This window comes from Bos indicus x Bos taurus, chromosome 4 (assembly GCF_003369695.1).
Source record: "Bos indicus x Bos taurus breed Angus x Brahman F1 hybrid chromosome 4, Bos_hybrid_MaternalHap_v2.0, whole genome shotgun sequence".
NCBI lineage: Eukaryota > Metazoa > Chordata > Mammalia > Artiodactyla > Bovidae > Bos > Bos indicus x Bos taurus.
In genome coordinates, this window is record NC_040079.1 from 95,582,278 (window position 1) to 95,704,173 (window position 121,896).

General features: G+C 36.8%; 1 protein-coding gene, 1 long non-coding RNA gene and 1 other non-coding gene across 3 annotated transcripts; 1 reads left to right on the forward strand and 2 right to left on the reverse strand.

Annotated features, from left to right (window-relative positions):
• Positions 1-34,255: 34,255 nt before the first annotated feature.
• Positions 34,256-43,861, reverse strand: LOC113891667. Its single transcript, XR_003510843.1, has 4 exons — positions 43,790-43,861; positions 36,680-37,030; positions 36,372-36,450; positions 34,256-36,024 (listed from the first exon to the last, which is right to left on the reverse strand). It is a non-coding gene; the product is annotated as an uncharacterized LOC113891667 (long non-coding RNA).
• A 1,656-nt stretch (positions 43,862-45,517) lies between these two features.
• Positions 45,518-121,531, forward strand: MEOX2 (mesenchyme homeobox 2). The gene is made up of 3 exons (XM_027540020.1): positions 45,518-46,384; positions 100,762-100,934; positions 120,119-121,531. Exons 1-3 carry the CDS (start codon positions 45,871-45,873, stop codon positions 120,341-120,343), a joined length of 912 nt encoding a protein of 303 aa, XP_027395821.1. The 5' UTR covers positions 45,518-45,870; the 3' UTR covers positions 120,344-121,531.
• TRNAN-GUU lies at positions 64,520-64,593 on the reverse strand. Its single transcript has one exon. It is a non-coding gene; the product is annotated as a tRNA-Asn (tRNA).
• Positions 121,532-121,896: the final 365 nt, after the last annotated feature.

Sequence of the window (121,896 nt, forward strand, 5' to 3'; positions counted from 1 at the left end):
AATATATGTGTCTCTGTGTATATATATATATATATATATATATATCCTTTTCAAGATGCTTTTCCCTTATAGGTTATTATAAAATATTGAGTATAGATCCCTGTGCTATGCAGGAGGTCCTTGCTGGTTACCTATTTTATATAGATAAGGAATATTCTTCAAGATGACAACTCTTTTCTCTGTGAGGATCACATAGTATTTAATAATAGGCCATGTATAAATGGGGCACTCAAGAATCCTTCTAAATTTGGGACATTAAAATCTATAATTTTAATATAACATTTTAACATTTTTTATTTTAAAAGTAGTTTAATATCTTAATTTTAAAAATTCAATTCCAGGAGATCTCTAAGTATTTATTTCTTTCCAAAAATATGAAAATACAAAAAGTGACAATGTAAAAGTATTTTTATCATCTAAAGTAAATAATGTTATTAAAATATTTTCATTCCTTCTGTAGATTACCTTTATTTCCAACTTTAAACCAAATGCTCAAAATGTATTTCCGTGTATGGGTGCAGCTGAGTTAAATATGTCATCCTTAATATCTGCTACATTGAAAGAAATGTTTTGCAGTGTGAAATGGTTTATATTCACTGCTAAGAATCATATGAAAGTTAAAATTATGGAAAATACTTAATGGAAACTGCTGCTGCTGCTAAGTTGCTTCAGTCGTGTCCGACTCTGTGTGACCCCAGAGATGGCAGCCTACCAGGCTCTTCTGTCCCTGGGATTCTCCAGGCAAGAACACTGGAGTGGGTTGCCATTTCCTTCTCCAATGCATGAAAGTGAAAAGTGAAAGTGAAGTCACTCAGTCGTGTCCGACTCTTTGCAATCCCATGGACTGCAGCCCACCAGGCTCCTCCATCCATGGGATTTTCCAAGCAAGAGTATTGGAGTGGGGTGCCATTGCCTTCTCTGACTTAATGGAAAAGATAACTGGAAATATGTCACTGAATAAATGAAATTAAAAGGGGGAATATGCAGTCATTTAGAAACTGCAAGTAACTATCATTGTCAAGAAAAGAGCTTGTTATTACTATCTGCATGTAGTTACAGTTAGGTTATAGCTAGATTGTTACTTTGCAAATCATAGGCTTGTCTATGTTAAATACCTTGAATTTAGAAGATAATCTTGTACATATGGTTTATTAAAATAAAAGGCTTTTATTTTCACCTTGATTCAAAGAAATCTTTTTTGTGATTCAATGTATGAAACAGAATATTAAAATATAAAAAATTTAAACTGTTATGAGAAATGTCAAAATGTCTTTGAAACAAACTTATGTACTAAGATATTATATATTCAGATATTCAAAATTGAAAATCCAAACTGTTGATTAGAATTGAACAAGAAGTAGAAATTCTCCTTAGTACTTCAATTTGTTAATGTGGTGTATTACATTGATTGACTTGCGGATATTGAAGAATCCTTGCATCCCTGGGATAAAGCCCACTTGGTCATGAGGTATGATCTTTTTAATGTGTTGTTGGATTCTGATTGCTAGAATTGTGTTAAGGATTTTTGCATCTATGTTCGTCAGTGATATTGGCCTGTAGTTTTCTTTTTTTGTGGGATCTTTGTCAGGTTTTGGTATTAGGGTCATGGTGGCCTCATAGAATGAGTTTGGAAGTTTACCTTCCTCTGCAATTTTCTGGAAGAGTTTAAATAGGATAGGTGCTAGCTCTTCTCTAAATTTTGGTAGAATTCAGCTGTGAAGCCGTCTGGACCCGGGCTTTTGTTTGCTGGAAGATTTCTGATTACAGTTTCAATTTCCGTGCTTCTCCTTAGTACTTCTAAGTGCCTGACTATATACTTCAACTATATCAATATTGGTAGTACTGGTGGTTTAGTTGCTAAGTCGTGTCTGACTCTTGTGACCCCATGGACTGCAGTCTGCCAGGCTCCTCTGTCCATGGGATTTCCCAGGCAAGACTGCTGGAGTGGAATGTCCTTTTCTTCTCTAGGGGATCTTTCCAACCCAGGGATCAAACCCAGGTCTCCTGCATCGCAAATGGATCCTTTACCACTGAGCCACCAGGGAAGCCTCTTTTTCCTCATCCATTCATTCCTTCTTAAAATCAACTCAGTCTTTATGAGTGTCTTAATTTAAAATACACACTGATAAAAAATTATTAAAGTAATAGTAAATTAAATAATTTAATCTATTTTTGTGATACTATCCATGCATGCATGCTAAGTCTCCAGTCGTGTCTGACTCTTTGCAGCACCATGGACTGTAGCCCGCTAGGCTCCTCTGTCCACAGGATTCCCAGGCAAGAATATTGGAGTGGGTTGCCATGCCCTCCTCCAGGGGATATTCCCAACCCAGGGGTCGAACCTCGTCTCTTATGGCTCCTGCATTGGTAAGCAGGTTCTTTACCACTAGCGCCACCTGGGAAGCCCCAGCTGATATTATCTGTGATAATATAGAGATTTTTAAATATCATGTAGTAGTTATCATAGATGTGAAATTGACTTTGTATGATTAGCAATAAAATGCCTCTTATTTCTCTGTACCTGAGACTGGACTCAAAAATATCCTAATTATTAATAAATGAAAGGTTCTCTATAGATATTTCTACACAGAAGTTATGACATGTATTAAGTATTAGATAAATACTAGATATAAGTATAGATATCTATAACTATATACATTTGTATATAGAGAAAATATATATCTAAGTGTGTTTATATATATACATATATATATATATATATATAAAGATCTCTGTATATACATATACATGAAATTAAAAGATGCTTGCTCCTTTGAAGAAAAGTAATGACCAACCTAGACAGCATATTAAAAAGTAGAGACATTGCTTTGCCAACAAAGGTCCATCTAGTCAAAGCTATGGTTTTTCCAGTAGTCATGTATGGATGTGAGAGTTGGATTATAAAGAAAGCTGAGCACTAAAGAATTGATGCTTTTGAACTGTGGTGTTGGAGAAGACTCTTGAGAGTCCCTTGGACCGCAAGGAGATCCAACCAGTCCATCCTAAAAGAAATCAGTCCTGAATAATCATCAGGACCGATGCTGAAGCTGAAACTCCAATACTTTGGCCACCTGATGCAAAGAACTGACTCATTGGAAAAGATCCTGATGTTGGGAAAGATTGAAGGTGGGAGGAGAAGGGGATGACAGAGGATGAGATGGTTGGATGGCATCACCGACTCAATGGACATGAGTTTGAGTAAACTCTGGGAGTTGGTGATGGACAGGGAGGCCTGGTGTGCTGCTGTCCATGGGGTTGCGAGTCGGACATGAGTGAGCGACTGAACTGAACTGATATGCATATCTATTTGTCTATATAGATAGGTAGAAAGGCAGAGAGGGGCAGACAATCTTTCATTTCTTTTAAAAATTAGGGTATAAGTTACCCGTGTTTTGAAAGTAAAAAACCTTCCCCTACCTTACCCTAAGACGTCTAACTGGAGAAATCATATTAAATCTCTAGTGGTGATTAAGTAATAAAACTTATTCTGTAACATCTTCAAGAAGAGGACAAAAGGAATAACTTCAGCATACAGAGTTTAATTCCAGATAATTGCCAATTTAAGAAATTTATGATCCTTATATTCTCATTAGCTTGCAAATTTGAATACATCCTTATAGTGCTTAATGGATATTTGTTGAGCAAATGAATAAAAACCAGTGTTGTCAGTGCTGGTTGCATTTCTAACCTGACCCACAGTATTTGTTTAGCCTATATATTGTACATAAAGAATAACTTTGTACCAAATCACAAAAAAATATTAAACATAAGGAGAATTCAGTCACAATCCTGTCCTGAGATGCCACAGTCACACCCCAGCCATGCAACTGAAATGTGTGTGTGTGTTAGTCATCTCCAACTCTTTGCGACCCCATGGACTGTATAGCCCACCAGGCTCTTCTGTCCATGCAATCCTCCAGGCAAGAATACTGGAGTGGGTTGCCATAGTTGCAATATTTTGCATTTCATGAACCGTTTGTGGTTCCATGTCTGGGACAAGGGCTCTGAAAGGACCAAGGAAGTGGAAATATGGCTTGGAAGGAAAGCTGTCTTAGGAGACTGTGTAAAAGGCTCTCCATTTATATCTCCTTGTGACTCTTTTCCCTTTTTCCCTGTTTGTCTTCCCCATTAACAATGTAGAGATATACAAACACACGGGAATAACAGTTGTAAAATGTGCAGAAAATTTGAGATTCCTGTGGAAGATCCTGTGTACTCAGAGCCACTCAAATGGGCAGTGAATCTGATCACTTCCTTACAGCCCTTGAAGCATCACCTCTGAAGGAAGAACCTCAAAGGAAGCATGACCTCTGAAGGAGAATGACATCTGTATTCTCAGGAGGGGTGGAAAGCAAGGGTATGCTTTCCTCGCCATCGTGCTCTTTTCATGATCAATCCTGACATGTAAAATCCTGCCCTTACTCAGAACTGAGGTGAAGAAATGTAACCAGCCCAGAAGTCAGATGAAGTGAGAAATGTGCCTTGCCCAGGATTTACATGAAGTAGGAAATACGAGGGCGAAAGAGAAAACCATACAGTTATTGTAGTTAGCATGTGTATGTTTGTGTAAGTGTATGGATATTCTTTGGGGCTTCCCTGGTGGCTCAGCTGGTAAAGAATCCGCCTGCAATGTGGGAGACCTGGGTTCGATGCCTGGGTTGGGAAGATCCCCTGGAGAAGGAAAAGGCTACCTACTCCAGTACTCTGGACTAGAGAATTCCATGGACTGTATAGTCTATGGGGTCGCAAAGAGTTGGACACGACTGAGCGACTTTCACTATAGATATTCTAGGCAACATCAGATTTTGAGGTGATGAAATAGAAAGCAATCAAGTATAATAGGGTAGAAAGATCTGGAAATCCCCTGGAATATCATTTCGGAAGGGGAAAAGATTTTCCAACTCCCTAGGCTGGAAGGAATACTCTTAATTTTTATGACATTTAGATTTAAGGGACATATTTAAATTGGATTGATGCAAATTGAGAGTGTGTCTCTCCTTTTAATTGTACATTTATTTCCTTAAAAATTGCATTCCTTTGTTTTCAGGCACATTAGATCTTTTCCCAGTATGATCACAGAGTTTCGAAATGAGCTTCCAAAAATAACACAAAAATTGTAACACAACATGTCATCATAGCACGATGAATCTACGCATTGGCAGATCCATGATATAACAATGGTCAAAGATTGTGACTTGAAAAATTAATGATTTTCCCCACATGGCACATTTTAGTTTTACTTCTATAAGTTTCTATTTCCATATTTACTTTTCCACACTTGCAACCCTAGCTTTGCCACCAAATTCCAAAGTGATTTTAGTGAAAAATGTGTCAAATTAGTTCTTACAGTTAATCTCAGAAATATAGAATCCCTGTATGCACTGAAAGTGTGAGATTTTTTTTCCCCTGAAATAAGTTCTGGAATTTAGTTTAAGCAACACATATCCCATATTACCAACTTTCAATCCATGCCGATTTATATCTAAGAAGTTTTATATCTTCTTAGATATTTATCTAACACCAGCCCATTCTTATTTTGAAATTATTGCAGTCCAGATCTTCGTCAGTGTTGCAACAGTAATAAGTGAAAATTATTTTAAAAGTTATCACCATGTTACAGTGTAAATGAAAGAAATATAAGATAGCATTATGTGGCTTCAAGTGGAAATTTTTTACAGATCTACAGTCCTTTTGTTACCATAGTTAATACCATACACAGTGTGTGTGTGTATGTGTGTGTGTGTGTAGTAAAGGCTGATTCACTGCTTCAAATTTCTCTCATAGTACAATGGCTCCCCTAAGAGGGTTATAATATTCCATTGACCGGTTTGTGGATTCATTTACTGTGAGTTATTTCTGGCCAGTGGAAAGCACGCAGTTAACTTTTGGGTATTTTTTAAGCAGACACTCTATGATTTTACCAGAGATGGTTTCTGTAGGAATAAATCTGTGTACTATTTGTCTAGTCAAAAACAGACCATGCTGACATGGAATCAGTGGGGGATTGCAAAATGGATCAGAAATTGAGAGGAAAGAGAAAGGGGAAATCTGCTTATTTTAATAACATACCTAAGAGAAAAAAACAAAATATGTTCTTTTATACCCCCCAAAAGAACAAGTTATTGAAATAGTGTGTGCATGGAGCTATATCCAAGAAAAACTTGATTGATTTAACTTCTTTACACACATATTTAACTCGCTTCTCTATATCACATAAGTTTTTGTCAGTGATTTCTGTTCCCCTCATTCCTGGGTATTTTTCATCACTTTTAACACCATCTTAAAAAAAAAAAAAAAAAAACCATCTTGTGCCCTTGATTTAGGAAGAGGTGTAAAGATGTAATTCTCAAAGTGCTGAAAAGAAAGTTCTCTATTTACTTTATCATATACATGAAAAAATAGCATACATATGCATACACACACACACACACCACTGCTTTTGACTTTTCAACACTTGATTTTAATAGTACACAATAAAAAGGATATTATTTGTCTATTGAGGAAAAGACATTTAATATTTTACAATAACAGATAATCACTTTTAAAATCCCTTTAAGCCACACATATTTTTGTGGTAACTGTGCATTCATTTTCACTGTTAAAGGTTGAATAATTAACTTCTAAAGCAAGCTTCTATACTATTCTATTTTTTAGCAGTAATGCTTAAAATGGGGATATAGTGGTTGCCATATAAATTGTTAAAATTAGAGGTTAAATGAATATGTTAGATGTTTATCATCCTTGCTTTTCCTTTCTCCCATCATTTATATAAAGCAATGACTAGGTTTTTAAAATAGGAACTGTACCAATCCTGTTTACAGATGGCATTTCTTTTGGCTTAGGTTTAACATTATGAATTAGGTTTGGCTTATGAATTAATCTAATAAATGAATTCTATTACTACCCAAGTGGATAGTGAAATCACTGTTCACTATTTCTTCAGGAAAATACAATTCTGTAAGATTTAATTTAAAATATAATAGGGAAATGTTTTCAATGTTCCTGCTGATTTCTGTAGAAGTATTATATTTCTTATTTGTCTCATGCCTTTATAAGGGATATTCATTTCATAAATGCTGTGCTTATAATTATTTATTATTTTGCCTTCATAGCTCCTCCTAAAGGTTAACTTTACAATATATTTGTAAATAAATATAATGAAATTTTAAATGATGTTATCACAAATACACAGATCACAATACAAACATGAAAACCTTAATACAGCTGAACATCCACATGCAGAAAATGAATCTAGACAAAGACCTTACCTGCTTTGCAAAAAATAGCCCAAAAATGATTAGAGAACTAAATGTATAAAATGTAAATTTATAAAATTCCTGGAAGATAACAGGAGAATATCTTGATGGCCTTGAGTCTGTTGATGACTTTTTAGTTGCAGTTCCCAATGCATGATTCAGGAAACAAAGACTTCAGAAGTTGGACTTCATTATAATTTAAAGAAAAAAAAAAAATTCTTCTCTGTGAATGAAAATGTCAAAAGAGTAAGATAAGACAAACTAAGAAAATATTTGCCAAAGACATATCTGATAAAATAGTGTGATCTGAAATATACAAAGAACTCTTAAAACTCTAAGAAAGTAAACAAGCCAACTAAAAAATAGGTCAGAAACCTGAGCCAACATCTCCCCAAGAAGATACCACTAGTGCCACCTGGAAAGTCCAAAGAAGCCTGCAGTTTTCCCAATGGCTCATCAGGTAAAGGAACCGACCTGCAACGTAGGAGACACAGAAGATCCAGGTTCGATCCCTGGGTCAGGAAGATGCCCTGGAGAAGGAAATGGCAACCCACTCCAGTATTCTTGCCTGGAAAATCCCGTGGTCAGAGGAGCCTGGCAGGCTATAGCCCAGAGGAGTTAGACTGTCTGTCTGCTAAGAGTCAGACACGACTAAGCAGCTAAGCATGCATGCATAGCAGGCCCTAACAGTTTATATATAAAGAAGATGGCAACTAAGCATGTGAAAAGGCCCTCCACGTTATATCATTTGAAATTGAAAGTTAGAACAATGAGTTACAACTATATGACAGAATGGCAAAATCCAAACTCTGCCAACACCAAATACTGACAAGAATGTAAGCAACCATTGCAAACTGGTATAGCCATTTTGGAAGACTAAACATGGTACCATATGGTCCATCAATCACACTACTTGATATTTACTGAAATGAATTGGAAAATTATGTCTATACAAAAACCTGCACACAAATGTTTATAGCGGTTTTATTTATAATTGCCAAAACTCAGAAGTAACCAACATGTCCTTCATTGGTGAGTGGATACATAAACTGTGCTATGTCCAGACATTGGACTATTTTTCAGTGCCCAAAAGAAATGAGCTACCAAAACGTGAAAAGACATGGAAGAAATTTAAATGTATATTAAGTGGAAGAAGCCAATCTGAAAAGATGCTGTGCTGTATAACTCCAACTATATGACATTCTATAAAGGACAAACTATGAAGACAGAAGAAAGATCAGTGGTTAATTGCCAGGGTTATGTGAAGGGCGGGATGGGCAGGCATAGCACAGAGGATTTTTAGGAGAGTGAAACTATTCTAGTGGTACTGTAATGGTGTACAGATGTCATTACCTATTTGTAAAAGCCCATAGCATGTATAGCACCAAGAATGAGTCCTAAGGTAAATTACAGACTTTGGGTGATAATGATGTGTCAATGTATGTTCACCAGTTATAATAAACGTACCACTCTGGTGGGGCATATTGATAATGGGGGAAGCTCCGTGTGTGTGAAACAAGGGTTAAATGGGTGCTCTGTAATTTTCTGCTTAATTTTTCTGTAAACCTAAAAAAGTCCATTTAAAAAGCAAAATGAAACCTTAGTGGTATGTTTTCTTTAAGGAACTAACTAAATTTAAATTATATCAGAAAATGTATGTAACTATAAATTAGCTTCCTTTCCAGGTCTCAAAGTACTTTAAGGACATCACCTCATAACTCTTGTGTCTTTGAAAATCTCTCAGTACTTCACAGGAATTTTTATTAGTTATCAACATATAATTATTAAAGTAGATTTTAATGTTTAATTTTATTTTATAGAATTTTATATAAATTCATTTTATATAAACAGACAATTATCTGGTAGGACTAATTGCTGATGTGAGCAATGGTCAGGAAATGGATAAAAGAGATCTTAAAAATACACAAATTATCTGAATTTTTAATTTTATCCACTAATTTTAATCTTCTACTAAAATTATTTTCAGAGCTGATAACCAAGACATGGTGAATCCTGTTTGACTTGTAATGCTTTCTTTCTTTGCCCCTTTTCATTTTGGAAACTGCTATTAATAATCAAGAACAAAAAAGCCCAAAAGTAGATAAGAAAATAGGCATAAAAGAAAATCAGTTAGTTTGGATTTCTCAAAACTAGGCAGTTTACATGTAGCTGAAATTAACACAAATTTAAAAGTTTACAGGCCTCGGAACTGTCTAGTACTGAGATATATAAGATGAATCTGATCTAAATGTGGTTAAGTCTACTTAGCTTTTCATAACAATTTTCCTTGCAGATATTGAATTTTAAAATTCACCATTTGATTTAGTTCCTTATTATATTCATTTGTTTTTACAGAAGGGGTATAGAGGGTTATTCAACATACTAACCCTATGAAGCAACCAATTCTGTTTCAGCAACCTATAATCACTAATGCATCTGTATCTACTCATAGACTTCCAAATAGAATTCAGAATCTACGACTAATACTCATGGAAGTTGGACGGATGACTAGGAAAACCACATCTACTGTGAGAAACAGGAACAGCTAGTGTTCAGTATATTTCAGTTAAATTACTGTACAAATATCCTAGTGGATTTATGAATGGACATTGCCAGAGGGTAACCCATAAATTAACCTGAGAATCTTCATTTAATGTGAGGAATCATTTTAACCCATAGGATGGAAAAATAATATTTTTTTCCTTCTTACTAATGATGAAGTTTATGATGGTAAAATTTATATTACTAATACCCAATATGTAATATTCTAGGAACCATTCCATTTGTAATTCTTTAAGAATCCTGTTGCTGAATGAAAAGGGAACTGTTACAACCACAGTTTTCCTGCAGCTCTGCAATATGAATGGTCTTTTTCTAAGTGGCATTTCCATCACATGGATTGAATTTTAAACTATTTTCTCAATGGCCAATCAGACATTGTAAAATAGTTATGCTACTGACTTGGTATGTGTTCAATGTCAAGCCACTTTTTTCCATTGACAGCTTGAGAAGATTGTAAAACCATTAAAAATTTTAAACTTGTGGCTCAAAGGGTTTTCTGCAGTTAGACTGCTTTTAATTTTCACATTCTATTTAGTGAACACCTGCCTTTGCTTGAATACTGAGCCAAAGTAAGACTTAGTAGAGGGGTTTTTTTGGTATATTTATTTTGGAGCTAAGATAAAAATAGAAACATATATTAAATATTTAAATAAAGAAAATATGAAAGGGAACTATTTATAGTTAGCCTTTACATATTCATATATTTGTAAGACCTTATTTTTTAAAATTTTGCATTCAGTTACTTTTAGTAATGAGTATGATTGAAGGAAAGAATGACACGTTGATGTCATTTGAGATTATTGGTTATTCTTGTGGAGTACTTTAAAAAGCTACTATCAGTATGCTCATTTCTGAGCACCCCTTTGAATTACGTTTCCCTCAAGGCTGGCACTGTATTGTTTACTTCTGTACATCAATATCTCCAACTGAGTCCAGCACACAGTAGAAGGTTCAGCTAATCACTGCTAAGTTGAATTGAAATGATTGTCTTTTAAAACTCAGCCTTTTTTAATCAACTGATTCTGAGTACTGACTTTGTATCAGACACTTTCTTAGGTGCTTGAGTTGCAAAGGTGAAAAACTAGTCCTACCCGCAAAAGCTCACAGCCAAGAAGAGAAAAACAAATTTGTAGTAACTATCACAGAGGGCAAGTGATATACTAGAGCAGGATTCTAAACCATAACTTCACATTAGAATCACTGAGAAGTTTTAAAATATTTCCCATGTCCAGGCTCCCTCCCAAACCAACTGAATCAGGATATTTGAGTATTTGAGCATGGTCTCCACTCATCAGTATTTTGAAATTATCCTCCAGGTAATCTCAGTGTGCAAGAGATTGTGAAATACTGTGCTGAGGTAATCAAGATCATAAGAAAGGTGTTCTTAAGTCAGCTTGGTAGAATTAGGAAATGTATCCAGAAAAGATGGGACTTGAGTTAACCTTTAAAGAATGCAAAAGTGGGAAAGTACCTAATGGGAAGGAAGCGCATTTAGGAAACCTGAGGTAGTTTATTGTGATTAGCATTTAGACTATGTATAGGCAAACTGAGACTATAACATCTAAAAGTTAGATATGTTATATGAAGAGAATACATGATTGACTCTTTAATATTCATTATACTCCAGATAGTTATTCTCCAGATAGTGATATGTGAAGGCTAAGTTGCTTCAGTCATGTCCAGCTCTTTGTGACCCAATGGACTGTAGCCCGCCAGGCTCCTCTGTCAATAGTATTCTTCAGGCAAGAATACTGGAGTGTGTTGCCATACCCTCCTCCAGGGGATCTTCCCAACCCAGGGATCAAACTCACTTCTCTTAAGTCAACAGCTTTGGCAGGTAGGTTCTTTACCACTAGTGCCACCTGGGAAGCCCAGATAGTGATACACCTATCAGTAATTTCAGTCTTTCTCTAGTAATTGGCCTAGGAGTAATGGGTCTAAACAGGAAATCAAAGAGAAACTTCCTTGCTCCATGGAAAAGAGAAACACTTTTTCTCTAAGCAGGGTGAGACTTGTGTTCTGTAGGTACCACTGGGATCTCTCTTGCAAACATGAAAGGAGTCAGATTGAGGATAATTAACTGACACAAGTAGAGCCAAAAAACCTGAGAAGCAGGGCTTGACCTCTGAGGTACCTGCCAGCCCAAAGCCCCCCTTTCCTCTAAACTCCACATGATTTGAAATTCAAAATAGCCTTCTTGTTAAGCAACTTGGAGTCTAACTTTCTATTTCTAACTTCATTGTATCAGTCAATCAAGGCAAAAGATTTTTTATTTTGAAGACAAGAAGTATTGTGGCAATTTAGGAAGGGGGTTTTAAAGAAGAAAGTAACACTGTTCTACCTTAAAATGGGATCTTTCTGTATGCATTTTTCGTGTGCTTTATATATGTATAAAAAATCTTATAAACAAATCTGGATTTTATTCTTCAGGCTGTAAGTATGTAGGTTGGTTTGGTGACACCTATACTAGAATCAAAAGAACATGGAAGTTATTTTACAAAACTGGCAATAGAGATGATATGGAAGAAAAAGAATATTTAGAAGACAGGATTTAAGACTGATAAGACTTGACAATGGGTAGACTTTTATGGCTAAGAGAAATGGAAGATTCTAGAATAAACTATTTCTTAGAAATATTTGACTGTCTAAATGAGAAAGGCTTGAGATGAGTATGAAACACTGCCTGGTTGGTCCTGGTTTTCATCATGAACTTAACTTTGACAGAGCAAATACTACAGGAATAAAGTTATTCAAGTTTTCTAGTTACTCTGTGTATAAAATAAGGATCAACAATTCTAAATTGTAAATCAGAAGATTTCATGCAGCCAGTAAAATGCATTGTCTAAATCTCATTGGAATTTCAAGGAGAGTAGACCCTGAAATTTTTCTGTTGAGCATGTATGGTAAATAGAAGTGAAATACCTTTTACCTATTTTTACTTGTTATAAGTGTGTGAACTTTGATAGAGAATCCAGTTATATAGTTCATCTTAGATAAATTTTTATTTCAAAAGGTATAAAATATTGTGTATAATTTTCAATAACCTCAGTTCCCAACTTTTAGTTCTCATGCAATTTTCATTTAAATAGGAATTCTCCCTCATAGGAACTTTCGTTACCTTTAGTTAATGAAATACAGATAGCATTACTTCATTGGTATATTTCTTCTCATATATTAGTTTTCATAGTTTTATATTCTATATCTTTATATTGCACATATCTCACACAATTAAATATTGACTTTTATTTAGCATTACCAACACAGTGGAATTAGATGGTGTTTTTGAAATCCAGCCCAAGACCTTGTATCTGTCATGTTACTATACTTTTGAATTTAATACAGTTTGAGTAGCAGAGCTAAAATTGGTACATCTGAAAGAATGTGACTAAAAGCCAAGTTTTAAAAAAAAATATTGTAAATTATGTATATTTCCACCTCTTCAAGAACTGTTAATCAGGGACTTCAAATTTACTAAAATAACACTTGGGATATAATATTTCAGTTAATTTTCAAGTTAAATTATACACTCAACACTAAGGCAGCTTATATATCAAATCAGGTATTTCAAAGAACTGTTACAAAGGAGAAAGTATGCAAATTATGCTTATTGCATGCTTAATGCTTTAGGGCAATAGGAGGTACAGAACAATGGCTGACGACTACTGAGGACTTACTCTCTGCCTGCCCGGTACTTCTTTGTTTACCTGACGAAGACTACTTCTTTAAATTCTCACTCCCATGATACTTCTGATACTTTTTCATTTTCCAGATGAAGACTCTGAGGTGCAAAGCGATAAAATATCGTGCCCAGTGTCACAGAACAGAATTTAGTTAAGCCAGGCTACAGTTCCAGGGTCTTAAACCCTGGGCTCCCAAATGTATTAATCTGCTGCTTCCCATAGGAATCTATGGAGAAAGATAACTGAAACAACTATTGTGAAACACTTTCAGTCCCATAATATCAATTACAAAAGCTGAAAGTACTTAGAGAAAGTAGAAAAGCAACACAGACTTTATCATAAATACACAGATTGCAGTTTGAAAGTATTGGACATTAGCATAGTCCTTGTCTCCGAAAACCCTGCAAACTTGGGCAAAGTACTAACATCTCTGGTAAACTGCTTGAGAATAAATACGGCATACTTTATCATGCCTTACGTCCTTGTACTTTGCTGATACTGTTGTTTTCTACCAATTGAAGACTTGTGGCAACCCTGCATCAAGCAAGTCTGTTGGTGCCATTCTTCCAACAGCATTTTATCACTTTGGTCATTGTATCACATTTTGGTAATTCTCATATTTCAAGCTTTTCCATCATTCAGTTCAGTTCAGTTCAGTCACTCAGTCATGTCCGACTCTTTGCGACCCCATGAATCGCAGCACGCCAGGCCTCCCTGTCCATCACCAACTCCCGGAGTTCACCCAGACTCACGTCCATCGAGTCAGTGATGCCATCCAGTCATCTCATCCTCTGTCGTCCCCTTCTCCTCCTGCCCCCAATCCCTCCCAGCATCAGAGTCTTTTCCAATGAGTCAAATCTTCGCATAAGGTGGCCAAAGTACTGGAGTTTCAGCTTTAGCATCATTCCTTCCAACGAGATCCCAGGGCTGATCTGCTTTAGAATGGATTGGTTGGATCTCCTTGAAGTCCAAGGGACTCTCAAGAGTCTTCTCCAACACCACAGTTCAAAAGCATCAATTCAAAGCAGTCTGAGCAAGAAATAGGAAATGCAGAAATAGGTTTTGTCTGGTTGCATATAATCTTTGCTCTTTTTAAGCTCTGTGAGCTCTGAAATATATTTTTGGGTTACTTCAGTGTGTTTGACAAGACAGCTTGATATTTCTATCAAACAAATGACTTTCATATTGCAACAATCTTTGTAAGAACCACTCAAATAAAATTCTCTTAAAAAGAAAAAAAAAAAGCATCAATTCTTCAGTGCTCAGGCTTCTTCACAATCCAACTCTCACCTCCATACATGACCACAGGAAAAACCATAGCCTTGACTAGACGAAACTTTGTCGGCAAAGTAATGTCTCTGCTTTTGAATATGCTATCTAGGTTGCCCATAGCTTTCCTTCCAAGGAGTAAGCGTCTTTTAATTAAATAGATGCATTCACCATCTGCAGTGATTTTGGAGCCCCCCAAAATAAAGTCTGACACTGTTTCCACTGTTTCCCCATCTATTTCCCATGAAGTGATGGGACCAGATGCCATGATCTTCGTTTTCTGAATGTTGAGCTTTAAGCCAAACTTTGCACTCTCCACTTTCACTTTCATCAAGAGGCTTTTTAGTTCCTCTTCACTTTCTGCCAGAAGGGTGGTGTCATCTGCGTATCTGAGGTTATTGATGTTTCTCCCGGCAATCTTGATTCCAGCTTGTGTTTCTTCCAGTCCAGCATTTCTCATGATGTACTCTGCATATAAGTTAAATAAGCAGGGTGACAATGTACAGCCTTGACGGACTCCTTTTCCTATTTGGAACCAGTCTGTTGTTCCATGTCCAGTTCTAACTGTTGCTTCCTGACCTGCATATGGGTTTCTCAAGAGGCAGGTCAGGTGGTCTGGTATCCCCATCTCTTTCAGAATTTCCCACAGCTTATAGTGACCCACACAGTCAAAGGCTTTGGCATAGTCAATAAAGCAGAAATAGATGTTTTTCTGGAACTCTCTTGCTTTTTCAGTGATCCAGCAGATGTTAGCAATTTGATCTCTGGTTCCTCTGCCTTTTCTAAAACCAGCTTGAACATCAGGAAATTCATGGTTCACATATTGCTGAAGCCTGGCTTGGAGAATTTTGAGCATTACTTTACTAGCGTGTGAGATGAGTGCAATTGTGCGGTAGTTTGAGTATTCTTTGGCATGGCCTTTCTTTGGGACTGGAATGAAAACTGATCTTTTCTAGTCCTGTGGCCACTGCTGAGTTTTCCAAATTTGCTGGCATATTGAGTGCAGCACTTTCACAGCATCATCTTTCAGGATTTGAAATAGCTCAACTGGAATTCCATCACCTCCTCTAGCTTTGTTCGTCGTGATGCTTTCTAAGGCCCACTTGACTTCACATTCCAGGATGTCTGGCTCTAGGTCAGCGATCACACCATCGTGAATATCTGGTTGTGAAGATCTTTTTGTACAGTTCTTCTGTGTATTCTTGCCACCTCTTCTTAATATCTTCTGCTTCTGTTAGGTCCATACCATTTCTATCCTTTAATAAGAGCCCATCTTTGCATGAAATGTCCCCTTGGTATCTCTAATTTTCTTGAAGAGATCTCTAGTCTTTCCCATTCTGTTGTTTTCCTCTATTTCTTTGCATTGATCACTGAGGAAGGCTTTCTTATCTCTTCTTGCTATTCTTTGGAACTCTGTATTCAGATGCTTATATCTTTCCTTTTCTCCTTTGCTTTTTGCTTCTCTTCTTTTCACAGCTATTTGTAAGGCCTCCCCAGACAGCCATTTTGGTTTTTTGCATTTCTTTTCCATGGGGATGGTCTTGATCTCTGTCTCCTGTACAATGTTACAAACCTCCTTGCATAGTTCATCAGGCACTCTATCAGATCTAGGCCCTTAAATCTATTTCTCACTTCCTCTGTGTAATCATAAGGGATTTGATTTAGGTCATACCTGAATGGTCTAGTGGTTATCCCTACTTTCTTCAATTTAAGTCTGAATTTGGTAATAAGGAGTTCATGATCTGAGCCACAGTCAGCTCCTCATCTTGTTTTTGTTGACTGTACAGAGCTTCTCCATCTTTGGCTGCAAAGAATATAATCAATCTGATTTTGGTGTTGACCATCTGGTGATGTCCATGTGTAGAGTCTTCTCTTGTGTTGTTGGAAGAGGGTGTTTGCTATGACCAGTGCATTTTCTTGGCAAAACTCTATTAGTCTTTGCCCTGCTTCATTCTGTATTCCAAGGCCAAATTTGCCTGTTACTCCAGGTGTTTCTTGACTTCCTACTTTTGCATTCCAGTGCCCTACAATGAAAAGGACATCTTTTTTGGGTGTTAGTTCTAAAAGGTCTTGTAGGTCTTCATAGAACCGTTCAACTTCAGCTTCTTCATCGTTATTATATTGCTTATGGTGTTCTATCACCAACGATCTTTAATGTTGCTATTGGGAGTGCCGTGAACTATGACAAAATGACTTAGTTAATAAGTATACTTATTATTAATAAGCAAACTTAATAAGTATATGTGTCTGACTGCTTCACCAACTGGCTGTTCCCAGTCTTTCTCCCTCCCCTCGGGCCTACATATTCCCTGAGACACAACAATATTGAAATTAGGCCAAATAGTAACCCTAAAATGGCCTCTAAGTGTTCAAGTGAAAGGAAGAATCATGTCTCTCACATTAAGTCAAAAGCCAGAAATGATTAAGCTTAGTGAGAAAGGTATGTCAAAAGTCATTATAGATTGACAGCTAGACCTCTTGCACCAAACAATTAGCCAGGTTGCAAATGCAGAGGGAAAGTCATTGAAAGATATGAAAAGTGCTACTCCAGTGAACACATGAATGATTAAGAGAGTAAAACAGCCTTATTGCCTGTATAGAGAAAGTTTTAGGTTTCTCTGGTGGTTCAGTGGTAAAGAATCCGCCTGCCAGTGCATTAGAAGGGAGTTCAATCCCTAGGTTGGGAAGCTTCCCTGGAGTTGGAAATGGCTACCCACTCCAGTATTCTTTCTTGGGAAATCCCATGGACTGAGGAGCCTGGTGGGCTACAGTCCATAGGGTCACAAAGAGTCAGATACGACTTAATGACTAAACAACAAGAGAAATTTTAGTGGTCTGGATAGAAAATAAAACCAGCTAAAACATTCCCTAGGCAAAGCCTGATTCAGAAAAGGACTCTAACTCACTTCAATTCTATGAGGGCAGAGAGTAGGCCTCAGAAGAAAAGTGTGAAGCTAGCAGAGGTTTATTCATGAGGTTTAAGGAAAGAAGCCATCTCCATAATCTCAAAGTGCAAGGTGAAACAACATGTGCTGATGTAGATGCTGCAGCAAATTATCCAGATCTAGCTAAGATAACCAATGAAGGTAGCTACTCGAAACAACAGATTTTTCAAGGTAGACTAAACAAACAGTTGTCTATTAGAAGAAGATGCCTTCTGAGACTTCCATAGCTAGAGAGAAGTCAACACCTGACTTCAAAGTGTCAAATGATGAACTGACTTTCTTATTAGGGCCAAATGCAGTGGGTAACTTTTAAGTAGAAGCCAGTACGCATTTACCATTCTGAAAGTTCTAGGACTCTTAAGGATCAGGCTAAATCTTCTCTCTCTGACTGTGCTCTATAAATGGAACAACAAAACCTGGATGACAGGACATGTATTTAAAACTTGGTTTACTAAATATGTATAAGCCCGCAGTTGAGACCTACTGCTCAGGGGAAAAAAAATTCTTTCAAAATATTGTCAGTATTGTCAGTGTGCCTGGTCACCCAAGAGCTCTAATGGAGATGTATGGTGAGATTAATGTTGTTTTTATGCCTGCTAACACAACGTCCATTCTGCAGCCCATGGATCAAGAAGTAATTTTGACTTTCATGTCTTATTATTTAAGAAATACATTTTTTAAAGGAATTTCATACATAATTCCTTTCTTCTGATGGATTCTGGCAGAGTAAATTGAAAACCTTCCAGAAAGCATTCACCATTCTAGATGTCATTAAGGCCATTCATGATTCATGTGAAGAGGTCAAAATATCAACATCAGCAGGAGTTTAAAAGAAGCTGTTTCCAACCATCATGGATGACTTTGAGTTTAAGACTTCAGTGGAGGAAGTAACTGCAGATGTGGTGGAATTAACAAGAGAACTTGAATTAGAAGTGGAACCTAAAGATGTGCCTGAATTTCTGTCTATATTATTCAATCTTTCTGTTTTCAAAACCATGCTTAAATTAAACAATATATAAAATATTATTAGACATATTGCTATTTTTCCACTCCACTTTTACGGAATGCTTTCATTTGCTATTAGATTGATTGGTATCCTTCCAAAATTCATGTCCACCTGGTACCTCAGAATATGATCTTATTTGAAAATAGGTTATTTACAGATGTTATTGGTCATACTAGATTAAAGTGAGCTCTGAATCCAATATGACTGGTCTCCTTATAAGAAAAAAAGAGACACAGTGAACAAAGCCACATAATGATGGAGGCTTGAGTGATGTATCTGTAACCAAAGACCATCAATGGTTGCTGGCTCCTACCAGAAGGTAGGAAGAAGCAACAAAAGATCCTTCCCTAGTGCTTTCAGAGGGCGTGATCTCTGATTTCAATAGTAGATTTCAGACTACTAGTCTTCAGAACTCTGGGAGAATAAATTTCTGCTGTTTTACACCACTTAATTTGTTGTAGTTTGTTAAAACAGCCCTAGGAATGCATTTACACGATTATTTTTTCACTTTGAATATACATTTTGACACCAGTGCATTTATACATACAGGGACCACTTTTCTAATCTTTCAAGATAGTTTTCAAAAGTACATGATACTCACTTTCTATGCTTTTGAGAAATAGAACTGTTAAAAACAGCAAAATTGTTTTTCATGAAATTTTGTCTCACTTTTTATGTACTGCAAAATATTTGCAAAATATTAAGACATTATTTTACTTTTCCTAAAAATGTATATTCTTGATCTCACAACTTAATCATTCCCTACTTTTGAGTAATTTTTAAAAGGCTTCTTTACAGCAACCTAATTAGATATCTAATACTTGTAATTCTGAGGTTATTTCCCAGAAGAAAATTAAATCTGTGTTAGGTATCTTTTCCTACTTTTTGGATGATTTCTGTAAGCATTTAAATTATTATCATTTACTTTATTGTTGATTGAAGCTGTAGATTAATATGTCTTTCAAGAGAGTGGTTTGTATTTCAAAATAAAGTAAGAAAGAGAGTGACCTATATGTGCTATGCAAGAATTCAAAGATCCAAAATGTGTCTTCCTGTTTTCTCTAAGATAATATTGAGAAAATATGCTAGCTTCAGTTTAAGCAAACAGGAGAGTTGAACTTAGGTTTATTGAACTTAATGGTCAATTCTTGATCATTTCATAGAGTGATGAAGCATAATTTAAGGTTGACAAAACAAGTTATAAATTTGTGTAAAAGCATGAGTCTTCAGAATTCTGACCTAAAGTCCAAAGTACTTTCTTCTGATAATGTCTAAAAATTGCATGTTTAACACTTTCTGAGGTCCTAATAAGAGAGTTGCTTAGTTGTCTCTCCTTACCAAGTTCTTATTGGTCAGAATGTTGATGCTCATATTTCGATTACATTATTACATATTTTGTTGTGTTTAGTCGCTAAGTTGTGTCCAACTCTTTGCAAGCCCACGGACTGTAGCCTCTACCAGGCTCCTCTGTCCATGGAATTCTTCAGGCAAGAATACTGGAGTGGGTTGCCATTTCCTCCTCCAGGGTATCTTCCCCACCTAGGGACTGAATCCTCATCTACTGGGCCTCTTGCACTGGCAGGCAGGTTCTTTATCACTAGGGCAACCTGGGAAGCCCCATAAGCAGAATACTGTATATCAAATTTCAGCATCCTCAAGCAGTAAGGCTGAAAGAAAAATTTACATGGAAAAGGTAAGCCAAGGCCTCCAAATAATATTTCTTATTATTTATAAATTTTTATTATTTTTAATAAATATTCTGTAATATCAAATTGTTATTAAAACTCCACAATCCCATCCCAAATTTAGAAAAGATATGACTTTTAAAATATATTTTACAAGTAGCATACTTCTTTCTATCTCTCTCTTCATTTAAATAAACTCCTTACTTGTAGTCACCCTCTCTGACTTCCAAGAAGTATTATTTTTTGCTTAATTTTACTGTTTCCAACTAAAGCTCAATTACCCACTCAATCAATATTGACATGTAGTGAGTAATGACAATATAATCAGCTTCTTTCCTCCTACTTTAACATCTAAAAAATTGTTTCTTTGTGAGGGGGAAAAAAAAGCACTGCCACTACCTTTGCCTGTCTTTTAGATAACTGCACTATTTTCTTTTTTCTGAGTGATTTACAAATTTTTGAAAACTGCTGCACTCCCTTCTTTCCTTTGCATTCCAGATCCAGGGATATTCTGCAGAAACATTCACTGTGCTATTAACTGTATTCTTCTCTGAGTCTTTTCTCATCTATTATCTTCCACAGGAACTCTACTCTATTTGAAACTAGCCATCACCCATTCATAAAATCTTTCTTTTCTCTTGGCTTTCCGAATATCTGCTGTGTTTGCTACAAACCTCTCTAATATTTCATCTGATAAGCCTTCCATATGGTTTTGAGTTCTTTTCTTTCTCTCTGTGAGACTATCAAGGCTGAATGGGTATTTTTGTATTGTTACCTCCTATACTGTCAGAAACCCATTCATCATCAGAGTATCAGTGATCACTTGGCAACTAAGCCTCACTTTTATACTTACCTTTAATGCATACTCCAGTTCATCTAATAAAGGGATCTATTCAGAAAGCAATAATCAGCTCAAATACCTTGTATTTAATATAAACCTCACCGCCTTCCTCTAAATGGAATACTTTTTTGATGTTTCTGGTTCTGTCAACTACAACAACATTCTCCTAGTCCCAAAAGGATGGACACCATGACTATTAATAACTACTTTCTTGATCCTAAAAAGTAATCAGTTGACTATTCTTACTAACTTGCTGTCCAAACAACACATAAGCATTCCCTTAAATGAAATTTCAAACTTCTCTAAAATTTATGCTGTTTTATCTTCCTATAGAACCTTTGCATAGGTGTATGTTCAGCCATGTCCATCTCTTTGCAACGCCATGAACTGTAGCCCACCAGGCTCCTCTGTCCATGGGATTATCTTGGCAAGAATACTGGGGTGGGTTCCCATTTCTTCTTCCAGGGAATCTTGCCAACCCAGGGATCAAACTTGCATCTCCTGTGGCTCTTGCATTGGCAGGCGATTTCTTTACCACGGAACCCCTAGGGAAGCCCATAGAACGTTTGCAGTTCCAATACATAAAGTTTTTTTTTTTTTTTTACATTCATAACCTATAGAAGAATATATTTTTTTATGTATTCTTGTGTTATTATTTAGCTTGCTCCTGTCTATGAATCTTGTCTTGCTAAAAATACAACAAATTTCTTAGGACGGGAATCTGACTATACTTGTAAAATATTACCTTTCTGATGAGTACTTCTTTGGAGCTGTTTGGGCTTTTTTCATGTCTGGCTTAGCTGAATTATTGAATTGCTAACAATTTTCTAGTAAAACTAGAGGAGTGTTTAAAACGGAAATGTTTTAGTTCAGAATGAGCAATTATTTGCATATAACATATTTAAAATTAAAAAGGAGATCAAATTTGAAAAGGTGAAGCAGAAGAAAAACATCTCTAATGTTTTACTTAACCCTAACTGATCGTCACTTATTTCAGTCCAGAATCAAAGCAACCAAATGTGGCAAATGTAAGAATCTTTGCATCCTTTAGTGCCTACCGAAGTAAGCACTAATTCCTGTTTTTAAATGATAGAAATTTATTTTTATTCCAAGTCAGAGCATGAAATGGCCGGATGGCATCACCAATGCAATGGACGTGAACTTGGGCAAACTCTGGGATATGGTGAGAGACAGGGAGGCCTGGCGTGCTGCGGTCCACCAGGTCACAAAGAATCAGACATAACTGGGCAACTGAACAACAACATTTGTTGAGCTTTTATGTATTGTATATTTTTTAATCTGTATTTTTCCACTATAGAATTAAATTATTAAAATTCAGTGGGTGGTTTTCATTTTCACGAAACATAGTGGTAGAATGTATGGGCTTCCCAGGTGAATCGGTGGTAAGGAACCTGCCTGCCAGTGTAGGACACCCTGGAGACATCAGTTCAATCCCCGGGTCAGGACAATCCCCTGGAAGAAAATAGGGCAGTGTTCTTACAGGAAAATCTCGTGAACAGAGAATCCTGGCAGGCTACAGTCCATGGGCTCCCAAAGAGTTGGACGTGACTGAACGATGGAGCATAGCACAATGGTAGAATATGCATGCTTTGTAAGTACATTCTGTCTCAGTTAAATTAGTAATACTTGTCTTCGTAAACATAGAAAATGATTTTCACTTAATTTTGATTAACCATTCTTGCTTAATATTTACATGTTTTGATTAAAAGTGTAATTTCCTTTTATAGCACATGGTTAATGTTATTTATTGGTTATATCATCGCCAAAGTCTATGATGCTAAGAAAACATTTGTAGCCATCTATATAAAAAAAAAAAAAAAAGGGCTTCCCAGGTGGCACTAGTGTTAAAGAATATGCCTGCCAACACAGGAGATGTAAGAGATGCAGGTTTGATCCCTGGGTTGGGAAGATTCCCTGGAGGAGGGCATGGCAATCCACTCCAGTATTCTTGCCTGAAGAATCCCAAGGACAGAGGAGCCTGGCGGGTTGCAGTCCATAGGGTCGCAAAGGGTCGGACATGACTGACGCAACTTAGCATGCGTTCATAAAAACATAAATTTCTAAAAATGTTCGCATCTTTTCGGTCTAATCTGAATTTTGTAGCTCATTCTATGAATGTTCATATTAACATGCGTAAAGTAGAGGGGAAAATATTTTTATTAAGAAACACTTTGAAAATCTTGGGTGCATTCACATAAGCATGTATACACACGTACTTTTAAGAGTAGAAGTCTTGCAAAATGAGATTTTAAATTAGGTAATTAAATTAGACACACCTGTAAAAATACTGAATGACTACATAACTATATATGTAACACATCGGTAAAAATCACTGTTTTCACTGTCGTTATTTTGATGACTAAATGTAACTTATAATGATAATATAAAAATAAAGGTGGAGAACTAAAATTTCATGACTGACAAATAAAGTCCAAATATTATACAAATCTTTCCTATGCTCAATCTCTTTTAATCCTAATACAAGTGATCTCTTTAGGAAGGACACTGAAGTTCAGAGGTTAACTTTCAAAGTCATTTGACAGTAAACAGTGGAGCAGACATTGAACTCTTGGTTTGTCTGGTTGTGCAGCCCATGTAGAACATGTACTTAAATGTCACACTTGTTTAAGTTTTCAGTGAAGACTTATTATCTGATAGCAACATAATCTTAAGTTTTGAAAAATAAACAAATGGTGTATATTCATATTCTTGACACCTCATTTGGAAATGCTGAGTTGCTGGCAAATTTTATAGTGTAAATTTATTGCACTCACCTTTGGATCTAAGCCATATCTGACCTGTTAAAAGTGAAATATATAGACTATTTTAGAGCCACATATTCCCATCCTTGTGTTGGGTGTATTTTTAAAAATATTCCTACTAACCTACAGCTGAAATTGTATAAAATATAATAAACTTTTTTATTAGAACAAAAAAGTCAAAAAGAGAAATATACTATGAGATTTATCAGATAGAAAATATAAAATGATATGTTTTTCTCTAACACACTTTTTAAACTAATGGAATCTTGAGCTTCTTTTCGTCTTTAAAACTGCAATTTTTGCCATAAACTTCTTGGATTTTTCATTATTTTACAGTAAAATATACATAGAAATCATGGGTCAAACTCTCCCTTTTACATAGCAAAATTATTTTATGAGAAAATGGTTGCTTACATATGGTTTATTTCAGTGTGAAGATATTCTTTTAAAGTATAGTAATGTTGATGCTATAGTAGATGATATGACTTCAAGATGTATTTATCACCAGTAGAAGTTATTTGCTATTCATTTTCCCTAAAGGTAAATCATAATAGTGTCTTGGTAGTATGTATTTTACAAGAAGAATATTATGAACAATTGCTTTTAGTTAGCATTTGTTAGACAAAAAATATTTAAAAATTTAAGATGACAATAAAATAATAATATTTGTCACATATATTTTGCTATGAATTAGGGCAGTCCATTTTTCTCAATCATCAGATTAGTTCTTTCAAGATTGTAAGTATGTGTTAACTGAAACCACTTAGAAATTATGAGTCACATTACAAATAGCCAAATTAACTCTGTAATTTAATCAAACATAAACACATTTTGCTTTGAATTTTTCTCCAACTGAAAAGCGTGCTCGTGAAAAATTAGCATTTTAGAGGTAAAATATGCAGTAATAGCATTAGGGAAGAAGACATGTAGGGATGCTTAAATGCGAAATGCTGAGTTGGATGAAACAAACTGGAATCGAGATTGCCATGAGAAATATCAATAACCTCAAATATGCAGATGACATCACCCTTATGGCAGAAACTGAAGAACTAAAGAGCCTTTTGATGAAAGTGAAAGAGGAGAGTGAAAACATTGGCTTAAAATGCAACATTAAAAAATCAAATATGGCATTTGGTCCCATCACTTCATGGCAAATAGGGGAAACAATGGAAACAGTGAGAGACTTTATTTTGGGGGGCTCCAGAATCACTGCAGATGGTGACTGCAGCCATGAAATTAAAAGATGCTTGCGCCTTGGAAGAAAAGCTATGACCAACCTAGTTCAGTTCAGTTCAGTTCAGTCACTCAGTTGTGTCTGACTCTTTGTGACCCCATAGACTGCAGCACACCAGGCCTCCCTGTGACAGCATATTAAAAAGCAGAGACATTACTTTGCCAACAAAGGTCTGCTTAGTCAAAGCTATGGTTTTCCCGGTAGTCATGTATGGATGTAAGAGTTGGACTATAAAGAAAACTGAGCACTGAAGAATTGATGCTTTTGAACTGTGGTGTTGGAGAAGACTCTTGAGAGTCCCTTGGACTGCAAGGAGATCCAACCAGTCCATCCTAAAGGAAAACAGTCCTGAATATTCATTGGAAGGACCGCTGCTGAAGCCTAAACTACTTCAGCTACCTGATGTCAACAACTGACTCATTGGAAAAGCCCCTGATGCTGGGAATGATTGAAGGCTGGAGGAGAAGGGGATGACAGAGGATGAGATGGTTGGATGGCATCATCGACTCATAAACTCCGGGAGTTGGTGATGGACAGGGAAGCCTGGTGTGCTGCAGTCCATGGGGTGGCAAAGAGTCAGACACGACTGAACTGAACTGATACCAATGGTAATTAAGCAATACGTTGCAATTGCTTCAGTAATACTTTCATTATTCCAGGTAAAATTCCTTTATACACACATCATATAGCTCATGTTGTTGTATATATATATGCCCTTGTAAATGAGTTTGGCTACCATGGCAATGTTACATGATATCACAGTTCTTCAAGGACCGTGATCACATTTAAGTCCTCAGCAAAAACAAGTGCCAGCTGAGGAATCATGTTGCTTTGACTGCCATTTATGGCCTGACTGGATGAAGCTCTCATGGGCGCTGGAGAGAATGGCAGGATGAGTAATGAACATTTCAATTGATATTTCTCATTTTTCCATCAGAACATTTAAGGCTAAAGAATGATATTGGGCCTATGATCTTAAGGAAATTCTTAAAACAATTTTCTCACCAAAATATATGTTATTTTTTTATATATGTTATACTTCAATAAAAATTTTTGCACAACATAAAAGCATGCTATCATTTGTAAAGGAATTTAATCTAGCATTTGAGGATTCATATATTTGTTAATATCATGCATATTCATATTTATTCCTCCTCAGTTAAACAGAATATAACTAAAAATGAGATAGACCTCTTCAGATCTTTGCATGTATGAGTGCTTAGCCATGTTCAACTCTTTGAGACCCCACAGACCATATCCTTCCAGGCAACTCTATCCATGGGATTTTCCAGATAAGAATACTGGAACAAATTGCCATTCCTTTCTCCAGGGTATCTTCCAGGCCCAGGGATTAAACCCATGTCTCTTGGATTGGTGGGTGGATTTTTTTATCACAGAGCCACCTAGTAAGCCCCTATAATGAGAGCTTAAAGTTGATAATCAATAATAGCAAACATCAGTGCTGTTTTAAAATGTTGTATTAGATTTGTTAACTATCTGGGATTTAAATTTTGTCACAGTCCATTAGTAAATTACAACTAATTTAACTTATGGATTATTCACAAGTCATCTATACCTTTTGTATTCTTCTTTAAACAGAGGATTAAACTAGATGAGTTCTAAATTCTCTTACAGCCCTAGTTTTTGTTGTTCATTTTACATTTCAAAGAATTCAGCCTGGCTTAAACTCTTATGATGCCAAGGTTATTTTAATAATAAAGATACCAATAACAGTATCTAAGTCATATGCTAGAAGGCAGTGGCACCCCACTCCAGTACTTTTGCCTGGAAAATCCCATGGATGGAGGAGCCTGGTGGGCTGCAGTCCATGGGGTCGCTAGAGTCAGACACGACTGAGCGACTTCACTTTCCCTTTTCACTTTCCTGCATTGGAGAAGGAAATGGCAACCCACTCCAGTGTTCTTGCCTGGAGAATCCCAGGGACGGGGGAGCCTGGTGGGCTGCCGTCTATGGGGTCGCACAGAGTCGGACACGACTGAAGTGACTTAGCAGCAGCAGCAGAGATGGAGCAGGTAGGGAGAGGAAGGAGAGGAAAAGGGAGCGAGGGAATGTTTCTTCACTGCACAGGGATATTAAGCTTTCTTGTGCCATGCATTCACTATCAAGTAACGAAAGAAAACTCCATTGGTTACATGTTAGAAATTTGAATGTGCTATTTTCACAGTTAGTTAAATAACATATTTCCCAAAATGATATCAGCTGAAGAATAGGCAGCATTGAGCTCTACAGTGTGTTTGAAAATCTCAAGACACTGGAGCTCTGTGAACTTCTGCCTTTACACGATGGCAGTTCATGTGTCTTAGACAATGAGAGGCGTCATGTGATATTCTGAACTTTTCCTCGTCATACCTTAATATGAGAACACCTTCTACTGTTCTGACCCCCACTAAAGATTAAACATTGCCATTGCCAAAAAAAGAAAAAAAAAATTCCCTAACTCAATCTCTGTTTTCACACGTTGGAGAAGAATCGGTTTCAAATTTACTATAACTCAAACCATTAAGGACTATATTTGTCCAAGACAACACCTTGGCTTATACTCCAGACACTGCCATGCAGCCGGTGTGAACTCTTGGTATTCGGTGTAATGCGTTCCATATGCTTCACTGTACTGTAGAGGCAGACAACTGAATCTTTTCACATTTGAGTTGATTCAGATTAGTAGCTCTAAATTGGAGATAAAACAGTTTTAGAGTGATGGATGCTATTTAGAATGAGGAACAGTAGTTTCTAAGGAATGACATAGCAAAGATAATCATTGTATTTGACACAAGCTTCTAGCCAGTCAATAATTACATAATTATTTCTATGCATTTCTTGAATAAAAAAGTTTATTCAAACCACAGAGACTTTTTCATTGTCCCTGGTGGTCTAGTGGTTAGGATTCGGCACTCTCAAACCAGAGACTTTTTCTACTTCATAAGACATCTTTTAATTGTATAGAAATAATAATGTTTTATTGATTATAAAAGTGACATACCTTCATTACACAAAATTACTAAAAAACTTTGAAACATCTGAAGAAATAATACAAAAACCTACTAATCTCACCAACCAGAAATAATTCATTAAACTGCTATCATTTTGAGTATACCTATTGATACCAAAGTAGGAAGTTAAGAGATACCTGGAGTAACAGGAAGATTTGGCCTTGGAGTATAAAATGAAGCAGGGCAAAGGCTAACAGAGTTTTGCCAAGAAAACGCACTGTTTCATAGCAAACATTCTCTTCCAACAACACAAGAGAAGACTCTACACATGGACATCACCAGATAGTCAATATCGAAATTAGACTGATTATATTCTTTCCCGCAAAGGTGGAGAAGCTCTATACAGTCAGCACAAACAAGACCAAGAGCTGACTGTGGCTCAGATCATGAACTCCTTATTGCCAAATTCAGACTTAAATTGAAGAAAGCAGGGAAAACCACTAGACCATTCAGGTATGACCTAAATCAAATCCCTTACAATTAAACAGTGGAAGTGACAAATAGATTAAAGGGATTAGATCTAACAGAGTGCCTGAAAAACTATGGACAGAGGTTCTTGACATTGTATAGGAAGCAGTGATCAAGACAATCCCCAAGAAAAAGAAATGCCAAAAGGCAAAATGGTTGTTTGAAGAGGCCTTACAAATAGCTGAGAAAGGAAGTGAAAGGCAAAGGAGAAAAGGAAAGATATACCCATTTTAATGTAGAGTTTCAAAGAATAACAAGAAGAGATAGGAAAGACTTCCTAAGTGATGAATGCAAAGAAATAGAGGGAAACAACAGAGTGGGAAAGACTAGAGATCTCTTCCAAGAAATTAGAGATACCAAGGGAACATTTCATGCAAAGATGGGCACAATAAAGGACAGAAATGGTATGAACCTAAAAGCAGCAGAAGATATTAAGAAGAGGTGAATACACAGAATACACAAAAGAACTATACAAAAGTATCTTCATGACCCAGATAACCACGATGGTGTGCTCATTCATCTAGAGCCAGATATCCCGGAATGTGAAGTCAAGTGGCCCTTAGGAAGCATCACTAAGAACAAAGCTAGTAGAGGTGATGGAATTAGTTGAGCTATTACAGATCCTAAGAGATAATGCTATTAAAGTGTTGCACTCAATATGCCAGGAAGTTTGGAAAACTCAGCAGTGGCCACAGCACTGGAAAAGATCAGTTTTCATTCCAATCCCAAAAAAAGGCAATGCCAAAGAATGCTCAAACTACCGCACAATTGCACTCATCTCACACACTAGCAAAGTAATGCTTGAAATTCTCCAAGCCAGGCTTTAACAGTACGTGAACCATGAATTTCCAGGTTTTCAAGCTTGATATAGAAAAGGCAGAGAAACCAAAGATCAAATTGCCAACATCGACTGGATCATTGAAAATGCAAGAGAATTCTGGAAAAATATCTACTTCTGCTTTACTGAGTACACCAAAGCTTTTGACTGTATAGATCACAAGCTGTGGAAAATTCTTCAAGAGATGGGAATACCAGACCACCTTACCTGCCTCCTGAGAAATCTGTATGCAGATAAAGAAGCAACAGTTAGAACTGGACATGGAACAACTGGTTCCAAATTGGGAAAGGAGTATGTCAAGGCTGTACATTGTCACCCTGCTTATTTAACTCATATGCAGAGTACATCATGCAAAATGCCAGGCTGGATGAGGCACAAGCTGGAATCAAGATTGCCGGGAGAAATATCAATAACCTCAGATATGCAGATGACACCACCCTTATGGCAGAAAGGGAAGAAGAATGAAAGAGCCTCTTGATGAAAGTGAAAGAAGAGAGTGAAAAAGTTGGCTTAAAACTCAACATTAAAAAAACAAAGATCATGGCATCCAGTCCCATCACTTCATGGCAAATAGATGGGAAAACAATGGAAATAGTGACAGACTATTTTTTGGGGGGCTCCAAAATCACTGCAGATGGTGACTGCAGCCATGAAATTAAAAGATGCTTGCTCCTTGGAGGAAAAGCTATGATCAAGCTAGACTGCATATTAAAAATCAGAGACATTACTTAGCCAAAAAAGGTCCGTCTAGTCAAGGCTATGGTTTTGCCAGTAGTCATGTATAGATGTGAGAGTTGAACTATAACGAAAGCTGAGCACTGAAGAACTAATGCTTTTGAACTGTGGTGTTGGAGAAGGCTTGAGAGTCCCTTGGACTGCAAGGAGATCCAACCCATCCATCCTAAAGGAAATCAGTCCTGAATATTCACTGGAAGAACTGATGCTGAAGCTGAAGCTCCAATACCCTGGCCACCTGATGTGAAGAACTGACTCCTTGGATAAGTCCCTGATGCTAGGAATGATTGAAGGCAGGAGAAGGGGACAACAGAGGATGAGATGGTTGGATAGCATCACAGACACGATGGACATAAGTTTGAGCAAGCTCCAGGAGTTGGTGTTGGACAGGGAAGCCTTGCATGCTGCAGTCCATGGAGTCACAGAGTTGGACATGACTGAGCGACTGAACTGATGACTGACTGAATGATATCATGTATGTGTGAATTTACAACATACATAGTGAGTGAAAGAAAATAATATACATAAAAATATATAAAATATACAAAACAAAAGATGTATGTTATGATTGTTTTTGGATTGTCATATGTCTGTGGCCTGCTTTTTCTCTTAGAATTATAACTGATTTTCTGTATTCTTGTTACTTTAGAACATGATTTTTAATAGTTGAACTATATTTTTCATAATGATTTAACAGAAAGCATTTGATCAATTTTATTATTAGATATACATTTTTCATATAATGAATATCACTTCAGATAATTTCACACAAACTTTTTGATATTTGTGATTATTTCCTTTGTATAATTATCTGAAATTTTCTAATCAAAAGTTAACATTTGATGCTGATTTTGCCTTGGTAATCTATTTTAATTATACTCTTACCCGTAGTGTATGTGTCATTATTTTCTTAAATCCTTTGTCACAATAACTTGATTTTTCAGTTCAGTTCAGTTCAGTTCAGTCGCTCAGTCGTGTCCAACTTTTTGGGACCCCATGAATCGCAGCACGTCAGGCCTCCCTGTCCATCACCAACTCCTAGAGTTCATAGAGTTCACTCAGACTCACATCCATCGAGTCGGTGATGCCATCCAGCCATCTCATCCTCTGTCGTCCTCTTCTCCTCCTGCCACGAATCCCTCCCAGCATCACAGTCTTTTCCAATGAGTCAACTCTTCACATGAGGTGGCCAAAGTACTGGAGTTTCAGCTTTAGCATCATTACCTCCAAAGAAATCCCAGGGCTGATCTCCATCAGAATGGACTGGTTGGATCTCCTTGCAGTCCAAGGGATTCTCAAGAGTCTTCTCCAGCACCACAGTTCAAAAGCATCATTCTTTGGCGCTCAGCTTTCTTCACAGTCCAACTCTTACATCCATACATGACTACTGGAAAAACCACAGCCTTGACTAGACGGACCTTTGTTGGCAAAGTAATGTCTCTGCATTTCAATATGCTATCTAGGTTGGCCATAACTTTTCTTCCAAGGAGTACGCGTCTTTTAATTTCATGGCTGCAGTCACCATCTGCAGTGATTTTGGAGCCCAAAAAAATAAAGTCTGACACTGTTTCCACTGTTTCCTCATCTATTTCCCATGAAGTGATGGGACTAGATGCCATGATCTTCATTTTCTGAATGTTGAGCTTTAAGCCAACTTTTTCACTCTCCTCTTTCACTTTCATCAAGAGGCTTTTTTTTTTTTTTTTCACATATTTTTTTTTTCAATTTTAATTAAAAAAAATTATACATGTGTTCCCCATCCTGAACCCTCCTCCCTCCTCCCTCCCCATACCATCCCTCTGGGTCGTCCCAGTGCACCAGCCCCAAGCATCCAGCATCGTGCATTGAACCTGGACTGGCATCTCGTTTCATACATGACATTTCACATGTTTCAATGCCATTCTCCCAAATCTTCCCACCCTCTCCCTCTCCCACAGAGTCCATAAGCCTGTTCTATACATCAGTGTCTCTTTTGCTGTCTCGTACACAGGGTTATTGTTACCATCTTTCTAAATTCCATATATATGCGTTAGTATACTGTATTGGTGTTTGTCCTTCTGGCTTACTTCACTCTGTATAATAGGCTCCAGTTTCATCCACCTCATTAGAGCTGATTCAAATGTATTCTTTTTAATGGCTGAGTAATACTCCATTGTGTATATGTACCACAGCTTTCTTATCTATTCATCTGCTGATGGACATCTAGGTTGTTTCCATGTCCTGGCTATTATAAACAGTGCTGCGATGAACATTGGGGTACACGTGTCTCTTTCCCTTCTGGTTTCCTCAGTGTGTATGCCCAGCAGTGGGATTGCTGGATCATAAGGCAGTTCTATTTCCAGTTTTTTAAGGAATCTCCACACTGTTCTCCATAGTGGCTGTACTAGTTTGCATTCCCACCAACAGTGTAAGAGGGTTCCCTTTTCTCCACACCCTCTCCAGCCATTTGGATCGCAGCCATTCTGACTGGTGTGAAATGGTATCTCATAGTGGTTTTGATTTGCATTTCTCTGATAATGAGTGATGTTGAGCATCTTTTCATGTGTTTGTTAGCCATCTGTATGTCTTCTTTGGAGAAATGTCTATTTAGATCTTTGGCCCATTTTTTGATTGGGTCATTTATTTTTCTAGAGTTGAGCTGTAGGAGTTGCTTGTATATTTTTGAGATTAGTTGTTTGTCGGTTGCTTCATTTGCTATTATTTTCTCCCATTCTGAAGGCTGTCTTTTCACCTTGCTAATAGCATCAAGAGGCTTTTTAGTTCCTCTTCACTTTTTGCCATAAGGGTGGTATCATCTGCATATCTGAAGTTATTGTTATTTCTCCTGGCAATCTTGATTCCAGCTTGTGCTTCTTCCAGCCCAGCGTTTCTCATGATGTACTCTACATAGAAGTTAAATAAGCAGGGTGACAATATACAGCCTTGACGTACTCCTTTTCCTATTTGGAACCAGTCTGTTGTTCCATGTCCAGTTCTAACTGTTGCTTCCTCACCTGCATATAGGTTTCTCAAAAGCAGGTCAGGTGGTCTGGTATTCCCATCTCTTGAAGAATTTTCCACAGTTTATCGTGATCCACACAGTCAAAGGCTTTGGCATAGTCAATAAAGCAGAAATAGATGGTTTTCTGGAACTCTCTTGCTTTTTCCATGATCCAGCAGATGTTGACAATTTGATCTCTGGTTCTTCTACATTTTCTAAAACCAACTTGTACATCTGGAAGTTCACGGTTCATGTATTGCTGAAGCTTGGCTTGGAGAATTTTGAGCATTACTCTACTAGCGTGTGAGATGAATGCAATTGTGCGGTAGTTTGAGCATTCTTTGGCATTGCCTTTTTTGGGATTGGAATGAAAACGGACCTTTTCCAGTCCTGTGGCCACTGCTGAGTTTTCCAAATTTGCTGGCATATTGAGTGCAGCACTTTCACAGCATCATCTTTCAGGATTTTAAACAGCTCAACTGGAATTCCATCACCTCCATTAGCTTTGTTCGTAGTGATGCTTTCTAAGGCCCACTTGACTTTAACTTTGTCAATTTGGTAGGAGGAAAATAACATATCCTTTAACCTGCATTTTGATTACAAGTAGCTTGCACTATTTTCTATTTCTTGATCACATGCATTTTTTCTTTGATAATTTAAAATTTTGTGTTATTTGCCCCCTTTTCAGTCTGCCAATCTGTTTTTCTGGCACTGAGTTCTGTACAGATTAGATCCTTTTTGGATTCTGCTTAATAACATTGTGCTGTTCAGATCTTATGGAAATATCCCTCATCTAGCTTTTTTCTTTTAATTTTGACTCTCGATAAGTACAGGGTTATTACATTAAAATCTTCTCCACTAAAATATTTCTATAGTTGCATAGTTTGACAATCTATACATATTTTTAATAGAAAATCTTAAGGGCTGGTTACTAGACACTTGAAGACAAAAATAGAAGAAAATAATATGACTCAAATATTTACTCCAGGAGTATGCCTATTGAATACATCAGTGGATCAGGAAAACACAGGTATGGCACTTCAGAGGTCATTTTACCAGGTGGCTTGTATACATGAAGGAGATTAGTGGTTTTCAGATTGTGTACCTAGCTCCTTTCATTCTTTGTAGATGCTACCCATAAACCTGTGGCAGGTAGGTGAGGAGAAGGCAGAACTGTAGGCATGTACCAGAGTCCCTTTATCTGAGTCAATCATGACTGCTCTGCTTCTCATTGTTCACTTCAGATAGTTGGTTCTATAATGAATTTCTTTTGTTAAAAAAAAGAGGGTCCTTCTGATATTTAGGGTTCTGCAACAACTGCTCTAGGAAGTTTTCCTTTCTTTGTGTTAATTTATTTTGTTAATATCAAGTTTGACTGTAAATCACCAGTAAACCTTTCTGGAACTACGAAGAGATTCAATTAAAAATAATAGAAATGGTAGTCATATAAAAAAATTAGGTTCATGTATATCTAATATAGCTATCTGACATTATTCAGGAATAGATAATATAGAGTCCTGATCATTACCTGTGTAATAATTAGCTTATTTTTAGTACACTTTATATACACTTAATATATAAATGAAGCATAAGTCATGCATAAATGTTAAATTTTAAATTCTGTAATGTTATTTGGGGGAGGATTTTCTTCACCGTTAAAATCTCTATTTATTTGGAGTTCAAGGGGCTGCATATTTCAACATATTTGAAGGTAGGATTTGTCCAATTGTTATTATTTCACTAAAAATATGCTATTAAAGAGAAATTAATTATCTTTAAAGCAAAGTCTGGATGCAGTAAAACCTAAAATAAAATGTGCCAAGTACTACTCTAAGTGTATTCCAAAGTACTATAGTTAAGCAATGTTATATAGCTTCTTCCTTAGAACTTAATAATTCTTTTGGCCATACTGAAGAGTTTTTTGTCACTCACCCCAATATCTAGGTTTTATATGCCAGGAGGTTTTTTAAAATCATATTTTGAAGCAAGTGAAAAGTCAAGTGAAATGCATGCAAACTAAATGTATGATCATTTATGTACAAAATGTTGATAGTAGTTACATTGTTTTTGTTAGTATATCATTTACTCATTCAACAAACATGCATGGAATCTTGTCCTAGGTCAAGATGTTTCAAGATATTAGAGTGTTAATTGAGGGGGAAATGGATGAATGAATATATATATATATATATATATATATATATACACACACATATATACATATATATAAGTGAATACTTTTATTAAAGTATTCTTTTTAGACAGAATAAGATCTTTAGGATAGACAATAATAAAAATTATCACTATGATAACAGTATCTTTCACTGATATAGTAGTCTTAGTATTAAGTCTAGACTTACATGGACTTGCTAGTTTGCCAACATGAAACTATAGAAATAAACATCTTTCTTTAAAAATGAGAAAACCTAGACACAAGAAGTTAATTAACCTGACCACAGTCAAAGTGCGAGTAAGTGACAAATACAAGACACAGCCCAAAATGTCATCTTCAAGTCTATGCAATGAACCATTACAGAATGGACAGTACTGATTGAAAATAAAACATAGTATCTGACAGGGAATGACTCTAATTCACATGTAGAGATGGGTGTCCCAGCGCAAGTGCAGACACTTGAAGACAAATTCTGCCAAGAATTTGAACCACTCTCTCGTTGTGTGTGGACACAACTCTTGTTCTAATTCCCACGAAGGTTAGATATGCACTTCTGCTCTGGAACAAAGAAACAAAGCAAAAACTATAAAAACCAAATACAACTGAAGCTGGGCTGAGCATTTTTATCAGTTAATTTTCTTTGCCGTTAGAGACGCAACAGTTACACTTTCCTGATTTGATACAGCAACTACAGGGGTCCTAAAGCCCAGAGATACAGTGAAACTTACAGATCTAAGCGTTCTGCTGAGTATATTTATTGAGTACTTTGTGCCAGACACTGTACTTGAAAAACATTACCCTAAGATTCCAGAAAGACTCAAGGAATATACAGTTAGTGGTGTGAACTAGGCCTGTAAGGAACAAATTTGAAGTCTACCAAATCCTGATGTGGCAGACACACTTACTGTTCACCAGTCCACCATGTGCTCCAGAATTTTTTCCAGGCCCCTTGCAGGTCTGTTAGGCTTTGTTCTGGCCTACAAGCTGTAAGTAAAAATGACATGTATCACCTCGCATCCAAGTATATAAGACCAGGTGTGTGACCCTCCACTTCCATCTTCCCCTGCTGTGAAGTTTTGTTTTGGAGGAACATGTTGAGATGTCTAATTCATGAGGTTAGTATCTGCCTGGAGAGTCCACCATTTTACATCAAAATTTGTAGGAATAAGAACTAAACTTTTGCCCAGGGAATAAGATGTAGAGGTTAACTCACCATGACGGCATTGTCTAGTCCATCATCAATAATATAGCTGGCTCTTTTTATTTTCCTGAAAAGGCTCTTGCTAAACAAACTCTTTCAAGCATATGAATAGTTAAGTCATGGCGATGCTCCTGATGCACAGAGGAATAATTGAATATCTTCAAATAGGATGTTTTGCCACTCCAGGAATTTCCTGTGTTTCCTTGAGATCTTGTTCTGGAGATTTCCAGGTGTGGTACCACATTGTGAAGCTCCTAATCATGGGGTCAAGAGGATCAACTTACAGAGAGATTTCAGGTCTTACATCATTTTGACAGATACATGCATATATATATATGTATATATATATATGTAATTTGGTACCTATTTGTGAGAGAGAGAATAAAAGAAAAAAAAAGTTAAATTACATTCTCTAGATCAGCACTGTCCAAGAGAAATCTTACTTAAGCCACATTAGTCATTTTAGATATTCTAGTAGCTACATTGAAAAAGGAAAAAGAACATTGATTATAATAATATACTTTATTTAGACCAGTATATCTAGCAAATATCATCTTAACATGTAGTCAGTATGAAAGTTTATTCATTTCACGTGAAGTCTTTGAAATCTGATGTGCCTTTTAATGTTGAAGCACATCTTTATTTAGACTAGACACATTTCAAATGCTCAATAACCACAGGAAGCTATATTTAACAGTGCAGGTCTAGATTTAGCTTAAATTTATTCCATGTGTATCAAGCTTATGTTCAGTTCAGTTCAGTCACTCAGTTGTGTCCGACTCTGTGACCCCATGAATCGCAGCACACCAGGCCTCCCTGTCCATCACCAACTCCCGGAGTTCACTCATACTCACGTCCATCGAGTTGGTGATGCCATCCAGCCATCTCATCCTCTGTCGTCCCCTTCTCCTCCTAGGCATTGTATTAGGCACACTCACAATATCGTTGAATTCATTCATTGTAGTATTCTTTTGAGTTAACAAATGAATGCACTGACAGAGTCAGAAAATGACAGACTTAAGATTCAAACCCATTCTCCTTCTGGCTTTTGGAGATGTGGTGATGCTCTTAGCAAGTATATTGCAATGGAGAGCTCCATGTCATCCAAGTAAGAACAGTGAAGCCCCCCAATAAGGTAACAGCATTGGTGATGGAGAGAAGGGTGAAGTTAATGAATATTAAAGAAGTATAGTCAGATGACTCTGATGACTGATTACATATAGACAGGTGAGAATGGAGGGGCTTGTCAAGCATGGGTTCCTGCTTCTGATTTGAGAAACTGGATTGGCAATGATCTGTTCAAAGACAGACTGATATGGGACTTGTTAACCTGAAGTTGAAATTTAGCAATTATGATCACTGCAATTGCTACTACAGTGAAAAGAACCTAACCCATTTTTTTGTTTTAGTCATGACTAGGTTATGTTGTTGTTGTTTAGTCGCTAAGTCATGTCCAGCTCTTTGTGACCCCACAGGCTGCAGTACGCCAGACTTCCCTGTCCTTCACTATCTCCCAGAGTTTGCTCAGATTCATGTCCACTGAGTCGGTGATGTTATTTAACTATCCCATCCTCTGCCATCCCCTTTTCCTTTTGTTTTCAACCTTTCTCAGCATCAGGGTCTTTTCCTATGAGTAGGCTCTTCACATCAGGTGGTCAAAGTATTGGAGCTTCAGCTTCAGCATCAGTCCTTCCAATGAATATTCGAGTTGATTTCCTTTAGGATTGACTGGTTTGATTTCCTTGCAGTCAAAGGGTTAGATTTGGTTCTATTTGGTCACAAATGCCCCATGATAGTGATTGCTAAAATTTAAGACAAATTATATCTTCATAACAGAACTATTTACATGGATTGACAAATCTTTAGTATTATTACAGAAAGAGGAACACCAACAGCTAATTCAACAACCTCAGATTTACAGCATGTAATGTTTAAAAGCCTCTATGTGCTTCTTTATATATTTTTAAAAGATACTCATTCAACTTTGTCACCACACATACAACAGTGGAGATTTTTGTGGAGTTTCATAGTTACGTGCGTATCTTCAAAACTGGAAGAATAATTCCAAGTGATGCCACTTAGGCCTGAGCCATCTGCCTTGGCAGGGCCTATTGGATGATGGGTAGGCCATGTACTTTAGAAAATCTGATCTTAATAATCCAAAGCAAGTCAGCTTTTTACTCTGATTGAATCACATCATTAACTGCATAATGCAGGATACAGGAGGTGACTAAGAACAAAACTTGGAGGAAACCAAGCATCTCATAAGCAACTGACAGGGACTACTGGCCCACAGATGGTAACTGTTTGAAAGAAAAAAAAAAAAAAGCAACAGTTATCCTAGAAAGTCAGAGTTGAGCTATATTTCTCTATATTTACTATATCAGGGAAATTTTCATAAAGTCGTTTGCAGCAAGTGGATGCGTTACTGTATTTGATAATGGGTCAGATTTATTTAAATTGACTATATCTGCATGGACACTTACTCTAACCTGCACATGGAATCCTCTTAAGTTATTGCAGAAATGCTGCTGCAGATTGCTACAGGTGCTCTAGATTAAAGAAAAGAACTGTTCAGGTTTCCCACTGCTCACACAGCCCACTTTCAAGATCCCTAGTTAAGATTTACTGTATTTTATCAGAAAGTTTTCCAAGGTTGTTTTGACTTTTTCAATCATGACTATTTTCCTGTCCATTATTACTCATGCCTTCAAGAATTAACCTTTAGAAATTTGACCAAAGAAATACCTGCAATTCTGAGGTTATAAGCCAAGGTTCATGCAAAATGAATTCCAAGCAGGGAGTATTATCTTGTATAGCTGCTCTGTGTTGAAGAGTTTTCAACTGGTACTTAGACACTCATGCAGTATGCAAAAAGCTTTCCTTTGACCACTGGTCTCCTTGCTGGTAAACCAACTGTTAGCTGATGGTAGAAGGAATTGTCCTAACCTAGCCCTGGGGCTCAGAGATGATATCCCTTCTGAGTTGTAGTTTGTGCTTTATTCTACTGGGTTCTCTTGTACTTTGAAGTGTTTTAGGATGCAGTTAGCCCAATATTTTTTTGGCCCCCCGCTCAGTCACTAAAAGCTGTTGAAATCCAGCTTATTCCCTTCCAATATACTATTACCCCAACTTAGCAAAAATATCATTTTAAAAATAAATAGAATTTAGCAAACGATGGACTACAATGAGTTTCGGGTTACAGATTTTTAAGCTGAGAAGGCACCAATCATTCAGAACCTCAGACATTCAGTAGCTTGCACATTTCTAGGCACTGACTCCATTGCTACCAACATTTCACATTATGCTTGTGCAATTACTTGGAACTCTTTCTCAAGTGGTATTTTATTATTATTACTTTTGTCAAAAATCTAAGTGGCATCTATTTGTTTAAACATAAACCTTTCTGATTACTCATTTTAAAAATTCCAGTTAAACTAAAACATGCACCTGGGATCCTTTTACCATTATTATAGGTGTATGTGGCTTATGAATTACAAGCATAGAATTATTTTCTGTATATTTAAGCATATCTTATTTCTCCCTCTTTTCCCCTGCTAAATATCATCTCTGGTTTTCCTTTGACTTTGTCCTCCAATCATCCTTCTAATTTCTTAGGTCAGCTGAGGCATTAGCAGACAGTCGTCATTTAGTCATTTCATTCTTGTCTTGATCCATTTTCATATGTTCAGTACATTGTATGAAAATACTCAGGTCGTTTCTTAAAATCGTTTATGGATCTAAACTGAATCAAAGTACTAATATTAAACCCTTAAAAATATTTCGTTGTAAGACATCTTGTATTTGGCCTTCACTTTCCATTTTGTTTGGTAAGCAAAGAATTTTCCCTTTTTTCATATAAACAAAACTGTTGATATCAAAGGCAGCTAGTCTTTCTCTGCCAAGTCTGAATTATATAAAATTGGAGTGTGCAGCTAAATATTTTAGGGAAGCTATACCAACACAACTAAAACACAGAGTTTTTTAGTGATACAAATTATAAACCCAGGCTCACAATGAAAGCAATACTTTAAGAATAAAACATGCTACAAATTGATGCATGAAAGATGAAAACACATAAGAATAACCCACCATGGCGCCAAAATTATATTAGTCATGTTAAACTCTTCAAGTCGGAAAACCTGAAACAGAAGACTAAAGGTTTACCTAAAATTTGCCTGTTTAGTTTCGTTTGAATTTTTGTTCCCCAAGATTTATGAACTTGTTCTAAATTCAGTCCACTTAAAACTATAGCATTGCTTTTTATGACATGGGAGAAATAAATGGTTTATTTTCCTTAAAATGTGGATGGATAGAGATTTAATGCTTATGAGCTTGATGGTATAGAATATATAATGTAATATATAGCATTTCATTATGGAACTGTCTTGCATTCCTGTGCCTCTACATCAGGTAGTTAGATATGTAAAGGAGGCAGTTTTCAACTACAAAAATTTAAGATGCATACTTTATCAATAAAAATAACGTACAACTTGAGTGCAAATGAAAATGTAGGAAGTGAATGTAATTATTCCTCATAGGCATCATTTTAAACTAACTTTGTTGAATAATATTTGATTTAAGGTGGGCAAAAAGAAGTTTTTGAAACTTGAGAGGCAGTTGTTGTCCCCCCTGCAAATAAGATAATTAGAATGTCATGAAGTGTATATGGAAAGCAACTGGCATTAGGGAAGATGGCATATATTTTGAATTTTTACTCAAATCTTATAAATTTACTATTATCAGTCAATCTATATTCCATGCTACTTTACAGCACATTTTTTACTACGTGGTACTTGAAGAAAACTACCAAATTCTAAAAGAAATCATAAGTCTAAATGTAGGAAGAGATAGAAAATAGAAAAACAAAATATGTTCAATGTTATCATACTCTCAGAGTAATGAACAGGTACTCATATCTCCTAGTATATGTAGAAATATAACAGATTTTATTGTGAAATCACTAATTACTGTTGTGTAAGAACAGTAACTTATTTTAAAAATCAGTAAAATACATAGAATCACTAAATAACATGCAGTAGCCAAACTGTTCCTTAAATTTTATAGTGCATAATTCCTGGAGAAAGGCAGTTCTTAAGTTTTCTAAAACTGGAGTGCATCATAAATCACATAAATTACCATTGGGTACTTAGCATATTTTAATATATTTTAAAAATTCTTCATTTCAAAAGAACCAATCCTTTATTTCTTGGAGAAATATAACAGAAATAATATTTATATTCTCAACAAAACTTTCAGAGACAAATTCTGGTTTCAAAGTAATTTTCCGGACTTAAATGCATATATCATGACTATATGTTACCAAGGTGATTTTATCCAGAAGGTAAAATTCAAAATAAAGTTTTATACTATCTGTAGCTGAGGATTTTAATTTAAGTTTTTTTAGTCCCATCATACTTCATGTCACAAACATACAAAAATGGCAACTCAAAAGAATCATTGTGAATCTTAAAGTATAAAAATAAATTTTTCAGATTGCTTAAGTTCTCTCCTCATTCTTAATTTAAAAATACCTCTGCCTTTATTATTGAATACCATTTCATTTAGCAGAAGAAATAATAGATATACACACTTACGAAATTTAAAGAGCATAGGACGTGTCTAAAATAATTTTGATGCTTCCTGCAAAAGATGAGCAGCTTACATTTTTCAAATATTCAACCTCTTGTTGAATGCTTGATATCAAAATCTTGCATAAAATATTAAATGTTTTTCAGAGAAATTCAAGTGTATTGTAAATATAGGATAAATACTATACTGTACATAGTTTTAAATGAAAGCTATTGAAATTCTCTACTAAGTTTGGTGATTTTTACCATTCTCCCTATAAGTAGCCATTAGAGGTAAAAAGTATCTTTCAATGTTGGTTTTTATAGATGTAGACACTGATACAGCTATTATAGGAAATGCTGAGGATTTTTCATGTTATTACATTAAAAAAATTCTCTATGGCCTAAATAGTAAGTTAATATTTTTTGTTATTCCAAATGTTCTAAGAATGAAAATTTTGAAAAAAAAAAAAAAAGCTTTATGGAATAATTAACATATATTTAGAAATTCAGATAAAACAGACCAGTCATATTTGATTCTGGAATGCATCCAGACCTCCTTTTTCACTTGTTTCTTCCTTTGAACCACACTTTTTTCTTCCAAATAACATTTTCCTTATACTTTCTATTAGACATTAGGACTTCATGTTAACTGATAGATGTTTTGAGTCTTCACTTAAAAAGACCTTTTCTGCTAGGTTTCTTTTAATTGTGTGCCTTTCAAAGAGACTCGTCTCATTTCTAACCTTTTCTAATTTTCCTTTACCAGACTTTTAGTCCTACACTCAGCTGACTGACTGAGGCAGGTTGTGGAGAAATTTCTGGACATGTTGTTAACATCTGACACAGTGAGTGAGAAAAAAAACCCAGCACAATCACAGGGCAGGTTCAAGGAGAAGTGGCAGCTCCTGGAGATGAAAACTTATGTGTGTTTGCTGGTTGCCTGAAACACACTGGTTAAATTCAAATCCATTCATTTCTTAATTGTGTCTCTCCCTCTAAACCACTGTAATGCAAACCAAAAGGACCTTTATGGATGTTTTTTATTGATGTGTGCAGATCAAGTGTATCTTTTTTTTTTTCAAGTGTATCTTTAATTAGTCCTGGCTGACATTTTCCACAATACGTTTAGTAGACAGTATTATATAAATATTTCTAGTGACTGTCTATGGAGGTGTTTGCCTAAATTTTTCTTGGATAAAGCCTTTAATGCTTTCACCCAGAATCCATAGAGGAGCTACCCAAGTTTGGGAAGTTTAGTGTTGCTCTTTGTACTTTAACTTTTAATATCAGAGCACATATTGAAACCATAAACACAATGAAAATTCAAAAAATATTCCGACGGTATTAGAAGAATACATCCCTTCCTTTTTTATCCTTAAAGAGCCAAGGGCTTGGGGAGTGGCAGGAAGAAACATTCTTAAGATCTAAGCCCTGGACGCCATCCTGCGAGCGCTTAAAACCCTTAGAAACGTGCAACGTGAAGAACACCCCCTTTCGAAGTCTAAAACAATATTAGATTCCCAAAACATATCGGCAAAGAAAGCCTTACCGTCAAACGCTTGCAGCAGGTTCCAGCTCAAACCCAGACTGAAAAGTTGAGCAGCTGGTGAACAAAAGTTTTAACCTTTTTTTTTTTTTTTTTTTTAACGAAGTCTGCAAAACTAATTTCCCTCAAAATAGGGCTCAATTTCCGTTAAAGAAAGCAGCGCTAACAAATCTCAGAATTCCTGATCACTCCCACCCCATCTCACCTCTGAGCATTGGAAAACAATTCAACTTTCACACGGATGTAAAGGTTTATTGCAAAGCCACTATTCTCCAGGATACTTGAAAGAAAAAGGAGATGGTCAGGCTGAAGCCTGAGGGACAGGGCTAGGGAAAAATGTTCTACCTTGGTGACATTTCTCAAAGATTAATCAATACATTTTCCTAATTCAAACCAGATGCCTGGCCCAGTTTGCTGTCCCCAATAATCCCATTAACAACTTCCAAGACCTGACCCCCGTCCTCTGGACACCTGAGACAATGAAAGTAAGACGGCGACGCTCCTGGTGGCACATTTGGGGTCCCGGGAGGGATAGGTGAGCGCCGATATTCTCCTGATGCGACAAGTCCCAGGCAGGGCGCAACTGTTCCCGCAGCTCATTATGCGCGGCCAGCGTGCGTGCCTTGTGTAAACGACTTGGCCCCTAGCAGACAGTGTCGCCCTTCGAGCATGTGGCAGTATCAAAGCCCAGCCGTCGCTGGCATTAATTCACCGGTGGCAAGTTTTCTAAGTCATTTTCTAGGATGCAAAATTGTAACCAGGAAGATCCGAACTTTAAGGGATACCAAAGTGTAATATTTGTTTGGTAAATGGAACCATGGCGGCGTGGGAGTGAAAGGGGTGCAATTAACTGATTGATTTTTTGAGCGGAAGAGAGATGGATTTCTGGAGGGAAACGAGGTGGGGGAGAGGACTGGAAATGTACATGCAATATACACATCGCTTGTGACTAGGATGAAATCGCTTTAGAATACTCCTGATCCAGGAAAAGTTTTTCTGGGCGGACAAGTGGCAAGGAAATGGAGTGGGACCCGGAAATCGAGGGCGGTGTGGGGGAGGACATTTGAGGAGAGCAGGGGAAGACACCCCACCTGGGACCGCAGGCGAGGATGCCAGAAGCAGAACATCTGTGACTGTCACGGCCCCATGCTTTCTTCCATCCTACCAAGTCTCGTTCCTTGCGGCACAGAGAACGGCCCTTTCTTGCCGGTGGGGAACTTTTCCTGTATCCTCGAAACTGGCGTCTCAGCGCTCTAGCAACCCACCCACAGACACCAGCTGTATAAAAAGCTAGAAGCGCCACTGAGCCCATGACAGGAGTTGAGGCTAACTTGGAAAACCTTAATCTGAGTGCGCGCCAAACTAGCTCTGATTCTTTTCCTTAATCCTACTCCTTTCGTGCTTCTCCACAGTTAGGCACACCCTAAGCTTTCCTGCAGGTGACAGTGCCCAAGTGACACTGACAGGACACCTTTCATGAGAGAAGTGAGCATGTTGGACTCTGGGCGAGGGGTTGGAGCTGGCGGGCGCCACGGCCGGCTGAGCGGGAAAGGTAGCCGCTGTCCGCCGGGGCTCGGGTTTAGGCGCCCTGCGCGCCGCTTGCAGTCCAGGCTGTTGGCAGCGGCGGGCGGGCGTGGACGCGCTGCATGCGTCCAGCCGGCGATAGGAAGTGGAACTGGGAGCGCACTGCGCGGACTGAGCGGGAGTTTTGGAGGGAGTTTGCATGTGGTCAGCACTGGGCTCCTAAGCCAGCCCCCAGCTCACATTACACTCTATTTATAACCTCTCAGAGCCGTTTCCCCCTGAAAGCAGTTCTCTGGGACCACCTTCTTTTGGCTTCAACCTCTCCTACTCTTGACATCTGAGTAGCTCAGAGGGAAGCTTCTCCAGGTCCGAGTGTTTATATGTAAAGGAGACTGGCCGCTAGGGCTCAGGACCGGGATTATCCGAGCTCTGCAGAAACGCGGGCGGCTATTGCTTTGGGAGGGGGAAAAGTCACACGGTTTCCAGTGAAAAGTGACCGAGGGTGGTGGCGTTTGGAACCGTCGTGAAGTCTTCTGCCTGGAACCCGAGACTTGCATGCTATGGAACACCCGCTCTTTGGCTGCCTGCGCAGCCCTCACGCCACCGCGCAAGGCTTGCACCCGTTCTCCCAATCCTCTCTCGCCCTCCATGGAAGATCTGACCACATGTCCTACCCCGAGCTCTCCACTTCTTCCTCGTCTTGCATAATCGCGGGATACCCCAACGAGGAGGGCATGTTTGCCAGCCAGCATCACAGGGGGCACCACCACCACCACCACCATCACCACCACCACCACCAGCAGCAGCAGCACCAAGCTCTGCAAACCAACTGGCACCTCCCGCAGATGTCCTCCCCGCCGAGCGCGGCTCGGCACAGCCTCTGCCTCCAGCCGGACTCGGGAGGGCCCCCGGAGCTGGGAAGCAGCCCGCCGGTCCTGTGTTCCAACTCTTCCAGCTTAGGCTCCAGCACCCCGACCGGGGCCGCGTGCCCGCCAGGGGACTACGGCCGCCAGGCGCTGTCACCCGCGGAGGCGGAGAAGAGAAGTGGCAGCAAGAGGAAAAGCGATAGCTCAGGTAAGGGCGCGCCGGGCACCCTCGGCGAAAGGGGGCGGAGAGATGGGAAGATTCTCCCACTAGAGTGAGGCGGCGGGCGTTATGGGACAGGTCTTTTCCTCTCTGGCTCCTCGCCGCCAAATTCGGCGAGGCTGCTTTGGTCCTTTTATTTGGGGGCACGTGTTTCTCCGAGGGCAGCACTGCAGCCAACTGCGTTAAGCTCTCCAAGATTCAAACTAGTTTACCAGAGGGTTGAGAAAAAAAGGACAAGTGACAAGTATGTGAAATCGATTGCGAAGCGTGACCTTCCATCTGAGCGATGGGGAGAGGAATGCGCCCTGGGATGCAGCGTCCGCTGGGCGTGCGTGCGGGTGCCTTTCCTTGACTTTTCCCGACTCTGAATGGCTCGATTTTTCCCATAGTTAACTGGATTTCCAAATTATTGCACAACATTTGGAACTTGCAGTGGAACTTGGCAGAGCACATGAGAAAAGTTTTAGTTTTTTTTTTTTTAATTCTGATTTCAGAGTTCTTTAAATAGCACCCTATTCCAAATGGTAAAATTTCTCTTTCTTGGGGAAGAAGATATTGTCTAGGAATTCAGAGGATTTTAAGGAATGTATCAGAGAATGGGAACTAAATATACGCTCAGACCCTTGACGAAAGACGATTCTTTATTGTAGTTGTATTCATGTAATGCTAACCAAAAAGAAAATCTGAGTTTCAAAAGTGGAAAGTAAAATCCTCCTCCAGTTGAGTATTATCCGAAACAAGGACTGGGAAACTTAACAGCAACCCGGGTAGCGCTGCTACAAGTGGGTGTGCGTAGGAGGCGCTGATCTACGTACGCGAGGATATCTTGAACCGCGTAGCAAAAGGGAAATCTTAACTAAACGCGAATGCTTGAAGGCACTGGCAGCCAACTAAACTTTAGCAATCCAGAGAAACTAAAGCTTTGCAGTCAACTGTCAAAGCCCTTACCTGTCTCTGTCCTAAAGACATTGTTAAAAGATGCTTTATAAGGAGGGTATGAGCTTTCTTCAGGAGCTACGACGCAACCTGCGTCCCATCTTTTTGTAAGCTGTCGTTTATTTAATATAATATTTACGTATTTTTTCTTTGCGTCATTGGTTTTAAGAGCCCTGGAAGATAATTCCAGATACTGCTTTGAAAGACTGGATAATGTCTATCCTTTATAATAATTTAGATTTCACATGAATGACAGAGATTGAGCCGCATATTTCATGTTCTTTTGCAGCAATGGTATCAGTTATTCTTAAGTGTGACTACGGAATGGGTTCTTCTGTCTCAAACGTTTACATTCCAAGGTCAGGGTGAACTTCTAATGCCCCATCACAAAATAGTTTTTATCCAAAAAGGTTGCCAGCAGTATTATTCATTTTTAATGGTTTTTACTAACCCTAAGTGAGACACTCTTCAGACAGTGAAAAAGTTAATTATAGCAAGAAGGCTTCCATCTTCATTAGAAAACAAGTCATTTTTAGAATGCAGTCATCCTTTTATAGACTCAGCATTTGATATCACTCTAACTTTTCTGGGATAAGTTCTGAGTGCAGGTTAGCCAGGGACGCTTTTGCAATTTACTAGAGGCTCTTACTGTTCCTTGTACTTTCTGCAGTGAGAAACCTATATGATGGATTGTTTCATATGCTTCTTCAACTGAACAAACGCACCTAAGTTTCTTAGGACAAACTGAATTTTCATATAGGCCTATGTTATTTTGATCAAGGAGAAATCAGGAAAGTGAAATCTAACAACTGACTCCCTTCAGTTATTTTAATAATGACTTTCTTAAGAAAATTGTTTATATTAATACTGCTACCGTCCTTTGGTGGGAAATAACCATATAACAAAATAAGTTTATTTTTTCATGCTGAAGTTGATAATTAAAGTCCTGGAAAAACAAAAGTTTTCATCAGATACATAAAATATTAATAGATTACATCTTGAATGGGAAATACAATTAATCATCACCAAGGGTAGAATCATTGGAAAGTTAGAATGAACTTTTTCTTTGATGGGATATTTTGAAACAACCCTTCACTGTCTAAAAGGAAATATATTTTAAATTTCTTGTTGAATATATGTACAGTCTTTGAAAATAAAGTTTAAATAGCCAAATTTACTATTTTAGATAATATTTGTTAGATTCTTTAAGTAAACTTAAGTTCAAGGTATCATTTTTTATTGGAATGATGTTGTATTTGGTCTTTTATAATTTATGCTCACAGCTATTTCATTTCATATTATTATAAGGGCACCTTGATCTAGCAGAAATTAAAGCAAAGTAGAAAGTCAATGTAATTCTGACATTATTAACACATATATCTCCAATTGCTTAGAGTACAGTTTTAATGTTTCAATATTTCCCAAAAAACTGAATTAACATAATGTTGACACTCTTCAAATTTTAAAATTATATTTGACAAAACTCACACCATGCATTACACAGGCCTTTTTTATTTTGTCAGACAATGTATAATTAGTATGTATTTCTAGTTGAGAGGGAATGTAGTACATAAATCCAGGGCAAAATCAGAACCAAAATTCTGTGTGCTTGCAGCTCACAGATTGTATGTATATGTGTATGTGTGTACTGACTATGCAAAATTCTAATGGAATTTTAAGCACTGGAAAATACTAAAAAACAACCCCAATTTCATCCATGATAATGATACTGAAACTGTAATAGTTAACATTTTTCAGTGTGCATTTGTATGCGCTTCGCCTCTCAAAAACACATGAACACACGCATACACAAACTCAAGAAGCTTAAGGGTCTAGAAGCAAATATTTACGGACTTTAGACTTCCACTGCACTTTATCAACAATTGAAAACAACAACGTTTAATAGAAAATTACACTGTCTTTTATATATGTTCAGCATATTTGCAACTTTGAACCTGCTATGCTTTCTGGCATTATTATCAAAGCCAACATCTGCCACACCTTCAGAGGAACTCTTAGAAATCAAAACTTTACAACTGTACTTAAAGCAATCTATACCAAACAGGTCATTCTGAAAAAAAGTCTATAAATACTGTGAATTACTTCACTTCAGTTACCTTTGATTGTTCACCAAGCAACGTAGTAATAAGTATAAACTGCCTATTTTTCAGTTAGTAGATCAAAGTAAATTAATCTAATTTTAGTTTTTAACGCAGGTAATATAAAGTATAAATGTATGAATATCTTCTGTTTAAATTTATTAAGTGAATATAAGTGCATATTTTATAAAAAATCAAAATTATATCAAAAAGGAGTGATTTGGAGTGTCAGTTTTACAAGACTTTCAATCATATTAGATTCTTATAAAACTGTAATTATTTTATTATAGCTACAAGATCATAAAATATCTGTTGTCAAATTATGTCTCTCTGGCTCTGTAGATTGATAGGCAAGTATTAGGATGATATACTGGACATTAAATACAGAGTAATATCTTCCTTGCCCTACCTCTAGTATTATATTGTACTTTTTTCTAGATATTTCTATCATCATGTTTTCTGAAAGAAAATAAGTTACATTATTATTCATTTCTGTGTGACTGGATCACGACTTTCAGCATTTGCTTTAGAATTTAAAATGCAGTCTATTGGATGTGGGTGGTTATAGGCCAGTATTTGTATTGAACAAATTAAGTGCCTCAAATCTATGACATTTAAAAAGTAACCATTTTCAGTCATTTTCTTGGAATAGTAGATTAATTTTAGATGTGAACATTTAAAATGATGACCTGACATAAAAAAATTATGAGTACCATTGACCTACATGAGTGTTTGCAAAATGATTACACTCAAAAGTCAAGAGCATTAATTTCTTCAGAATTAAGGTGCTTTATTGTAGAAAGTCAGCAATGATGGAAGGAAGAATGCAAATAAATACTGAAAAAGTTTCCATTTCACTATAAATACCTTTATTTATAGTTATTTGAAAAGGAACAGCGTCAAACATAATGCATGGCACTGCTAAAACTTTCATTTGAGTTAAAAACCCTCTATCAAGCATTTTAAGTTTTAATCTTTGTTTACAGTAATCTTCAATGGAAACCATTATGTTGGTACACTGTAAGCTGATTGCCACTAATAAACGAAAAAATTTATTTTAAGCATTACCTTGTTTGTCTGTGTTTCGAAACATAGATCCCTCATCACAGGATTGGAATTTATCACAACTTATTTATTGTAAGACCTAATTAATTTTAAACAAGAATAAAATAACGAAAGGGACAACCCCTTACCTTAGATTCAGAGAAATATGGCAAACTATTGCTATATTTAGTGAAAGAATTAACTTTTTTAAAATATAAATAACCTATGGGTGAATTAATAACTGACTTCTGTTAAAAAAGAAAATCTCCACATGTAAACCTATTTATATATTTGGCCTGGTAATGATGCCAGTTTTATTCATTTACTAAATTTAAATATATATATGCTGGGCAATTTCATTAATTTACTGGATTAAAAATGGCAGCCAGAAACACACAGAAAATGTGATGGCTTCTTAGATTTTCATTTCAAATAAAAAAACTATGTAATACAATAATATATTGTAGTTTTAGACCATGTTCACTTAAGTAATTTATTCTTAAAATTTCAGACCATTTTTTTCCCAAGAATTGCTATGATTATTACAAACATTTATGAGTGATAAATGATAAGGGTGAAAAATATTACAAAATAAAATACACACAGGAATTCCTTAACTAATATTTGTTGAGTTAATAGTTGTGGATGATTTATTTCTCATTTTCTTGTAATTTTGCCATATTGTTTCTTATAATAAAAATTTTGTGAGGAAAATATATTAGAAAAGATACGAAGTAAGACTATCAGCAGTAGAATGTGCCCCCTTGATTATGATCATAAAATAAGAAGGATTAAATATTGAGTAACCAGCTAAATTACATATCCTGGATTATTGCATTGGTGACTGATTCCAATGGTTAAATTAGAAAAAATGGTATAAAACACAAACCAAGGCCAAAGTGCACAAAGTAGAAATTGTATTTTTATTCAAATGGCAAAACACATTTTATTGTTGTGACTTCTTTTATGTGTTTTAGTCATTAATATGATTTACTTATCAATAATAAGCTTTTTGTTAAGGTTGTAAAGAAAATTAAATACTAACACTTTCTATTTTTGTTATGATACTTTTATGATTTTTTTCTCAGAATAGTTGTATCAAACTGAAACCCTCGTGTAGAGATGAAGTGACACAATAATAAAGAAATATGAATTTCAACACTGCCTTATTCTCCACACTACTTCTAAATCATAGTCATCAGTGAAGTTCAAAATCCAATTGCAAAAAACCTTTTAGAATGTTTTATTGCTCTGATGAAGTAAAACTTAAAATAGTAAAGGTCACTTTGGGTCTCAGACTTCAATTTGCATTACCTGTGTAGAGGTAGAATTAATTTAAATTGGAGCCCCTTTTCTCTGATGATTTTCTACTTACATTATAGTAGGATAAGGAATTTGTTTTCTCTTTAAGAAATCGTGTTAGATAGTATTTTAGGATACAAATAATAAATAATGTATCTATTAATCTGTATAAAATTCAGATGTCGCTTTTTGTTCAGATGTTTCAGACGTTTTCATACTTCAGAGTAAATGTTTCTCTTTAAAATCTTTAAAAATATTTTTTTATTAAATTAACGAAAAAATACTTGGGAAAAATATACATTCATTTGGGATTAAATGGGTCAATTATTAATACCCCTCTATATTTGGAATTTGAATTATGTAATTAAAATCCACTTATTCGTGAAAAACTTTTTATAATGTCACATTTTCCACAGCAATATAATGTTTCTGAATGTCTGAAAATTTGATACTGTGTATTGGAATATTGATTTTGTAGGGCTCTGAAATTATTGTATGATATGTTTTTTGATCTCTTCCATGCACCTATGAATAAGAAAAATCAGGTAAAATATGTATTAGTGTGTATACATTTTTGAAAGGGGTTTATATGAAGAAAATTCTTTCAAAAATAATTACGTTGCTGTCTTATCTTACATAGATTTAAAAATTAACAAATTGGAACTTCAGCTTATCTAATACCATAGTTATGGTACTTTTCAAAGTTAACATTTCCTTAAAATTTTTTAATTCTAAAATATTTATATTTTTTGGCGACTTAATTCTTACAGCCTTGGAGTTTTTACTTTTACAGCAGATACAAGTTTAGTAGGTAATAACTCGTGGTAGTAAAAAACATTAGGGTTTTGTTTAAAGACTTAAATTCAGAAATCATTGCTCTTCTTAGAATCAATTCAATTAGAATATTCCAAATGTATTTAAACATCCTAGTGTTGTGGTTGGTTTGTTGTTTTTTTTTTTTGTCAGTCTTCTTTCTAAGATGTTTTAGGTATGTTTCTTGAAGCTGGATAGACTATATTGGTTGAAATTGTAAATATAAGGTGTTTAGTATTTATAGGTTTTAGTCCCTACTATATTTTAGTAGAAAGGTTAATTGTATAAAAGACAGGGAAGATGCTGAACTCGGACATGGCGGCTACACTTAAAGCACACTTTAAAATAATCTATTTATATAAATGTATGTATATACACTAATAGAATCTCAAATTTAATTTCTTCAGAACAGATCATCTGAACGAAAGTATCCACATTAAAGACTATAATATGATGTTAAATGTTGCAGTTACAAATAAAATGTTGCAGTTACAAATAAAATATTAAACGTGGAGCACATACGGCTATGTGGAGAGTCCTAAAGACTGAACCTGATAATCGATGATAGTTACAAAATCAAATCTGCCAGCACCCTGCAGTTTTTCTTTTGTCTTTCTCTTCCTCTGGCTCTTTATTCTGCCTACATTTCAAGAGATTTCCGTAATGCTACAAGAAAAAAAAAAAATCCCAGTTATCTTACATGACTGTGGGCAAGAAAATGATTAAGATGAAGTCATCTCTCTCTCAGACTGTGTGGAAACCTAGCGGAGGGTCCAGCTTCGGTTGGCGGATGCCAGTAGAATTTTAAAGGCTGAGAATTTTGCTCTTTGAAAATACAGCTTTAATGCTTTGCCAGAAATGACACCCAAATAAAAACTTATTTTTGCAAATGATAGTTATTTGCAAGTGTACTGGCGAAATACATTTGGTGTCTGTAGAGGCGGCTTCTTACAACTTTCTGGACTGCATAGAAAACTTTTGGATTCTTAGCCTCCTGAAAAAGTAGCAAAGAAAACTGAAGTATATTATTAGTTAAAAAAAAAAAAGTATAAAATGGGCAGTGACTTTCATCAAAGAAATAATGAATACCAAGTAAATTTTACAAATGATTGATTTTATTGTGGTAGTGAGAACACGCAGGTCAGGAAAATAGAATTGTGCCATCAAAAACTTAGTGGGAGCTAAATTGATGAAAAGTAGCTTTGATTTTTTAGGATGCCAGTAATTTATTGAATGGCTTTCACCTTTTAAGAACCATACAAAGAGAGATTTACTCCTAATTGTGTAGATTGACATTAAGTGATATCTCTCTTCTTTAATATTTTTCAAAAACAAAATGAATTTTCAGGTATTTTTCTGCCTGACAGTGAAAGTCTCCCCAACTACATGCTATGTTTACTTTGGATTTTTTTTTCTCCTTATTTGTTGTGTAAACGGGTGTGGATGTATTAAACTAGAGAGCATCTAGATGTAAATTGCTAAGAAAGACCAAAATGGCATGAAAACCAGCTGTTAGACACCTAAATTTAGGGGCTGCTACCACATGCATTTCCAAGATTATGATCTTTTGAATGTCTGCCTTCAAAATTCAAGGAATCCTGCATGCCTTTTCTTCCCGAACTATTCTTTGTTCCTAGAAGAAGAGCACCACATTTTTTTCTTGGATACCCAAATGTTTGGGAAAATAAGGAGGAGCAGCACCTTTTTTTTGTTTTTTTCGCAGTTTTAGACAGTAGTTGATAGATCACAAAGGATTTATCTAATTTCTTTGTCATCCTCTTAGGAAAATTGGTGGCACACTCATAGGGATGATTGAAGAGAGCTTGATGCTGACTATCTGATGGTGGGCAGTGTGTTGAGAAGCAACAGGATGGAGAACTACCCAGGGTCTGCCCACAACGGGAAAATATTAGCACCTCTAAACATGATAGGGCGAAGAGAGGGAGCTTTTACACTGGAATCCAGTGAGAGCAGCAGAACAGAAGCCTTGCAGCAAAGTTGGGACCTCAGGTGGAAGTTTGCAGCCCAATTCAAATGTCTTGAAATAGCCTGCCTTCATGCTTTCCAATCCCCTTCTGTTGCGTCCCTTTGGCCAGGTGTATTCAAAAGATGGGGCTTCCTGTTGGCTCAGTCGGTAAAGAATCTGCCTCCAGTGCAGGAGACATGGGTTTGATCCCGGGTCAGGAAGAGTTCCTGGAGAAGGGAATGGCAATTCTCTTCTAGTCAATTCCAGTATTCTTGCCTGGGAGATTGCATGGACAGAGGAGCTTGGCAGGCTACAGTCAATGGGGTCACAAAAAGATGGACACAAGTGAGCAGCTAAACCACCACCACAATCAGAAGATAGAGAAGCAGATCACTCAGGTCTTGGTGGATAAAATCCTTAGATATCAACCTAAAGGTACACAGGCCACAGAAGAGAAATGTCAAGAGTTTTTTTTAACCTTTGTCTCTTGCTAACTATGATTTAACTTCTCTGTAGTGTAGTTTCCTAAAAATTAAAGTGAGTCAAGAAACATAAAGTACTTAAAACAGTGTCTGGCTCAGTAAGTATTGTTGTTTTTGTCTTCTATCAATGTAGGTACAATTCTGTTGTGGGTATTCACCATCAAAAAATAATCTCTGTCTTATGTTGCCTGTTTATTTGTGTTTTACTAGTAATATTGCTGTAGGAAGTGTTACTTGCCTGAAAGATTATTTTGAATAATCCTCAACTATCCTTAGAATTGTACATCCATCGCATGCCATTTTCCTGAAATGCAGAGTGAGTTTTAAATCAAGCTTTATGAGAAACTCAAGTTGCCTTCACTTAATAACCCCTAAGATTCCCATTCCATTGCCTTTTTTGACTGGATATCTCCTAACCTTTCTCAAATGTCTTCTACACTTCTCCATCAAACACTTGTTTTCAAGAGGAAGGTACAAAGAGGTATTTAGTCAAGAGGGAACAGAACTTAAACCAAAAGGTTTTTTAAATATGACAATGAAATGTCAGTTGTCTGTTGCCATTGTTAACTAGGAAGTTGGACAGAACATTTTTCTGCTGAGTTATAAAGTTCATTGCTGAGAGAATTTACATATTGTTAATATTAGATTAACAATATGTAATAATATTGTAATTATAATATTTCAATTATAATATTGTAAATATGTAATATTAACAATATGTTAATATTGTTAATAAGCCCATTGTTACTTTGAGTGGTTCCATTAGGAGACCCTCATGAATGACAAATATGCAAATACTTTAAAAAAAACCCCATAAAACTGTATTATATCTCACATTAAATACAAAAGGACAGTTTTATAATAGTGGTAAGTTCTTTTTTCAAAGCAAATATTTATTTGTTTGTGAATTTACTTATATTTAATAAATTGTTGAGAAGTACTGCTTAGGTTGAGGCAATAGAGTGCAAAACTCCCCCCAAGTTGTAAGTTGTGGGGGATTAGCTAGTTTCATTCTATGCAGCTTACTCACCTCTTCTAGGCCTGCAGTTTAATGTGGGGAAATTCAGATATATATTTCAGAGAAATTTTATATTGTTATATATGATGGTCTGTGGCAGTTGCTTTTGAATAAATAGTGAAATCAGATACTGTATTAAAATTCTAAATGTCCAGAGCTAAGTCTTTCAAAATTCTTAGACTAACAGCAGTTTAATTCCTAAAATGAGAGTTTCAAAGGACTAGTGATTGTTTCTCTTCTAGACCATGGAAGGGCAGAGAGCAGGTACATGGAGAAGAACAAAACATTAAATGTTCAGTCATACACAGAGGTGACAAGAAAGGGCTGACTGCATCAGCTATTTCGTTCCTCTTGGCTATCAGGGTAGGCTTGATTTGTCAGTCTTCTTACTGACTTATAATCTATAATGTTTCAACAGGTGATTAGAATGATCAAGACACTGGAAGGGACCCGAGCCACCACCCAGTTCAATGAGTGCATTTTTTGATGAGAGAGTGCACCCAGTGAAGTGAAGTAATGTCTGTCAGTTCAGCCAAGTAGTGCCAGCTGAACTTCCATATCCTGACTTCATTCAGCCTAGTGCCCTTAAAAGGAAAATCTCCTATCCTATTTTGAAACCTTAAGTTTTTAGTTTTCCCAATAAAAGTAAGTTACAGCATCATTTGAAATGTTGGCTACTGCTTTTGAGCTAATAAAAGTGTATTTGACAAAATGCTTTACCTGGGTGTAAGCTACCTCTCTCTGAATCTGGATTTATGATTACCTTGGTTGTTTTTTTACTGTTTTATGAATATGAACACTGTTATTCTTTTTTAGCTTCTTTCTTAGTTTTATGATGGCATAGTTCTTGCTATGGGTTACCATTATCCCTGTATATTTTTGATACCTCATACAATGAACCATAGCATTTTAAAGTTTAATATCTGGTAGTGTGCTGATGGACTTTGTTATATGATGTTTATAAGTAATAGGTATTTATGTAAATGGAATCATATTTTGGATAGCCATTTGTGAACTGAAGACTCTGTTTCCTGTTTTAAAATGTTTAATGTGCTACTAATAGATTTTGTTTAGTTGGACTTTACCTATATTTGCATTTTGTATTGAAAGTCATAAATAACTACAGGTAGACACCACACAACTTTCCCTTGTCTCACGTCTTAAATCTAACTCCATTTAAAAATAAGTATTGATCTTATTTTTTAATTGAATACAATCTTTTTTCCCAGAATATGCTAACGAATGTTAATAATTGGCCATTTTTTGCCTTTGCTAAGCAGGCATACCTTCCCTGTTTCTCCTCCAGTTCTGCCGACACTCGTCTGCCCCACAGTCTGTAAACACCAGACCCATCTGCTCATCCCCAATGCAGAGAACCACATAACCTCTGGAACACTCTAACACTGAACTCTAATAGTAATTCCAGATCCTTAATTCTTGTTGCTGCTGCTGCTGCTAAGTCGCTTCAGTCGTGTCCGACTCTGTGCGACCCCATAGACGGCAGCCCACCAGGCTCCCCCGTCCCTGGGATTCTCCAGGCAAGAGCACTGGAGTGGGTTGCCATTCTTACTAGACCCTCAAAAACAAAATTAAAATACACAGTTAGTTCTTCCAAGAATTTTTTTTTTACCCTCTTTTATCTACATATAACTCTGTTGCCAAAATAAAATAAATAATTACTCTTCTACCTAGTTTGATGATTTTCCACTCCTTTTCCAGCAGACTTAACTTCAAAACTCAGTCATGTTGCTTTTTCCTGCACAGCTAAGCCCAAATCCACTCTATTGCTTACCATTCCTTATTTTCTATATTTTCTTCGTATTCCTACTTCGATGTTTCTTGCACTTAATTTTGTTTTCCCCCAAGGATTTCTGATGTAGCTCTCTGTTGTCAATGTATTTACTTCTGTTCATTCTTCCCTAATGAAATCCTTTATTCAACATATAATAATACTTGGACTTTGTCATTTGTCTTCTTGAAATTCTGCATTAAACTGAAAGTATTCTGTACTTACAGTACGAATGTTTAATTATAGGCTTTGATGAGTATGCATGGAGTGGCTAATAGTTGCCGATGATACAACACTAGATTTTACTTGTGCTGCTTCTTGTGTGCAGTCACGTTTTGTTTAATATCATCTATATCTAATATAAATTATATATTACAAACAATTAAACGTCTAACATAATCTCATACATATAATATATACATAATCGGATAGATACACTTATATCAGTTTTTTTCTGTCAAAGTCATCTTTCATTTAATCTTTGAAATACAGTGTGAAATGTTAGTTTAAGACTATCTTCTGATAATTCCTAATGTGAGTACCTAAATACATATAGTTTCATTCAAGAACCTTTCCCACAAGATTTTCTGCATCTTCTATTTGTTAAGAAATGCTAATATTACTTACCATCCAATGTTTATTTTGTTTGCTTAGGATTTAGGGATATATGTTAATTGCATTCCATCTAACAGTCTCCCAACCCAATCATTTAAGGCTTTATTGACCGGCTGGGTCAATTGGTCTGATACTGATTTTGCTTTTGTTTCTTTAAAACCAGTATTTCCTCAATAAACTTGTTTATGTCTACCTCTTTTTAATAGTTTATTATTTTGAGAAAATTGTATAATCACATATAGTTATAAGAAATAATAAACAAGGATCTCAATGTGCTTTACTTAGTTTTCCCCAGGGTTAATATTATAATACAAAAATATAACCAGAAATTGATCTTGATAAAATTTGCTAATCTTACTCGAATTTCACTAGTTTTGTTGTACTCCTGTGTATATCTATGCATGTGTGTGTGTAATTAGCTCTGTGCTGCCTGCCAGATTGATTTTTATTTTGATCCTGTAGCCTATAACATCTTTTTCCTATATATATATTTATTATTTTCATTAAAAAACAGCTTGTGACAACTTCCCAGGTCAATACTACTCTAAGTTAATCATTGCACTTCTCTTACCACATTAATGTCTGTATACTGCATAACAACACAGTTAAATTTTGCCTCATGGTTCTCTTTGCTGTTCCTATTCCGCATGTCTCTAGTCTGTGATTTGCATTACATGTATTCACAAAGAAAAAGTCTGCCTTCTTTATCTTTTAATGTGGCATTTTGCATTAGGATAGGTGCACAGAAGTGCTTGGTAAATCCCATTTGGGGCATAGAAAATGCTTCATTAATGTTGAATGAATTGTCTATATCAGGGGTTTTCTGAAATTCTCGGTTCCAGGATTCTAGTAGTTGGCAAATTCAGAAGATTGTTGGCCAATCCATAAGGGAGTTGAATGAATATTGGCCAATCCATAAGGGAGTTGAATGAATATTGACTTTAAGTAGTTGTCTGTATTTGTTTCTGAATGACTTTTATGGATGCTGTCTAAAGTGAAATACCTTTGATGACATGGCATATATTTGCCATTTGTCAACTGATGAGGCATAGAAACATACATTTGTAAGAAACTTTATAAATCATCAAAAATTGTCCACCTTTTAAGAGGTAAGATGCATTTATTTTTGATAATTCAGTGATTATTAAGCCAATTTCCTGTCAACTAATATATAGGAATGTCTCATTCCATTATTTGGGAGTAAGATGTGAGATTCTCTGAACATTCTGTGCAGCTATTCTATGAATTGTTGAGCTTTTGCACATTACATACAGCCAAGTAATCATAGTACTTAAAATATCGTTTAACAAAGCCAAAAAAATTATATTGAACTTGAAATTATCAGGCAGCCGGGGAAAATATGGAGTATTAATCTGTATTGTAGTATTGAATAGTGGCACAGATAGTTGGTGATTTGAAAAAGAAGATAGATTATTTTCTAATTTTTCAAGTAGACTGAATTTTAAAAAAGAAATGTAAGGTCCCTTTTCTGAGCACCCTGATATAGTGACACTGATTCAATCTATGATGCCTCAGTCTGTATCATTCTGCTTTGAGTATAACTAACTGGCCAAGCAGATCACACAATGGTATGTGATTAGAGAATCTGGATCCAAGACACTGACGAGTGACCACACATGAGGTGGCCTGGCTATTAAGGAAAAGAACAGTGACAGAGGAGTGGGAAAGCTAAATAAAAATCATCTCACTTGTTTTGAGTTTAGTCATGCATCACATGAACTGTCTCATGAAAAGAAAGTTTGCAACAAGACTACTTGTCCAAGGAAATTAGCATTTATTTCTATAAAAAAGTAAAATTAATCCATACTGCAAAACATTTTAATAATTGTTTAAGAATCTATTATCCATGACTCTGACACTGATTCTATTTTAATAATTCCTTCAACTCATAAAGAAAAATAACTCTCAGATTTTACATGCTTCTGGACCTTTTTGATAACTTGGTATCATAAGGTTAATTTAGGGTTTCCCAGGTGGCACGATTGGTAAAGAACCAACCTACCAGTGCAGGAGATGTAAGAGACAGGGTTTGATCCTTGGCTTGGGAAGATCCCCTACAGGACGGCATGACAACCCACTCCAGTATTCTTACCTGGAGAATCCCATGGACAGAGAAACCTGGTGGGCTACAGTCCATAGGGTCGCAAAGAGTTGGACATGACTGAAGGAACTTAGCACACACACATGCATAAGGTTAATTTATTCAGACCAGTAACTCTCAACACTAATATATTGGAATGGTCTGGGAACTCTCAAAAAATTCTAATACTTCATAGATTATGATTATGTGACTCTAGAGTAGATCTGGAATTTAAAAAAATTTATAATAGAAAATCATAATATAAAAGAGTAGAGATAATAATATAACGAACACTCAGGTGCCCATCATGTTCAATATATGTCAACGCATGACACATCTTAACTCATTTATGCCATTCTACTCCTCCCTTGCCTTGTCCCAATTACTTTGAAACAAATCTCAGGTAGCTTGTTATTTCATCTGAACACTGATACTTTTAAAAAGCTCTCAAGTTGATTCTAACATATAGCCAAGACTGAGAACTACCAATAGAACATTCTTGTTTCTAGGTTGAAAATTTATGAGAGGCAGAGACTCTGTATTCTAAATCTTATCCTTTCCTTCACATGGAGAGCTTTTTTAGACATGGTCGCTCAATAAAATATTACAAAATTACTAGAAATGCCCATTTCTGTGTTTATCACCAATAATCATATTAGTCTCCTGTGCTGTGTAGTATGGTAGTACTAGCCATATAAGACTATTTAAATTTTGATTAATTAAAATTAATTAAATTTAAAAACCAGTTCCTTTGTATTAGTAAACACATTCCAAATACTCACTAGTCATATGTGGACGCTGGCTAACGTATTGAACAGTGCAGATAGAGAACATTTTGATCTGTTAAAAAGTCTAATTGAGCAGTGCATCTAGACAGCTTTACTACTCTGTTCAGCTACTGAAAGAGTAATCAATTGTTCAGTGGTAAATTAAAATGAAGTAAATGAAGAATTAAAAAAGCAAATGACAACATATGATGAATGTAAATGTAAAAAATAATAGAATTTTGGAAGTGGGAAGACAAACAATGAAAGCATATTAAAAAATGTAAGGTCAACTAGGGAGATTCTTCAGAAGGCCTCTTGAGGAATAGGGAGGAGAACATTTTTCTGGGAAAGGGTGGGGAACATGCCAGGAATTAGGCTAGATTTTCCAGGGAGAAAGTATGAAAACTTAATAGAATCAGACAGTGGCAATTAATGAGAAAGAGTTACTGACTTTCAAAGCCTCTCACAAGATCTGATCTTTTACAGTCCCTGGTATGAATTCCAGAATTTCAAGTCAGGTAGCTGACAAACTGAAAGAGCACATTAGACAAGACTTTTTGGGGGAAGAAAATGAGGATAAAGTATTCATCTTGGCATTTGAAAAGAGCAAATGCAAGGAAAACTGAAGTATAAGGAGACTCACAGCTGTCCTGTGAACCATCTGGGTCTGCTTGGCCGCAGCCATACATCACACGATGAAGCTGCCAACCGCAGAGTTCTGAATATGTGGAAAGCAGGACTAGTCATCAGAGGATTCATTTTTAACAGAGATTAATTAGTAACTAATTGATACTTGAACTGCTAGTGATCTGTGGGAGAAAAGGCAATATTAACACTACATATTAAGCCAAGATACCGCGGGATACTTTCACGTTAGAATTTATGAGTTGAGAGTGTATGCTCATGTAGGAAAGTATAGAAAAACATTAACAATTGTGTTCAGACCATCTTAGAAACGCAAAAAAAAAAAAAAAAAAAAACACATTACAGTACTGGGCCAAGCATATGTAAGTGTCCAGGCAACTCTCATTGTTTTTTGAGAGGTTTTGGAACAGAATCAGGCCAGACCAAATGTAATTTGTAATAAAGTTTTATTGGCAGTGTAGAAGACGAGTAAGGAAAACATTTTAGTAATTTTCAGTGAGTGAAATTTATGAGTTTACTTTTATATTGAAAATTTGCTCATAAGATGTTGGTGGCCATTGGTGTGTAAATGTGTGGATGTGGTAATCTCTATTACTAATAGCAATTTTTTTTTTTTTTACTTTTTTCCCCAGTTTAAAAAACAGTGTGCTTTTACCATGGACACAGTAATGATGGGTTATATTTTTTATAAAGACCAGTTAGAATAAATAGTCTGCACAGGCAAAGTATCTCTTTTTTTTTTAATAAAACATCTTTAATTAAAGTATGACAGTTGAATGCAATAAGGTAGTTGAATGGATGTTAGTACACAGTATATATAGGTGAAATCCAAGTTGGATGGTTTTACCTTGAAAACTCAGGTTGTGAGAAAGTCAAAATAAACCTATAGAAAATTTAAATATGTTATTCAAAGTGGGTGGAATAAAGAGGTTCCACAATTTAACTGTTTCCTAAAGAGGTGCTGAATGAGAGAGAGACTGCTTTATACAAGAGTCGCAGGCAGAAAAAGGGATTTAATTCACAAGATAGTTGTGCCTCAGTTCTGTGTCTCATATCTGTCTCAGTTCAGTTCAGTTCAGTAGCTCAGTCATGTCCCACTCTTTGTGACCCCATGAATCTCAGCACACCAGGCCACCCTGTCCATCACCAACTCCCAGAGTTTACCCAAACTCACGTCCATCGAGTCGGTGATGCCATCCAGCCATCTCATCCTCTGTTGTCCCCTTCCCTCCTGCCCCTAATCCCTCCTAGTATCAGAGTCTTTTCCAATGAGTCAACTCTTTGCATGAGGTGGCCAAAATATTGGAGTTTCAGCTTCAGCATCAGTCCTTTCAATGAACACCCAGGACTGATCTCCTTTAGAATGGACTGGTTGGATCGCCTTGCAGTCCAAGGGACTCTCAAGAGTCTTCTCCAACATCACAGTTCAAAAGCATCAATTCTTCGGCGCTCAGCTTTCTTCACAGTCCAACTCTCACATCCATACATGACCACTGGAAAACCATAGCCTTGACTAGACGGACCTTTGCTGGTAAAGTAATGTCTCTGCTTTTCTTCCTTTTTTTTTTTTAATATGCTATCTAGGTTGGTCATAACTTTCCTTTCCAGGAGTAAGCGTCTTTTAATTTCATGGCTGCAATCATCATCTGCAGTGATTTTGGAGCCCCAAAAAATAAAGTCTGACACTGTTTCCACTGTTTCCCCATCTATTTCCCATGAAGTGATGGGACTGGATGCCGTGATATTCATTTTCTGAATGTTGAACTTCAAGTCAACTTTTTCGCTCTCCTCTTTCACTTTCATCAAGAGCCTTTTTAGTTCCCCTTCACTTTCTGTCATAAGGATGGTGTCATCTGCATATCTGAGGTTATTGATATTTCTCCCAGCAATCTTGATTCCAGCTTGTGTTTCTTCCAGTCCAGCGTTTCTCATGATGTACTCTGCATATAAGTTAAATAAGCAGGGTGACAATATACAGCCTTGACGTACTCCTTTTCCTATTTGGAACCAGTCTGTTGTTCCATATCCAGTTCTAACTGTTGCTTCCTGACCTTCATATAGGTTTCTCAAGAGGCAGGTCAGGTGGTTTGGTATTCCCATCTCTTTCAGAATTTTCCACAGTTTATTGTGATCAGACATAAATACTCTCATATTTTCTCTACTCTTATAATACGAAAAGCAAAATGCAAAAAATTCTCATTTTACCTTTTCTAATACAATTCATTTTCGACTGCCTGTTAAGGAAGCTGTATTAGTATTTTAGATAAAGCTGAATTCCTTTAAAAAAAAAATGACCCAGAGGATGACTGAATAAATGGTGGTGGTGTTGTTTAGTCACTAAGTCATGTCCTATTTTTTTGCCACCCCATGAACTGTAGCCTGCCAGGTTCCTCTGTCCATGGGATTCTCCAGGCAAGAATACTAGAGTGAGTTGCTATTTTCACCTCCAGGGGGTCTTCCTGACTCAGGGATAAAACCTGGTTCTCCTGCGTTGGCAGGCAGATTCTTTACTGCAGAGCCACCAGGGACCCCAAAAGGGTGAGATGCATCCCTGGATGGGCTCGAACCACCAATTTTTCAGTTAACAGCTGAACATGATAACCGATTGCACCACAGAGACACAAAATAAATGGTAATTAGTATCACATTATAGCCTATCCTCCCCCTGGTCCCAGAAATACACAGGACACACACAATACCTTAGGTATTTCAGTAGCCTCATAATTCACAAACTCAGACATAATTCGCTAAATGGGTACTCTGTGCTAGGGACTTAGTTCTGTGCTGTGGGTACAGTAAGATGAATAGAACACCTTGAGGTTTCTGGAAGGGTCCACAACATAGCATGGAAGGCAAAGACGGAAACAACCAGATGCAACAATATGATAGAAGAAATATTGGTGTAGCAAAGATGATGAAAATATGTGGAGAAGTCCAAGAAGATTTCAGAAAATGTATGAACCTCCCTGTTCCTCTCCCTTCTTACTTCTGCTTTCTGAAGTTATGAGCCCATGAAAATCTATTAAACAATGACCTGGATCAAGTCATCCTGGGAGAAAAATATGAATAATGATCTATGAAATGCAAAGCAGGTTTTGGGCCCCTGAGATCATGCACAAAATCTGCCCCTAGGGCATTCTTAACCAAATCCTTAATTTTTATGATTCAAGGATGCCTTTGTTTTATGCACCAAGAGGTAGTAATTGATTGTAGATAGCTAAATTTTATAATTCAAAAATTTTATTCCCAGGACATTGTTTGATAAAATCACAGTGAAAGGTGAAAGATTTTGCTAGCTGGCTAACTATATATTTGGGAGTATATTTGGCAGGATATTAATGTTATCTTAATAAGGCAAGAAAGGATTAAGTCCATGAAGGGCATTGTGGAGTACATTTTTAGGCAGGACTGTGATACTGTTGCTGCTGCTGCTGCTAAGTCGCTTCAGTCGGGTCCGACTCTGTGCGACCCCATAGACGGCAGCCCACCAGGCTCCCCAGTCCCTGGGATTCTCCAGGCAAGAACACTGGAGTGGATTGTTAGCTGTCCCATATTTCAAAGGCTCACTTTAGTAGAATATTGTGAACATGTGAAATGACTTTTAGTCTTTCCTTGGTTTTCCTTCTTTGGCTTTCTTGGCATTTCTCTCCATCTTTATCTTGAAAGCTCTTAAGACCTCCCTGTAGACCATATTCAAGTAACTTCACAGAATGTTAGACTTGGAAGGGATTATAGAAATTATCAAAATCATCCTTTCAGTCTTGTTGTTGTTTGGTTGCTTAATTGTGTCTGACTCTCTGTGACCCCATGGACTGCAGCACGCCAGGCTTCCCTATCCTCCACCATCACTCAGAGTTTGTTCAAACTCATGTTCATTGAGTCGATGATGCCATCCAACCATCTCATCCTCTGTTGTCACCTTCTTCTCCTGCCCTTAACCTTTCCCAGCATTGGGGTCCTTTCCAAAGAGTCAGCTCTTTGCATCAAGTGGCCAAAGTATTGTTGTTTCAGCTTCAGCATCAGTCCTTTCATTGAATATTTAGGGTTGATTTCCTTTAAGATTGACTGGTTTGATCTCCTTGCTGTCCAAGAGACTCTCCAGTGTCTCCTCCAGCACAAAGTTTGAAAGCTGACTCTCACATCCATACATGACGACTGGAAAAGCCAGAGCTTTGACTCTACAGACCTTTGTGAGCAAAGATGAGAAAATTGAGGTTCAGAAAGTGGCATCGCTAAAATAACGTATGTAGAGCTGGGGCTAACAACTTCCAACTCAGTAACTTTTTCTTATTGCTATAATCTTCTCCAGACTGGCAATATTATCATTTAATTACCACTGTCTATTTTTGTTTTGACTAAATACTATGTGCTAGTTAGCTGATTTCTTTTACTTGAATCTAGAAGGGATAGAATTTCCATCAATGGGATCCCAGTATCTGCCTTACTTGACATTTATTTCCTGGTAAAATTGGTCATTCATGGAAGAGGAACAATTTGGGCCATTCTGAAGTTGATGCCTATACTTCATATTTACCCTGAAAATTTAAACATTAATATATATTTTATCAGTGGTTAATGTAAGAATTAAATCTATAGTGTTGTTATGCTTGAATTGACTTCCTGATCTAGAATTTGAGGGTTTCCCAGTGTTTCAAGCAGAGAAAGCAATGGACCCCACTCCAGTACTCTTGCCTGGAAAATCCCATGGACGGAGGAGCCTGGTAGGCTGCAGTCCATGGGGTCGCTAAGAGTCGGGCATGACTGAGCGACTTCACTTTCAGTTTTCACTTGCATGCATTGGAGAAGGAAATGGCAACCTACTCCAGTGTTCTTGCCTGGAGAATCCCAGGGACAGAGGAGCCTAGCGGGCTGCTATCTATGGGGTCACACAGAGTCAGACACGACTGAAGCGACTTAGCAGCAGCAGCAGCAGTGTTTCAAGTGCTCTTTCTCAGTTCCAGGCATCTTATTTGAATCCTTTTATTTTATCACATTTTGCTTTAATATTCCTTTAGTTATCTTCCAAAACATATTCAGTGTTACCAATTCATCAGGGTGCTTTTTTCCCTCTTAGTTTAGGGTAATAGCTTTCTTTGCTCATTTTCTTTTCTTTAAGTTATTCTGGAAATGTATGTGGAAGAAGTCACATCAGTTCACAAATTTGACTATTATTGAATCACATGGGTTTGATTTGCCAAAATGTATGACATTGTCTTCAGCATTCAGAGTGTACTTAGAAGAAATCCTGAACTGTAAGAAAAGGATTTTTTGTGTGTGATGTCCACTTAACTAATAAATCTGTCATCACTGACTGGTCTCCATTTCCTCTGAAATAAACAAATCACTATTAAGTTCTTTGAAGCAGGAGACTGCCAGGAAACACGAAAGTCACTTTTGCTTCATCCTCCAAGATAAAGTATTTAATTTAATAAGTGGAATGAGATGCAACAGAAGGAGCCATGGGGTCTTCACACCTGCTAGAAAGTCCAGCGGGTCTCCACAGAGCAGGAATTCAAACAAACTTCAGACCTGACGTTCAGCAGAAGTGCAGAGATGAAGCCAAGAATAAACTCTGGAAGGCCCTTGAAAACTTCATAAGTTGAAGCCTGAATTGTGGAATCCTAGGACATTAGAAGAGGAAAATTGAAGAATCTGGAGGTCCATGACCCTCAACTGAATTAGCCCTATTGTTATTTTTTCTTTAGACTATTTCATTTTCTCCTTTAAATCAAATGGCAATTGATCCTTGTGTAAGAATGTATATTAGAAAGTCAGGGTCTTGGTTAAAGATTAAACATCAAGCATCCATCACTGAGGGCTTTTCTGTTTGTTTGCTTGCTTATTTAATTTCAGAGAAATCCAGACCTGTATTTTATTCTTGTTTATCTCAGTCAAAATAAATGGGTTACTTTAAAGTAAATGCACATGTAGTCTAACAAGGAGATCACTAGTAAAATATGAAGTCTAGTGAGAGGCAGAACAAAAGAAGCAAAATTTTAGAGCTCCTTAGAGAGACCAAAAAGCAAATAAAATACAAAGGAGATAAGAAAACCCAAGTGTATTTACAGATTAAATTTAAAAGGGTTATACATTGCTATTTTCCTTAGATTTTGTGTTCATTATTTATAATCAAGAAATTTATTTGTCTCAGGAACAGCAATTTTCTCTCTTTTAAAAAACAGTATTTATGTATTTCTGCATAGGGTCTTCGTTGTATCACACTGATCTTTGCTGAGTGCTGCCGGGTCTTTCATTGCAGCAGGGGCTCTCTAGCTGTGGCACATGGGTTTAGTAGTTAGGATTTGGACTGTCGCCTGAGGCATGTGGGATATTAGATCTCCAACCGGGGATCAAACCCTCGTCCTCTGCATGGCAAAGTGAATGCATAACCACTGGACCACCAAGGAAGTCCCAGAAACAGCAAATTTCTCTTAATTTGTGTCATTTATATGTAGCTCTGTGAGCACAAATTGCTGTGGTTGATATTTGTTTTAGCAATTATAATACTGCAAGAGCAAAAAAGAAGAAGCAAGACATACTTGATCCAGATTACATTTTTTTGTTTGAACTAAAAACTTTATCTCAAGGTTGAGAAACCTCTTGACTCAGGTGATAGATACATAGGTAGATGCCTACATACATATAAATACATACACACGTAGATCTCAGATAGATAAGGGCCCAGCGTGTAACTGGGCATACGAAGACAGTGAGTTGCTTTGTGTGTGCCAGTAGCCCAGTGGCTGAAATTGTGCCATTGCTCAGGCTTCTCACTGCCTGCCTTCCAGTAATCTGTGACTAATTTACGGATGCCCACACTGTGCAGCTATTTATAATGGCTCTGCCTCCAGAAAACTTGCGCGTTTATTTTACCTTTTAGAAATAAATTTAGTGCTATGCCAATAAGGTATTTTTAAGGTTACTGTCGACATTATTCTTGACTGACATCAAACAGATTTGGCACCAAGATGAGAGTTCTTCTTTCATTTCATTGTTTCTAAAATTGAATCTTTCTACCTATCACCTTATTATCAATAAACTTAAAATTACATTGGTTTTCAGAGAGTCCTGATACTTTTAAACAAAATACAGTTTCTAGCTATGAAAGAGTGCCATACCACTATGCTCTGTGCAACCTCAGTCATTGGGAATTGCAATAGGAAAGTTGATTTTCTATCCACAGGTTTAGCTTTGGTTATTTATAAATGTGGAAATGAACACTGCTTTAGTATATCCAAGGCTTGAGCAATTTATATTTCTCAATTATTTGATAAGAAGGTATAGAGGCCTTTTAATTCTAGGGCTTCTACTCCTGCAGTATTGATAATACCTTAGAAGATAATACCTTGACCTGCAGAAGGTGAAGAATTCATTGTCCATTAGGCTATTACTTTCTATTTATGGTAATCATTGATTGGTTTAATGGAACTGTGTTTTTATATTTTCATATGCAGGACATTAAATGATAAATCTCTTGGAGTCATTTCATTCTTTATAAATCTCAGGATGAAATATAAATAAATTACCAAAAATACTCAGTCCCTGCACTGTGTGGATATTAAAGAGGATGTGGAAAAATGTTGAAGGAATGGGGGCTTGCTCCAATTGTTTTAAGCCAAAAATATCAAAATTTGGCTTATAAAACTATGGAAACTAAAAGTCTGCTTATTCCTATAGGGAATTAATGCATTACTCAACCTTGAAAAATTATATTGCCTGGCAACTACAAAATATGTTTAATTTCCAATCCTATCTTTACTCCTTTATTTAGAATCCAGTATCATTCTCCAGTTCTATTCTGCTGACAGTTAAACTCTCTTTGGAATATTGTACAGCTGATATTCCCCTCATGCTATAGGAACAAGCTAATATATCCACCTTATCGATTATAGAGTTGATTCAAGATTTCTTTCCATATCTGCTTAATTGCTTTTAATTTAAGAAACTGGAAAACTGAAGAACACTAAAAGTCAAGCCTTTCCTTAAGGAACAAGTATTATGTATTAATATGGGACTCTTTCATGAAGAACTCAAAGTTGCTAAATATAGAATTTTCTAAATAATAGTCTTTGGTTGACTTTATTTTTCCTTTTCAAAAATAATCCAGAAGGCAAATAGCAGTAGTGGTGTTGATTTTCCGTTCCAGATTTCCTTAGTCAACACCAAAAAAAAGACTACTGAAGTTTAGTGTGGAGGAGCAGTCATGCTCTCCATTTTTATTCCAGGGTGTAAGGGCTGTTTTGCCTAAAATAAATATGAAATGGTTAACTATGCAAAATTCTAACTACAAGATTATTTGATTTTACCGCATTGAATGTGACTCTTTCCATTGCATAATGCTATCTCATGTTATATGATTAAATATAATTATGGTGGTAGTAGCATCTGTATCTGCTACCCCAGCCAGTCATTATCTGTTACTGTGAAATTTGTCAATTAGCTCAAGGGGATAGAGTGCTAATGATGCCAAAACCACAGGCTCAGGTTTTGTGACATTAGGTTCTTTTAGAGAACAACTTTTGTGGCTATAGAGCACCGCCCTAATCATTGGCAGCCATATAGTAAATGCGTTCTGTGTTACACCCGGAACCGTGTGTGTTTGCTCAGCTATAAATGGAAAACCCGTTCAAGGAAGCCACTTTGAAATGGTTGATCATATTTTTAGGATGATTGATTCATCTCCCTGAGTTGTTTAGTCGTTTGGTCATTTATAATGTGCATATTGAGTGCCTCCCATTGGCAAAGTGCTGTACTTTAAAAAAAAAAAAAAATGGGGCTTCCAAGGTGGCTCAGTGGTAAAGAATCTGCCTACCAGTGCAGGGGATTCAAGAGACAGTGGTTTGATCATTGGGTCAGAAAGATCCTGGAGAAGGAAATGGCAATCCACTCCAGTATTCTTGCCTGGGAAATCCTATGGACAGAGGAACTTGTTGGGCTATATCCATGGGGTCACAAAGAGTTGGATACAACTGAGCAATTGAGCACATGGTTGATTTTAAAGGGAAAAGTCTAAAGCCCAGGTCCCATATATATTATGTAGGTGCCTATTTGACTGAGTCAGTTTAATGAATGTGTTAATGTGCTCATCAATTAAGAGTGAAATGGAAATAATTTGAATATTCCTCTCTCAAAGCATGCTAATAGCTCCAGATCTCAGCTACAGATTATGAAAGTCTGATAAGGAAAGAAGATAAACCACTTACTATAGGAAAATCATTCCTGTATTAGTTAACAAAGACTATCAATTTTACATTCTGAGCAACTGCTTATATTTTCCTTAACCTAATTTCTTAGATTAAAAATGCTGTTTTTTTCACCTGTATCTAACAAGAATCCCTTTCCAGTTTACCGTAATGTTTCCTTACTCATTTTTTACATGCAAGTATGAACATTGATTTAAGTACTCTTCAGTGAGTACTGACAATGTATCAGGCACAGTGCAAGAACTTTAAAATGGGATTCAGTTCAGTTCAGTTCAGTTCAGTCACTCACTCGTGTCCGACTCTTTATGACCCCATGAACTGCAGCACACCAGGCCTCCCTGTCCATCACCAACTCCCGGAGTTCACTCAAACTCACGTCCATCGAGTCGGTGATGCCATCCAGCCATCTCATCCTCTGTTGTCCCCTTCTCTTCCTGCCCCCAATCCCTCCCAGCATCAGAGTCTTTTCCAATGAGTCAACTCTTCACATGAGGTGGCCAAAGTATTGGAGTTTCAGCTTTAGCATCAGTCCTTCCAGTGAACAACCGGGACTGATCTACTTTATTTATTTATTTTTTTTTTGTAATTTTAATTTTATTTTATTTTTAAACTTTACATAATTGTATTAGTTTTGCCAAATATCAAAATGAATCCATCACAGGTATACATGTGCTCCCCATCCTGAACCCTCCTCCCTCCTCCCTCCCCATACCATCCCTCTGGGTCGTCCCAGTGCACTAGCCCCAAGCATCCAGTATCGTGCATTGAACCTGGACTGGCATCTCATTTCATACATGATATTTTACATGTTTCAATGCCATTCTCCCAAATCTTCCCACCCTCTCCCTCTCCCACCGAGTCCATAAGACTGTTCATACATCAGCGTCACTTTTGCTGTCTCGTACACAGGGTTATTGTTATCATCTTTCTAAATTCCATATATATGCGTTAGTATACTGTATTGGTGTTTTTCCTTCTGGCTTACTTCACTCTGTATAATAGGCTCCAGTTTCATCCACCTCATTAGAACTGATCTACTTTAGGATGGACTGGTTGGATCTCCTTGCAGTCCAAGGGATTCTGAAGAGTCTTCTCCAACACCACAGTTCAAAAGCATCAATTCTTCGGCGCTCAGCCTTCTTCACAGTCCAACTCTCACATACATGACCACTGGAAAAACCATAGCTTGACTAGACGGATGTTTGTTGGCAAAGTAATGTCTCTGCTTTTCAATGCTAAAGGTTGGTCATAATTTTCCTTCCAAGGAGTAAGCGTCTTTTAATTTCATGGCTGCAGTCACCATCTGCAGTGATTTTGGAGCCCAAAAAAATAAAGTCTGACACTGTTTTCCACTGTTTCCCCATCTACTTCCCATGAAGTGATGGGACCGGATGCCATGATCTTAGTTTTCTGAATGTTGAGCTTTAAGCCAACTTTTTCACTCTCCTCTTTCACTTTCATCAAGAGGCTTTTTAGCTCCTCCTCACTTTCTGCCATAAGGGTCGTGTCATCTACATATCTGAGGTTATTGATATTTCTCCCGGGAATCTTGATTCCAGCTTGTGCTTCTTCCAGCGTTTCTCATGATGTACTCTGCATATAAGTTAAATAAGCAGGGTGACAATATACAGTCTTGACATACTCATTTTCCTCTTTGGAGGAATGTTGTTGTTCCATGTCTAGTTCTAACTGTTGCTTCCTGACCTGCATATAGGTTTCTCAAGAGGCAGGTCAGGTGGTCTGGTATTCACATCTCTTTCAGAATTTTCCACAGTTTATTGTGATCCACACAGTCAAAGGCTTTGGCATAGTCAATAAAGCAGAAATAGATGTTTTTCTGGAACTGTCTTGTTTTTTCCATGATCCAGCAGATGTTGGCAATTTGATCCCTGGTTCCTCTGCTTTTTCTAAAACCAGCTTGAACATCTGGAAGTTCACAGTTCACATATTGCTGAAGCCTGGCTTGGAGAATTTTGAGCATTACTTTACTAGTGTGTGAGATGAATGCAATTGTGTGGTAGTTTGAACATTCTTTGGTATTGCCTTTCTTTGGGATTGGAATGAAAACTGACATTTTCCAGTCCTGAGGCCACTGCTGAGTTTTCCAAATTTGCTGGCATATTGAATGCAGCACTTTTACAGCATCATCTTTCAGGATTTGGAATAGCTCAACTGGAATTCCATCACTTCCACTAGCTTTGTTCTTAGTGATGCTTTCTAAGGCCCACTTGACTTCACATTCCAGAATGTCTGGCTCTAGGTCAGTGATCACACCATCGTGATTATCTGGGTCATGAAGATCTTTTTTGTATAGTTCTTCTGTGTATTCTTGCCACCTCTTCTTAATATTTTCTGCTTCTGTTAGGTCCATACCATTTCTGTCCTATATTGAGCCCATCTTTGCATGAAATGTCCCCTTGGTATCTCTAATTTTCTTGAAGAGATGTCTAGTCTTTCCCAATCTGGTGTTTTCCTCTATTTCTTTATATTGATCTCTGAGGAAGGCTTTCTTATCTCTCCTTGCTATTCTTTGGAACTCTGCATTCAGATACTTATATCTTTCCTTTTCTCCTTTGCTTTTCGCTTCTCTTGTTTTCACAGCTATTTGTAAGGCCTCCTCAGACAGTCATTTTATTTTTCTGCATTTCTTTTCCATGGGAATGGTCTTGATCCCTGTTTCCTGTACAATGGGATTAGTTATTTTCAAACCAGGCTCATTTTTGTCCTCAAGGAATCAGTTGGCAGTACAGAGAGAAATATAGCTGTCACAACTTGAAGGAAGGTGAAATGTTATTGGTATCTGTTTAGCAGCTGAGGATACTACTAAACATCTCCCAATGCATAGGACAGTGCCCCCAACAAGGAATTGCCTTGTCCAAAGGTCACTAGTGCCTAAATTGAGAAATCCTTGGGGCAAAAGGGTAGGGCCAGAAGGATGAGGAGAATCTAAAGAATAAGGTCAGGTTCTTGCTCAAAAGGCACAGCCACCTAATCCTGCCCTGATTACAACCCTCAAATTAATATAATACACTTGTAGCCCACACTGTCTTGCCAATGTTTTTTCACCAGCATTGCAGCATTCTCCATGTGCTAGGCTTCAGTCCCAGAAGAGAATTGCTTTCCAAAGGGAAGGGTATTCTGTGCTCTTTTTTGTTTGTAAACTTTGGTTCTTGCTGTTTTCTTTGTCTGAAATACTCTTATTTCTACATCTACAGAAATTCCACTCATTCTTTAGGACTCAGCCTAGAAGTCACTTCCTCCTTCAAGTCATCCTTAACAAGCCTAGAAACAGTATTTACTTCCTTCCTCTCAATAGTCTCTTACCTTATTGTGCACCCTTTATTTTTGAATGAATTACTTGCATTAAAATTATGTATTAACCCATATCTCCTAACCTTAATGGCAGAGATTGAGCCATGAGCTTCAAGTGTACAGCATAGGGTCTGACACAGAGCTTCTATTTTAAGTATTTGATAAAAGAACACTTATTTTATTTGATAAAATAAATACCGGAATCAACTGTAGAAAGAGAACGAAGGACCTAAACTGCACAAAAGTTTTAAAAATAAATAATCTTGATTCGCTTTACTCTGAATTAAAAATTCTGAGTCTAGACATTATTCATACTTTGACAGCTAACATAAGTATGAAATCTGCATTCCACGCAGGAGAGTAAGAGTTCTTTTCCTTTTCTCCTACTACTAATCCCTATATTTGAAAATAAACATATGGAAATTGCTGGCAGAAAAGACGCAATGTTATGTTTCTATATCACTCACATTTTAAAATAACATTGCATACATAGTTTCTAAATAAGTTTATAGATTAAAAATAAATTTGGGGGCTTCTTTCCAGAAAGATACACTAGATGTACTTTTGTCTATTCATTCCATTAAGTACAGCTGAAAATACTGGACTCTGTAGATAAAAAGAAACCTTAGAAGATTCTGAAAGGTAGAGAAAGGAAGGTAGAATGGCAAGAGACTTTGACACCAAAAAATGACATGGTAATCAGGTCCCTGAGTTGGCATTTGCCTCCTGTGTCCCAGGTATGGAGTTGAAGAAGACAGCAATCTCAAAACACCAACAAACACAAACAAACAAAAAAGCTCTGACAAAAGTCTGGCAAAGGTTCAGAAAAGGGGTAACCTCACAGAGCAAAATACTTCAATACAGCAACTGCTGTACTCAAGCGAAAAGACTTTTGCTCTGTGAAAGCCCCTATTAAAAGGGTTGGCACTTAAAGAGGAGGTATTGATGAATTTCACCTCGTTGGATAAATCTACAGAGAATGATGGTGAATGAAACAGTTATCCCAAAGGTTATATATTGTATTATTTCAAGTATATAATATAGGCAGATTTATAGAAATAGAGGAGCTTTGTTGTTTAGTCACTAAGTCGTCGTCTCCAACTCTTTGCAACCTCCAACTCTCTCCAACTCTTTGCTAGAATGCAGCTTGTGAGGCTTCCCTGTCCTTTACCATCTCCTGGAGCTTGCTCAAACTCATGTCCATTGAGTTAGAGATGCCATCTAACCATCTCCTCCTCTGTCTCCCCCTTCTCCTCCTGCCCTCAGTCTTTCTCAGCATTAAGGTCTTTTTCAATAAGTCAGCTCTTCGCAGTAGGTGGCCAGATTAGTGGTTGCTAGAAATAAAGAGGGGGTGGAGCCCAGAGAGCATTGGGTGTGGCTGCAAAAGAGTAATATGCGAGATGGAAACATTCTGAATCTTGATTGTTTCAGTGCCAACATCCTGATTGTGATTCTGTGCTCTACTTTTGCAAGATTATCATTTGGTAAAACTGGGTAAAGAGTACGTGGAATTTCCTAGTGTTATTTATGCCTGAATGTTAATCAGTAATCTCAAAATTTTTAAGTTAATTTAATAAAACATCACAATGGCTTGGGAGTTCTTTAAGATATCTTATTATATTAAAAATATGTTTATTTAACTTTCTATAGAGGCCATGATACAGTTTATACTCACAGTATATATTTTCTTTTCCAAAGAGAAGTTGTCAGTGCTGCCTTCCAAATAAGAGCTAGTTCTTTTGGCTGAGGATAGAAGTTCTGCTTCCATGACTGGTGTTTACAAAGGATGTCACAACATAAGTTCCATGTTTTTATGCCACATACATTTTGTTGAAAATATTGTAAATTACTTAAGAGTATTTGGGGAACATGAGTAATTCCATAGGAGTTTTACAATGAATGGCAAGGTTCTAAAGAGCCATCCTAAGAATACCCGGTTACAACTAATTTCACCTACCACAGTTTCTTTTAAGCAGTTAAAAAGAGAGAGAGAGAGAGAAAAAAAAAAAACATAACTGCATTTGAAAACAAGTTTTCAGAAAAAAATCAAAAGAAAATGAGTCAGTTGCTGAGATGTTTCTATGTTCAAAGTGAAAGCCTAATATCCTATCGTCATACTTAAGAGTAAATGCACCCATGCATGCACACAGTCACTTAGTCGTGTCTGACTCTTGGCAACGGTTTGGACTATAGCCTACCAGGCTCCTGTACATGGGATTTCCCAGGCAAGAATACTGGAGTGGGTTGCCATTTCTACTTCCGGAGGATCTTCCTGACCCAGAGATTGAGACATCACACTATTAAACATAGTGTTTTGCAAGCTGTTTAGGTCCCTTGTTGGCAGAATCTAAGACTGAAAACCTGCTGAGTTTATCAGTGGATGGATTCTAGATCATTCCTTCTTCCCAAGATATGCTTGTTAATGTTGGGCTTATGTTGGGGCAGCAAAATTACCTAGTAATCATGTCAGTTTATTAATAATGTGGTTATCTGTAGTTGAAAACCTTGAGAATTTTGAAACTATTTGGCTTTGGAGTTTTTATATGGGAAAGGTTTAAGTCATTAAATGTTGCTCAGGTGTTTTTTTTTCCCTCCTTATTTTGCATTTCTTTCAGTAGGACCTCTTTTGATATGGCTCAAAATGGAGTATTTGGACAGGATTGTTTTGTACAATGGCTAAATGCACAGAATCTGGAGGAAGAATCATCAGGATTAAACCCTAGCTTTGGCCTTGTTGGCCATGTGACCTTGAATGTGTTATTGGAGCTCTCTGTGCCTCAGTTTCTTTGTTCTTGAAGGATTAATTAAATCAGTAAATGTAGGTACTTAGAATACAGCCTGGTACTTAATAAGCACAACTTAAGGGTAGCCATTACTATTATATCAACATCAAGAATGTGTAAAATTACATTATATTCTTAAAGAATTTCTCTTTTTTAGTGATTAGAAATGATATTGTATTGGAATTTTACCAGAGACAATAACTTACCATCGTTGATCACCAAATTCATGCTCAAATTAATTGATTGGTTTTTGTTCAATGTCTACCACACACTACCATTAATGGTGGTGTATTAAATCATCCCTGATTTTAATTGCTCTGAACAGGAGCATGAAGATTTTCACAGATGTGGGCTCAATCCCTGGGTCAGGAAGATCCCCTGGAGGAGGAAGCAGCAATCCACTCCAGTATCCTTGCCTGGAAAATCCTATGGATAGAGGAGCCTGCTGGGCTACAGTTCACATGGTTGCAAAGCATCAGACATGACTGAGCACACATGCATACACATACATAGAGGACATGTATGTCATATTTCATTTAGAAATACCAGAATTAGACATTCAGAACAAATCTTTTACTCCCATTGCTTTAAAACCATGAATGGCTTTCAGTAAGGGAAAACACTCAGCATGAAAATTGAAGTCTCTCACAGGCCCTGGTTTCAAATCCCTTCTTGCCTCACATACTCGTTTCCAGCACTTGGAGGTATTTGGTGTTCCTGGCACAGTCATCGTCCTCCTTCTCAGTCCTTTGTCCACTCTGATCGTAATGTAATTCTTGGTTTCTCTTTAGGCAGACTCTTCCCCATTTCCAAATCTGGCTCACCTCTGCCTTCTGCAGGTTCCCGCTTAACTAAAATCAAACAGACTGAATGCTTCTCTTCTCTTTTCAAATCACTGTGGAAATACCTATGCCCTACCCTCTTTAGTGTATTGTTTTATTTTTTTCAGAATGATTGATTTTGTATTTCATAGTTCATAACTACAATAAAGTACAAAGAAGAGTATAATTGGCATCCGTGGTTTTTTTTTTTTTCTCTCTCTCTCCCTCTCTCTCTCCACCCTCTGCAGCCCAACCCTCCCCAATGCTGTGAGCTTCTCAGGGGCAGGAAGAATTTTTACTCATTTTCGTGTTCTCTACTGTGCCCAGCACAGTTACTGGCACATAGGAAGCATTCAGCAAATGTCTTATGAATAATTGCATTCACAAGAGATGGACCTAGTTTAAAATGTTCTTGGGATAGAGTACTGAGATCAGTATCATTTGAACATATGGTCCCTACCTTGACAAAACAGGAACATAGTTTTATAGGCAGAGTAAAAGCAAATTCAGATACTTATCTAGTGTGTTAGGCTAATTGGTGGTTGTGGTAATCAGTGTGAAATGCCAAACCGGACTCAGGGTGTTATTTGCCTTCTCAGAGGAAAATTACACAAAGAGTGTGACTAGTGGGTTGTGTGGGATGAAGAAAAACCGGAATCACAATCCTTTAAGGATTTTGAACCTGGAATTGAGAAAACTGTTGTGTCACTGACAGTTTAGAAAGGATAGCTAGTTTAGTTTTGAAGATCTTAACAGGAAATCTGTTGACTCCTGTGTGCTTGCTAAGTTGCTTCAGTTGTGTCCCACTCTTTGCAACTCTATGGACTGTAGCCTGCCAGACTCCTCTGTCCATGGGATTCTCTAGGCAAGATTACTGGAGTGGGTTGCCATGCCCTCCTCCAGGGGATCTTCCCAACCCAGGGATCGAAACCAGGTCTCCCGCACTGCAGGCAGATTCTTTACTGTCTGAGCTGTCAGGGAAGCCCATAATCTCTATGGTGTTGTCTCAGTTTGAAAGCCTTTTCTTTTACTTTTCCATGACGTAGCTGGCTCTCTGCTGAACTAAAGCCTGCCCTGCGTTCCAGATGGCTCGTCGGCAGCGTGGTGCCCTGCTCTGTCTTTCCTTGTCCTGTGAGCCCATAAGCTGGGCACCTGTACTTCTGCTGTATCCCCTTCTTTCCCACTGGGATAGAACTTTCTTTGTTGTTTTTTCTTTCAAAAACACATTACTTACTCGGCCTGTCATTCAAGGCACCACATGTCCTCAACCTATTTTGGAGGGTGATTTTGTCATCTGGCCCACAGGTACTGTATACTCTGGGTACTTCCTGTAGTTTGTACTCACTGGTCAGCCTCTAACCTTACTTTTTACTCTTAATTTTCCTGTTACCTGGAAAGGTGTCTTCTGCCATCTCCCACTGTAGAAGCCCTGCTGTATTTTAAAATACTAGCATAAATATGATCTGTTCATGAAACTTTCATGATTCTTCAATTTCATGTGATTTTTTTTTCTTCTTTGATTAACCATGGGTGTTTGTATCTCTGTTCTTTGATGTTTTGAATCGTTTTTGAATTTTTAAAAATATCCCTTTTCTTAATATCTTCACCCAACACACACACACACACACACACACACACACACACACACACACACACACACAATAAGTGACTGATTCATTTTGAGTGTCTGATTTTGGTATTTATAGATGAAATATGACATATACTTCCTCTGTGTGTGTGTGTGTGCTTAGGTGCTCAGTAACTTAATGAAGTTACATGATATATTACTTACCATTTAGTACATCCTCAATAAATATTGAGTGGAATTTATATGGTGATTGGCAGCTTGAAGATGGAGAACTGTTAAGATATGAAAATTCATAATGGAAGATAGCAGATGAAGCATAGTCTTTTGGAGAATTCTTCGTTTTGGGAGGAGAGGATAAGGGGAACAGAGATGAGGAAGCCCAGACAGGGTGACTTGCTTTGGTTATTTAGGGAGTTGTCGGAGGGCCTCCCTAGAACCCAGGTCAGCTGAGGCTTAGCTAGAGAACAACTCGATTTCATGTAAATCAGCTCTTATTAATCATTCCCAGAGTGAGACATTTCTGCTCCTATTTTATAGTTGTACTAGCAAGTGGGTGCCAGAGGAAAAGGGAATTCCCTGGGTAATTGGACTGCAACCTCAAACCTCTTCACTTCCTTTGAATGATTAATTATGTTGCGAGCTTCTTAACAAAGGACCCTTGATTCATATCCTGAAGCACTAGGGTATTAAGGCTGCAGCACTTTCTTAGCATCCTAGTTCAGTTAAATTTTTCTCAAAGCTGGTTCCTATTTCTGGCAGTAACTCTTCAGTTCTGGAACTTTAGTTCCAGCCAAAATAAACTATTGTCTCAGGTCTGTATTTTTCCTGAAGCACCATGGCATTTTTATGGAATGTGGAGACAGTTTTATGTATGACTTTAATGGTAACAATAAAGGACACAGATCTCCTTCTCTGGCCCGCTATCCTTCCCGCTCTAGTACAGCCGTGATTACACAGCCTCCAAAAGAGCGCCATCTTAAACCTTCCAAAGGAAATCTATCATTTATTTTCTGTGTGATCACATTTATTTTCTGTGTGATCACATTTATTTTCTGTGATCTTCACTTTCCTACTTTTATTTTTTTCCTCATTTACACAGGCATCAAATTATTTTTTGTGTGTAGTCGGTTACATTTTTAAAGAAAAGAAAGAAATCCCCTACTACATTATATGGTTCCTAATTGTCTTGTTATTTAATTAAATAATGCTATTTAAGTCAACTTTTAAAGTAGCTGTACTTTGTAAACATTTATTATTTATGCTGCTAATGATAATTCAGAAAAGAAAGTATTACATTAAGTCCTGAAGGCTTTTTAGATATGAAAGACAAAGCTTGCCTAGTTGATATTTTTTCCAAATATGTATTAACTTAATTAAAAAACACATGTCCTAAGGATGGATTTGAATCCTTTGGGAGTATCTCTAGCATGATAGGATCAACATGTTAACATTCAACATTTCCAAGGCCATATTTTCCCACTTCAATGAATGGATAAAGGAAATTCTTCTGAGATTATTATGTTTCCATTATTTGAGTTTGTCTTGTGAACCCTCCAAAACATGATTTGTAAATTGAGGAATTTAAAACTAAAAGAAAGTTCTGAAGTCAAGTCTTTGAAAGAAGATGAGCTAATGTAGGCATACTAATCCTCGCAAAAGTGATTGTTCTTTTCAGTTAACTAAAATTTAAAAGTCCTCTTGTTTTGTTAATGGTCATCTTTTAAAATGAGAAATTTCGTTCTAGCCATTTCAGGAAAATAGCAATAATAAACTTTCCATGGTTTGTAGCTCTTTTTCGCTATTAAAAGCAATTATAATGTTTAAATCTTGTAGAGTTGCCACTGGAATATAATGACTGTTCACAGCAGCTTTAGTTTCATGTTCCATAAAATTGAGCTTCCTGCCTTTACATTTTAGAAGCTAGATCATGATCCTTGCGCTTTTGCTATGTTAATGCATACAATTGCTGAGGAAAGGAAATAGTGTAACCTGAGAAGACAAAGAAATTGAACCATCAAAGTAGACTTTTCCATAATAAGCAGAATCTTGGTGCTTGTTGAACTTAGCGATAGCATTTACTAAAACATATCTTTGAGCCATATGTCTGGAAATGTCTTACCACTGTAATGTGGAAGGCACAGAGGCCTCAGCAAGACACTGTTATGACGAGTTCATGAGGCAAATCTGAATTATTGGTAAAAATGGGCAATGAAACTATTCTTCTAAAACTCATTTCATGTATATTCAAGTTATCATAGGTTTGAAGAAATTGTATGATGGTATATTTTTCTCAACAGAAACTTTACTTAAGCTAATAAAAACTTTCTTCTTACAGAACTATTGTAATACCTAAAATAAGAACTTTTTCTATTAGTCTTATTTATGAACATTAGACAATTTTAGCTTTAGCTAGGGTTTGTTCCACATAATAAATATATTGGTTACATTTGTTTCTTGGTTGTGTATACCTGTCTATATAAATACAGAGAATGTGTAGTTATTACTGCATGTAAGTTGTATTTAGTGTGGCAAATACCTTTGGAGATATACACATCATATTCAGTACAGTTTCTTGAAGATAATGAGCTATTAATAAAGAGAAAACACTTATTAAAATCAATTAGTATCCTAGAAAGGAAGACCAATACAGAGTCAATAAAACATTTACTAAGCCACTAATATGGATATTAGGGCTTCTCAGGTGGCACAGCGGTAAAGAATCTGCCAATGCAGGAGACACAAGAGATGTGGGTTCTATCCCTGGGTCGGGAAGATCCCCTGGATGAGGAAATGGCAACCAACTCAGTGTTCTTGCCTGGAAAATTCCATGGACAGAGGAGCCTGGCCAGCTACAGGCCAGGGGAACTCAAAGACTCGAACATGACTGAGCAGACAGACAGACAGACAATCTGGTTGTTAATTTTAGGTCAGTGTGATTTATTTAAGTGAAAAATGCTAATGCTTTTCTCAAATTGGTGTTTAAATGTAATTATGAATTACGGAGCATTCTCTTTTCATTAGAAAAAACTTAGGTTCCATGGCAGTCCATTCTGAAGGAGATCAGCCCTGGGTGTTCTTTGGAAGGAATGATGCTAAAGCTGAAACTCCAGTACTTTGGCCACCTCATGGGAAGAGTTGACTCATTGGAAAAGACTCTGATGCTGGGAGGGATTGGGGGCAGGAGGAAAAGGGGACGACAGAGGATGAGATGGCGGGATGGCATCACCGACTCGATGAACGTAAGTTTGAGTGAACTCTGGGAGTTGGTGATGGACAGGGAGGCCTGGCGTGCTGCGATTCATGGGGTTGCAAAGAGTCAGACACGGCTGAACGACTGAACTGAACTGAGGTTCCATGGAGTATTTTCTTTTAATAAGTCATTGCTTTATAGCTTATTAAGCACACTAGGAGCTCTGTTTGTAATACAATGAGCAATTAAATTATAATCACTTCAGTACAGTATTTCTAACAGCCTAGATCTTTCATATCATGGGTTTTACTGAGTTTGACATACTTCACACTCAAGTGGAAAACTTTTCTGTGTTGCAAAGATAGTCTCTTCTTCAGTGGAGAAATAGTGTATTCCAGAGTTGACAGAAGGAAATGTATAGGTATTTGAATGAGACAATAATAGAAAACCAGTATCACTTTATTTAGTGTCTAGGGAGGAAAAAATACAATTATATTGTAAAAATATATTTTCAAAGTGCTATAGAAATTTTTTCCCAGGTAGAACATTCTGTTTATTTATGGGGATGTTTATAAAGCACCTTCATGTATATTATCTCATGTGTTCATTTAATCTATGAAGCTGGCAGTAAGTTGAAGGATTACAACTATTAAATAAATGAACAGGGTTTCTTTCACACCACGGAGATTTTCACATCAAATGTACTGCCATTTCCATTTCCAAAGCTGTTGCCAGAAAACTTGGTGTTTCAGTGTAGATTAATTGACATTTATTGTGTGGCTACTTACATGGAGCTTAATTATAAGCACATTCTTTTTAATGTACAGTATTTTTTGTAAAAAGCAGTCATTATGGAATGAGTATAATTTGATGTTGTAATTAAATATAAGCTTAAGAGTAGGAAAATTTTCCCTTAGTACTGCCGCAAGTACGTACCCATAAGCACACACTTAATATATGTGAAACAGAATGCACAGGACACAGAAATACACATACCTATTTCTCAGAATGCTGCAAAGCTTGTACTTTCCTTCTGTTTGCTATTTGTAAGCCAACTCTTTCTAGAAACTAGGTACACTGTATGGTTTACTTACATTTTCTGCTACTTAAAATAGCATGATAACCAAGAAAGCAGTTAAGAAATGTGTTTTTTTCTTTCTTTCTTGACAGTCCTGACATTTTAGGTACTCCATTGTCTTCCAAACAATTGTTTATATTTTTCTTTGTTTGAGGTCACAAGTTGCTTAAGTAATTTCAGTGTGGAAATATCTTCAAGAGGAAATATCAATATCCATCTTAAAATGAAATTATTCTTGCAATGGCGGGAAATTTGGAGGTTTTTTAGTTTCCAGTACTTTTGGTTGTCTGTGCTTTTAGTTTCCATTACTCAGGTGTTGAAGGTGGTCTTTTTCTTCTTGACATCTTTCATTCTATGCTTTAGATTTGGCACAGCTATTGTTTCATTTAAACAACAAAAGACTCAGATGTGGTGGTCATTGCTGCATACCTCAATAATCTATGATTAGCAGCAGCTCACTGTATATTGCACAGGATGAAAAATGTGTAGCAACTTCTAGCTCTTTCTCTGTCACAGTGACATGAGCATAGCCTTTGTGATTTACCTGTCTTGGTGAATTGCCAGATCAACATAGCCAGAAGAATTATGTTAGATTAGTCTAAGAATAGATAAGCCTAATCTTTCTTTTCTAGAAGGTTCTAACTATAGATGGTTATCCATGCTCCTATGATAGCTTCTAAATACCAGAATCTAGCTTTATGGAATAGTAAGGTGTGACAACAGTGTGCTAGAGAGCCAGTTAGTAGTAGCTCTAGAAAGGCAATGTTAAGTTTTCAAGAAGTTTGAGAGCTAGTTGATATCACCCGATGGTGAGAATATTCACGACATGAAAGTGCAAATTGGATAAAATTCATTTGCAGTCATTCAAAAAGAGGATTCAAATATTGCATAAGTAATTGAAAATTTGAAAATCTAGACGTGCTTTATATATCTGCCAAAATTTGCATATGTGGCCAATGATGACTAAATAAAACAAAATAGTTTAAATATCTAGAGTATAAATATATATGCATGCACACATACAAACATATATACACTTTTTGGGGGGCTTACTTTGAAAATATGAGGTCTTCCCTCATAGCTCAGTTGGTAAATGATCTGCCTGCAATGCAGGGGACCTGGGTTTGATTCCTGGGTGGGGAAGATCCCCTGGAGAAGGAAATGGCAATCCACTCCAGTATTCCTGCCCGGAGAATCCCATGGACAGAGGAGCTTGACAGGTCCACGGGATCACAAGAGTCAGACATGACTTAGTGACTAAACCACCACCACTTTGAAAATAAAAGACAATGGCATTTAATTACACTCAGGAAAAATGTATGCTTTAATTTTGACTACAGTTTTTAGTAGCAAAACTGTAAAAACAAAATATGAAAGAAATAAAATCATACAGACTTGCAAAACCCATTTATTTTTAAAAAGGAAACATAATTAAACCTTGTTGATTGGCCAAAGAAATTATGAGCACAGCTGAGTCATTTAAAATGTGTGCTGGTTGAAAGCGCTAGAAAATATAATTGCCTCCTTTTGAAATCAATATCATTTTTAAAAAACAAATCAAGATGTATTTAACTAAAAGTTAGGTGGGAAGTGACAGCTAAGTGATTCAAATAAAATTAAAAGACTAATAAATGTGATTTAGTAAAAATTTCAATTACTTAAATCTTACTCATGATACATTTTAAGTTTAATAATGTTATTAATAATAGGTGTATATTATTGAATCCATAATACATTCAGATATACACACTGTAAATTTGCTCATTTTCCTCTGTATAGCAATCATATGTGAATTCTGTAAATGGGGACTCTGAATTTCAAAAGACTTAAGACCACACAGGTTGTAAGTAGCTATAGTGGATTTCTAACTCAGACTGGCTGGCTTCAAAGCTCCTGCTACTTTCTCTCCGTCATTCTTCCTTTCTAAATATATAACATTTGTAAATAATATGTAAAACTGTAAAATGTATATAGCTTTAATTATAATCACAATTCTGTTTAATCAATCCAAAAGTTTTTAAAATGTATACTATTAAGAGTTTTTTCCCCTGATTGAAAATTATTGCAAGAAAGCAGAGGATACATTTTATATGTTTGTGGGTGTTGGAAGATTACATTTTAGGAGTAAATTTTATACTCCTTTTGTACAACACAGGTGTTGACCCACAAGTATTAAGTACAACAAACATGCTTATACTTCAAACCCTTTCCCTCCACATAGTAGTGAAATACTGAATGCTATTTAATAGCCAACTTTCATTTCAAAAATTATGAGCTCTGCTCTGTGACATGTGAAAAAATTATTAAATTCTGAGTTTTGACAGAATGCTTTAACTCAATGTAAAATTACAAGCCATGAATTGTCCGCAGGACCCAGATGAAAGCTTTGTCACAGACAAAAATATCATTTATATGCTGTCTTGGTAGACATTCAAAATAAGTGTAGAAGAGTTTGCAAATCTAATATAAAAAGTAATTATGATCATTTTTATTTTTCAGACTTCAGTGAAGTGTGAATTTCCTAGTGAAATCCTAACTGTGTTACCTTCAAGTTGGTCTTGAAAGTGTTCTGAATGCATAGACAATAATTGCATTTAAGTTCTTAAGTTTCTATATAAATGTAATTTCATTTAAGGCTTCTAAAAAGTATTTTGGGGCTTCCCCAATGGCTCAGCTGGTTAAAAAAATTCTGCCTGCAATGTAGGAGACACAGGAGACGAAAGTTTGATCCCTATGTCAGGAAGATCCCCTGGACAGGGAAATAGCAACCCACTCCAGTATTTCTTGCTGGAAAAATCCCCTGGACAGAGAATTCTGGCAGGCTACGGTCCAAAGGGTCACAAAGGATCAGATGAGACTGAGCATACACGCACATACACAAAGTAAAATTTTAGAAGCTCCTTATATAGTTAGCAATTCTTAATTGACAAAATGTTTTATGCCACATGTGGGAATAAAGGAAGGCTTCATGGTTAGATGTTTATCACAAGTTAATATGCAAGTATACATATGTATCTTTCTAAAATTGCTCCCCCCTATGAAATGCACAAATAATAATATTATCCAGATATTTCTCATAAGTTTCTCTTAACAAAAGCACAGATTATGCCTTCTAAAATATCAGCTTTTGACAGCGAACATCAAACTGCCATGATAGTATACCCAAAATGATTACTTTTAATTACCTGCGGATGTATCTTAAGCAGCTTTCATCCACAACTTGACTGTAATCTACCTCAGGATAAGCACTATGTCATATTGTTCTATGTCCTAGCACATTACATAATGAACTATTCATGTTTGTGTCTAACAAAGCACACTCTCAGCATATAGTATTTGGCTATGGATGCCTGATTCAGAGATGGATTATAGCATAAATTGGTATGCAAATGCCACTTTATTATTGAGCTTCAGAGTTCAACAAAATTGTTAATTTCTAATACTCCTTTCTCTACAAACCAGCAGATCCCAGACCTGACCATCATTCCTGCCTTCTTTTGTCCAAAATGTGTAACTCTGTAAATCAGTGTCTCTGATGTCAGTCTCTTCCTTCATCTCTCAGAATAACATTTAAATAGTAAATGGACTCTCATCTTTTTTTCTTATTCATTGCAGCTATTCTGGTTTCACTGGTATCTGTCAGCAACCAGCTTTGTGTACATATTCTTTATTGCATAACCCAGTAGTTCTTAACATGTTACCATCAAAAGTTCTTTTAAATTATTTCATCTTTTTGGTTAGAGCTCATGTTTCAGATTTTTTTCAAAGTAAATTTCATTTCAGGTTTTCCCAGCTCAAAATACATATTAGGTAGTGAATACTGGTAATAATTATGGGGAGAAAGATGATGATATATGACTTGTATACGTTAGGAATCATCAGCAGCACTTCTTTTGTCTTTTTAATATTATTATGCTCAAACATACTCGCGTCAGAATTTTTCATTATATTTTGGAAAATTATTAAATCACAAGTTGATTTAATCATAGAGCACTGATTTTATTGTGTTTTTTATTTTTTTAGAAAGCATGTACTACTCTAGTGTAAACAGAATTCTGCCTGTTAAGAGTATATAAGTAATATTCCTTGAATGTAAGTCCTAAATTCTTAGCCTTCTCCCAATTGTGAAAATTCCTTTATGAAAGCAGTCACAAATTGACTTAATACAGATTGGTTACCCTGAGATGGGTTGCCTTCTTGCCAAGACAGCTGCAGTAGAGAAATAGATCACAAAGCATTGAACACTACCAGCATCAATCAGAAGGAAACCAACTGCTGCTTGGTGCCTGGGCTAGAAGCCTGAGTTGATTGGGATTTTCCAATCTTTTTAATTTTATTACTGTTATCTATTACTTAATATTTTATATGTTTTTTATACTTGGAAATTAAAGCAAAATCAATTTATAAGTCATTTGCTATTAATATTCCCATATAATTATTTCTACAATTACTATTGTGGTTAAAAAATACCTATGTGATTTACTTCTCAAACTTTCTATATGAAGAAAGTTGTGAGTAGACAATATAATGGGTTCATAATGTTGTTCAGTAAACACTTATAATCTTATTTTTTAACCCATTTAAGAATGTTAGTTAAACATTTTATGTACTCAGATATCAAGGCAGAAAATGATTCGTCTTTACCTAAAACTATATACCTGGCTACTAGGATTCTTTGCAGGAGAAGAAGCACACACAGTTACACATACACACACACACACACACACTCACACACACAATTTGACTCCAGTTTTTAACCTTCAGAGGAGACAAAAATTCATACAGTGATCCAACTGGGCCTTGTGAAGTGTCACCTCGACAGTTTCACTGGAAATATCACAATTAAACCTGCAGCTTCATTTGTAGACAAGTCAAAAATAATACACAGATCCCTTTAAAGATTTGTCCGTTTTTCAATGTAAAATAAAATTCTTCTAGTTACTGTGTAAAATCTAAACTTCCTGGGTTTTAGGTAGACTTTTGTTTCTAGAACTAAATTTTCATATGCTTGAAAAAAATGTCTAACTCCTAATTCTATCAAATCTATCATTTTCAGTTGCTGAGGTCCTTAGAGCCCAGTCCCCACTAATAATTGCTAGAGCTTGCAGTTAATTACTGAGTGCCCAGAGTATGCAGTTACGGTGCTAAACGATTTACTTAATTTAATCCTGTTCACTTTAATCCTGTGTTAAATATGAGGAAAAGGCAAGTTCATGGTTGAATAAGCAGACAAATGGCAGAAACTGTGCTCTTAACATCTGCTTATTTGGCATCTTGGATCATAAATATTCTGTGTAGTTTTCACAGTCATATTTGTTCTAAGTCAATTCAGTGGTTCAGTCGCGTTTGACTCTTTGTGACTGTATAGACTGTAGGCCACCAGGCTTCTCTGTCCATGGGATCCTCCAGGCAAGAGTACTGGAGTGCCTTGTCCTTCTCCAGGGGATCTTCCCAACTCAGGGATCAAACCCGTGTCTGTTACATCTCCTACACTGATAGGCAGAGTCTTTACCACTAGTGCCACCTGGGAAGGGGTAGCTATATTTAATACCACAATTAAATAATGATGTTTCTTGAATCCTTGTTCTTGTGAAGAGGCCATGCAATAGGTAAGGGTATTTAGGGATCTGAAAGAATGCTTTCATGTCTCTTTCTATAGCTGAATGACGCTTGAGCTGTAAAAACATCACCTAATAGTATGTGATCTCTGATGAGCATGTTTAGTCATTCTGAGTCTTTTTATTTCTCCTCCTTAACTACAGCAGGTGGAACTAAAAGATTTGTGGGAATCTGTTCAAGTTCTAAAATTCATGCATTTTAAATCAAGGTTTATTAATTAAGCCAACTTCATTAATTTAATGATATGTATTTACTAAAATAATGAATTTATCATAGCTCTTATGGGCTTTAATGTATCATTGAAACATGGGATTAAGAAAAACACTTCATGAGCAGTCTAGTCATTGGCTGGGAGGAGATAAGGCTTGGCTGTGATATAAGGGTCGTATTGTTTATATATAACGCATTTACAGTAACTTCTGATTCAAGTTGGTCATTCCAAGAGAGAGTTGCCTAACTTGCATTTATAATATGTCATCTCAAAGATACAGAGAACATATTGGTGTTTGCCAGAGGGAAGTTACAGGCCTGGGGGCCATGGAATGGGTGAAGGAGATCAACAAGTACAAACTTCTGGTGATAAAATAAACAAGTCCTGGGGATGTAAAATATGGGAATAAAGTCAATAATATTGTATTAAAATTGTGCGATTACAGAAAATAACTAGAATCATTGTAAGAATCATTCCACATTATATATATGTAAATGCTGAATCACTATGTTGTATATTTGAAACTGTTATAATATTATAAGTCTATTTTCCTCAGTAAAAATATATGTAATAAAAATAAAATAGATATCTCAGCAATAACTCATTTCAGTTCCCTACTTTTGTGCCTATCAATATATGAATCCAGTTTTACCTTACAACTTCTTCTAAATGGAGTCCCTTTGTTTTTAAGTAATGAGATGTAAACAGTTGATTTGATTTTAAATTCACTACCTTGCCTTTTAAAATTATTTATTTACTATGTAGCCCTTTCTGATAGTAAGGTGCAATCAAATGGTTCTTCCTTCATGACATAAATACAGGGTGAAATATCAAAGAACTTATAAACTTTGATGAAACTAATATGATTGATATTATACAATTCTAAATATATTTAATAAATACACTATTTTTGCTAAAAATTTAAAAAGAATCCAAAGACACACTAAATGGAAATATAATGCAACTTATCTTGAGTCAAATTTAATACAAATTTAGTTCTCACACCAAATTCAAGAGCTTTCCAGGTGGTGCTAGTGGTAAAGAGCCCACTTGCAAATGCAAGAGACAGGGGTTAAATACCTGAGTCAGGAACATCCCTGGAGGAGGGCATGGCCACCCACTCCAGGATTCTTGCCTGGAGAATTCCAAGGACAGAGGAGCCTGGCGGGCTACAGTCCATGAGGTCGCAAAGAGTCAGACACAACTGAAGTGACTTAGCATGCACCAAATTCAGGTATTTAACACAAAAACAAAATCAGCACATGTCTTCAGGGTAAATTTAACTTTCTCCAGTTTTGCTATACACTTCTAAGCTTAGTTACAGAAGCCCAGAATTAATTTTGTGCTTCTAGCTACATCCTAGAACAAGGGAATGCAACAGAATCAGGCTCATGCACCTACTTGGATTGTACTTGATAACAATGGCTTTCACAAGAATCAACATTGTACCTTCCATGGGTGCAGGAAGCCTTAGGGAAGAGTTTTTAACATACAGCTTTCCATTATATTTTCCCCCATCTTATTAGTTTAAAAGTGCACTGCTCCTCTGGGATCCCAAGAAATGATCTTATTTCTTAAATACAATGCTTACCACATTCTGCCACTATTTATTTCTTCTGAAAGGGAAAGTGAAAGTCACTCCTTTGTAGCCTGCAAGGCTCCTCTGTCCATGGAATTCTCCAGACAAGAATACTGGAGTGGGTAGCCATTCCCTTCTCCAGGGGATCTTCCCAACCCAGGGATCAAACCCAAGCAGGCAGATTCTTTACTGTCTGAGCTAATAGGGAAACCCTTATTTCCCCTACTAGAATATAAATGTTTGATGTAAACTATTGTTTCTTTGGAAGGAATGATGCTAAAGCTGAAACTCCAGTACTTTGGCCACCTCATGTGAAGAGTTGACTCATTGGAAAAGATTCTGATGCTGGGAGGGATTGGGGGCAGGAGGAGAAGGGGACGACAGAGGATGAGATGGCTGGATGGCATCACTGACTCGATGGATGTGAGTCTGAGTGAACTCCGGGAGTTGGTGATGGACAGGGAGGCCTGGCGTGCTGCGACTCATGGGGTCACAAAGAGTCGGACACGACTGAGCGACTGATCTAATCTGGTCTGATCTGATTTTCTCATGGATGGAGGAGCCTGGTGGGCTGCAGTGCACGGGGTCGCACAGAGTCAGACATGACTGAAGTGACTTAGCAGCAGCAGCAGCATTGTTCTCATTTATTTAGTAATTGGGGGTGAGCAATTAAAATGGCATTCACATTTATATTTTAATACACACGGAAGCAATAGTCAAGGGCATGAAGCAGATGCAAACCTCCAGATCCACTCCCCATTCACCTCCTATTCAGCTCTTATGTCGGCAAATGACTTGGAGTTACATGGTGTTACTGTGTCCCTGAGAGGATGAGGAAGGAAAGAAACGCTTTTCAGAAATCAGGAATCTAGGTAACTTGACAGTGGCCAGAAGAATTGTGACATCTCTAATTTACATCTGTCAATGGGGCAAAAAGCACTGAGATCCCTTTCTATATTAGACAGCACCATACAGTTTTTGCAATGAGGGCCTAGAAAATTCAGCACCAATTCTGCTAGCAGTTTGATAAATCCCTTGGATGTACAACAACAGAACTTCCATAAAGTTTATTTTATATTATAGAAGACAAGTCTGTATCTTCTAAGAGTGTAAGGGCTTGCACTTACGCTGTTGTTCCGAGCCCCTTTTTTGGCAATTCACTGTATATTTTTTGGCAAGTGACTTTAATATATTTTAATAGCAGTAACTCTTATAAATTATTGAGCTTTTTATTTATCTTCATGTCTGCTTTGCGCCTCTGGATTCTAGACTCTAGGTAATTTAACAGTAAGATATTTGCCTTAATTCATCTTTATATTCCCAATGCTAAGCACCTAATTTTGAATCTCTTCTGGATTTTTGATTTTCATGCTAAAATCACAATCATGGAAATTGTGATTTCCATGATAACCCTAAGGGGCCTTCATCTGTTATAAAAATTTGAATGACCCTCAGCTTAAAAAAAAAAAAAAAGAGAAAGTGCCACTAAATATTGCTTTATATTAACTAATTTTTCAAAGCACACGTCTATCACATAATTGATGGCAGATGAAGACAAGTAATATTAACTTCAATTTATTTCTATAAAAAAGTACCAGGTCAGTGTTAGGATTTTAAAATTTAAAACCCAAGAGATTAAATGTTATACCAAGTGAAGGAACAGATTGCACATAGTTCATAATTCCCACCCTCAGCACTACTGACATTTTGGACCGGATAATTCTTACTGTATTTATATGCAGAGAAATATGAACCCATTCAAGATAAATGGGTGGTGATGGCTGTCCTGGGCATTGTAAGATGTTTAGCAGAATCGTGGCTTCTACTCACTAGATGCTCTAGCAAGCCCCAGCTCCACTTTAGTGTTATCAGATATTGCACAGGACTCCCAGTTTAATTTAAAATCCAGATAAACAATGAATAGCATTTTACTTTAAGTATACCCCAAGTATTGCATGGAACCTAAAGAACTAAAAACTGTCACTATTTCAGATGACCTGATACTGTATACGGAAAATCCCCAAGGACTCTACCAAAATACTGTTGGAACTAACAAATAAATTCAGTGAAGTTGCAGGACACAAAATTAATACACAAAACATATGTTGCATTTCTAAGTTAATTTTTGTTGGAGTATAGTTACTTAACAATGTTGTATTAGTTTCTGCTGCTGCTGCTGCTGCGTCGCTTCAGTTGTGTCCGACTCTGTGCGACCCCATAGACGGCAGCCCACCAGGCTCCCCCGTCCCTGGGATTCTCTAGGCAAGAATACTGGAGTGGGTTGCCATTTCCTTCTCCAATGCATGAAAGTGAAAAGTGAAGGTGAAGTCGCTTAGTCGTGTCCGACTCTTCGCGACCCCATGGACTGCAGCCTAGCAGGCTCCTCCATCCATGGGATTTTCCAGGCAAGAGTACTGGAGTGGGGTGCCATTGCCTTCTCCGGTATTAGTTTCTGCTCTATGGCAAATATATCCCCTCTTTTTTAGGATTTCCTTCTTATTTAGGTTGGGCTTCCCAGGCGGCTCAGCAATAAAGAATCCACCTACAATGCGGGAGCCACAGGAGACGTGGGTTCGATCCCTGGGTCGGGAAGATCCCCTGGAGAAGGGCACAACAACCCACTCCAGTATTCTTGCCTGGAGATTCCCATGAACAGAGGGGCCTGATGGGCTACAGTCCATGGGGTCGCAAAGAATCGGACATGACTAAAGCGACTTAGCACAGCATGGCACTCATTTAGGCTACCACAGAGCAGTGATATACACTAGTAACAAGTTATCAGAAAGAGAACTCAAGAAAACAATCTCATTTACAATCATATCAAAAAGAATAAAATATTTAAGAATAAATTTAATCAAAAAGGTGAAAGACCTGTACATGAAAAACTTAAGATATTGACGAGAGAAACTGAAGAAAACACAAATAAATGGAAAGGCATTCTGTATTTATGGATTAGAAGTAAGACTGTTCAAATGCCCATATCTGATTTAAATTGGCTAAAATTCCTTTAACTGCTGTTAACTTAAAATTATAGAGGAGGAAGGAAGCAAAGAGAAGGACTTAGTTGTAGTATCTGCCAGTTTATCCTAGGAATGCAATGCAATGCCAAGGTAAGATTATTACCTACTGTGAGAAACCATCTACATATAAGGTATGGATGACTTTAGAGACCCAAATAACCTATTTTTAAGGAAATTCTGAGATATTTGTTTTCATATTATTTATATCCATATTCATAGTTAGTTATTAAATAGGTAACAATTTAAGAATAATTCTGTGGTATTATCAGTCTCTCTTTTTCTCTCATTCTAAAATGTAATCTAAAGTGTATAGATTTTAAAAAATATCTCAGGTCTTCATATTCTTTCCCTTTATGGAATTACATCAAGTAATTTTGCATGACTGTGTAATGTTGCTAATTGTAATACTTGCTTATGTGGGTAGCTATTGCTAAATATTGACATGGTCATATATACTGAATTTTGATTCTTCTCACTTTCAGAATTAGTTGTAAAAAACATGCCCAAATATTTTGTAAAAAAGTCAAATCTGTAAACTAAAATGTATTCTAATATAATAGTAACTATTCTATTTCATAAAAGTTTCAGCTATACATGGTTAATCTTTCAATTATCTCCCAGCAATAAGAGCCTAAATGCCTTTAACAGAAATAAATAGGATGTTCTTTATAAATTATCTGTTCAAAACATACAATTGGCAACACAAATGTTAGAAAAATAAATATATCTTCTGTTTCATAATGTGAGATTTATCTGACTTATTTCATTCCTGAAAGCATAACTAGACAATCACATGAATAATCAAGGAAGCAATGAGCAGGGAGACTAGATGATGAAAGAGTGTATCCACCAGTTGATAATCACTGGTCCAGCCCATAGGATGACTTTTGCATGTTAAATACAACTATTACTATTATCAATACTAAACTGTTACTAAAAATAAAAATTTCTTTTTTTTTAATCTTTGATAATTAGGCTTGGTAAAGAATCCACTTACAATGCAGGAGACCTGGGTTCCATCCCTGGGTTGAGAAGATCCCCTGGAGAAGGGAAAGGCTACCGACTCCAGTATTTGGGCCTGGAGAATTCCTTGGACTATACAGTTCATGGGGTTATAAAGAGTTCGACACAACTACGTGACTTTCACTTTCACTTCTTTATAAGTAAAGAGAAAATGTTATAATGGCTATAGATTTTTCATATCAATGCTGTAAGAAATAGTGGATAGTTTCAATGCTAATTTCTATTCTAGATTTACCACAGCAATTCTCAACTCCCCCTCCTTTTTTTTTTCACTTACACACTTCAATGTATAAGAGACACATTCATTAGTAATAGAAGCTTAGTATGGCTGTGGTTCTCAGATCTGGAGAGTGGATCAGCTAGAGGATTAAAAAACCCCTGGGGAAGATCGTTTACTCTGAAAAAAAAAAACCCTGGAAAGTTTGAAATGCCCACTCATTAAAAATCTTAAGTAGCAAGTTGGAAGTGTTTCTCATAAGACAGGCGATTTCCCGTTTAAATGTGAAAATTACTAGCATCAATAGGATTATTCTATAAAGTTCCCTACCTCTATCCACAATTCCTATGCCTCTGTAAATGTAATTATTAGCTTCCAATATCTGCTATTTGTGGAGCTTTGTTAATAGCAGAGCATCTCTCATTTTGAATAGCCTACAAAACATTAATACAAAAAGTTGCAAAGAACTATAGACTGTGGCTTAGCATTCATTCTTTCTTCAGAATATGAAAGAAGTATTCATTTTAGTCTGAGCTATAAGAGCATTCCTTTACATTTTGATGTTTTTACAGACACTGGTAAATTATGTTCTTCATTTAAACGAGTTAATAAGTTTACTCAGGGTAGCCAAAAATATACTCAATCAGACTTTATTATTTCTCTTTTGCTAAGAGGTATTCTGTGCCACTAGTGAACAGACCAAGCCCTTACATTACTTGTCTTCCATAAAACATTATTATCTTTTGGCATCCTCTTGCACTAGGGGAAATAAAAAGTCACATGTGGAGAAGTTCTAAATGCTAGACAGAAATGATCCTTGGAGGGCAATTTTTATCCTCCACGGAAGTATTGCAGACTCCTTCCATTAGCATAGTCCCAGGGAGCAAAAGGTTAGAGAACTGGGACTGCCAGCTCTACCTGAACACATAAGTCAACATTTCCTCCAAGCGACGAGGGAGTGTGAGAGTGCACCCACATGTGCATTAAAGTATCTGAGACGAGAAATAACAATTGTGATATTTTACATTGCAATGTACTGTACAGATGGTGACATTTTGTTTGTGGTTGTAGGGAAGAAAGGAAGGCAGTTTCCAGACTCCCCTCCCTCAACACCTACCATTTGGCGTAGGATATGGGAGGCTGAAGAAAACGGAGGGAGTTTTGCCTCGGTTGAAACAGCTGGGAAACAGATGGAAGCTAATGTGCCATTTGCCAAAAGCCTCATCCAAGGCTCCCACCCATTTTCCACCAAAGAAGAGTTAGTCAGGTGAAGGTAGAAGGAGCTTAAGGGTCAGTAAATGATGGACTTTGGAAAGTGCAGGCAAGAAAAATCCAAAAAGATGTTTGAAATCCAAGATCGTAGAAGTCCAGAAATGCAGTCCCAAGGAGCATGTTTTTAATAGGAAGGAAAAAGTGTGAGCATCATGGGTAAAAACCACAACAGAATCATAGATCCAAGGGTGTAAGTGCCCACAGAATACATTGACATTGGTGCTACTCTACTTAAATTGCACTGACAGCCTCTTTTAGATAATGAAGTCAAGATGCACATACCCACTCTTTGTCATGTAAATTACAATGTAATTATTCCTGGGTGATCATTATAAATGTAACTGCACAATTCACATGGTTTTAGTCATTGGATATCACTTTGTGAGCTACTTAGGTTTGGAATTCAGGCACTTGGTTAAGTTGCTTTTGGATATAAATGTTGAATTATAGCCAGACTTTTGTTCAAATTCAGTCATTGGATGTATAAACCATCTTCTTATATATTTCTAGTTTCAGGGGGCATGCATATAGATAGATACACTGCATGTAACCCTTCTTCCAAGGACTGGCCCAAGTTTTTTATGTTTGTGTGTGTCTGTGGTATTTTTGAAGAACTGTTGAATACTGAGGAAGTAAAAGAAATTGGTTTCAAAAATAAACACCACTTAATAGGCTTTCCTCAATGTGAGTTTGTTCATTCATGCTTATATAAGGGAATGTGTTAACCATGAATCATTCAAATTGAATTGCTCATGAGAAAAAATGCTCTGGCTTTGCTGTCAGTTTCCAGACTTACATTACTGAGGGGAGTAAAGCATTGTCCCCTCATAAAGAATAATTAACCACAGATTTCAAACTGAATGTGGCTCCAAATTGGCGAAAATACTTTTGATTCACGTGAGAACATGCATCCTTGTGAGAGGGACCTATCTGAATATTCTGGGCTGTGACTGAGTTTGCCTCTGCCAGAACAGCCCATGGAAAAGTTAAGGGGAAAAAAAAGAAAGCAATCATCGGAAAGTTTTGTTCACACGTTACCAGACTAGCAAAATGCACGGAAGATGTGGAAGTTTGCAAATCTGTAGCTAAAAGCGTGGATAATGGACAGCAGGTTCCACTTAGAGGCAGGTAAATTGGCATTGTGTAAACACATCCGACCTGAGAGCTCACACGTCACGTAATAACTGACTGATCCGGTCCCAGTGGCTTACAGTAAAATACAGTCGGCCTGTGTCTGACATATCGCAAACCACTTTTCACACCGGATGAAGCCTGCCTGCCCTGCTAAGGTAGGGAGCCAGTCAATACAGGATTACGTGACAAGCCCGGAAATGCGATCTATGAGTCCGAAGAATTTCCGACAGCGCCACCGTACCATTCAGTGAAACACGCCCATGATCCCGCAGAGAAAAAGTAACGGCCCTGCATGCCAAAGTTTTGATGTGAACCTGTCGCCACTGCTGCTTACTTGTGTGTGTGTGTTAGTCGCTCAGTCATATCAGACTCTTTGCGACCCCGTGGACTGTAGCCTGCCAGGCCCCTCTGTCCATGGAATTTTCCAGGCAAGAATATTGGAGTGGGTTGCCATTTCCTTTTCCAGGGGATCTTTTCGACCCAGGGCTGCTACTTAGACCTAGAAAACTTTGCATTTGGCCAGCTTTGATTCTGGTAAGAGTCAAATCGAAACTGTTTAGCTTAGGGCACCTTGTCTAGTGGATTTCCATTACGCAGGCCCCTCTTTACTTCAGTTAGACTTCCCTCAGCCAGACAGGAAAAGGGCACTAAAAAAACCCAACATCTTTGCACATAGCATATTTAAGTATCATTAGATGAAGAAGCAAATATTGTTTCAAAAGACCCTTCATAAAGCTGTTCAGATCAGTCACTCAGTCCTGTCCGATTCTTTGCGACCCCATGGACTGCAGCATGCGAGGCCTTCCTGTCTGTCACCAACTTCCGAAGTTTACTCAAATTATGTCCATTGAGTCCGTGATGCCATCCAACCACCTCATCCTCTGTTGTCTCCTTCTCTTGCTTTAATTCTTTCCCAGGATCAGGGTTTTTTCCAGTGAGTCAGTTCTTCGCATTAGGTGGCCAAAGTATTGGAGTTTCAGCTTCAGCATCAGTCCTTCCAATGAATATTCAGGACTGATTTCCTTTAGGAAATCGTAAAGCTTTACCTTACTACATTGTCAATTTAAAAAAAAAATGTCCCTTTTTAGGTAATCTGATGTTAATATGATTGAGCCATTATTTTTTCTATATCATTTATCTCATTTGGCTTCATAGAAGAGTTCATTATATCCCCATGTGATTAAGGCATTACTATTTATATGTAGATGCTCAAAAATAACTAGAAAACTGAATTTTCGAGAGTATACAGACATGCTGCTTTATCTTGATTATGTTTATATTTCACTGAGGATAAACTTGACATGAATTATTAGAGCTGGTATGATTAAATATTACTTGGTTATGTAGAATTTTTTTCACTATAGATATGCATGAATATTAAGAATGTCTTCTAACTTACATCTCAGGGATATTATACGGACACGTAAGATTTGATTTTGTTGTTTAGTCACTTGGTCATGTTCAGCTCTTTTGCAACCCCATGAATTGTAGCCTTCCAGGCTTTTCTGACCTTGGGGTTTCCCAGGCAAGAATACTGGAGTGGGTTGCTCCTTCTCCAAGGGATCTTTCTGACCCAAGGATCGAACCCCCATCTTCTGCATTACAGAAAGATTCTTTACTGCTGAGCCACAGGGGAAGTCTGATAAAGAAAACAGTCTACATTAATTATGTCTTGAACTCTTAGGAAAAAAAATGCCATGATATACTGTAAGTTATTTTTATAGGACATTATAAGATGTTGTGTTTGGCTAGCTATGTTAGATGTTATGCATCCTATGTTTATCTCATATATAGTGAAAAATCATTTAAAATTATGTTCATATTTTGAGTTAAATGAGCAAAATTTTATTTATAGGTTCCACGTTGCCCTAAGAATTATGCAAGAATAGAGTATGGTTATTGCCTTTAAGGAGACTGCACTTCAATAAAAATTTAAAAGGCAATAAATTCACACAGACACACTCATACACACACACACACTTAAATATACACACTTATGTATGCTTAGTCCGAGCTTGAACTGACTTTTGTGGTCTAGTCACTAAATTTGAATTTCTCAAATAATCACATACTGAGTCACCACTATTTTTAGGATCCCTCTGTTCAATTAAACTTAGAACTCAAGAATTTATGTTGAAAAACTTATTAGAAGAAATCTTGTATCTGAATAGTTTTAGATAAAAACTTGTTTAATAGAGAGGCTTTGTTTTTTCTTGTTACTAATATTATAATAGCATATTAAGTGAAAGTGTTAGTCACTTAGTCATGTCTGACTCTTTGTAACTCCATTGACTGGGGCCTGCCAGGCTCCTCTGTCCTTGGAATTCTCTAGGCAAGTATTGGAGTGGGTTGCCATTCCCTTCTCCAGTGGATCTTCCCAACCTAGGGACTGAACCAGTGTTTTCTGCACTGAAGGCAGATTCTTTACCATCTGTGCCACCAGGGAAGCATATTAAGAACAATTAAATTTTTTTGTTTATATTGATATTCCAAAAGAAGAAAACTAGACACAGCCCCAATTTGGCTGTAAGTCACCTCAGGGCACATTGGAAAAAAAATGCAATTTATCTCACCCTGTCAAGATAAATCTTACTGTCTTTGGTTTCTCTCTATTTTTACTGTGTTTAATAGAGTACCTGGAAAAGTAGTTATCAGTAAATGTTTCTGTTATAAATGAAATGATTGAATGTGTTTGAGTGAATGAACTAAATCTAACTCTTTTACTTTTTTTTCCCCAGACTCCCAGGAAGGAAATTACAAGTCAGAAGTCAACAGCAAACCCAGAAAGGAAAGGACAGCTTTTACCAAAGAGCAAATCAGAGAACTTGAAGCAGAATTTGCCCATCATAATTATCTGACCAGACTGAGGCGATATGAGATAGCAGTGAATCTGGATCTCACTGAAAGACAGGTAATGTTGGACATTGTCATTGTATATTTTTAACTGCTTTGGATCAACAATCTTCTCTCACCATTTAAAAAATATCTAGATCAGTTCAGTTCAGTCGCTCAGTAGTATAAGACTCTTTGTGACTCCATGGACTGCAGCATGCCAGGCCTCCCTGTCCATCACCAACTCCTGGAGTTCACTCAAACTCATGTCCACCCAGTCGGTGATGCCATTCAACCATCCCATCCTCTCTTGTCCCTTTTTCCTCCTGCCTTCAGTCTTTCCCAACTTCAGGGTCTTTTCAAATGAGTCAGTTCTTCCATCAGGTGGCCAAAGTATTGGAATTTCAGCTTCAGCCTCAGTCCTTCCAATGAATATTCAGGACTGATTTCTTTTAGGATTGACTAGTTTGATCTCCTCGCAGACCAAGGGGACTCTCAAGAGTCTTCTCCAACTGCTGCTGCTGCTAAGTTGTTTCAGTCGTGTCCGACTCTGTGCGACCCCATAGACGGCAGCCCACCAGGCTCCCCTGTCCCTGGGATTCTCCATGCAAGAACACTGGAGTGGGTTGCCATTTCATTCTCCAATGCATGAAAGTGAAAATGAAGTCACTCAGTCATGTCTGACTCTTAGCTACCCCATGGACTGCAGCCCACCAGGCTCTTCCATCCATGGGATTTTCCAGGCAAGAGTACTGGAGTGGGGTGCCATTGCCTTCTCTGGTCTTCTCCAGCACCACAGTTCAAAAGCATCAGTTCTTCATTGCTCAGCTTTGTTTATGATACAACTCTAACATCCATACAGGAGTACTGGAAAAACCATAGCTTTGACTATGCGGACCTTTGTTGGCAAAGTAATGTCTCTGCTTCTTTAATATGCTGTCTAGGTTGATCATAGCTTTTCTTCCAAGGAGCCAGCGTCTTTTAATTCCATAGCTGCAGTCACCATCTGCAGTGATTTTGGAGCCCAAGAAGATAAAGTCTCTCACTGTTTGCATTGTTTCCCCATCCATTTGCCATAAAGTGATGGGACTGGGTACTATGATCTTTGATTTTTGAATGTTTGAGTTTTAAGTCACCTTTTTCACTCTCCTCTTTCACTTTCATCAAGAGGTTCTTTAGTTACTTCTCACTTTCTGCTATAAGGGTGGTGTCATCTGCATATCTGGGGTTTTGATATTTCTCCTGACCATCTTGATTCCAGCTTGTGCTTCATACAGCCCAGAATTTATGATGTACTCTCTGCATAGAAGTTAAATAAGCAAGGTGATAATATACAGTCTTGACGTACTCCTTTCCCAATTTGGAACCAGTCTGCTGTTCCATGCCCGGTTCTTACTGTTGTTTCTTGACCTGCATACAGATTTCTCAGGAAGCAGGGTCTGGTAGTCCTATCTCTTGAAGAATTTTCCAGTTTTTTGTGAGCCACACTAAGGCTTTGGTCAGGGTGGTATTTTTCAGGTATTTATATATATATTCAGGTATTTTTAGTCAATATACTAGAAATGGATGTTTTTCTGGAATTTGATCTAATGGGTGTTGGCAATTTGATCTCTGGTTCCTCTGCCTTTTTAAAATCCATCTTGAACATCTGGAAGTTCTTGGTTCATGTACTGTTGAAGCCTAGCTTGGAGAATTTTGAGCATTAGTTTGCTAAGGTGTGAGATGAATGCAATTGTGCAGTATTTTGAACATTCTTTGGCATTGCCTTTCTTTGGGATTTAAATGAAAACTGACCTTTCCCAGTCCTGTAGTCACTGCTGAGTTACTTACCAGACTTGCTGGCATATTGAGTATAGCACTTTAAGAGCATTATCTTTTAGGATTTGAAATAGCTCAGTTGAAATTCCATCACCTCGCCTAGCTTTGTTCATAGTGATGCTTCCTAAGGCCCACTTCACTTCCATTCTAGGATGTCTGGCTCTAGGTGAGTGATCATACCATGGCATGGTTATTATGATCTGTAATTCTAGATATCTAGATCTGTGATTCTCAAATATCACTGGGTAGACCAATTTTTTCTTTCATGATGAAGCTTTTGCCCAGCATAATGATATAATTAAGGAAGAATAAAATAAAGTGAAGTGAAGTCGCTCAGTCGTGTCTGACTCTTTGTGATCTCATGTCCATGGGATTCTCCAGGCAAGAACATTGGAGTGGGTTGCCACTTCCTTCTCCAGAGGATCTTCCCAACACAAGGATCATACCCGGGTCTCCCATACTGCAGGCAGACTTTTTACTGTCTGAGCCACCAAGGACTCCCTGAAGAATAAAATAGTCATATTTATTTATTTATTTTTTACTTTACAATATTGTATTGGTTTTGCCGTATGTTGACATGAATCTGCCACGGGGGTACATGTGTTCCCCATCCTGAACCCCCCTCCCACCTCCCTCCCCATCCCATCCCTCTGGGTTTATTCAGTTTATGGAATCATTGTTTGTTCTGTGATTGTATCTTTCTTCTATTTTTTGTTTTTAAAATATTATTTCTTTTATATAATGATGGCATATGGAGAGGACTTTTATTTTTTATATTCTTTTATTTTTAATTGATTGATGATTGCTTTACAAAATTGGTTTGATTTCTGTCATACATCAACATATATTAACCATAGGTGTACATATGTCCCCTCCCTTTTTAACCTCCCTTCCACCTCCCACCCCATCCCACTCTCTAGGTTGTGACAGAGTCCCAGTTTGTGTTCCCTGAGTCCTACAGCAAATTCCCATTGGCTGTTTATTTACATATGTCAGTGTATATGCTTCCATGTTACTCTCACCATTCATCTTGTTTATTTTTTAAATCTCCTTATTTTACATAACAGAAATTTGGGAACCCCCATGTTAGTATCCTTTATTGCTCAGGATAGGGTTTATGTTGCAGTAATACATTAACCCTCAAATCTGAATGACATAAGAATAAAGTTTATTGTTTGTTCACTCTCCATACTAACTTTGCAAGTCCAGCATTCCAAATAATCACTCAGGACCCAGTCTGACCTTCTGGCATCCTGACATGTGGTGTCCTTGGTAACTGCAAGAGGTAAGAAAGAGCTGGAGGTTCATGCATTGACCTCTAAATGTTTTCACCTGGAAATGACCCATGTCACTTCCATTTACACTCTAATGTCTGGAAATAGTCAATGGTACCACTGGAAATAGTCAATGGTACCACTTAAATTTAAGGGAGCTGAGGCATGGTAGGCACAAGGGCACATAGATCATTGGTAAATATCTACCCCACTGCCCAAAATATTTTTGAAATTGTATTTGTCTCAGAAATTACAAATTCTGGTACCCACTCATTTAGAGAAACTTTGAAATGATTAGCGATCTGTGAACACCAGTTAATAAGACATAAATAATATTTTAATTAATTACGTTTTAGATCCTTTCTTGGATTTTATCTGAATGGCAAATGATTTGCTCGAATAGTTTCCCTGAGCACTCTTTTATATGAGTTCTGATTTTCCCTAGAAGAATCTAGCCTACTGATGGTTAATAGTTGCTAATCTTTAGAAAAACATTCCTGAAAGGCAAACGCAAACATCTTTATGGACAGTGCAGTTATGATTGGCACTCTTAGGAGCAGAGTCTCATTTCCTCTTTCACTGCGTGTACCTCCTCCAGGGATCCCATTGGAACCAAAGAAATATCAACAGGGTGTGGACAAATGAATACTATCTTAGGAGAGCGAGTTATTTTATCCAACTTCTTAAATCATTTGCTTTCCTTCTGTTAATTTCTATATTTCAGCTTTTAGTAGGATCATTCTGGGTAGTGAAAATATACAGAGGAACACTTTTATGTGGTTCTATTTATTGGCAGTTTATATTTTATTAAATATTATGACTAGTACCTAAGTTATGGAGCACAACATTTTCCTTCCCTTGAACTTCACATACAAAGTTCTCTCCATAAGTGTACAACATTTGGCACGATGGAAAGCAGGATCCAAAATCTACATCATCAGACATCTGCTTTTTTGCTCTATTTTTTTTTTAACTGGGAACAGGAAAAATATGATGGAGGGATGGAATTACACATTAATGTTTTTGTAAAGAGAATGTGAATTCTAGGAAATGTAACTGTATTTAAAGTGATACATAAAGGAAATAAGAAACTAGAGTTAGCTTGTAATCTACAGAAATGTGGGATGTATAACTATACTCTTAATTAAGAGAAAAGTAAAAATCTGTGCTTTCTTTGTTGGAGATGTCCTGTGGTTCCCTGTCATTATCTGATCATAGAGTAGAGGTTTCACTTTTGGCCAAGAATAATTTCTTTTTAGGAGGAATTCTGTAAATCTTGTTTGGAAATTTTGAAGGCATTTTGAGTATTTATTCTTTCTTCCTGACTTGCCATTCTTGGAAAAGAATTATAAGCAATTACATGAAAAATTATATCATATGTATATGTACATACACACTATATACACAGGAGTTCCGTGGTGACTCAGATGGTAAAGAATCTGCCTGCAATGCAGGAAACCCAGGTTGGATCCCTGGGTGGGACTATCCCCTGGATATAGGAATGGCTGCCCATTCCAGGATTCTTGCCTGGAGAATTCTATGAACAGAGGAGCCTGGTGGGCTACATTCCATGGGGTGTCAAAGAGTCAAACACGACTGAGTGACTAAAACTTTCACTTCACTTTTCATACTCTACACACACACATGCCCAATTTTAATCTTTGTCTTTTTTAAGAGTCTCTTTAAAATTCTGTATCACTTAGACTTTGCTGTGTAACAAACCTCTTAAAAGTCTTAATGGCTTTAAATAATAATCAGCACTTAATTTCCTCAAAGTTTTGAGGATCAAAAATTTTTATCTGAGCTCAATTGGACAGTTCTACTTCTGGCCTTACCTAGAGCCCTTGTGCAACTCTCTTCAGCTGGTGGGTGACTGAGAACTGGTTGTTCTAGGCAGCCTCACCTGGAACAGCTTGCCTCTGTCTCTGTTGCATGTGTGATTTCATCTTCTAAAAGGCTCCCTGGCGTTCTTCAAATAGTGGTAGAAGTATTCAGTGTGCGTGGGTGTTCAAAGCCTCTGCTCAGATCATGTTTCCTAAAGTCCCATTGTCTAAAGCGAATCATATGACCAAGCTCGGTAAGAGATCACCACCTACGGGAGTGGATACATGGAAGGAAGGCAAAAATTTTTGGAGGTCATTAGGGAAACAATCCAACTATAGTCTCATAAAGGGAAAAATTACAACAACAAAAGTAAATCCTGAGATAATTAGGTTTTCAAATAATTGCAAATTTGGTATTGTTCAGAAGTTTTTTATCCTATAAATATCTATTAATCAGTTTGTCAAGTTAATAAAAGATATAATGGGTATATGTGGAATCTAAATTCCAAATCAAAATTATGTCTTTAGTTTTTGCTACTAAGAAAAATTCAATTGTTATGAGAAAAAATCGGAACAAAAACCCTGTATTTGCCAGATGGAATTGTGTATTCTTAGGCAAGTAACAATCTCCCCAAGGCATAAAATGGAAATTAAAACTACCTTCTCTTTCTTTTACTCAGGTTTATATGTCACAATGTATGTGAAAGAACTTTTAGCATAAGCTATAAAACAAATCTATTACTCAGAGGGGGAAAGCTTCTTTGCTATGAAAGGCATAGTGGGTTAATCCTTTTGTAATAAAAATACCTGTCAATCAGGGAGATATTTTCAGTTAATTTTCTCATGGTTGGGCTTTTAAAATTATAAACATAGAGTTATCAATCGAAGCCTTTTCATTCATCTTCTTTTAATTGAGATACAGCTATTCCATTTCTTTGATTTTGCATTAATGCCATTCATACATATCTATGTAATCTATGTCTTGATTTAAAATATTAAATAGCATCCCTTTCATAGGGTTTCCACCTGTAAAATATTCTAATTCTAGATTTGCAATTTTTCAATTTCATTTTACTGAAAGATTTATTTTTTCCATACTTTAAAATAACATAGGATTTATTAAAGTAACTTAAATGTATACACCAAAGAATATTATATCTACTCCCATATTGTTTAGTGTTTTCCTAAACTTTAATAGGATGTTTAATCTCTTAAAATATTTTTTCTCTATTTTTTAAAAGCCTTCCAAGATTCAAATACAGAGAAAGAATAGATATGTTCTATATAATATAAAGGGAAAAAGCAACAAATATTGAATCATTTCCACTAGTAGCAAAATTATTTCACAGAAATAACTTTCTCCTAAATGAAACTTAATTTATAAACAGAAGCAGTTTTAAATGTACTTTTATTTAGAAAACTTAGTTGTCTATAAAAATGTATATGTATAACTGATATTTTATTTGTAGATACTGCTCCTTTGTTTATATCACCCAATCAATATCAGTTCAGTCATTCAGTGGTGTCTGACTCTTTGCAACCCCATGGACTACAGCATGCCAGGCTTCCCTGTCCATCACCAACTCCTGGAGCTTGCTCAAACTCATGTCCCCATCAATATACCTGTCACATATTCTACAATGGGCTATACATGTGATTGTAAATATTTGAAATAATGATTAGATTTCCTTTTAGAAAAAAAATAATATATGCGAAACCCTTAACTATTACTCAGGACTCAAATTTTCAAATCTGGAGGAACAGCTCTGAAATCTCCAAAGAAATTGGACTTTTATGTTTGTGTCTCCCACGTGGCAATGCCGGTACAGGTAGGGGACATCTGTTATCCCCTTTGAATTCCATCTGGCCAAAGAGGAAGAAGAAGGGTAAAGAGAAAAGAGGCTTATCCTGCACAGTAATTCCATATTAGCACTTAGGTATTAAAGAAAATTGTTTTATGTTCAATAGAAGTGGAGACACTGGGACGAAGTTAAGCTTTAAATATTTTAATTATGCACTTAGTCACTTAGTCGTGTCTGACTCTTTTTGACCCCATGGATTTAGCCTGCCAGACTCCACTGTCTATGGGGATTCTCCAGGCAACAATACTGGAGTGGGTTTCCATGCCCTCCTCCAGGGGATCTTCCCAATCCAGGGACTGAACCCAGGTCTCCTGCATTGCAGGTGGATTCTTTTAATGTCTGAGCCACCAGGAAAGCCCAACGCTGTTTTGTATAACAGTTACACTGTAGTAACCATCCAGCTTCTAATTTACACCTTCACGTGTACAACATATTCTTCTATACTGTTCTCAATCAACAGCTAATAATCCTTAATTGGCAGAGTCACTTGGAATACTTAGAAGAGCCAGTCAGTCTAAAGACCCTCCTGTCCCAAGGTATTTTTAAGTTTGACAAGCTTATTCTGGCTTTTTCATCCATCCAGACGCACTTGGAAAAAACTCATGCCAAAGTTTTAATATCTCACAGTGGGATGAAGAGGGAAGGCAGTTGCATAAAACTATAGGAGTGTCAAAAATGGACATATTTATAGAGTCAAGACTGCCAGATACAGAAAGAATGAGAGCTCCTTCCATGTCACAAAATCATTTTACAAAGCTAATCAAAGGTGCGATATTGCAGATTTGTAAGCTAACTGACCAGAATAAACAGACTGAATTAATGATTCTGCTGCCAAGATAAATGGAAAAATCCTACCTAGTTGGATCACATTCCGTTAGTGGAAAGGAGAGGAATTATGTTTTGTTTGTTACTCATAAATCATTAAATGGCTCATTTCCAAGTGTTTTCCAAATAGACATCAATTTTTTGGATGACCATGAAGGAGAATTTTTCCTGGGCCAAGTAAATAGTGGTTTTGTCTTTTACTGAGCATTTTACACAATGCTTCTCCTTTGCAGGTTAATTTCTATACATTTATATGAGTGCTTTTAGTTATTTAGCTAATAAGTTATATCTGCAAAATCAGACATATTGTCTATTCTAGGTAACCTTGTGTAGTCCATGGTTTTAGATATTTCCTCATATCTTTAGAGTAGTTTTTAACAGTCATCGGAGAAGGCAATGGCACCCCACTCCAGTACTCTTGCCTGGAAAATCCCATGGATGGAGGAGCCTGGTGGGCTGCAGTCCATGGGGTCACTGGGAGTCAGACACGACTGAGCGACTTCACTTTCACTTTTCACTTTTATGCATTGGAGAAGGAAATGGCAACCCACTCCAGTGTTCTTGCATGGAGAATCCCAGGGACAGGGGAGCCTGGTGGGCTGCCGTCTATGGGGTCGCACAGAGTCGGACACGACTGAAGTGACTTAGCAGGAGCAGCCGCAGAGTAACAGTTAGATGTTTCTTTTGCTTGCACATGGTATGACTTTGGGATTGGAATGAAAACTGACCTTTTCCAGTCCTGTGGCCACTGCTGAGTTCTCCAAATTTGCTGGCATATTGAGTGCAGCACTTTCACAGCATCATCTTTCAGGATTTGGAATAGCTGATCTGATCTGATCTGATGGTATGACTGATATTTTGAGAGATTAAATATGATTGGGGTCTGACCAGAAAAGTGGGAGTAGAGAATAGGGTGAATGAGTTGATGGTGGAATATAAAATAAGCTTTAATTTTGGGAATTTCCTCAATAAGGAAACAATTAGTTTATATTTAATCAGCAAATCAACAGTAACATTTTGAAACATATCATGTGTTGCAACACAGATCATCATTTACAGTGTAATGTTAAAGAAAAACATCTTCTGCTGTGAAAGATTACTCCTTTTTCACATTATCCTTGCAGTCACATATTTTTTTTTTCATATAATGTAAAGTATTACTAAGAAGTTCCTGAAAATTTTGAGGAGCCGATTCAACTTTTGTGTTGGTATGTTCAACTTTAAAGAGATATTCTGTTATCTAAATATGTATATACAGCATTGCATATGTTCCATGACATCTATAAAAGAATAAACACAAGTCTAATAAAGGACAGTTTCTAGAGAATTTGGATATAGGACACTTTCTACAAGTCAATCTCCCTATGTCTATGACTCGTCACGAAAACCTCAGAAACATAGTCAATTTAGGATTGATTTTAACTTCATTTCTCTTTAGCACTTATAATTTTTATGCAAGACAGTTTTTTTCAATTTAAAAATTTTTTCCAGTTATTGAAATTACTGAATACTTTAGTGTCAATATATATTCTTATGACAGTAGCAATTGCCATTACAAGTTCTTAGAATAATTTTGGAGACAGCTCCTAAATCTAATAAAAGTGAAGTGAGGGCTTACATATATTCTGATATATGAAACGAGATGCCAGTCCAGGTTCGATGCAGGATACTGGATGCTTGGGGCTAGTGCACTGGGACGACCCAGAGGGATGGTATGGGGAGGGAGGAGGGAGGAGGGTTCAGGATGGGGAACACATGTATACCTGTGGCGGATTCATTTTGATATTTGGCAAAACTAATACAATTATGTAAAGTTTAAAAATAAAATAAAAAAAAGAAATAATCAGAATATTTAGATTGAGTCTTAAGAATTTCTAGTATTCTACTATTCTTATAAGAATGATGAGTTTATGTGTTTCAATAAAATATTTATATTTCACAAATTTCACAAAATTAGACAGTGGCTAGGGAAGAGGTCATTTCTTAAAATAGTATGCACTGGTTGTGATGTGTTGCTATTGTTAAACCTTAAGCCAGAGATTAGACAAGATGTTGAGAACAAAGGCCGTCATTCTAGCTGATCTTAGTAGTTTAAACAAGGTAAGTACCAGCAGTGGATCAGAATATATAAATTCCATGTATTCAAGACTGCTGTTTAGGAAATTTTTAACACAGTAATGGAGAAAAGTGCCTAATTTAGTTTTGATATTTCCACTCAGATTTGCTGAAGTCTTTTGTTCATGATCTACTGAGGTGACAGGATTTCACTTAAAATAAGTAAAACTCATATCCATATTTTTAATCTTGTGTAGAAATACAATTAGGAGTAGTAAAATTTCACTGTAAATTTTTACTCATAAATAGGTCATTTGAGTTGAATTCCATCATGTTTGACAGAAAGAGGTATAATTGTTAGCATTTAGTACTCCAGGACATTTCTAAAGGGTCAAAATAAAAGTAATCAGTCTCTAAGAATTTTGCTCATCATGTGAATTATTACTCTGGCTGCATTTTGGGAAAGGAGAATGTAATACATACGATCAGCTTGTAATAGTACTGATTGCATTAACCTTAACCCTAACCCTAATTTCGTTTCATGGAGAATTTCATTTGTTTCCTAAAAAAGAGTTTATTTCTTGTTCAACATGTTATTTGCTCATGACTGCCAATGGCTAATGTGTATTCAGTTTGTCCAAAAACATGTGAAATAGTAAATGTTTTATGACTACATTAGTGAGCCTGGTTCTCAGGCATTCTAAGGACAAAAAAAAAGAGGCTTTGAAACCGAAAATTATAGAGGCCAGGAAGTGATTTCCTGGTCATAAACATTGTTTTAAAATAGAGGAGAAAGGTGAGAGGCAGTCCTCTATGCAGGAATTCAGTCTTTAGTCATGGAATATGTCCTAACTCCCTTTAACCTCCAATCCAACCCCCCCCCCCCAAACACACACACACACACACACACACACACACATGCATGCACACTACCTCCCAACCCCATGTTGCACTGCTGTAGAAACAACAGAGTCAACTGGCAGCTCCCATGAACTTGTTGGAAACAGCCAAGGGATTCCTTCTCTTAATCAGATATAAATCTATTCAGGCAGGACGAGTAAGGAAGCTTTCTTTTCCCCCATTTTTCATCCCTACCTTAGAGAGCAATCTGGGCTCTAATTTTTCAGTTCATCTATTGACTTTGCCACTGAATTACTTGGATGTATCTTACTAGAGTCTGTTTACATTAGGTTTACTGGATCAGCTGCCATGATCAATTTAATCACACAGGTGTGATTAAATTTCCAAATTGTATTTATACAATTACTCCTTTGCATGCTTTCACATGTTAAAGATGTGAATAAATATTTGTTAGACAGTGTCTACAGTATTTCAAGTGTTCATATACAAATAGAAACAGTTGGAATATTAAATCTACAAATTCCAGATGTTTAGAGACATCTAGATATGTCACTGAAATATTTATTTTCATCCAGATGTTATGTGTTACGATTGTTTCTTCAAAAGACAGACATTTATGGTATTCTATAAATATGGGTAATAGCATCATGTAGATTCTACTTTCTATCAACATTTCGCCTCAGGCCATTTTAGGAAATTGTATGACAATCCAGATACATATTTCATTTGTGTTCTCCTGATGTATTGTGAACCCTTAGATGAACTTATACATAGAAGGCCATATGTGAATGACTGAATAAATTAAAGAGATAAAATGAATGTTTAACAAATACCAGGAATGATTCTCACAATATTTTTATTACAGAGAAATATTAGATTCCTAGATTCTGAAATACATCATTTAAGCAAATTAGTGACAATAAGATTCTCTGAGCTGTTTTCTTTACTAATATGTGAATAAATATTTTTATATTTATTTATATATTAGTTTGATCATGCAGGCAATGTGAATACAAAATACTTTAACTAAGGGATCAAAAGTGAGATTTCATAATAATCAGATATTCTGAACAGTAAGGTTTATAACTGAGCACCTTAAATGTTTATAACCAATACTATAGGTTATTATTTCATTTGTTATTTTTTATTATGAAGATTTTATTCAAAAATATTATCTTCATGTAGTCATCGATAGTCTGCAAGTCTAGTTTATATTGCTTTGATTTCATGAAAAATAGTATTTTTTCTTTACTCAGATTCTTATGGGAGAAATTTTTATCTGAGTTGTTCATCATACTACGAAACAAAATATACTTTATATGGAATCTTGCCTTAGAGCCAAACTTTAAAAAAGGAAATAATAAAAAATTAATTAACCAGCATTTCCAGAGAAATTGCAGATATGAGATAAATTGATTTTCAGTTCAGTTCAGTTGCTCAGTCATGTCCGACTCTTTGTGACCCCATAAATCACAGCACACCAGGCCTCCCTGTCCATCACCAACTTCCAGAGTTCACTCAGACTCACATCCATCGAGTCGGTGATGCCATCCAGCCATCTCATCCTCTGTCATCCCCTTCTCCTCCTGCCCCCAATCCCTCCCAGCATCAGAATCTTTTCCAATGAGTCAACTCTTCGCATGAGGTGGCCAAAGCACTGGAGTTTCAGCTTTAGCATCATTCCTTCCAAAGAAATCCCAGGGCTCATCTCCTTCAGAATGGACTGGTTGGATCTCCTTGCAGTCCAAGGGACTCTCAAGAGTCTTCTCCAACACCACAGTTCAAAAGCATCAATTCTTCAGCACTCAGCTTTCTTCACAGTCCAACTCTCACATCCATACATGACCACTGGAAAAACCATAGCCTTGACTAGACAAACCTTTGTTGGCAAAGTAATGTCTCTGCTTTTCAATATACTATCTAGGTTGGTCATCACTTTCCTTTCAAGGAGTAAACGTCTTTTAATTTCATGGCTGCAATCATCATCCACAGTGATTTTGGAGCCCCAAAAAATAAAGTCTGACACTGTTTCCACTGTCTCCCCATCTATTTCCCATGAAGTGATGGGACCAGATGTTTTAAGCCCAAATAAAGCAATAAAAGTTTGCAAAATTTATATATCATACTCCAAGATGGGCAGATTTGTTTTAGTTGTACGCAAAATATTTGATGATACAGTGTCCCAGCTCCTAAGGTACTACTCTAGGTTACTAGGACGAAAAAAGCAGAGGCACAGAGGATGCCAGTAGCAATAACATCATGAGATTCCCAGAGGAGGGAAATGGTTTTCTATAATAATTGTGTGGCAACAAAGCAGTGTGCGACATTGATGTAGGGGTGGGTTCATGCCATCTTATGGACCTTTCAGGGAATCTCTTATTAGGGGATTAGCAATGACACCAACTACAACTGCAAGCAATTTAAGGATATTCTGTAAAAGATGAAGCTAATCTTTATGCATCTCAGTATATGCCAAAGGCCTCACATATAGCCCGTAAACTGCCCTTGCGGGCCGGAATTATTTCTTATTTACTTGTATACGTTCCTTGGTCTAACCCCTCTTACCTATTACTAAGCATGCAGTAATACTGAGTGTATGAATGAGTGAATAAATAGAGATTCCAAGTCATCAAGAAAGCATGAGATTAGTTTAACTGTACTTAGTTTATAAATACAGATTTTTATATGAAACAAACTTGTAAACTTTAATCAAAATAATTTCCTTATTTTAAAAATTGTCAAGCATTTGAATGATTATTCTTTCACTGTCTTACAAAAGTATTTTTTCAATCTAGCCAACAAAGCTGGATTATTAAGTGATAATAAATTAAACTATAAAGCTTCTTTATTTATAAAACCATGGTGTTATTATTCTAATGGCAATATTGACATAATTTGAAATTGCTTTTATGGACTTGTTTTTAATACTGTGATGGTTGTGGAAAAATATATGCACCCCCAGATCTTCCTCTCCTTATTTTAGTTCGTCCCAATATTTCATAGTATGTTTGAAAATACATCTGGACACACTGAATTTCTGCACTTTTTCTTCACAATTTATAAGGTGTACTCATCACTGCATGTATTGCTGTTTTGTTCCATTACTAAATTCATGGAGTTCCCATATGAAATATGTAGCCTGATCCCTTGAGAAAATACATAAAGGTGTTAGAATTATTAGATTTATTATATAATCATCAAATGCTTTCACCTACATGCACACATCTATAAACCACGTATATATATGATGTGTGTGTGTGTGCTCAGTTAGGCTTGTTCCACTCTTTTGTGACCCCATGGATTGTAGCCCACCAGGCTCCTATATACACCGGACTCTGAAGGCAAAAATACTGGAGTGGATAGCCATTTCCTCCTCCAGGGGATCTTCCCAACCCAGAGACTGAACCCATGATTCTTGCATCTCTCACACTGGCAGAATTCTTTACCACTGAGCCACTTGGGAAGCCCTTTAATGAAGTCTTTCATTAGTCTGTTTAAGAAAATGAAATGGCAAAATTTCACATGGTAGACACAGGAAACAACACAAAATAGCCTATACTGTTTCTAAAATCCATACCATCTTCTTACATTTTCCTCATGTCGAATTGCACATAACAGGTTTTATACTGGTATTACAGAATTACTGCACCCCTTCTCCTAAAAAAGGAAATAAGTGTAGATTTAACAAAATCTATTCTTCCCATTTTCTGCCAAGATTATTTTGGCTGGATATTTCACTCTTCAGTGACAATGATGATGATGTGTTTCTTCCATCTGGATTTGTCCATGGAGAAAATGTCTCTATGGAGAATCTTGAAAGGCTCATTATTCCAACAGTACAAATATGAAAATTGAGGCAGAGAGAAGTATAATTTTCTCAAATTCACGCAGAAGTGAAGCCAGAAGTAGAGCCCAATTCATGTGGAAAAGATCTAATGAAACATGCAATGTCAAGCTTACAGTGGTAATTAAATTGAGTAGTATAATTACCTGAATTACAGTACAGGAAGATAGTGTCATATTTACAAACCTAATTATATTGAGTAGGAGAATTACCTGAATGATACTAGTCATATGGATGGCATTCACATACTTTATATGCTTTACTTTTCTAACCTGAAGGCTTAAAATGTATAAGCTTGACATATAACAGGAACAAAACAAAATAAAATCAATTTGAAGCCAAACCAACCCCAGGTTTAAATTCTGGCACCACATTTACCTATTTTTGTGTTCTTTGGCAAGTCGTTTAAGCTTTAAGTCTCAACTTCCTCATCTATAAATATTCGTGTTTGGAAAGTGCATATGTAGCACCTATCGGTATAGTTGCTTAGCCCTGAGTAGATATGTGATTAAAAATCACATCTTATCATTTGGTTATTAAGTAACAATAACACAAGAATATCAATCCACTTGTTTTTAATCAATCTATTTTAGTAAAAATTCTGAGTTTCTACATTTTCTTATTTTTTTTTAATTAAGTGGATAATATATATATGGGTAATGTATAATACAAGATTTCAATTATAGTCTGATAGAACAATGAAAATGCAGAGTTGAGAAATGACATGGTTTAAAGATTTTTTTCGTGCCAGCAGCTGAGAAAACTGTACTAATTTTGATGGAGTATGGTGATTTATTGTGATTTGAAGACCACTGAAATAAATACAGGAGAAGGCAATGGCACCCCACTCCAGTACTGTTGCCCGGAAAACCCCATGGATGGAGGAGCCTGGTAGGCTGCAGTCCATGGGGTCGCTAAGAGTCAGACACGACTGAGTGACTTTACTTTCACTTTCCACTTCCACGCATTGGAGAAGGAAATGGCAACCCACTCCAGTGTTCTTGCCTGGAGAATCCCATGGACGGGGAAGCCTGGTAGGCTGCAGTCCATGGGGTCGCACAGAGTCAGACACGACTGAAGCGACTTGGCAGAAATAAATACATCTTTAGAAATATAGTATCTTTCTCTTTAGCTTCTCTTAGTACTTTGAATTTACAGCAATTGAGATTGTTTATAAAATGAAAATGGAGACTATTCAAAATATTCCTGGAGTAGAATATAACAGAACTATCTGTGTCAAATATGAAGACTTCCTATGAAATTATAATAATTAAGATGATTTTTTATGTCAAAAGGAGAGAATAATTGAGTGCATCAATAAAGCTATGCATGCATGGAAACTCGACATACGACAGTTGAAAACAATAATTTCTGGGAAAAGAGTGGACTATTTGTTAAATGGTCTTGGAACAACTTATACAACTGGAATAAAATAAATTTAGAAATTTTCTTTGCAGTATATACTAAAATCAATAGTCAGAGTTAAGCACTTAACTTCGATTTGAAAAGCAAACCTTAAAACTTTTTAAAAGAAGACATAGAAGAGTACCTTAATGGTCTCAGAAGAAAGATTTTTAATGAAGACATGAAAAAGATAGTCATAACAGAAACATTTGATAAATTTGAATATAATAAATTTTAGAGTTTCTGATCATCAAAAGATACCCAAAAGGTCAAAAGATACCCAAGGAAAGGAAAAGGACACACTATAAACTAATATATTGTAATAACAGCCATATAACCCCAAAGCATTAAATTAGCGTCTGGAACATATTTTATGAGTCCATAAGGAATGCAACTGAACAACAAAATAAGGAATGAAATTAAATCAAAAAACATTCACTGCAACCCAAAGATGTGGAGGCATTTCACAAAAGAAGAGATACAAATGGATCATAAACACTTAAAGATGCTTTACCTTATTAGTAATCAGGAAATGGAAAATTAGAACATGGTGAGATAACATTTATGGTCATTATATTGGAAAAAACTTTACTTACAAATCCAAATAGTGCCACTAAGATGTGGATCGATAAGAACTCTTACACTCTGGACTGTGAAAATTGATGAAACTTTAGAAAATAATTTTTCTATATTATCACATTAAATTCAACGTTCATATACCCTGTGGCCCACTCATGGAAAATCCTGGATGTATACTCAGAGAAGTTCTATCACACGTTTATCACAGCATAACTGCAAGAATATTTATAACAATCAATTATAAAAGAAAAAATAGTTCAAGTGTCTATGAACAGGGGAATGGGTGGGTACACAGTGATATATTCACAGAATGGAATCGCACACAGTCATAAGAAGAGAATGCCATGCCTTGAATCAACATGGATTAGGCAAGAAACCTAGAGTTAATGGTATGTATAGTATAGATAAACAACGAGGTCCTACTTTATAGCACAAGGAACTATATTCAATATCATGTGATAAACTATAATGGAAAAGAATATGAAAAAGAATGTGTAACCGAGTCACAGTAAAAACACAACAGTGTAAAACAGCCATCAGTCAGTCAGTTCAGTCGCTCAGTCGTGTCTGACTCTTTGCGACCCCATGAACCGCAGCACACCAGGCCTCCCTGTCCATCACCAACGCCAGGAGTCCACCCAAACCCATGTCCATCCACTCAATGGTGCCACCCAACCGTCTCATCCTCTGTCGTCCCCTTCTCCTCCTGCCATCAATCTTTCCCAGAATCAGGGTCTATACTTCAATTAAAAGAAAGAAACCAAATAAAATGGGACAATATTAAAAAAAAGAAAAAACATGTCTTATAGTTAAAAGCATTCCATTTTGATAAACCTAAAAGACAAGAAGAATTAAACGGTACTTTTTAGGGTCCATGTGTGGTGAGAAAAGCTGTTGTCTCTGTTTATTTGTTTCAAATAAAGGCTTGGGTTCCGTATGCTCAGTCGCATCAGACTGTTTGCAGCCCTTTTCACTGTAGCCCGCCAGGCTCCTCTGTCCGTGGGATTTCCCAGTCAGGAATACTGGAGTGGGTTGCCATTTCCTCCTCCAGGGGATCTTGCTGACCCAGGGATCAAACCTACGTTCCTGTGTCTCCTGCATTGCAGGCAGATTCTATACTCACTGAGCCATCGAGGAAACCCAAATAAAGGCTTAGGGATGATAAACACAAAATTCAGGCTTGTGGTAACTTTAAGTGGAGTAGGCAGAGAGTGTAAAAGGAACACTTAGCTTACTTAGCTTAATAATATACAAAGATGAAAAGTGCAATAGGAAAGGAACTAATTTCTTCCTAAACAAGAAAATGAAATGATGCCATTATTATGATTGTGGCCGTGGATGGTCATTTAATGCATATGTGCAATTTTTGTTTTATTATGTGCATGCATGCTAAATCACTTCTATCATATATTAGGTAACTTCAGTTAAGATTTTAGAAGGAAAATATATCTCTACAAAGCTGATGTGATTAACATAATATACAAACTCAGTATTAGCATTTAATAAGTATTAGTGAAAATTTTGGACAGCAAGGAGATCAAACCTGTCAGTCCTAAAGGAAATCAATATTCATTGGAAGGACTGATGCTGAAGCTGAAACTCCAATACTTTGGCCACCTGATGCGAAGAACTGACTCACTGGAAAAAAACCCTGATGCTGGACAAGATTGAGGGCAGGAGGAGAAGGGGACGACAGAGGAGATGGTTGGGTGGAATCATTGACTCAATGGACATGAGTTTGAGCAAGCTCTGGGAGATGTTGAAGGACAGGAAAGCCTGGTGTGCTGCAGTTCGAGTGGTCACAGAGTCAAACACGACTGAGCAACTAAACAGCAGTACCAGGGACAATTTCTGATCTCGTTTTGAGGAAATCAGAATCACATATTTGTAATGTAAAATCAAAGTATTGGACAATTTCTGATCTCGTTTTGAGGAAATCAGAATCACATATTTGTAATGTAAAATCAAAGTATTAAGGGAGGACAAAAAGCATAGTTCAGAAGAAGATGGACTCACTCTGAGGTGAAATGGCCAAATAAAGCTCTGTGAGTGCAGCAGTGGACTGCAGGGGCACAGAATGACGTTCCAGACGGAGCTTCATCAGTAGCTCCCTGAGTATACTTTACATTGGTCCAGGAATTGACAGCAGGGGGAGGGGGAAAAGTGGGTGTTGTTTGACCAAAACAATTACTGAATGGTAGTTCTAAAGCACAGAAACTCTTCATAAACTAAATACCTTTGAACAACCTAAAATGATACAGTACGTTCCCATCTATTCTTTTACATGCTGTGTCATAAAATGGGCTTCCCAGGCGGGCTAGTGGTAAAGAACCTGCCTGCTAGTACAGGAGATGTAAATGATGGGGTTTTGATCACACACTTCAGTATTCTTGCCTGGAGGATCCCATGGACAGAGGAGCTTGCAGGGCTACGGTCCTTTGGGTCACACAGAGTTGGACACGAGTGAAGCAGCTTTGTTGTTCAGTCACTCGGTCGTGTCCGACTCTTTGCGACCCCATAGACTGCAGCTCGCCAGGCTTCCTTGTCCTTCACCATCTCCCGGAGCTTGCTCAAACTCATGTCAATTGAATCAGTGATGCCGTCCAACCATCTCGTCCTCTGTTGTCCCCTTCTCCTGCCTTCAATCTTTCCAAGCATCAGGGTCTTTTGAAGCGACTTAGCACATGTTATAAAATACAAAATACAGGACTTGGGACCTTCTGAATGTTTTAAAATCACTATGAACATGGGCCCTGATTAAATTCAATGGTGACTTATTTTCATATTCATTACTTCACAGTGTATTTGTAAAAGCTTTTGAAAAGCCATTTTTTTCCATTGATGACCAAAATGGAAGAAAAAAATTTGTCCATTTCACTTTCTTTCTTTCTTTCACTTGTTCCCTTTCTTTGTTAAAGGTGAAAGTGTGGTTCCAGAACAGGCGAATGAAGTGGAAGAGGGTAAAAGGAGGACAGCAAGGTGCTGCCGCTCGAGAAAAGGAACTGGTGAATGTGAAAAAGGGAACACTCCTCCCTTCAGAGCTCTCGGGAATCGGTGCAGCCACCCTCCAGCAAACAGGGGACTCGCTAGCAAATGAAGACAGCCACGACAGTGACCACAGCTCTGAGCATGCACACTTATGATACAGACAGAGGGGATCAGCTCCATTCTCAGGAAAGAAATGTTATGATGGCAAGCCTTACTCGAACATCATTTACACAGAGAGAGGACTATGACCTTGATTTTTAATATTATTAAGTTCAGGCATCCCGAGTCTGTTTTTCATGATTTATAGAGGGTTTACACTAAGTGCCACTTACGAAAGATGCTTCCACAGAGAAGATGGAGGTGAACTTGCTTTGAATATTCCAGAGGTGTTGGTTGTGTGTATGACAGTGAGCAGCCTTTGTGTTTGCTTTTGCTTGCACTGAAAATTAAATTGCTATCAAGAGCAAACTATGAAGCATTTGTATCGAAGGTGCCTCCAGAGTGAAGATAGAGAAGATGAATTGGCTTTGAACATTGCAGATGTCCGAGGTCATGTGTGTGACAGTGGGCAGGTATTTGCTCTCGCTTGCACTGACAATTACATTACTATTCAAGAATAAACCATGAACCATTTTTATCCCAAACAGCCACAGTGCCTGAAATCATTCTTAAGTGGGTTAAAAAAAATGTATTTTAACTCTGTATATATTACCCTTAAGTCATTTTCCTGTCTTCACTACGTTTAGCAACGCATTCATATTAGCTGATGAAAATAGCCACTCACGATGACAAACAGAACCAGCTTCTTGTATTTTTATACATTTTGTCATCCCAGAAACAATCAGCATGTGCTTACTTGTGTTCAAGTAGAGAAAAATACATTAGAGTCTGATAGGGAATATTCTTGTACCACAGACAAAACAAATCTTATGTTGCATTTTCTATCAACTGCTGCTAATACATTATTATACAACTTACCTAGCTCCTCAATTCTTCCTATCTATAGCTTGGAAAAAAAAAATTTAGGATCATAGGCAAATCAGTTACTTGCAGAAAGAGCTTTTGTATGACAGACATTGTCTGATTTTATTTCTATAAAATGTTAGCTGTTGTGAATATGATTTAATTAACAAGAAAAAGGGTTTCCCCCCGATTGGCGATGGTAATAGACAACTTGCAAAAGAAAATTGATTCCTCAAGTCGGTAGAAGGTAAAATTCTGAATGTCTTCAAATTAAGTTCAGTGAAAACACATTTTTTTCATATATGATGTATTCATGCAGAACAACAATTTTTGTATTTTGTAAAAAAAAATATGTTAAATAAATGATCCTTTGTAAATAATTTTGGTCTTCCTACTGTGATTTCCTATGTTTACAAGCTTTACTGTAAATACTTCAGAAACTCCCCAATTCATGTGCACTTGTGTAAAAGCAGATGATCATAATTAGTGAATCATCTACATTTTTATTTCTGAAAATTTTTATTATGAAAAAATCCTTGTGTAATAAAAAAGCATCTGAGAATAGGCATATGGTAAGCCATTTCCCTGAACTGAAGAATATGCCAAATAGATTTCATTGTGTGTTTTATGAAATAAAAGGAGAATAATATTATTCACTACAATGAGAGAAACCAGTCATATATTTTTAAGCTTATGTATAATAGACATGAATTCATCCAAGAATTGTTTTTACACAAAAATATCC

What these genes read in the sequence shown, in the direction of transcription:
- MEOX2 (XM_027540020.1), top strand. Translation starts at nt 45,871, where the DNA reads ATGGAACACCCGCTCTTTGGCTGCCTGCGCAGCCCTCACGCCACCGCG. An exon ending in GAGGAAAAGCGATAGCTCAG is followed by an intron (nt 46,385 to 100,761) that starts GTAAGGGCGCGC and finishes TTTTTTCCCCAG; the next exon opens with ACTCCCAGGAAGGAAATTAC. An exon ending in TGGATCTCACTGAAAGACAG is followed by an intron (nt 100,935 to 120,118) that starts GTAATGTTGGAC and finishes TCTTTGTTAAAG; the next exon opens with GTGAAAGTGTGGTTCCAGAA.